General features: G+C 40.7%; 5 protein-coding genes and 1 long non-coding RNA gene across 11 annotated transcripts in view; 4 read left to right on the top strand and 2 right to left on the bottom strand.

Annotated features, from left to right (window-relative positions):
* Positions 1 to 6036: 6036 nt before the first annotated feature.
* Positions 6037 to 7698, top strand: LOC145448861 (uncharacterized). Its single transcript, XR_013918044.1, has 3 exons — positions 6037 to 6254; positions 6781 to 7059; positions 7122 to 7698. It is a non-coding gene; the product is annotated as an uncharacterized LOC145448861 (long non-coding RNA).
* A 20912-nt stretch (positions 7699 to 28610) lies between these two features.
* On the top strand, positions 28611 to 42291 carry LOC145448575 (kynurenine/alpha-aminoadipate aminotransferase, mitochondrial-like). The gene is made up of 10 exons (XM_080326988.1): positions 28611 to 28768; positions 29249 to 29293; positions 33864 to 34040; positions 34098 to 34293; positions 34962 to 35171; positions 35235 to 35300; positions 35363 to 35431; positions 37922 to 38032; positions 38397 to 38732; positions 41460 to 42291. The coding sequence occupies exons 1-10, from the start codon at positions 28755 to 28757 to the stop codon at positions 41514 to 41516; spliced, it is 1281 nt and encodes a 426-aa protein (XP_080183114.1). The 5' UTR covers positions 28611 to 28754; the 3' UTR covers positions 41517 to 42291.
* A 17461-nt stretch (positions 42292 to 59752) lies between these two features.
* On the bottom strand, positions 59753 to 114523 carry LOC145448574 (uncharacterized). Of its 3 annotated transcripts, XM_080326986.1 has the most exons (23): positions 114381 to 114523; positions 113523 to 113716; positions 112459 to 112537; positions 112011 to 112148; positions 111286 to 111368; positions 110592 to 110742; positions 109751 to 109901; positions 107925 to 108003; positions 107129 to 107262; positions 106688 to 106803; positions 106483 to 106616; positions 105474 to 105610; positions 105283 to 105413; positions 104147 to 104199; positions 103327 to 103435; positions 101985 to 102100; positions 101026 to 101139; positions 99974 to 100119; positions 98098 to 98183; positions 96366 to 96492; positions 96208 to 96304; positions 95516 to 95620; positions 94379 to 94637 (listed from the first exon to the last, which is right to left on the bottom strand). In XM_080326986.1, the coding sequence occupies exons 2-23, from the start codon at positions 113670 to 113672 to the stop codon at positions 94482 to 94484; spliced, it is 2592 nt and encodes an 863-aa protein (XP_080183112.1). In that variant the 5' UTR covers positions 113673 to 113716; positions 114381 to 114523; the 3' UTR covers positions 94379 to 94481. The 3 variants fall into 3 exon arrangements, with proteins under 3 accessions (XP_080183113.1, XP_080183112.1, XP_080183111.1); XM_080326985.1 differs by lacking the exon at positions 114381 to 114523 and having other exon boundaries at positions 113523 to 113776; XM_080326987.1 differs by lacking the exons at positions 94379 to 94637; positions 95516 to 95620; positions 96208 to 96304; positions 114381 to 114523 and adding exons at positions 59753 to 62611; positions 63195 to 63291 and having other exon boundaries at positions 113523 to 113777.
* On the top strand, positions 59933 to 61165 carry LOC145448578 (uncharacterized). Its single transcript, XM_080326990.1, has one exon. It carries the CDS (start codon positions 59933 to 59935, stop codon positions 60944 to 60946), a length of 1014 nt encoding a protein of 337 aa, XP_080183116.1. The 3' UTR covers positions 60947 to 61165.
* On the bottom strand, positions 72745 to 89065 carry LOC145448853 (RANBP2-like and GRIP domain-containing protein 2). The gene is made up of 10 exons (XM_080327300.1): positions 88657 to 89065; positions 87351 to 87500; positions 86659 to 86761; positions 84114 to 84241; positions 78640 to 78780; positions 77879 to 77981; positions 75684 to 75820; positions 74486 to 74623; positions 73678 to 73780; positions 72745 to 73053 (listed from the first exon to the last, which is right to left on the bottom strand). Exons 1-10 carry the CDS (start codon positions 88738 to 88740, stop codon positions 72938 to 72940), a joined length of 1203 nt encoding a protein of 400 aa, XP_080183426.1. The 5' UTR covers positions 88741 to 89065; the 3' UTR covers positions 72745 to 72937.
* Positions 114524 to 135366: 20843 nt separating the features above from the next.
* The window catches only part of LOC145448485 (uncharacterized), a 13008-nt gene continuing 7362 nt past the window's right edge, over positions 135367 to 141012 (top strand). Inside the window, exons 1-8 of one of the 4 annotated variants that reach the window (XM_080326873.1) lie at positions 135367 to 137086; positions 138025 to 138139; positions 138201 to 138367; positions 138426 to 138538; positions 138937 to 139036; positions 139683 to 139800; positions 139854 to 140003; positions 140475 to 140721. In XM_080326873.1, coding sequence (XP_080182999.1) covers positions 136995 to 137086; positions 138025 to 138139; positions 138201 to 138367; positions 138426 to 138538; positions 138937 to 139036; positions 139683 to 139800; positions 139854 to 140003; positions 140475 to 140721 — 1102 coding nt within the window. In that variant the 5' untranslated portion in view covers positions 135367 to 136994. The remainder of the gene's footprint in view (positions 137087 to 138024; positions 138140 to 138200; positions 138368 to 138425; positions 138539 to 138936; positions 139037 to 139682; positions 139801 to 139853; positions 140004 to 140474; positions 140722 to 141012) is intronic. The other 3 variants (XM_080326872.1, XM_080326871.1, XM_080326870.1) reach the window with 3 other exon arrangements.

Here is a 141012-nt window from a genome sequence, read left to right as displayed (position 1 = left end):
GCGTGGAGCGCGAAAATTTTCGATAACTCAAAATAAAATAGGTCAATAAGATCGGGAATTGCATATATATTGCTATCAATTACTTGACCTCTCTGCCCATACGTAATCAGATTTACCGGTAGAGCTGAGTGAGGTGTATTGGAAACTGTAGGGCCCGTAAATAATAATTAAACGTATTCAAACAGGCTGACCCGTTGGTACTACTTCGTTGCATGATGTTATTTGTTATTTCGTGACCTCCAGTCTGCTATATCAAAAAATATAGAATCGCTCAAATGTACTAAACTAAAAGATGACACGATTTCAAATTGACAGTTCTTCACTAGATATAATTCTTCCCTGCGGGATGGTAGCCTATTTGTCTCGTGACGTTCAGATTACCAAGACAGGAACATTCGGCGCGAGTCATTTAGGCGCCTATGGTCAATTATACCTATATGTATTTTGAATATACATAACGAAGTTTCCGGTAAGCGTAAGGGCAGTCCTTTTCGGCCAGGGTTTTCTCGCTGCCGATCGTTCTGGCACACTTCTTGGAGTCGCATTATACATGGCCTGAAACTTTATGTCTTCGTGCGTCGTGGCGCTGTAATGGCCAACGCCGATATGCCCACTACTATAATCTTGCGTATTTCATCTTGGTTGAAGAGTACCCAATAATGAAGGTACTTGGAAACTTGAAATCGCGCGCGGCGCGAAAAATCTTTGAAAAAGTTGCATAAAATTTCTTAAATTAATTTATACTAATTCACTAAATAATTTTGGGCCCCCTTCGAGCTCGCTCCCCCCAATTGGGGGGCTTGGGGTGCTGCAGTTACGGTCCTGTCAATACCTATATCTATACTTCCGTTCAACTGGAAAGTTAGGGCACATTGCATTGAAACAGCAGTGACGTAATCTTAGCAGTTTACTCACAACTTTCCTGCAATCCTAATTGAAAACTCCAGACTCCAATCCAATCAAGAGTATTTTATAAAGGTATTTTTTTCATAAATCGATTTCTCAATATCTTTGTGGGGGCCGCAAGAAGGCTAGCTGGGGGCCGCATGCGGCCCTCAGGGCCGCGGTTGGGAATCACTGATATAGATCGTCGGATCATTTGCGATATCGGCAGATTCTCTAGCAAGGCGACTGCAACTTCAATTCCTCTAGCGTAACGACCGAATGCTCGGGTATTCATGCTACATCATGAAAGATTTTCATCTGCTTTCGAGCCGGTGCGCTAGTTCAACAATTTCGTTGGTTATGAAATTACGACCTCAATGAAAATTCTCGATGTATTAATTCATGGTATTACAGTGACGTTTGAGACCTTTTGCATCACGACATCGATATTTGTATAGTTCAGTGTCAGTGAATTTGCATACGCATATTAAAATCGAGAAATCGAATGACAATAAATAGCTGAAAAGCGAAGTAAAATTCTGGTTAAATAAATCTGTCTAACAATGTTCTACTTTATGCCGATTTAGGAAATATTTTGGAGATGGGCGAAGTCGTATGGTTTTGCTTGAGCCCGTGCTTCATTTATGCTTCGGATACGACTGCAAATCGTGTCACGTGACTCCTGAGTTTTGTGCCATATCTATCGGTGAATTTAGGTCGACGCTATTGCCTATGTACCATGAGTGAATATATGAGGATAATTTGGTTCTTGAAGATCGAAAACATATGAAAACCACGGCTGCAGATCTGTCCTGCGGTCACTACTGTACGCGATGTTGGAGACGATATACACCCGAGGCAGACGTAGGCTATGGGATGACGGATAGCGAATGCAAGTCCGACTTTGATGCAGTCAGACCATTTAAGCGCCACGATGACTATTATAGTAATATATAATATTATATATGTATACCAAAACAATTTACGCCCAGGTTGTATATTTATCTGCAGCCGCGCTGCCGTACATATCGAACGGGTCCGCACCAAATGTTTGTCTTTGAGGATCAATCGCAGATACAAATCCGATAACTTTCGTTTCATGTTGCTACAACTCGAGAACTATCAGCCAGCAAAATGATTATTATCTCCACATCAAGGGAAACAGAAAGGTAGCCCCACGATACGATTCAACTCCACAACAACAAAAACGAATTTGCGTTGATTATTTGAGTGATCCGCCCGCTTGCGTCATGACGACATGCGTATATGCGTGTATCTGATTTCTAATAGCCCACGTCACGTATACGCATTATATCTCGCCAGCGATGACATAAAGCGTAAAAGCAATCATTATACAAATAAATCACACGCCACTCACGTGAGAGTTACCATAACGATGGAGTGTTATCTCTGTCGAGATTGCGTGTGAAATGAATCACTCTCACAAGTTATTTTTCGACAATCTTCGCACAATAATCTTTTGTAAAAACCACACAGGTACATTCGTCTTTACACTATCATCGGATATAATTTGACTAGATACGATTGACGCCGCAGGCCTGCACATCTCTATCTAAAATCCGCTTCGGCGAGATGAAGCGTACAGAAACAGAATCTTTTCTAATAGGCTCCCTTTCCGCGGGTGGACATATCCTGCAACATCATAGTTCAGTGACTAGTTTGATCGTCTGGCGCACATACGCAGACAACTTTTGCAACCACGGTAATTGAAAGGAAAAACAACAACGAGCATCAGCACTTAACCACCATAGATCGCGAGCGGAATTATTTTGTCACCTAAGTTACTTCTTGCAGAAACGCGTTGTCACCGTAACGACTAACCATGACCACTGTCCAGAATCCACATATTATGCATTGCAATGAAATCGTTTCCAGGATTATTGCATCATGAAAGCAAATGATGAGCTCACGTGATATTGAGCAGTAATACAAAGGAATCGAAATAGCACGTTGGCTGTAGTGACACCGATCTATATGCTAGCACTGAGAAGTACCGGAAACCGTGGAACGTGTTTTGTTTTCCTCGACGTGGTGATTTACAGTACTCACACCGAACCTCTTATTCGACAGGATACTTGAGCTAAATAGAGCTGTTACGCTTCAAAATTTACTCAGTATTCCCGAATTTATACCTCCCGTTGCCAGTGGCGGCTCGTCACAATATCGTGTGGTGGGGCAAGGGGTGTACGCGATTTTAATTGTCTAAATGACGTCACAATAGTGTATTCCGACGGGCAGATGTGACTTCGTGGTGATCACACGCAGTTTGAATGGGGTATAGACATTAGGCAAGGTTATAGCAAGGCTTACGTATTTCACAAATATGAAGTACAGTAGTTCATACATGCATATTTTAACGTTTGTATCAGTAGGCCTATTGCGCGCGACGCGATTTTATGGTTGCAAAATCCTCAATGACGTTGACGGGCTCATTGAAATCTGTAGGGTTCTGGTTTAAATCAGGCTGATTTAAATCAGTGTGATTTAAATCAGGTATTTTTCGTTGATTTTTTATTTTAATTTCACCATTTTGATTTTAATGATTTTTTTGATCTTTTCAAATTTTCTGACGAGATGCGTGAATGTGGTCTATTATCGGACAATCATGTGCGTTTTATATAAACCGGACGTAGTATTTCGTCACCGGCATCGTTATGGTTCAGCTATTTGACAGACAGGCGGGAAAAGAGCAAAGAGCGGTAGTCAATCAATATGTTCAGAGATGCCACTCCTGGATTTTTCCACCCAGATCTGGGTTTTTCGAGCATGACCTGAGTTTCTGGGTTTTTGTGCTTGAAATCTGGGTTTTTTCAACATCATGTTTGTCAGGTCAATTTTACGGCGCAAAATTGATTATTAGATTAGTAAGATCTTCTAATGTCGACGGATTCCACTGTGATTGAAACGGTAGAGTCCAAAGAGACCCATTTACTATTAAAATGAGAGGTAATGGCGTTATGCGATAGAGCATTCATTGAATACTGACTACTAGGTCGCAGAAAGTCATGTTCACAGGGCAACTCTGATTTAGGACTTGAATGCTACCGGTAGCGCTGCAACAAACTCGTTGTGTGTCAGTAAATAGTAGCCTATGTAACTGCCGTAAAGTATGCAATTTATGCACATGGAAAGACCAATTGTTGATCTAACTAATTTACCATGTTGACATCAGAGTATATTCACTTTCAACAGGGACACTCGAAGAGAGACATTTTGGGCAACCGGGCAAGTTATTCAGAGTGTAGTGTGAGGGGTTTGTTATATGCAAATGTACTCTTAATCTCATGATTTGGCAGTTTCTTTTTCGACTGAACAACCCAGATAAAAGTGTTTGTCCCCGGGATAATGAATCAAAAGCTATTTTCAATCTATCTCAGTGGTTCTCAACCTTTTTCGCCTCGCGGACCGGTAAAATTTCAAAAAATGTCTGGCGGACCGGTGAACTGTCAAAATTGAAATGAAGCCAAAATGTAAAGTATGCAACCGTTTTTGGCAATTATATGATGCTGGAGAGTGCCTTTGGAGGGTTTTGATCGTATTTAATAATATTCATGATGGCATCCATCTGATTTTATGGTAGTGAGTCTGCCAAGTCGAGGTAAAATTGCCTTGTCCAGATAAACGTGCTACCGCTGAGAGTCGTTTAAAGTCTTTCGCGCCAAAGGCCGTGGGTTTAAACGGCCACGCCAACTCAATACCGACCGACAATATCAAGAGAAGAAGCGTATCGGAGTCGAACCAAGCACCTTGTCGTGCTACCTTGCTCATTGCCCACTGCCAACAGACGCAGGCTACTCCGGCAACTGCGAATACAGTGCGTGCCGCAAGAAAACACATTACAGCAGCTATACCGGCCATCCGCAAATCCGGGCCGAAAACGCACTTCGTCAGCCCACCCCCAAAAACGTTGATCTTGGGGCCCCACATGGCGATAAGCCAAACTTCCGGGGGCTTCGCCCCAAGACCCTACACTTGGGTGGATGTTTTCACCTGTACTTGTGATCACATCCATTCTACTCAGCGTAAGCAGAGAGTTTATGTAGCTTATCGCGACAATGGCGACAATTTTCGATCATTCACGACTGAAGCGCTTTTCTCGCGGTCGAATTTTAGGCCCAAATTTCGGAGTCCCATATGTTAACCTAAGCTTCATTATGTGTGGATACGTCGTGGTGCGGCAATGGCTGACGCCGAAATGCCTATAAATCATGCGTATGTCTCGGAGAAGGGCACCTAATAAGCAAGACATTTAGGGACACTAAATCGTGCAAAGCCCGAAAAGAAATTGAAAAATGTTGGAAAAGTTTCAAATAAAATGCTAGGATTCATATTCATTTGCGAAATAATTTTGGGCCCTTTTCAAGCTCGGCCCCTCTCCAACTGGGCGGTTTGGGGTGCCCCAGTTACGGTCCTGCACAAAATAAATGAATCGAAAACCAATGATCAAACTGCGCTGCTTAGCGATGAGTGAGCTCGTATGTGTTCTGTATTTGTCGCTCGCATGTCGTCAAATGAAACGTCTTGTACTTTAAGTCAAATCGAACATGTTTCTAGCCTTAATGTTACCTCACGAAGTTTTGAATCAGTTTAAAATTAGATGTTTTATTTATTTTATCAAAGGACAAGCCTTCAACATTGCATCTTGAAATTAAAGTATAAAATTATAATATTCCTCGCGGACCGGCAGGAATGTTGTCGCGGACCGGCGGTTGAGAACCACTGATCTATCTGGTCAGCTCGCAGTCACTAGAACTACCCTACAATCATCCTCACGATACATGGGGATTAGCATTGTTACTAACATTACGAATATATAATACACTACGTATTGACCCCCCATACTGAATGTCTGGTAGCAATGTGTCGAGAAGAAAACATCATATTTCGATGGATTTGCTCATTTAACTGAGCAAATTGCATATTATAGTATGGAAATGAACCGTTGGGATTTCAATACCAAGGGCTAAAACTTCTTCTATGTCCGTATAACTGTCATTGATGACTCTCAGTCACTGTTTTACAGCTATATCATAGAAATTTGAGTGAAATAGAGGATCTGGGTTTTTCTGGGTTTTTCCAACGTCCAAATCTGGGTTTTTCCAAAATATCTCAGTGGCATCTCTGAATATGTTAACGTTTGTGCTGTGGATAGTTAGTTGTCTACGACATGCCGCTGCTATTTCCGAGGCACTCGGGGGATACCGAAAAGGAAGCGCAATCCGGAGTCTCTATCGAAAGATTCCCTCATCTCTGATGCCTACGCGTTGCAAAAAGCAGTTTGCAGTTATTGTGGGCTGGAACGATGGGCCAACTAGTTGTGTGGCTGTGAGATGTGAACACAAGTGCAAGTAAGATACCATGTCATTTTGTGTGATTTATATTTATATAGCTGCTTGAATACTGGTTATAGATTAAAATAGAAACGAATCTGTGTGTACCGTAAACAGGAACGGATACCGTAAAACAGCATGTCCCTAGGGCTAGATTTATCAGAACATGCGCACGACGTTCGGCGAAAATCTCACCTTTGCCTCATCCCCTCAAGCTCGATGCTGAGCAATCAAAGGCCATAACTTTTGCCATTGGCGAACATCTATTGGACAATTCCGCTTGTATATGTTAACCAAAGATATGGTAGCTCGTGAGATTGCCATTTACATTTAATTTTACTTCAGAAAGAGAGAGACAATATGGCACTTGGTTTTTGACTTAAACATGCATGCTTGACTCGAACAAGCAAGCTCCAATTACATAGAATAACTGTAAGTACTGATAGCGACATCAAAACATATAGAAAGAAAAGATTTCGACCAGTGGTTTCAAAACATTTTTGACTAATCGCATGTCTGAATTATAAATCTTGCATTTTTGCAGCCATCTCTGGACAATACCTCTGCTGCCCTTCTCTTATCAAGCTGGATGTGGCTCAAGCTCGAGATTAAAAAGACTATTGCTCTTTGTGCGGACTATAAAGTCTGATGTTGTCAAAGATGAGTTAGAGTATGTGGCTTGGACAATGGACATGAATCGCAAAAGAGTTGTTCGAGACCTGGCAAAATGATTAGTTTCGAAGATGGAACCAGAATGCAATGATTGGTCTGCTGGTAACCTATAATCGAACGCTGGATTGGATTGATTATGATTGTAAAGTTGGTGAGTATAATTGTGTATACTCCACGCACACTGAATGTCTCTTATCTTGCCTCGATTTTTAGGAATTTTCGATGTAGAATCGAGTATTTCGGTACCATATCTAATTCATCAGCCAGAATTATTCTGGATGGATCATGCCGGTGTTCTCCAGAACTTTCAAGACTCGCCTTTTGTCCGTTGCACATGCTGCATCTTGTGCGGGGCATCGGCCATGTGGGGCCGCAAGTGCAAACAAGAGCCGTGATTGCTTGCCACAGGCAAATCTTGAAGTGATGCTGCGAGTGAAAGATCACTTCATGGACTATGGTACTAACCAAGCAGTAAAGAGTTTTTGAAGATCAACAGTTTGCTGGCAGAGACCAATCCATCAATCAAGATGAAGAATCAACTATTATGGATGGTCCCGAGATAAATCAACATGTTTCGTCGCTACTAGAACGGATCAGTAATGATTCTAACGACCCATCATTTCACATAGGTTAAACGTTTACAGCTATGTGGATGATGATTCACAGCCCCACATTATTTAAGTTTAAGCGTTATCCTTCATCACCTTGATTGACAGTGTCGTCATTCATCCCATTTTCTGTTGTTCGTGTTGTTGTTATTATGAGTAAAAAAACCAAAAAAATCAAAAAAATCACGATTTGAATTAATTACTCGATTAAAATCGATTTTAATCAGAGGCAAAATGATTTAAACCGGAACCCTAGAAATCTGGAATTCCCAGAATGAGAGTGCTGAGAATCCTGAGCAGTGAGCACATCTAACGCATCGAGCCTAATCACTGCAGCAAAGTTGATAGAAAGCGATTTTTAAACTATAGGAATTCTGAAAGTTCACTAGTGGTTACTACTTCGGAAAAAGATGTATTGGAATATGAACAAGTCAACTCGAGCCGAGCAATGTCGACCATCGGGTAATATCGATACACCGTTTGCAGTAGACCACATGCTTCAGATCACGATACCCAATTTCAGTCGAACTGGAGGGACTGTCCCCTGGCACCAGCAGTGTAAAAGTGTATACGTCAGCCTTTCATTTTTGATCGCAATACGTTGGGGAAAAGGTAAGAGTGAGCTTTCCTCCCGTGTACGATTAGATCAATGGACAATTTATAGGCTGATAAGGGTCGAATCTTGCGTAAAAATAATGAATATTGCGTAAAATATATTGAGGAATAGGCTGATCAATTTTTCGGCTGTTAGCCGTCATCGAAAACAAACTAGCTAACCCGCTTGACATGGGGTTGTCATCATCTCTGTGCTAATTTTAACTGTGTTTCATACTGAGATACCTATCTCAGTATGAAACACAGTTAAAATTAGCACAGACCAACACCGGCTTTTGCGTGAAATCCGCAATGCGGTTGTCAGCGTAAGGCCTATGTGTCAGATCAGCGTACATCTCTACCATACTTGACCTCGATAACGAAATTACTGCCCTAATCATTGAGTGTCAACATCGGCATTTGGCACAGCGTTCGATACTGAAATCAACATATACCGTCCAAAAGCTCAAGACCGATATAGGTATGGAGCGTCGTTAAAATCGATAGAGACCGATACCGGTTTTGCGTAAAATCTGTTAGTGACAAATGGCGAGTCAGCTCTCACTCGACTTAGGAAACGAAATTACCACCCACATAGCTCAGTGATAAACTTAAAACTTGGTACGGCGTTCGATACTAACACCAAGACTAACTATGCCAAATGTCATAATGACCGATCTCGGTATGAATCATCATCAAAACCAATGGAGACCAATATCCGCTTTTGAGTTAAATCTATTTGCGATGCATGACGGATCAGCACACAGTCAACTGTGGAAACGAAATTACTACCCTGCACTTCAAGTAGCAACCCTGAAACTTGGAGCAGAGTTAAATGCGACCTTCACGACATAACTTACCAAGTTTCAAGAATTATCATGGTGCGAAACATCGTCAAAATCGACCTATACCAGCAAAGGTCGACTCAACGCATATGACGGTAACCGAGTTCGGATATAGATACGATTGTTACAGCACACCTTAAGGGCAACCAGGTAAAGTTGCCCCACTTGCTCGTTAATTTTATGAATAGGAGAAAGTGAATTACCGTTTTTTTATTGTTCGCGGCTTTGAGAGAACAGACAGTGAAAGCTTCTTATGCGAAGCGCTACCGGGGCAAGCCCCGGCTTGGCATTCACAAAGCGAAAACACAGAAGATAATTCGATTTTCGCAGAGACTTGGCTACGTATGGGCATTTACAAGCGAAAGGACAAGAATAATTCGGGTTTCGCTGTGATTTCGGTATATATTGATTGCTGTGCGTCTATAAATGGTGAATAATTGTTATTGAACAGAATTTTAGGTGGGGCATTGCCCGAGTTGCCCTACAGGACGAGCCGCCACTGCCCGTTGCTGAGTTCGTTCTGTCGCGTGGCAAACATTCGTATGTACTAGTCCGCATTTGGCTCAATGCGCAGCGTTCTTGCAGATGGTAAATGCTTTAACTTATGTTGCAAAAGTATAATTGTCCCGAATTTCGTGTCGCGCATGGTCAATTCCGTGACGTATTTGTCCTTACTGGAAATGATCTCTCTCTTTTACACAGAAATAATAAAGAAATAGCGTTCTTCGGAAATGCGAGGTAACTTGTTGCCGACAGAGTTGTGAAAACCTGAGAGTCTCAATTCGTTACTGGGACGTCGCGAATATGCGACCAAATAAATATGTAAAAAAGTACTGATATCACACGAAAGGGAATAGTAGTTGCTAGTAGGGATGGTGTGAACCCTTGAAAGGTTCAGGTTCGTGTGAACGCGAACCTTTTTAAAAGGTTCTGTGTGAACACGAACGTGAACCTCATGACGTCACGTGACGTCATATTGCTAATTCCAACCCTTTCTTTCAATGAAGTGATAGCCTATATTAATGTACACGATACCTAGCGACGACTTGGGCCACATAATGCAACAATTCTGAAGTACATATTGGTGTTTTAAACGTCGCTAAATGTATCAACTGAGGCAATCAAAGGATATAATGCTACCATGAAATCAATATCTTTCGTCGCTTTGCCAACAATTTCGACGAGGACTTACCAGGGAATATACGCTTATCCCTTATCGGTCCACGCCAGACCGGACAATGTATTCAGTGTCTGAGTATTGCTACATTGATATTGATCAGAGTGTAAAATGGGTTTCTATATTTGCTACCGATATTACCTCATTAAGAAGTTATACAACAGTAGCCAACTCCTCAATCGCACAGATTTGGTTTTAATGATACAGTAAAGATATAAAGTCCAGAGTGACCCCATACGCCTTCTCGAATTTTTACATCAGAAAACGATATCAATCTTATTGATTGGTTGAATAAGTATCCTTCGCTGACCACGTATTTCGCTCGTGATGTTGTGTGATTGCGGGTCAAACTCACAGCAGAGAGTCACTAAATATTCACAAACGGAAAACTGGATAATTCGAGCAAACTTTTGTAACAAAGCAAGTAAAACATTTGAGGTTGTCAAGGTGCATGCTCGTTTAGTGTTGATTTTGAATGCTGCCAGCGCCATGCATTGAGTGGCCCGCAGTTGAAATGCAATAAATTTGAACCAATGATGTTATAATGAAGTGAAAATTGCAATATATGAAAAAGGTTCACAGTGCAGAACCTACCAAGGTTCTGTTGTGAACGTGAACCTCTAAATTTCCGAGGTTCACACATAGAACGCGAACGTGAACCTCACGTTCACACCATCCCTAGTTGCTACTCTCAACGTTGCATTGAAATATTCAGTCAAAAATCGGATAACAGACGTGATCACCGCAACAAGCAATGATACAAATGTCGTGGACACGGAGAACGCCAATATCCGCACTGATGGGGTTTGGTTCATAGTCATCCCGATTAATCTGTGACCTAGACAAGTCATGAGCGCATCTCTGGTGGACCAAAAGACTAGGAAAGAGACGCAAACTATGGCGACAGTGTGAAAGTTAAAACCCAATGAAAACACAATCAAACCAACCGATGATATTGCACCAAAGCAAACAAAAGTTTCTCTGGGTTTCGAAACCTTGTCGAATATTCGACCAGCTACAACCGAACCTAACGATCCGAGTAAAATCCCGACAATCAACACAATTCCAACGTCCCTGTGTTTGAGGTTGGGAAACACTTTCAGTGCCAGAGATTGCAGTAAAATTGGCCCTAATGGATTGTCTAACGCCACGAAATCGCTAACGCATAGATATAATAAGACACTTGGTATTCCAAACAAGTACACAAGCTCAGATAATTCCTCGTTAACATTGTAAGACTTGAGGTTTGCAACGATTTGTATTTCTTGATCTTCAGCTTGCGCTTCGTAACGCTCTGGTGTATCAGTGACAAATGCCCATGACATCAGGAAACACACCGCCGACTAGAAAGCAAGTGCGCCAAATACGATCATGAAAGTCTTTTCAAATTCATTCATTAGATCTTGTATGTGGCCTATCGTCCTAGTTGCTACGAGACTGGACATGACTGATGATACTCGTCGAGCAGCCCACGGTACCGATGAAGCTTTCCCTCTTTTGCGGTGCTACCAGTCAGTAGCGACCATTTGGACGAGAGTCGTCAGCACGGCCGATGACAGACCACTCAGGAACATTCTTGTCAGGCACACACCGATTAACCTCTGCCACACGCCCACCGCGTTCATGAATGTTGCCATCGAGATTGCAAGTGTATCATGCAAATACACATTTCGAAGTGTCATCTAGCGGCCAATTGCGCACATTGCCATTACGCCAGCCATTCTTCCGACAAAGTGTAGCGTGGACAGTAATTCCGTCACGGTTGGTTTGACACCGGATTATTGTGACGTCATATCGTTGACGAATGAGAAACACAGCAAAAATATATCCAGAAATAGTATCCAGGAGATCAGCAACAGAACTGCCCACTTTTTCGTGGTGACGTGGTACTTTTCTCGAGACGTAATGATGAGCCTTTCTCAGATCCATCGCTGGAAATGGATTTGTAGTGAAACGCCATAGTTTGTCGTAGTATGAATGTGAATCCCGACAACCTACTATATTTTCCTAAAGTCAGCCATTTACTACCTAAATGTATTTAATCCACAATAACTTCTAAAAACGTGTGTATGTAGCCTATAACACATGTGGGAGTAGTACCTGCATATAGCATTGGTGAATCCACCCGGTCTGTGTTGTCGCTGACGCCTTGCAGACTTGAGCAACTAGATAATTCTAGATGTCTAATTCGACGTGCTGGAGCAGTGGTTCTCAACCGTGGCACATCGGGGTGTGCCAATTTGGCAGCTTGCGGGTGCCGCGAGAATGTGGTAAACAAGGACGACGGGTAACAAAAATAAAGTAGGCTAATCCAAATTACTTAGTTTAGCATATTAGGTGGTTTTATTACTTTTACTCGCTCAAGACACAATTTACAATGCGATGTAATTAACAGATGTGAGGATGTCCAAACGACCACAGTTACGGCCTCCTAATCTGACATCCCCATTCATTGTTTAGACACCGCCTTGTAAAATATTCGACATCTACTACAACTTGCAGTCTCAGGAATCACAATAAGCAATATCGGTCTGGTGTAAAATGACCTTGCGGCCCACTTCCGTTCTACAGACTCTTCGTAATATACACTGGAACCCGCGACATATTTACGTTGCCGCAGTGCAACATACCACTACGCTACTCGACAATCAGGGTGTACTCGAAGTGCTATATAATGTGCAGTAAGCTAGTTTCCCTTTGAGAGGGTGCCGCGAGCTCGAAAAGGTTAAGAACCGCTGTACCAGGGCGAAATGTCGGTAAGCTAATTCTAATCCAATATGCATATTGTTTCTTTGCTCTAATTCCAATTCTAATCTAATTTGTAAAATGGTTTTATGCTCTAATTTCAATTCTAATCTAATCTCTGGTTTTTCTGAAATTGCTACAGGGGAACTGTAGTGTAGGCCTAGTGCGAAACGGGCTAAGCTTGCCGTACATAAATTTGTCATTATCGTGATTATTGCTTATAAAAATGAACTCTGCTTTAATGTGAACTGAGCTTGATTCAATTTCCAAGTCTTTGCGAACTCAGTACTTCTGATTTTAAAGTAATTCGAAAAGAATGTGTAGTTACAATACTAATTCTAATCTAATTCGGAAAAGCTGAACTCTGCTATATGCCGATCGTGCGGTACAATGCACAATCGGCTGATTCGACACAATCGAGTAGCAAATGGTCGTAAATAGAGATGGGCGCGATCAAGTATCTGAGTGATTCGAATCGGAATAGAGTAATAGGCATCGAGTCGAACATTCTAGTATGACGGTACAGTATGGTGTACGGGAAAGTTCAAATATGCAGTTTTAGGCGACCGCAAAGAAAACAGAACCAGCTCCCCGCCACATTAAAAACAATTTGTAATTTTTTGACCATACATATGCCATTGCACTTTTTAGGTTGATCACGGGTTCACGGAAAAGTCAGTTTCGCTTATACCTGCCTACATTGGTACTATGCTGGAAGACCTCCTAATATAGTCGATGTTAAGAGATGCGCAATAGTTTTTAGAGAGCTTTTTCTCCGTCCTGACGGCAGCCAGTTCAGACAAGAAGGAAGCATGCATTGTCATGTATCCACCAGGTGTCCATCTCACGTAGTCGTAGCTAGACACTTGGCGGCCCTAGAAATAACAGTACCCTCACAATAGCAACTAACAATCATTACACATACAGCCCTAGTGGGAGCTGGGCTGTCACACTATAAGTTTGTGAGGTTGTGATATGATCAATCGCTACTCGATTTGTATCATTACAATAAGTACTCGATTCGAATTCGAGTACTCCAATCATTGTGCCCACATCATATCGGCGACCTAAAATGCGGTCTAATGGAGAGGTTGTGACTAGGTGACTAGATGGACATTGGACATGTATGAGGCCACAATACTGTTACCGTAAGTTAGAAGAGGTCAACTGAAGATATTACTACAAAACGTCTTGTACACTGTACTTTGAAAACGTGACAAAAAGAATATAGTCGTTTACGAAGTAATCTCCCCCATACCTATAGACGGCATAACAGTGAGCCAGCTGTGCTCTTTTTACCGAACATAATGTGCTGATGATGTTTTTATAGCATTAAGGTGCGGAAATGTGTGTGCTTGTCGAAAATTTCGGAACATACACCCACGCATAATTGTGACAGGATGTTAATAAGATAGCCTGACAAAAAACTGTATTGATCAGGGTCACCCCCTCATAACAGGTAATGTGGATATTCAGGACTAATACTCATCACTTCGTTTGGCGTGCATCGTTAGCCAACATTATGACGAAGAGTGGCGAAGTCGTCCGTGAACAACTAACCCAGTCAACAATCTAAAACCAAACTACGAAGCATTGGTTCTTAACCGGGGTGCGCTGAGCCAGAGTCAGGGGTTCCACTTGAAGTCAAGACACACACTCAGCTCATGCATATAATGCATGATAAAACGATTGTCCTGTCCATCATTCGTTGCAGGCAATTAGGCGCGATCATTAGTCGAATTTTGGATGTAGTGGCCAGGGATATCTACACTAGTCTACACTGGTCTAGATATCCCTGGTTGTGGCGGTGCGCCCTCTGCAGTGACGTATACGCTGGACGTTTTTGGTTCGAAATGATATCCCATCATTCTGAAATGCACACTATTTATTACTTATTGGCTAATATACAATTATGCAACTGGTATTACTAGGGCTGCATTCCAAACAAATGTTTTTTGAAACGCTTTTTTTAAAACATGTTTTAAACAGTGTTTTAAACGAAGGCATTTAAAAATAAATTGTGTTTGTAAAATCGTGCCATAATTGTGTAAATACTTTCGAAAAAACATGTTGTATGAGCCCACGGACAATTACCACTCGATATAGCCGACATATACGATATGGGATGGTTGGAACCCTCAAAATAGTCGGTTCAACAGCTATATAGTACGTCGATATTTCGTCAAACGAGCTATGTTTACCCTATATTTTCCATTGTCGATGTCAATCCACTATGATGTCACAAATAAATATTCGTGACGTCATGGCTTAAAAAACATGTGTTAAACAAGGGCTATGTTTGAAACATGTTTGTTTTAAATGCAACCCTAGGTATCACGCAGTTGTGTTTCGACCGAACATGCATCTCAAGGCGACCACTCGCATTTCAAACTTGTCTCTGAAAGAGAATAGCAAATTGACACTGATTTGCACTGATGCTCATATGCGGAGCCACATGTCTCGCGCGATTCCATTCGACCACAATTATCAGGTGAGTTGTTGGTCCAAAAAGATGAGCTTAGACCAGTTGGATAATAATATTTACGCTCACTTGAAAGAGACTCGATAAGTCAGTGCACGAAAATAATAGCATGAAGCGGCCGTTTACAACGAGCATCGCAAAAAGACAGCCGATGACGCGATATCGGGACTATAATAATTCATCAGTTCTGAGAAAAATATTTTGTCGAAACTTTCCGAAACCATCCAATTGCACATCGTCGAAATTTGAGAATAATCTCATTTAATTGGAGTGGTATAGATTGCGGTTATTTTAAGCTATAATCGATATTAATAATCGTCTTCTAATCTAACAATAATAATCGGCTTTGCCTGCGCGAAAGTGTTTACCAGATGTGTGTGCGCACTGCAGTTACGCAATGTCTGTAGAATACGACAGTTATTATTGAATCTACCTCAGTCAAGTTTGTACTATACTATAAGTTCAAAACGTGTGATGGAGATAACAACGGAAAGGAAGTGGCAGACATGGGATAAAGCTCTTTGCGCCGGAAAGCAGCTATTTGTGACAGTGGCATTTCCGCTTCGTGATTTGAGGATGATGCGCGGGCGTTTTATCTATCTACCAACGGGGTTATTAATGCCTGTAATGAAAATATCACCGTGCAATCGCACACGACTTGAGCTAGTGTCAAAATGAACGTCGACAGAAATAGGATTTCTCCAAACTTCCAAGAAATCCCTCACTTGGGAATTGCACAAAATACGATGTTTCGTATACGACTCTGCGTCGCACAAGTAGGCCTATAGGCCTTCAGGCTTATAGGATTATTAAAGCGGTTCGCGCTGCATTGGGACAGAAAGTGACACCAATAAAAATATACCAATACTATGAACCTTTATACCAAATTAATGAGTCAGTAATACCAATGCGATGCCATGATTATGCGATCCGCTGTAAATACGAACATGCGATGACCCAATTCGTAATCGAACACTAATCACTTTGATCTTTAATCCTTTTATTAGGGCCGAGAATGGACCGGAACCGGATTGGGTATCTGGCCGTATTTTCTCATTTTTGGCCAGAGCCGGATCAGTTCTTACTCTGATACCGCCGGAATCGGATCGTAGTCGGATCAGTACTTTTTCCTAAGAATATGACGGCCTTACCCTTTTCCACCCTCGAATCAATAGTTGAAGTGAGACATTAATGGAAATAAACCACATGTCAAGTCCAAGTTGGCATAATTATTTCAGATAAGGGTTGGGTTTGATCTTTGAGTTTTTAATGTCCTGTTTGCATTGTTTCAATCACTATTCAATGCCATCCTGTAGTAGTTTTTCGGACCGGATCACGGTCATTTCTAGAATCCGGCCTCGGAGTCGGATCAGAGTCGGGTCAGAGCTTTCAAAACGGGATCGGAGTATAGGAGCAGAGAATTTCTCGATCAGCGTCGCACTACTATTAATGTCCATATCCGCATCAGATAGTGCTGTAGTAACGATCATTCATAGGGTATACGCTCGGTGCCATTAGTAAGATTCAGTCATGTCGTTGTAACTATAAATAATGAACTTACGTTTTACGCATCTATCCGTAGGTTAGTTTTCTATAATGTGACTCGAGAAAAATGGCTCATCGTTATGTTATAACCTATTGCAGAATTCTGTTGGGTGTGGGGTTGATGTTGGAGCAGCAATGGTACCAGGGCTTTGGAGCACCCGTAAATGTTGAACTGCTCCAGCTCCGTCTTCGGAGCTTTCTTCTATCATACATTAGCTCCGGCTTCAGCTCCGGAGCCGCATCATTACCACTGCTCCGGCTCCAGCTCCGGCTCTGAAAACTAACGAATGGATCTGTCTCAGGGGTGGGCAACCCGCGGCCCGTGGACCATAGGTGGTCCGCGAGAGGGTTTCGAGTGTCCCGCGAGGTAATTTCCTATTATATTATCGAAATTCTGTTATATTATCGAAAGTGAATGGCTCAGATTGTGAATTTGCAAGGCCAACCAAAAATCTTATAAGTCTGGTCGCAACACTTGGGATGATGGTGACTAAAATATCAGTTTCGACGGATTGGCAGATCCGGGGTCCAGTCACATTTTTAGTAAATCGTATATTCAAATAAACTGAAATAGTAGTAAAATCTTTCTTCACGCTTCGCGTGTTTAATTGTCACACGATTTCTTGCTTGATAGCCTACCCCATCCTGAAAATGAAAAAAAAAACGCTGAATTTACTCGATTGAGTCTGAATATATACCTATTCGCAATTACGAGAGATGTAGGCACAAAATGAAGGATAAAATGTATAGGCACAAAATGATTGTCGCATGTTATTGGAAACCTTCGATATCGATATGTACAGATGCCGAATAGTCCTGTCCTTGCAAACTGAGTCCAGCGGGTGGTGTGCAGTAGACCTGCAATACACCCAAGTAATAATATTATTGACCTAGTTCATTTATAAAATTTGAAAATTTTACGCGCTTAGCGGCTTGTGGTTCGCGCACTCGTTCGTCAATTGCATGTGGCTGTTTAGCCGAAAAGGTTGGCCACCCCTGGTCTATATCGATTACCTATCTACCCGTAGGTTAGTTATCTATAGTAATCTAGAGCAGTGCTCTTCAACCGGGGTTGTCGTACACCCTAGGGTGTACCAGAATTTGCAAAGGGTGTACCACTCGGATGGGGTGTACAGAGGTGTACCAGATCCGAATTACAATGAGCCGATGGCTAGCTATCACAAAGGCAGGTTTATGGGTCAGTACAGGTTGACGCACAGGTTAATGAGCATAATATGGTACGATGTTATCTCAAGTGTAATACTGTACACCGCTTGATTGTGATGTCATAAGCAAATATTTCTCCTATTCATTTAGCCGTCGGCAATAGACCAATGGTTCCGTTTGGTGTTGGAAAGTATATGCAGTTAACAAACATGTGTTCAGCTAGTCTTAGTGATTTTTGAGGAAACCACCGCGATAGCTCAGACTTCTTAAATCGGTACTTACTACCCGACGTTAATAAATACCGCAATACACATAAATGAGGTGACGTAGCCAGCCAGGGTCGAAACAGCTTCCATGTTTAAATCGAAACCCTTTTGTTTTAAAATGCCGATTTCATGTCCAATATTTTGCCATACATTTGCAATTTAGTATTTTGTTATTAGTGATGCAAATTAGCGACAATAGACTGTGTATAGCGGCATACGATCTGAGGTTACTGACATCTCTTGCAGCCCATGTGCTACTATCGACTGTGTGTGGTGTGGGGCAGGCCTGATACGCAGTAGGCTGGTGCGCCTGCTATCATCGCTGATCTGAATTACCGCTTCTGCAGCAGTAGCTTTACCTACTCTCTCCCCAATACTGTTACATTTAGGTTGATTATCGTTCGTAATGTCATGCTGTTTTGGGGCTGACATGAAATAAATTCCAATTTGGGTGGCGGGCGGCCTAACTGGCTGCGAATAGACTCTGTGACCAAATACTATTTTATTCAAATCCAAATTTTTTGACGGCAATAGCTCCGCTTCTACTGGTTGGAATTAAACCAAATTTGAAGAACATCAATTTTATAGACAACCTAATACTTTCATGGGGTGAATAGAAAAATTTCACATTTTTCGTTATTTATTTTTATATTATAAATAGAAACTTTCTTCTTCCGTATAGCCATGCGGCTACTGGTTGGAATTGAACCAAATTTGGCGTGTAGGCTTAAGTTAGGTAACCTAACAATTTTATCAAGTAGCCAGTACGATTTGAGGAAAAAAGTCATTTTTGAAGACCCCTAATGAACAGGGGGGTACGAGTTTTGAGCAAACGTTAAAAGGGTGTACCACGTCGAAAAAGGTTGAAGAGCACTGATCTAGAGTCTGTCAGCCGTCAGTAACATCGGATACAGTACAGATACAATACCGCCGTGCCAGCTTGTCACGTCATAATGAATACTTGTCAATTGTCGACAACATAGTTACACTAGTACAGTGGTTCCCAACGGGGGAGGAATTCCCCCCTTAGGGGGAATTTTGCAATTTTTAGGGAGGAATTCCACTTTAGAATTGTAACGGATTTCCCAAATTGTTCATGTCCGAACTGTCATGTAGTCAACCAGTTATATTCGAATGTATGCTCCTTATGCCTGTTTTTGTCTGCTGAAAGTATGTTCAAATGCTATTTGAAATCTCTTTTCCACATACAAATCCCCCCCTTTTTAAACTAGTTCAGATTTTCTGCAATTTTGTAGGCCAGCGACGGCCTCTCAATCAAATGTATCCTAAGCGAGCAAATGTCGTGCCGAATCTATCACAACAAGGCCTCTAGTGAAAATATATATTTTATATTTTCAAGTCAACATTTTCAGACAGTGACAAAATATTCCAACGTCATGGATTCAAGTCAAAGAGATCGCTAGCCTTGCTTTATTTTTAGTGAACAGCAACCTGATCGAAAAAGACATGTTAAACTCGGTACAATGTTGCCGAAACGAAATGGATGTCCTAAATTTCAATGAGCTCCAGCATGGAATCTGATCACGTCACGAGTGTCATGGAATCTGATCACGATCAATGCTGTAACCAAGTTCCGAGGCTCCGAGTCACAAATCAATCTCACTTTCATAATTATGACTCGAGTCAATTCGAATCAGTTTCAATTCACCATTGAGTCAAGTCCGAGTCCAAGTCACCGAGCACAGGGTAGAGTCCGAGTCATGGTATTATGACACGAGTCCGAGTCCAAGTCACACTCAAGTCAACGCTGTTTGGTGAAATTGAATGATTTGGATTTGTGATATACTAATTTTCCTCACTTTGAGCAGTTTCTTGTCGCATTGTCAAGTACCAAGATCACTAGACGAAATTCCGATAGGGTGGTCACTTTACTCTTCTTCGAAATTACAATGAAATGCCGGTGTTGGCCGTCTTGTAGTCTCGAATCATATGGCTTGGTTCGAGTCATGCACAATGACTCGAGTCAATACCCAAGTTGAGTCAATACCCAGATTGTCTCGAGTCGAGTCGTTTCGGTATTTTGAGAAAATGACTCGAGTCAAGTCGAGTCATCAGAAAATGGTGACTCGAGTCAGACTCGAGTCTGGTCAACCCTGCCATATGTGGAAGTACCAATCTTGTTGGCCAAATGCATACGCAAGCTTGAGAAAAAAAAATCGCGAGACCAGTAAACTTATGAATACTGATTTTTCACAGCAGTTGTATTAGCGATTGCTGCATGGTAAGCCGAAAACACAAATGGAAGTGTGGGGGTCTGTCGAGTCAAGCCTTCCAGAATTTGTTTGATTGGGACCAAGACCATTGTTTTTGGAGGTCTGCAAAGTGTTATTACAGCACTGTTAGAAAAAAACACTCGGTACAGCCCGTCTTATTCTCTCAGTCAACAGGTGTTTGCGCGGTAAAAATGATCTTTTTTAATCATCGGGCAGATTTATCCTAAGGGGGGAATTTCGGCTTAAATTTCGGCCAAGGGAGGCACGAGATGAAAAAGGTTGGGAACCACTGCACTAGTAGTACGCAGTACGCACTTTGCTCCGTGCCATTGCTCTGTACAGCATTAAAATTCTGATGCGGCGTTTTACCACTGGCACTGTCCTCGTTAACATTAAGCCATGCAGCTGAATTCAATATTCAAATGTGCTAGTAATATTCAACTGTAACTGCAGTAAGAGCAATATGGGCAATATGGGCGCATGTCACGACCTGATCTATACTCTATAGAAATCCGATTTGTACCAAATAGCCAATGGTTTGACGCTCGACATTGGTGCACTCGTTACTAGGGCTGGGCATAATGATTCGAGTACTCGAATCTGAATCGAGTAATTATGTTAATGATTCGAGTCGAGTAGCAAACTATGATTTTTTCGATTACTGAAATGGTACGCTCTTCGCCACTGAAAGTTATTTTATCGACGAGAATTATGGTTTTGATACTAATTTCCACTGCGGAAGACTTGAAACCTTGATTGGCCGTATCGCAGAATACGAAACATAGAACAAAGCTACGAACGTTACTGGAAATAACACATTTCCGAAGTCATGATCCTCCCACAACATTGTCACAAAGTGCAATGAAATCGGTAGGGTCGACATAATACCAAGGTATAAGTAATTGTGATGAATAACCGGCATTATATTTTTTGTGTTATCATAAAAGGTACATATTTCAACCTTGACACCATGTATACTTATATTACGTCATAATCAGTGATACTAGAATACTCGACTCGGAGCATAATATGTGACTCAGAATCCAATCACTCAGGTACTCGATTTTGCCCAGCCATACTCGTTACCAGTCCATCTGATGTCATTCAAGTTTATAGGAATATAATATTTTCCCTCGAAACGAATCGAATAAAATCCGAATTGGTACCACGGAGAATATGATGTTTCAATAATATTGCAATTTAATAAAACACTGTGCCATGCACATTGCGCCGTCCCCGCAACGAATTAAACTATACACATTTACAAGTCACTGTGAGTGATAATTCGGGAATACTAGAGTATCAGACAGACATCAAGAATGAATGCAGAAAACAGGCGATTACCAATTTGAAGTCGCGTATCAAATCAATAATTTGTCTCCAACTCCATGGGGTTCTGACATCGCATTGAGTAGCTTGCACCGCGACAAGTGTTTGCTAAGTGTAACGGCGTTTTGGTCTCCTCTTCTGTCATCCCCTATTTACGCTCGAAAATCATTACTGGAATGAATGCAGATCATGCGCAGTAATGAATTCCAATTCACATGCATAGTTGCACAGCACATACTCAATAAAACTGTCCAATTTCGCACCCCGATTAATAAACTATCACGAAAGAACAAGTATTTGCTCATCCGATTCATAGCAGGATGAGATGAAATTTCTCGGCGTGTGCTCGTCATATCGACATGTGCATCGAAATCACGTTTTTATCCTCCGTCCGATTTCGCGTGATAGATAGTGAGTTAGTGACCATTATTTTCTAACCGCACAATTGGCCAACAAAGTTGTGCTGATGATGAAATTGCGAGTATGCCGAATACCCACACTATTCACAGGCATATCTAACATACCGAGGTTCGGCGCTCATATATAAAAATTGAATATTGAACATATGACTGCTCTGTTGTTAAATCCACAGGAACATGGTTAGTCGGAAAAGGTAGCGCCAAAGAGGCAAAGATTCTTAATTTCGTGAATGCCTGCTGTTAAATTATGTGAAATCAGCAGATATGGTTGTCGCATTAGCATCTTATGAAATACGTCGGAGCCGAAGCTACTCCTCAAATAACGGGCTCCGACTCCGGCTCCGGATGCGAATGAATTTTATGCATAGCTCAAGTTCCGGCTCTAACTCCGGTGAAAATGCACGGCTCCGGGGCTCCGGATCCGGATCCAAAGCCCTGAATGGTACCACCCATGATTATACGCCGCCCATGAGACTCGTTAGAGTCCAAAAACAATTTTACATCATTTGAAAATAAAAACTCTTTCGCTCTCTGTCCCAAATATCATTTGTGGTTACATTATGGAGATCCACCTCCAATACAGCGCGAGATGATAAGTTCATCATCTCGCATTGCAGCCCGTTTGCGAACTAAGCGCGCTGGTATAGAAGTGATGAAAACGAACCAATTCACGCAACCGTGTTTCGTGATATTTTACTCAAAGCATATATAGTATATGATTTCTTCCGCGACAAGATTTAATATATTTTTTTAATTAATAACGTTTTTTGCCGCCACCGTGATACAGCGAGTGATGAGGAGGTAAAATTTAAAAGACTTCGATCAAAAATGTTGGCATTACGAAAAAATTCTGATATTTCACAAAACATTTTTTAATGACAAGCAGACAGACAGACATTTAGTGTTTCGTCAAACATAAAACTTCACTGGAGGTGACGATATGACCGATAAGACTTGTTACTTGTCACCTCCATGACAGTGAAGTAATCGAGTTTAATAATTCAATATATATATAACAGTGGACAGTCTGCAACATAGAAGAAAATAATAAAAACAAATATATGTCAAAGACAGTAGCCATGGTAACATACTAGTTAATGCAATATGAAATCAATAAATAACCTAGTTGCATAATATATAGATGCAAATTGAACTGCTAAATTACCAAGCTTTGCATACCGAACATGGACTTGAAGCGAAGGACTCAAGATCATAGCGATCCGTCATTCCTGTGAAGTGTGAGCAGTGACCACTATATACAAGTTTAGAATTGATCTCAACACAGCGAATTGCATATCCAATGTCATTGCATGTATTGTCCTCTTACTAGGGATGGTGTGAACCTCTGAAAGGTTCTGGTTCGTGTGAACGCGAACCTTTTTGAAAGGTTCTGTGTGAACACGAACGTGAACCTCGTGACGTCATATTGATAATTCCAACCCTACATTTCAGTAAAGTGGTTGCCTATATTTATGTGCACGATACCTAGCAATGCTGAAATACATTTTGACGTTTTAAACTTCGCCAAATGTATCAACCGGGGCAATCAAATGATATAATAACCCCATAAAACCAATATCTTCCGTCGCTTTGCCAACAATTTCGACGAGGACTTGCAAGGGAATATAAGCTTACGCCTTAACGGTCAAGGTCAGACCGGACAACGTATTCGGCGTCTGAGTATTGCTACGTTGATATTGAGCAGAGTGTAAAACGGGTTTCTACACTTGCTACCAATATTACTCCAATAACAAGTTATACAGCAGTAGCCAACACCCCAGTCGCACGGATTTGGTTTTTATGATACAATGAACATATGAAGATTGGCACCGTACTCTTGCTGGATTTTTTGTCTTATCAGATAACGATATCAAGTTCATTGATTGGTTGAATAAGCATCATTCACTGACTGCATGCATATAGTGTATTTGCTCTTGATGTTGTGTGATTGCGGGTCAAGCTCAAAGCAGAGAGTCACTAAATATTCACAAACGGAAAGCTTGATATTTCGAGCAAACTTTAGTAACAAAGCAAGTAAAATTTTTGAGATTGTCAAGGTGTATGGTCGTTTAGAGTTTATTTTTTATGCTGCCAGCACCATGCATAGAGTGGCCCGCAATTGAAATGCAATAAATTTCTACCAAAGATATGATATTGAAGTCAATATTGTAACATAAGAAAAAGGTTCACAGTGCAGAACCTATCAAGGTTCGTTTGTGAACGTGAACCTCTAAATTTCTGAGGTTCACACATAGAACGCGAACGTGAACCTCACGTTCACACCATCTCTACCTCTTACCAATACAATCATCGCATCAAAGACACGGAGCGATTACTACATCAATATAATTATTAATCGATTGCGATAGCGATTACATGGAAAATAGCCCAATCTCGATTTCTCACGATTACATCTATGTGGCTTCCCCAGGCCATACTTGAGCCTTGGCCACATATTCGAAGACAATCTAATGGTTGCCAGACTTGAGCAAACTGCCAATGTAGTTAGTTGACGGTCACATAATGTTTTGTTCTTAGTAGTTTTAGTTCTAATACTATTTGCGCAATATAATGCCGAACAACTAGAGAACCCGTGTCGTTGTTTGGCGTAGGCTAAATCGTGATACAGGGGTTCTGTTGTGTGATGATCTCGCAGCCATTGTTACCTTCGAGTTATCACCACTAACACTGGCGTAAAAGGGAGTGCGTTTTGCTGGTCTAAAGCCCTCCCATTTCAAAAGTTGTACTGGTGTTCATGTGGTAAACAGACTCCGGTTTTGACAAAACCAAAATTAATGAGCTGCTTCGGAATTGAATCTCAGGGATATACAGAACTCTATATATCCCTGTTGAATCTATAATTAGTTGAATTTTATTTAGTTAGTTACAGATTTTTAAAGGTCTTTAGTTCTGTTTGTCGACTATGGTCATTTACACCTGACCAATTTTCGTAATTTCTAATCCGTAGCTGCCGACTTGTAGCACGGCCCACTTCTAGGCTTTTATAAGACACCACTTACACGGATTATATGATGAGGAGGAGCGTCGATAAACCTCCAACACTTGGGTAAGACTTTTCGAGCCGACCTCATTTTTAGTTCTAGTTCTAGTTCTATAGTTGCGAGTTATAAAAAGTGGTTTGTTCTGGTTCTAGTTCAAGTAGGGCATTTTGAAAATCCAATTGTTTTTACAAGTACGACGATTGCGATGCCTCACTTACAGAATATTTTCTGACGCATGCGATCTGTGATGTTTACCATTTACCTAGCGCCACTAAGCGGAGACGATGATCGTTTCAAGGCACGGGCACTCGGGCAGTCGGCAATGCGTATAGTTGGCTCGAAATCACTTCGAGTCGTAAATGAATCGAATCACCCCTTTCATATCGACTTTGGTCAGTATGGTTATTGACCACACCGGACACTTTCAGCAATAAATATTCATTCTAATCATATTGTTTTGTGTTAAAATAAAGTTTTAATGGTTTTGTTCTTTTAGCACTGTTGTTGATGCACATTTCATTTTTGAACCGTTATTCTATATTAAAGTATTATATGTGTCATTTGATCGATTTTTGTTTTTGTGACTATAGGCAAAAATTTGGGGTTCGCCGATGACATGCGGATTAGCGTAAGGGCTCGTCTGGCTGGTAAAGGCTTAGAACACTGAATTAGATCAAAGGCAACTCAAGAGAATCCTCACATTGCAGGTAGTACTCTGAATTGTCTCATCTGTGGTCTGTCCACAGCTATATCAATAACATAATGGTAACGGACTTATGCGAGTCAATTATGTGTGTTCACTTCTAAAACTCGATCCAATTTAAAGAGATGGCGCGTGCAATCAGTGGCGGTCCTACGATTGGTGGGGGGACTTCAGGAGGACCCCTTATAAGTATGTATAATCGCATCTTGACCCCAGACCAATTTTCCCTCTAAGCTGCGCACGTGCGCAAATGCGCAGTGCTGAAACGGTCTCTGCGCACAGAAAATCTAGGCTGCGCACAAAAAATCCGAAGTGATGACTTTTTTTAATCGTTGCGCATGCGCACTCTTGTCCAAGGCACCGCACAGGCGCTCTGACTCGAGAAAATGAGAGGGAAGATTGCCACGGGTAAATAGTGGTATCGTCTGAAACCGAGGTAGGCCTACAAGTGCGGCCCGAAAAGGCGAATATTGCGCTCCGCGAAGCAATGAGAATTTGCAATCGTGTGCAACTCACGTAAGAGATTTTTCTTTTACTATGGTATCGTACGCGTGAGCGATACTGATATCATATCAATAGCGCAATCCTTTGTGGGAATGGCGAAATAACGTGGTTTAACAAAATTATAAATAACAATGGGCTAGCTAGAAGTTAACTGCGAGAAACTAACGAATAGTCTTCTCCGCGTGTCATGAATATTGTGTAAGATTTACTGTACAATTACATGCCGCGAATTTTCGACGTCATCACTTCCATCAGGCGAATCTGATCACGTATGGTGATATAGGATAATATGCAGCATATGCAAGTACAAGCACCAATACTGTTGAAAAAATCCATCCCTTTGTAAACGTTGATCGGGAAATGTAGCAACTATATGCACTGTAGGGCGTTGCATTAGATCAGCTTCTCAGCAGCACACATTTGTGATTTTATTCGCTCCGTTTGAACGCGTATCTTCTGTCGATAAGGTCATACGCTGATCTTGTTCTTGCTTCAATCAGACTTGAATATTCGTATCATTATATCTGACTGCATGTCTTGATAGTAATGAGCGCATTGCCGGTATTAAGACATCACATCAGTCTTTTAACGCGATAGGCCTACATCGATCGCATGTATTGATTTCAAGTGCGTTCTCGTGCGTGTATGTCTGTCTTGTAGTAATCCATAGTATGTCACCATATCGTCGCAGTGGAATCAAAGTGACTTATGTCCAGATTTCAATATCTTTTGGCATAGCAGATAGGAGGTCACGAAATAGCATGATGTAAGGAAGTCATTATACCAACGGGTACGCCCGAAGATGTTTGATTATATTTAGGGGTCCTACTTTTTTCAACACATCTGACTCGATCAGCTTTACCTGTAAATGTGATTACGTGAGCAAAGACAGGATTAAAATTGATAGCAAAATATGCAATTCCCGATGATATTGACCGATTTGATCATGAATGATAGAAAACTTCGCGCCTCGCGCGTTTAGCCACTAAACGAAGACCAGATAAAGATGATTGGTAGCGGTGAAAAGCGTGAAGGCTGAGGGGGGTCTGGGGGGCGAACCCCCCAGAAGTTCGGTTTATAACCCTATGGGGGGGGCTGGTTGCGCACTGTTGTCCAAGGGCCTGCGCAGTGAGTTGGCGTATTTGCACAGACTCGTGAAGAATTAGAGGGAACATTGCCCCAGACTCCCATTCGCATACTAACTTAATATTAGTACGCCATATGGAACGGTGCTACGTGATGTGTATACAACACCGTAACATGGTTTCGAAGCAGGCCTACATAGAATAGCGATACAACTGCTGCAGGCTCAATAGATCATATTAATCTGAAAAGATATCGGCTGACATTACTAATAAGCCAGCACACCACGTCAAGGATTGAGCCAGGCACTGCATTAGGCCATATCTATTATTGCATGGTTACAAGGATACACTAGGCCTACATCAAAACTACGTAGCTTTACCGCGTGCAGAGACTTGATGACTATCGGGCTATAGGACTTTTCTAACAAATGCAGAGATTTGATGATTGACCCATTTGAACGGAATCATTTTCTTGGTTGGCACACGGATTTCCACGTCTATTCGCCAGAACCCTAAAAAATCGCTGAAACCAAAGAGGGGGCCTTTCGAGCAGGGGAACTCCGGGCGACCGCCCATCTCGCCCACCTCGCCCACCCCAAGAGCCACCACTTAGTGCAATCAACGCACGTAATATACAATGTGTTCAGGTTCATTGTGCATTTTAGCACGCAAAATAGAGTAAGGACGAGGTCTTTCAAGACGCAGGTATTCTTTTGTGTAGTACTGGCGTTACACACAATACCTCACAGTGTTGTGAGACCTTTATTCATCGGGAAATTCGATTGATTCGCCCAAGCCAATAAATAAAGTTTTTCTTAAATTTTCCGGTATTTGATGGCGAATCGCCTTGCATTGTATACGCGTCGGTGTCATCACTTGTAAACTTGCGTCGAATATTATTCGGGCATACTTGTGCGAGGTCTCGAGATGATTTCAGCGCATTAACGTTTAAGTAGGTAATTCTCCTTGAATTTATTGCACACTTCGATACATTATAGAATCAAAACATATCGCGTATACTGTCTCTGAGACTCTGTCGGTCTTGGTGAGTGCGTTGTGGAGAAGTCACTATAGTAGCCTACCCGGCGTTTCAATACTAAGTTCGCCTAACACCACCGTATTCTGAAGGACGCAGTGTGCCATGGATTATAACAGGTCAGAAATAATCTGTAAGGTTAGGATTACTGACAGCTATGTGTCAGATTTCGCCAGTGGTGTAATCCATATTTCTTGTCAGCTGATTCTATCGCAAAAGTTAAATTTTACATGCGGTTCTGTTTCAAACAGTCCGATTTTTCAAGAAATCAACTGATTATTGTTTTTATTTGCACGCATACAAGCTCAGTTTCACCGACATAAATAGACGACGGTGCAATAGCACTCACCTGACCAGCTCGCTGAATCTCGGTTAATGAGACGGTCAATTTCAAGAACTCGGGAGGACAGCCAAGGCGTTTTAGAATTTTTACAGTGCGATGCAAACCTTTTTGCTGATCTCATAAAACTTCGTGAGACAGTTCCATGATTCAACTGGTGCGAACCGACTGGTTTTCGCGCTCAGCGATGATGCATTGGTGCATTTGATGGCAAAAGCCATCCACGTAACGTGACGTGAGAACGATATTACGTTTGCAGGTTCATCAGCGCAATCAGCAAGGCGAGGAAGCCGAATCCTATGAGGTATTGTCATGATTCAAAGTTAACGCTGTACTGCACTTCGTTCGGCGCTGTAATCAAACCAACTGTTCACATTTCCAATCTCGCAGAAATACATTCTGTCATAAGTGGCCAAAGTATACTCAGGGTTTCTAGTCAAGTAAAAGTAATGTCGTCAGTTTATTTATACTCTGCTGCAATTACAAGTAGCAATTTCCAAGTCATGTCAAAACTGCTTCAACTATAAGCAGAAATTGAATGGCCTGAACACTGATATCAAGTAAGGAGCTCAAAAGTATATTTATTCGACGGGTGGCGTGATTTCAGTAGTTACTCGGAGCTGGCTACACTTTCAGATTTGGAAGATTCATCTTGGTCACTAACGCCAAATACCAATGACGTTACAGATAGGTACTGGTACGATCTTCTAACCACTTGTATAACTACGCCTGTGCAAGTCGGCGAAGTTCTCACGTTATCGGAAAAAAAAAACTATGCATGTCATCACTTCATTACTCAGTGGCGGCTCGTCCTATAGGGCAACTGGGGCATTGCCCCACCTAAAATTCTGTTCAATAACAATTTAACCATTTATAGACGCACAGCGCTCAATATATACCGAGATCACAGCGAAACCCGCGTTCTTCTTGTGCTTTCGCTTGCAAATGCCCATACATAGCGACGTCTCTGCGAAAATCGAATTCTCTTCTGTGTTTTCGCTTTGTGAATGCCTAGCCGGGGCTTGCCCCGGTAGCGCTCATAACAAGCTTTCACTATCTATTCTCTCAAAGCCGCGCACAATTAAGAAACGGTGATATACTCTCTCCTATTCGTAAAATGGCCGAGCAACCGGGGCATATATGCCTGTCGCCCCTTAGGTGTGATGTAACAATCGTATCTATGTCTGAACTCGGATACCGTGATATGCGTTGAGTCGACCTTTGCTGGTATAGGTCGATTTTGATGGTGTTTCACACCATGATAATTCTTGAAACTTGGTATGTCATGTCGTGATGGTGGTATTTAACACTGTCCTAAGTTTCAGGGTTTCTACTCAAAGTTTAGGGTAGTAATTCCGTTTCCAAAGTCGAGTGTGTGCTGATCCGTCATGTATCGCAAACATATTTCACGCGAAGCCGGTATTGGTCTCCATTAATTTTAACGATGCTCCTTAGCTAGATCCGTCATGAGCTTTTACATGGTATGTCTTGATTTTAGTATCGAACGCTGTGCCAAGTCTCAAGGTTGGCACTCAATGATTAGGGCAGCAATTTCGTTATCAAGTTCGAGTATGGTAGAGATGTGCGCTGATCTGACACTTAGCCTACCTAACGCATTGCGGATTTCACGCAAAAGCTGGTGTATCTGTGTTCCATACTGAGATAGGTGATGAGATGATGATATCATGAAACAGTTTACTAACATCCTCGGTTTGCATTCAAATATTTAGTTTTATTTTATATTCTCCAATGTCAATTTCACCGTGGAATGGTGGCCTTCGGGCCATTTGCTCACAATTACAACCCCTGTCAAGCGCGATAGCTGTTTCGTTTTCGATGGCGGCTAACAGCTTATCGCTTGATCAGCCTATTCCTCAGTAAATTTTACGCAAAATTCGGCGTTGATCAATTCGTATTAATTTTGACAGTGTACCATACCGAAAACGGTCATGAGGCTACTTCTCGATGATTTCATGTAACAGTGTACCAAGTTTTCGGCTTTCATCCACGTATTTATTCGGTAATATATTTTCCGAAGGCGATTTTGCAGCAGACATATAGACAGTAGACACTATAGACCGTAAGCCGTATGTGTCGTGTGACAATCTCCAGCCTCAAGGTCAAAATCTCCCAAGCTATACCGGGACCGAATTTCCGAGGATGCTATCCGTAGTTCTTCAGAATGATGTTTTGGATTCAATATGACATTTCCTTGTCCAATCTATGAGATAACAATTGCGTATGTGTCCGAACTCGTTGACCTTTCCAGTAAGGCATACGCAATCTCTCGATTTATAGTCATTTCCATTTCTGCAGATAAGTAGTCAGGTCAAGTGCGAACATGAATCGTGTTGAATCTTTGCTCCGTACGCCGTTTAGCCAGCTGCCTTTAGAGCAAAAATTAGAGGTAAAGCGACTAGGTCCGTATCAGCCTAGAAATTGCCCATTGGTCCAATCGTACGCCGGAGGAAAACGCACTCGTGCCTTTTCTTCAGCGCATTTCGATAAAAATGAATGGCTTACTTATAGCGAGGATAAAAACGCCTTGTTTTGCTTTTACTGTCTTTTATTCGACAGTGCCGGTACCGGAAGCAGTGGCTCTTGTTGGAACAAAATTGGTTATCGCTATCTGAAGCATTTGTCAGAGCGTGTGAAAGCGCACCAATAATCCCAAGTGCACATGGCTAGTGCAGTTAAATATAAATTGTTTGGCAGAGTAAATGTAATGTCGCAGCTCAATGAAAGTTATCGCGTATCAGTCTGCAAGAACGATGAGCTTGTAGATAAGAATAGGCATGTTCTCTCTCGGGTGATTGATGCCATTAAATTTACTTTCGCCCTGTTAAATCCGAGAAATTTCCCTGCCTACAAAATTCATTTTCCTTCTGGACTACTGCGCAGCGTGCCTCGTTATTACCCGATGATCGACATTGCTCGGCTGGAGAGCGAGTTGACTTGTTTGTATTCTAATACATCCTTTTCGGAAGTTAAAACCACTAGTGAACTTTCAAAATTCCTAGTTGAAAATTCGCTTTCGATCAACTTTGCTACAGTAACTAGCTTTCTGAATATCATTTTGACCACCCCGATTTCATCCGCGGAATCCGAGCGCAGTTTCAGCACATTGAAACGTATCAAGACCTTTCTCAGAAACAGGATGGGCCAAGATAGGCTTAATGCGTTGGCTGTTCTCTCGATTCACAACGACGTGGTTCTGGGAATTCCAGATTTCAATAAACTCGTTATTGAACATTTTGCTAATAAGAAATCACGTCGCGCACAATACTTATACAAGACATAAATTAATGCTGGTGGGCGGACGACTGTACACATCATGTTCTTTCCGAATAATTTCAATCAAGTGAGCCCAGGTAACTCAACCATGTCTATGGCTAAGGAAAAGTGAGTGGTTTTCATCCTTATTACTCGAGGCACACTGACAGTTAATTTACCGATATATTTTGTTATGGCTATGGAAAAAAAGTAAAAAATTCATCAAGATGAAATAATTTATTCATGAAATTGTTTAATGCGATATGTGCTCGCATTTCAATTTAACACAATGCTTGGATTCCTGCTTGAATGATGGCATGCAGACTCGTAATTAATCTTCCATGGATAACAGCTGGCTTTTTATAATGTTTTACGTTTATGGGTGCCACCGCTTTGATTGCCTATCCCCTGGTCGTAACGCATCAGGATCGTGTACCAAACACTTTCGGACGGGCTTAGAAAAACGAGGGCAAATCGATTTGACTCGCTTTCGGGACGAGAATCCTACCATATACAAATCGGGTCGGAGGCGCTGCAGCACTTTACAGAATTGCTGAGCATGGAACGATTAAAACACCACAAGGTGTCATGCGAATGCTCTTTGTAGGTAGTTGGTCTGTGTATTTTTTGGTATAGTCTTACTCGGCGCTTGCGTAATCTCTACCACGAAATCATAACGCATGCTACTAAGGATACCCTGATGATTGATTCGTGGCATGGGAACGATTCTTAGTTCGCGCACATTTTGTAAAATAATCATTTGAATAAAAAACAATGAATAAAACATTTGTTACCGCACTTCAAGTCACGCCACCGGCAAACCTCTCGCGGGACCTACGTTAAAAATCATTGTTTACGGGAAATTCATGTGACCATCATGAACGTTGAAAAACGCTACTGTGACGTCATATTGATAACAAGTCGCTTGCGGCCCTTGCCCCACCACCCGATATTGTCACGAGCCGCCACTGTCATTACTTCTTTACGGAAATGTTCACGGCAACAGATCTTCCACTTCCAAAACATTATATATTTCACATGTCACGAATAGATGTGCCACTGATCAATCACACACTATGGTCCAAAAATAGGGAACGCCATTCCAATAATAACCTTCTACAAATTGCATTTTTCAGCCTATTTGTCGCGAGTTTAAATCCCATATACTTCTGTCATATTGAAGTTAGGATATATCACCTACTGCTTTGTATTGGAATTGCCGTTTATACAATTGTATAATCTCACGTTGCCAACTTGTTCTTCAGTCTTTGAACTAACAGCTCTGTAAAGGTTTTCATCTCCTGTTTTTCTCTTGCATTGATTATATTTAGTTCTTTCGGTATTTTTTTTATCATAGTTGCCTATTACTCTGTTAATGCTCTTCTCATTGTTCGACCTGTGTTTAATATATTCATAAGGCCAGACTCGACTCATTAATCAATGTAGTATACGCTTTATTTGTAATCCATCAACGCAACCGACTGTGTGATCCGCGGGAGTCCGCAATGATCATGTCGCTGCGCCTTGTATTATTGCAATTCCATCCATTAAAACTCTTTCTCTCTGCCTCTCTCTCCCTCTCCCGTCGGATTTGTGTACAGAGAAACCGCTTCTTACGTTCTTTCCGGCCCGCCTACTCTGATATCACTGGGCGCGGGGAAGCCAAATCCCACAACTTTTCCGTACAAATCTATACAAGTCGAAGCGAAGGATGGCAGCAAATTCACGTTGGATGGAAGCGAGTTGTCGAGGGCGTTGCAATATTCCGAAACGTCCGGGTATGTTTATGTTGCGGTGTAGATTGAACAATATTGTCATGCGCACTTTACCTCCAGGATTTCGGAGCTCCGCTCGTGGCTGGCGAATCTACACCTCAAGTATCACGACCCCCCGCTGATGAAGACTGACAACTTCGACATATGCGTGACACCCGGCTGCATGAATGGATTGTCAAAAGTTCTGACGTCGCTCCTGTCGCCCGGAGATCACGTGCTTGTGGAGGATCCAACTTATACGGGCGTCATATCTTTTGTGAGCGCCTTTGATATTCACGGAGGTGGTCAGTAACGAAGTGAATACTTTTTCGGGGTACCCAAGCAGGTTTTCCCTATACTTACACTACTTGCGCAAGTGAATGTTTTTAGCATGTATACTTCAGTACACTTAGCATGTATACTTCAGACTACTTCCCCTTCAACTTGAATAGATTTTAGGAAAACAATTTTCGTTCAGCTATTTCGATTTTAAAAATTTTGAAGTAGTTTTGGAATGAGTATACATCAAATTGATCACTGAGATTGTCATTCGTGGCCACAGTATCGCGATTCGAGGGTTATATCTATTTTTAGCGTAATCTGTCATTTTGCGTTAGTTGCCAATATCCAGCTTGCAATTCCGGAAAATATCACCTCCTAATGACTTGCAAAATATGTAAGCCCTCTTCCTAATCTTCTTTTCGAACCTTTACCAGAATACTTTTTACGCATTATAAATCTACGTCCGTACTTGAAGTATAGTTATAGGCGTCTTGGGAATCGCTACGTCTACTTGCAATTGAGTATAAATTCAGACCGCTAGTTCTACTTGAGTAGCTATACTCTGACTACTTTGAGCGTCTCTGATGATATGCAGAACCTTCGAAGTAGCTGCTGTTGCTTTAGACGGGTATCTACTAAAACGTTGGAAACTCTGTTTTAAAGCTTCGTCCGCTGCCTATAAAGATTATCGGCGTCGAGACGGACGCGCTTGGTCTAAATCCAGACAGTTTGCTCAAAGTGCTAAGCAGGTGGAACCCGAAAGACGCGTTGGATGCGGATTCGGGAATCCCCAAAGTTCTGTACACTGTACCTAACTGCGCTAATCCGACAGGAGCGTCGACTTCGATGGAACGAAAGAAGAGAATTTACGAAGTATCAGGATTCATCCACGATCATTAAATCAGAAATCCTGAGTTTTTGTTTACCTCCTTCTAGATCGCCCGAACTTACAACCTGGTTATTATTGAAGACGATCCGTACTTTTTTCTGCAATTCAATGCGGTTTGTAGCCATGCATTTTCATATTGTCAGCAGAACTGATCAAATTGAGCATTCATGTTTAGAAGTTGGCGCCAAGCTATCAGTCGATGGACACGGATGGTAGGGTGATCCGATGCGATTCCATGTCGAAGGTTGGTTATAACTGTTGTCTGCGACTGATAAAATATGTGCTATATGTCAGAAAAGATCGTAATCCATCGTTAATACTTTGTTGGTGGCTTCCGACAAGATAGCGTAAAGGTGGAGTGTCCCGCTTTTTCTTGGTCGGTGTTTCGTGGGTTCGCTTCCCGACTGGGTCAGACCAAAGACCAGATTAGTAACACTGGTACCCATGACTTTCCCGCTTGGTGCTGAGCATTACCGGGATAGCATCGAGCGGGTGGTACAAGAATTAGAAAACCTAACAAAGCTATATCTGCACCGTCCTTGTCCAGCGGCATATGCGCACGGTGAAAGTGCACTCATGGTAAGTATAACCTGTATGCACAGATCGTGTATATGTATAATATGAATCGGTGTGTATGCCGCAAAGCATCACGCACAAAGATATACTATGTCCTATTCCTCTGGGATACTGGGTATTTATGTAACGCATCATATAGTATACGCAAATTCGTGTTTCTCGTGCCACACAACGTGTTCCAGGTGACTCTCAGTCGAGAGCTCTGTTGCGTTGACTGACTAATATTCGGTTTGATTCGTTACGAATATGAAGAGACGAGATTATTTGAAAAATAATTGGTTTAAGACGGTGTCCACAGGAGGCAGATCAACCAGCGATGTGGGTATTCCAACGCATACTCCATTGATTCTTAGCTCTGAAATCAAACACATCAGATAGGCGTTCATATATAATATAGACATATCATGTGCATGAGTTTGCATACCACGTACAATATTGATTTCTAGATCATAGTATAAGGGTTGTATATAATTAAAAAATGCCCTCCTTTCGGAGGATTTGTCCTCATTTTTTCAATAAATCCAAAATGTCTTTTGAGGAACCCCAAATGTCTACTTTTTTGCCATTCGTCCTCTTTTAAAGCTTTTAGCGTACAGAGACAACTAAAATAGTCATAATAGATGTGAAATCTGGATTTCGACAGCAAGATAGAAAATAGGCAGCTCTTATCGATAATACGTCGGGACTGGTCTTTCGGCAGTCCAATCGAAAAATGACACTTTTTAGTCAACCAATCAATATTAGCTGTAAGATTTCCAAATTACCTGTCTTAATGAATGCTACTACATCTTTTGTCACTGGTAAGAACTGTCCTCTTAATATGATCACCCTATGTGGAGGGGTTCTCAACTTCCCATTTATAACGGGCCGCATTTTGACGTCAAAAGAGACCGGGGCCGCAAAACATTATTACAATCTATCGGCAGGCTATATTATATTGACTGTATTTACCAGTCGTACCAGATTATTAGCTATGCAATATCTGTGGGCGAGTCGGTGGATTCGTCCAATGCCAAGGCCAGAGTGGCCTGCGCGGCAACATGTTTCAGAAACTGCGATAAAAGATCAACTGACATTGCTGCTACTCTTTGCGTCACGGTCGCATGAGACAAATGTAACTTAATTCGACATTTGTCCGGTGATGTTGTCCTTGGTGCTAAATGCAGCGAATTAGCACATTCTTTCTTAAAATTCCACCTTCTCTAACTGACTTCTTGGCTTCAGCGATATTCCAAGCAATTTTGAGCAATGCCTCCGTAACGTTATGCCGCGAAACGCGGATAGCTGGGCTTTGCACCAGCTAGCAAGGTTTTTTCCCTAAGATCAGGTGGACCAGATGGATATACATTTCTGAAATACAGATTAACCTATCATTGGTGTTGTTTTAAAATCTCTGCGAAATAAAATTCATTGTTCCACGCAGAGTTGAATCCCAGTTTTCGTCGTTTACTTACCCTTTCCTTGTCGCGATCTGTTCAAGCCAGTCGTGGCAAGTATAACACTCTTTAAAAGTGTACTACCAAACGGGATTCTCTTAAAACAGGAGTCCAGACGAACACCTATATCAAAACAATAACAATTTCAACTCGAGCATATCAAGAAATCAGAACACATCAAAGAATGTGTCATCAATAAAAAAACATAATATCGAGTGGATATCACAGTTTGAATGAAATATCCGTAATTTCCATAGAGGTAACAACATATCGGTAATTTCTATAGACTGGAAATATTGATATATTTCATACAGCTCACAAGTGTTCAGATACAGCCTTAGTTTACTTCATGTCCAAGTATAGCGATGGGTGTGTAATAAATGTACTCTATAGTCTTGGAATTGCGCCTATGTATCGCGGTGTTATTCGAAGGTGGTGTAGTAATCCGTTTTATTGGTATAGGTTCAAAAATATGATATCGCTCGCGCTCTATTGACGGATGGTATCGTTTCTGATGTAGCTCAATCATTCTGCGGAGCTCTTAACGGAATATTATAACGTAATCTCGACACAGGGAACAATGCCAACATAATGTGGGCTTCTTACAAAGAAACTACGAATGTTCGTAATGGGCGCATGTCCCATGTCATCCCATCTCATTGCTGTCGATACATAATTAGAAACCGAACTCATCAACATTTCATCAATCGTACTATCTCCAGATTGTCTCTCCTGGTTTCCGTATCGGCTGGGTTTCCGGAGCGAAGCCTTTCGTGGAAAGAATAGTTTACGACCAGCAATCGAGCGCGCTACATTGCAACACCGTCAGTCAGGTTTGTTAACTCTATTCTATCTGTCGCGTCCTTCCTACACGATAATATAGCCACCATGACAACACTACCAAGTTTTTAGAGTACTGAAATTATTATCCCCTTGCAACGCACTATGAGTTATTTTTTCAACGAGAATTACAGCATCAAACGCTGAAGGAGCCTTGAAACCTCCATTGCTCCTATGACAGTGTCCGAAATATGTATCATAAGGCTACGTAGGCCTACATTAGTGAAAATGACATTCCTGTGCAGTAGCCTAGGCCTAGTGATCAACCACAGCATGTCAAAAAGTGCAATGAAATAGGTCTGGTCCACAATATCAAATTATTCTGTAGATCAGACATTATTTTCTTTATGTGTACAGGTACTCGCTATCAAGTTATTTGATCTCTGGCACACGGACGGATTTGAACGACACTTGGAATCGATTAGGAATTTTTACAGAGCTCAGCGAGACGCGGCTATCTCGAGTTTAAATAAGTGGCTCAGCGGACTGGCGGAATGGAGCGTTCCGGAAGGAGGGATGTTTCTTTGGGTCAAAATCCACAAAGTGGAAGACACTCGCGAGATGATCCTGAAACGTGCGTTCGCCATGGAAGTCGTAGTCCTCCCGGGTGCCTGGTTTTCCGTGGACTCGAAAAAATCGTCTGCTTACTGCCGGGTGTCTTATTCGTCGGCATCTCCGGCGAAAATGGACGAGGTAAACCACAACACTGCATCTCATGTAGGCTCTACCATGTAGAATACTGGGTCATTGTAAAAACTGCGCTGCGTGCATGCTGTAATTAAAGGTCATCAACAAACAAATCAACATCGATCAGGACGACTTTACCCATTTTGGTAGAACTCTTTACACTGGTTTCGTACATATGTTATCTAAAAATGTCAAATAATCAATACATTTGAATAGGTTGCTGGCGGTACCAAACTTGCCTCTACCTTTTGATAGTACACGCGTTATACGTCGCTCTATCGAAATTCATCCCAGGCGAAGTTGCGGTGCTATAGCCCAGTGGTTCCCAACCGCCGGTCCGCGGACCGGTCCCGGTCCGCGACAACATTCCCGCCGGTCCGCCAGACATATTGCAATTTGATACCTTAATTTCAAGATGCAATGTTGAAGGCTTGCCCATTGGTAACATAAATAAAACATCAAATTCTAAACTTATTCAGAACTTCGTGAGGTAAGATTGGGGATAGAAACATGTTCGATTTGACTTGAAGTTCAAGACATGTCTTTTAACGACATGCGAGCGACAAGTACAAAACAGATACGAGCTGACTCATCGCTAAACAGCGCAGTTTGCGCGATCATTCGTTTTCGATTCATTCGTTTTGTGCAGGACCATCCCAAACCGCCCAATTGGAGAGGGCCGAACTTAAAAGGGGCCCAAAATTATTTTGCAAGTGAACATATATCATGGCGTATTTTTTAAAAAACCTTTTCCAACATTTTTCAATTTCTTTTCGCACTTTGCGCGATTCACGTCACTAAATGTCTTGCTTATTAGGTGACCTTCTCCGTGATTTATAGAAATAGTCATTTCGGAGTCAGCCATTACCGCGCCACGGCGTAATAGCACATAATGAAGTTTTAGCTAACACGGGACTCAGAAATGTGTACCGAAAACTCGCCAGCGAGAAAACCGATTCAGTTATGAATGAGCGAAAATTTTCGCTATTGGCGTCCTAGTAGCGTCCTTTGCAATCAGATCCCTACAGTACAGAGGCGAACAGCAGAGGAAAATGATGCGCCTCATATAAAAATACCAGCTCGGAATTGTGTGCTCCTCCCTATACTGACAATACTGATGGGAGTAAAAAATAACAGCATGTAACAAAGTGACTAATAATAACAATTGGCTCAGCCGAGGATGCATCATCATTTATAAGTTGCCCTAAATTTTCGAAAACACCCTCTCCATCAACGCTATCAATGAATCAGATCACATGTGTTGAGAAAGGATAAATGTCTGATCAGTAACATATAAAACTACTAATATTAAGGACGAAATTCATCAGCGAATCTGAAAAAAATTTCACGCTTCGCGCGACTGTCGACAATCCCATGGCATGACCACTGACCACTCGGCATTTCTGTGCGTAGAGTAAGCCTATGTCATTAAAGAGATTAGTACTGAGTGTACCGGAAATACACGTAGACAGTTTAACATGGGTATATGGCGTCCAGCCAGTTTATTATGACTACGCCCTGGAATGCGGCCGTAGGCTACATGAGCAGTCGCAATGCAATAAAGTTGGCCACCCCTGACACAGACTCTCTGCTTACACTGAGTAGAAGGAATGTGCTCACAAGTACAGGTAAAAACAGCCACCCAACTGTGGGGTCTGGGGGCGAAGCCTCCGGAAGTCTGGCTCATCGCCCTGGGGCGGCCGAAGACCAACGTTTTTTGGGGTGGGCGGACGAAGTGCTTTTTCGGCCCGGATTTGCAGATGGCCGGTATAGCTGCTGTAAGGTGTCTTAGTGCAGCGCATTTTATTCGTAGTTGCCAGAGTAGTCTGCGTCTGGTGATAGTGAGCAATGAGCAAGGTAGCGCGACAAGGTGCTTGGTTCGATTCCGAAACGCGCCTTCTCTCTATATTGTCAAAGAGAAGAATAGGCTATTATTCGAGTTGGCGTGGTCGTTTAAACCAACGAACTTCGCCGCGAAGGACTGTAAACGACTCTCGGCGGTAGCACGTTTATCTGGACAAGGCAATTATACCTCGACTCAGCAGACTCATGACGATAATAATTTATTACGATCAAAACCTTCTAAAAATCACTCTCTAGCACCATATAATTGCAAAAATCGGTTGCATATTTGCATTTTGGCTTCATTTCAATTTTCGAAAGTTCACCGGTCCGCATGACATTTTTTGAAATTTTACCGGTCCGCGAGGTGAAAAAGGTTGAGATCCACTGCTATAGCCTATACTGTGAAATGTCGGTAATGTACCGTCGAAATTTAAAGAGTTTTCAATTGAATAATATATTCATCTTGAAATAAACCCGAATATTTTCGGCTGACGCTAAGTTATGTTTGGTGATAGCCTACAGCTGTTGATACAAAAAGTTCTTTTGAATTCTTTACTAGTTGCTGGCGATTAGTCGATTACGCCTGACGAGTGGAAGCCAAAAATATTCTAGTTTATTGCAATATGAATACATTATTCAATTGCATATTGACGATATTCAACACCAAGAGTGTCTTCTGAGCAGCAGAAAAATACATTCCAAATGTGGATGCATAATTTCCCTGATGGACAAGTGTCCAAGTTATTGCATGCTGCACTTGAGATATAAAATTGTAGTATATTTAGCAAAGTTGGCAGGCACCGTCCCGCGGACCGGCGGTTGCGAACCACTGTGCGAGACGATGTAGATGACCTTTAAACTCCATCACAATATGCTGTCTGTTTTTAGGGGATTCGACGACTTTCCGAAGTGGTTCGTGATGAAATCTCGTCATTGTCGCCATGAAACTTTTTATAACCGCGTGCTTGTAAATAAGTTTCGTGCATCGCAAATTCTATTTGGGTGGAATATAACAAACTGGATCTAATACCGACACAGAGACTATTCAAACAGTTGCAAATGAGCCCGACCCCCTTCGAAAACTTCGGGCAAATTGTCAAAGAAACCTGGTTTGACACTGTAACGCAAGACAGATTAAGTGTTACCACAGAGACTGGCAATTGAAATGCACGAACATCGCGAACCGCAATATGAAGAAAGTCTTTGAATTACTTCAACTAAGTCAACCAAACTATATTTAAAGTTATCAGAGGTTCCGCAGATCTTATTATCCAATGTAGGATTTATATCGGTCATCATAATATTTATGTGTAGGCCTACTACATATGGATCATAAATATCGACAGTTTCGTGTAAATATATTGTTGCCTTACTCACACTGGCTGGTATATGGGAGTGCGGCCTACCTCCGTTGACGAGTAATGTGTAGTTGTTTGCCATGGTGCAGTTTGAAAGCAGTGTTGCACTCGCATCGTGGGTGTGATTTTTTGACTGGAAACTATACCAGTAGCTGTTCAACAAGTCTATAATTACCTGTCCTTTTCTGTGACGTATGCTGCATAGAGTCCACAGTTTGAAACAGCAGGTGTGATCAGCAGGGCAATTACTGTTTCGAAACCTACTCCACGTCGTTTCGACACCTTTCTTTCTTTTATTGTATCGCAGTCTTGTGGTGTATTGAAATTATGAAATTTTCAGCAATAAATTGAATTGAATTGAATTGTGTAACCTCAAAACGAATATTATTGGGCTCCAGTTCTTTTCAGTGCGAATTTTGCAGCCGCATTTCGTAAAACACGTGTTCATCCATGTTTTAGTATGCCATGCTGGTTCATCTTGACGTACGTTCGATTTGATATCAATGAGAGATGAAAATCCATTTCCATATAAAGATAGGCAGAGGCAATTGGTGTGGTTATCCCTTTGGTACAGCTTATGAAAAAACCAACAACACATGTATAAACAGCAATAAGTTCGTATCAGTAGGCCTACCTTTTAGCAATTAAAGTTATAGTTTGCACACTGCACAGTTACGGATATTTCATCCCAGCCATTCTGTTGGTGTGAATCCAATAGTTATAGCAGCTGAAGCTAAACTGCCATTTGATTGCCCTGTAGCTATTCTATACAGCTAAGAAATTTACAAATTAGGTTATCCCAATCATGTTGCACATTTAGAGGATTCGCAGACCCCTTGAAAATGCTTCGTAGACCCCCGATTGGGAACCTCTGTTCTAGGAACTGTATGCCCTTATACGAACTAGCTTGCCACGAAGGGACAGTGAACGTTCAACAGTAGCAGTTGCATATGTTGGCTGGCAGCATTGAAGTTCGACGTACACTGCTTTTGTCATACAACTTGTCGCTTCATACTGAGATGTTGTCGACATCGCGGTTATTCATCATGCTTTTCCTTGATGTCTAAGAAACACCACACACAGTCTTACTTCATATTCAGATTAGAGATATCGACGATTTTTTTTTTATTAGCGACTGCAGCGCTTTCTAATCGAGCTGGACATGTACTGGGGACTCTAGATAACTATCCTGCTATTCACAGCTGCTTTTCCTAGCTTTCCTAGCGCATTCAAACGTGTTAACAATTTGGCGCGCTTCCACGAGATTCTAAGCGCTAACAGGAGTTGAAACCGCTCAGCATGTAGATATGGAGACGATTTGGATAATTTATGACATAATGCGATTACTTTAGCCATTTTTTACTTATTTTAGACAAGTCCCAAAATAATCGCCCCGGGATTCGTTAATTATCATCACCCTGCGCATATCTGAGCGTAAAGTTCAAGATAAATGTATTCTAATTAATTAAAAATGCAATGAAACCTACCTCTTTTGGCGACGTATAGCTAATGCAGTATGGATGTGCATTTGATGACGGCTATTTGAATCGTCACTTTGAAACCGAACATATCAACCTCGGGCACAGTTTATTGTATTATGAGCTATTAAATGAAGGAACGGATTTGAAAAAATATGAGATTAAGAACTGTAATAATTGTCATTTTATATAGTTTCATCCGGTCAAGACAGTGAAGACACATGCGGGGTACAACGCGATACACAGGACGCAATCCGGTGTGGATGTCTATAGTAACGGGCCAGTTAGGCCTATACTCTTCAGAAATTAACGTGAGGGATAAGAATCGGCCTATAAAATCTCAAAGCCCAATAGTCAGCGTTGTATGTGTCCTGACGAAAGTCTATTCGTGTCTTAAGCAGATGAAGTCATGCCACCGATTATAAAAACAAATCAAAAGTACAATCATCAAATTTATGAACATTGCTCAATACTCAGTGCTCACCGATTCCACTCTCGATTATTTTCGTTAAGTCATCATTACCAAAACCAATTTCCGCCTTACATTCGACATAAATTAACAACATGTAAAATCATATATATGCATCTCACTTTCAAGTCGGAATATACAAGCAGCTTCTACCGATGAGAATAATGGAGATACAGAACTCTAGTTTCCATTGAGTAAACAGTAAACACCCGACTCCTAGGTTGATACGATTGGTGAAGTAATCGAAATGTAACCGGATTCTAAAACATATAAAGTGTTAATACTTGATTGTAATTGACAATAGGATCGCGTTAAGTTAACACTTCAACTCGGGCCGGGAAAGACGCATAAGCGAAACCCACAGACGAACGACGCCGTCGATTCGAAAGAAACGTACTGTGCTTGGCTCTGTCTATCAGTGTTGCCACTCTAGGTTCCCGGGAAAACACAAGATTATGTCGTGAAAAAACACTAGATTGGCGAAAAAAACACTAGATTAGTAAATTGCAGTACAAATTTGCCGTTGCCAAGTAATCATGATGACCAAGGTACAAATACATAGATAAGAAGTGTTCCACACCTGAATTCGATACATATGCATGATATACTGCATGATTTTTCAACGAAAATTTATGAAACGAATTGATATAATGCATAATTATTCAACAAAAATTAATGAAGAGAATTCAATAGCGCAAAAAAAATCCAATATTGTCGCTTTCGAATTGTACGGCGTCATAAAAATTATCTTTTGATTGTACACCATCGATCCAACATAAGTATCTTTTGTGTGGCATCTCGCTCACTAGCGTACATCTTCAACCAAACAATGGGGAGGTGTCCATCATGTGCAACATACTTCATTTCCAGGAATGCAGTAGAATGTGGCAATGCCAAGAGATTCGTCACGAGCTTCCCCAGTAAGGGGAATTTTGGTTCACCGAATCCATTGTGCGCAGATTTCAATTTTTGCAAAAATTATGGTGGAGGGCATTGACTGCTAACCTGCAGCTAGTTTCGCGATCTTACCAAAGCAGCCCATTCTTCCGACATATCTTCAAGTTCATCAAATAATATCACGGAGGAAAATTACACAGCTAGAGGAAGGAGTGATTTTACTATTCTTTGTGTTGATAGGTAGGGATGGTGTGAACGTGAGGTTTACGTTCGCGTTCTGTGTGTGAAGTGTGAACCTCGGAAATATAGAAGTTCACGTTCACAAACGAACCTTGGTAGGTTCTGTACTGTGAACCTTTTTCATATCTATTACGATTTTCACTTCATTATAAATCTTTGTTTGGAATTTATTGCATTTCATTTCAACTGCGGGCCACTCTATGCATAGCGCTGGCAGCATAAAGTCAACACTAAACGAGCATGCGCCGTGACAATCTCAAAAATTTTACTTGCTTCGTTACAAAAGTTTGCTCGAAATATCCAGTTTTCCGTTTGGGAATATTTAGTGACTCTCTGCTGTGAGCTTATGACCCGTAATCACGCAATGTCAAGAGCGAAATACATTACATGTGTAGTCACTGTAGTCAGTGAATGATGCTTATTCAACCAATCACTTAAATTGATATCGTTGTCGGAGGTAGAAAAATCTAGCAGGCGTGTACGTGGTCAATCTTGATTTCATATGTTTATTGTATCATAAAAACCAAATCCGTGCGATTGGGGTGTTGGCTAAATGCTACTGCTGTAAAACTTGTTAATGGGGTAATATCGGTAGCAAGTATAGAAACCCGTTTTATACTCTGCTCAACATCAACGTAGCAATACTCAGACGCCGAATACATTATCCGGTCTGGCCTTGGCGTAAGCTTATATTCCCTCGCAAGTCCTCGTCGAAATTGTTGGCAAAGCGACGGATGATATTGATTTTATGGGATTATTATATCATTTGATTGCCCCAGTTTATACATTTGGCAACGTTTGAAACGTCAGTATGTAGGCTACTTCAGCATTGTGGCATTACGTGGCCTGAGTGGTCGCTATAGGTTTCGTGTAGCCTTATAGGCTATCACTTCACTGAAATGTTGGGTTGGAATTAGCAATATGACGTCACGAGGTTCACGTTCGCGTTCACACAGAACCTTTCAAAAAGGTTCGCGTTCACACGAACCTGAACCTGAACCTTTCAGAGGTTCACACCATCCCTATGATAGGCTGTTAAGGATTCAATATACTCAAGTATGCTGTCCTCGGCAAATGAAAATCTTGCCCGAGTCTGCAGACTGAGTTCAACAAGAAATGACAGAGCATCAGAGCGAAATCGCTCTTCATTTTTTCAGAGACTTTCGCTCATAAGTACGGATACACTGCGCAGTGCGCACCCTGTTACGTAATAATTGCTTGTTATTGCACCACCACATAGAATTATTGACAACAAACACAGCCAGAGACTAAATCGCCTTATCAGCGATAAATTTAGCGTATAATTTAGTAGTCTAACGTTAGAATATTCATTGTTCGCACGATTGCAGAAAAACACTAGATTAGCGACATTTTGCGAAAAAAAACACTAGAACACTAGGACGACCGAAAAAACACTAGATCTAGTGTTAAAACACTAGGAATGGCACCACTGCTGTCTATAGATAACTAACCTACGGAGGTTAGTTAGGTTAGTTATCTATACTCTGTCTGAGATTGCAATAAAGCTACCGGTCACGCGTAGTTGGGCACGAGAGACGGTCACGCACGAATTGGCACCGTTAAATACTAGCTTCTCTTCGCTTATCCTGTCTAACACTTCCGCTCGGATAGAACTAGGTTATCGATAGTTGAGAATGTTGAGATCTCCTATGCGCGTCTGTTCTGTTGGCACATTATAACGTATATAACGGGAGTAGTGTAATTGGAGTTCTATTCAATGGAAGACTGTGTGATAGTAGTCGGTAGTTGAGTGTACTGTGCATATATAGATAGCATAGCTTCTTTATATACCATGTCTATTCAGATCCACACAGTTAACAGACGCAGCATATGCTATCGGTTAGATATGCCGAAGCAGACATTTCTATTAGCAACAGGTGGCTATTGTGAAATGGCATGGACATAGTATATCTCACACATTACCACCGGGGAGACATATTGAATGAATTTGATTTGACTTGACAGATGCTAAAGGAAATCTCGTGATCGCTGGAATAATATTGACATCGCCATCTGGCTTGCTTTGATACATACGAATACGAAGTAGTATAGCTTCGAACAGATTGCTATGTAGGACTACATCAATAATAATTGATTATAGATATTGAGAGCTTCGAACTGATTGCAGTGGAAGTCTAGATGCGGATGCGGTAGGAGTCGGTAGTTAGTAGGATGGTGTGAACCTCTGAAAGGTTCAGGTTCGTGTGAACGCGAACCTTTTCGAAAGGTTCTGTGTGAACGCGAACGCGAACCTCATGACGTCAAGTGACGTCATATTGCTAATTCCACCCCTACATTTCAGTGAAGTTTGATATATACGAGTCGGGTGACATAATGCCACAATGCCGAAGTACACTGACTTTTTAACGTCGCAAAATTATGAACTGGAGCAAGCAAATGATATATTTATCCCATAAAATCAATATCTTCCGTCGCTTTGCCAATAATTTCGACGGGGACTTGCAAGGAAATATATGCTTACGCCTTAACGGTCTAGGCAGGACCGGACAATGTATTCGTAGTCTGAGTGTTGCTACGTTGATATTGAGCAGAGTGTAAAACGGGTTTTATCCCATGAACAAGTTATACAGCAGTAGCCAACACCCCAATCGCAGGGATTTGGTTTTTATGATACAAGAAACATATGAAATCGAGATGGACCCGTACGCTTGCTGGATTTTTTTACATCAAACAACGATATTAATTTCAGTGGTTCTTTGAATAAGCATCATTCGCTGACTACCTACATGTAGCGTATTTCGCACTTGATGTTGTGTGTTACGGGTCAAGCTCATAGCAGAAAGTACCTAATATTAACAAACAGAAAGCTGGGTATTTCGAGCAAACTTTTGTAACAAAAAATGTAAAATTTTTGAGTTTGTCAAGATGCATGCTCGTTTGGTGTAGATTTTTTATGCTGCCAGCGCCACGCATAGAGTGACCCGCAGTTGAAATGCAATAAATTTTAACCAAAGATGTTATAATGACGTGGAAATTATAATATATGAAAAAGGTTCACAGTGCAGAACCTGCCAAGGTTCGTTTGTGAACGTGAACCTCTAAATTCCGAGGTTCACACACAGAACGCGAACGTGAACCTCGCGTTCACACCCCTAGTAGTTAGTAACGCGATGGAATAGACGTTTTAGGGCTCTCTACCGCTATCAAAAGTTTTCCCAAGCTTACTTGGTTGCTTTTAAAGTTTTCCCATTTATTCCCCTGTTTTTGTAAGCTTTTTTTGCGTTCTTCAACCAGGGAGATAGCGTGTAGTGGTGAGCTTCGACGCCACTTACGCTAGCGAGCCCGGGTTCAAGTCCCGACGTCGGAGGTTATTCTCGGTTCCTATTCGCCAGTGCCGCTGAAACAAGAGAGAGAGAGAGAACTGGAGTCGAAAAAGGACCGTCGAATAAAGATAAAGATCGTACTGTGTCTTGAATATCGCAATGTACGTTGTGTGTGTCTTGATCGGATAGAAATATAATCTGACGATTATTCATTATTCTTCGTTTGTCGATACACTTTTGAACATCCTCTATATTCCTTCCAGTATCTGCTTCTCCAGATCTTCGTATCATAACCAGTTCTTAGTTTTTTCATTGACTCTTTTTAAAATCAATATTGCTACCAATCTGGATTTGCGATTTCGTTGTTGTAGAACAATGAAGAGGGTCGCATCTTTTCTTAGCTATTATCCTAGGATGTTTTCTAATAGCCAGCAATCATTTCTGTATATTTACAATAGAGTGGAAAACGATTGAGATGATTTAGTCGAAGTCGTCAAATGAGACAAAAAATGCAAAGCAACATAAGTGTCAAGCGACGCAGAAGTGAGACGAGCGACGGAGATTCTACACCGCTTCGCCGTGATATCCACGACTCGGTGTGCGAGATATGCGGAAAAGAATTTCGCGATCGCACAAGCTTGCCCAAACACGTGAAAGCCCATTTTCCCGTAAAACACGACTGCGAGATATGCGGAAAAGAATTTCGCCATCGCACAAGCTTGCGTAAACACGTGAAAGCTCATTTTCCCATGAAACGAGACTGCGAAATCTGTGGGATTGTGTGTCGCGATCGCGCAAGCTTGCGTAATCATGTGCACTGCCATCTTCCTGGCCAGCAACAGGAGTGTGACATTTGTGGGAAAACGTTTCGAGAAAGTTACATGAGTGTCCACATGAAAACCCATGGTACCGCCGAAAAGCATCACTGCGCAATTTGCGGGAAAACGTTCAATCAAATAGGTCGTATGAACGATCATATGAAAATGCATCTTACCCCTGGACACGAATGTAAGATCTGCGCTATGACGTTCGCTAAACATACTATCCTGTCGGATCACATGAAAATTCATTCCGTCCTCCCGGAATTTGCATGTGACATATGCGGGCAGAAGTTTCGCCACCAATCAAGTTGCCGTACGCATATACGAGACCATCTCACGATCGGTAGGTTCAAATGCGACGTTTGCGGTAAAAAGTTCAATCACAGGGGCACCATGAATCGTCACTTCAAGACTCATTTCGGAGTCAAGGAATTCGTTTGTGAGGTATGCGGAAAGAAATGCGGTCGCGGAGAAGCATTGAAAAGGCACCTCGAAACCCATCTCGACGACGCGAAACGTTATGGTTGTGATATATGCGGCAAGTCGTTTTCTAGGAAAGATTATATGAAAAATCACGTGAAAGAGCACATCGAGCAATACAAAGAATGTGGCATATGCGAGAGGAAATTCATATGTAAAGCAACTTTTCAAACGCATATGCGAAGGCATGCCGATATCAATGAAATTGCGTGCGACGCGCGGTTAAGCGTTAAACTCCGAGAATAACATTGCATGTAACTTTGAATCTCATTTCGACGAAAACTGAGCTTATACACGCCGCTACAGAACCAAGCCAGTGATAATTTCCTGGTTCAGATATGCGGCGGATTAGGTTTTCGAAAACGAGTCTGGATGTTAGGCCTACATATAATTTAAGTGTTGTTATAGCTTATCTATACATAGATGAGTGATTCTTAACCGCGGTTCAATATTACCAAGGTGTTTCGCCGGAGGCCAAGACTAGACCCGTTGTCATATAATATGAAATCGGTATCACTCTTTGAAAGCAATATATCGTTCATGGGAGGTAAAAAATTGCGGCAACATTCGCGATGTCGCAGCATCGCAGTAGGTATTCAGAGAAAGTTGATTACGGCTTCTATAGACTCGTAATATTGATACATATATATTTTGGCGTCCAGATGCAGCCTTACTAGTTCATTTCACGTCCAAGCATGGCAATGGATGTAAATCTGTTCAAATAAATGCTATCAAGTTTTGGAGCTAAGCTGGATACCATATCTTTTTAATATTGATTTTATCGGTATCGGCTTGAAAATCCGATATCGGTCGGGCTGTATTCAACGCACACATACGATTCATACTACGCGGAGGTCACAAAGATTTGCAATACATATTCCATATAATCTTATTGTTTTGTGTGAAAATCGTGTTTCTATGTTTTTGTTATTTTGACACTATCGTTGATGCACAAGTCATTTTATGCACCAGTTTTCTATACCAACTATAATGTAATAGATATGTAATGTGATCGTTTTTTTGTTATTCTGTCGTTGAGTTATTGTGACTTGGCGAGAATTTTGGGCTCGTCGGCGCAGGCTTGCAGATTGGCGCAAGGGTTCGTCATGTTAGTGAGGGACGAAACTTATGATTTATATTTATATGTGCCTATGTATCACGTGAAGTTATATATATGAAATAGTTTTGAACGACTTCCTGCATGCAGTGCAATAAGATGTGGCCACTAACGAAGTACTCACACTTCTTCGGAGTTCTCAAGTAGTACTTACTCAAGCATGATATTAGACCAGTGGTTCTCAACCGCCGGTGCCGGTCCGCAACGACATTCCTGCCGGTTCGCCAGGTATATTACAATATTATACCTTAATTTCAAGATGCAATGTTGATGGTGACAAGCAATTTCCCCTCTAATTTTTGACGAGTCTGCGCACACTCAACAACTCACTGCGCAGACCCTTGGACAACAGTGCGTAACGACTATAAAAAGGTCATCACTTCGGATTTTTTGTGCGCAACTTAGATTTTCTGTGCGCAGAGACCGTGTCAGTACTGCGCATTTGCGCACGTGCGCAGCTTAGAGGGAACATTGGTGACAAGTACAGAACAGATACGAGCTGACTCATCGTTAAACAGGGCAGTTTGCGCGATCATTCGTTTTCGATTCATTCATTTTGCGCCGGACCATAACTGGGCACCGCAAAACCGCCCAATTGGAGAGGGGCCGAACTTGAAAAGGGCATACAATTATTTTGCAAATGAACATAGATCATAGCGTCTTTTTCTGAAACTTTTCCCAACCTTTTTCTATTTATTTTCGCGCTTTGCGCGATTTAGTGTCACTAAATGCCTTGCTTATAGGTGCCCTTCTCCGAGAAATACGCATGATATAGAAATAGGTATTTCGGCGTCAGCCATTACCGCGCCGCGACGTACCAACACATAATAACGTCTGCATGGGCTGACATGGGACTCCGAAAGTCGTGCCAAACATTCGGCAGCGAGAAAACCGATACAGTCATGAATGATCGAAAATTTTCGCTATTGGTGCGATCAACCCCGCGGAAGTTTGGCTTATCGACCAAGACCAATGTTTTTGAGGTTGGGCTGACTAAGTAATTTTTCGGCCCGGATTTCCGCATGGCCGGTATAGCTGCTGTAAGGCAGACCTGGGCAAAGTGCGGCCCGCTGAGCTATACTGTGCGGCCACTCGAAGGTTGTGTGGATTTCAAAACATAAAAAGTACTTTTAAATGTTGTTGTATGAACTATAAAGCCACAGGCCGTATAAACTGAACAGGAAATTGGTTTACTTTGAAGCCTGTTCATTAATATGCCGTGATTACACTGCCTATACCTGGCATGCGTAATCCACATTCAAATTAAAGTCAGTGTAGCAAAGTAGGGGTAGCATGCGGTCCCGCGCAAGTCTTCTTGCGGCTCTCATTGACTTAGTTCTACCTGTAATGGTGCTATTAGATATTTTTCTGTGACGAGCTAATGCCAATACAATTTTACTATCATCGAGATAACGTCTATTAGCCAAGCATAAATAGAAGAAGTTCAATACTACACCGCGTATATCCCCAGGCAATGTAAGTCCAAAATGGATGGAAAATAGGTGAATTTACCGGATTCCATCCATATACCTGGATGTAAATCAGGTAAGCGGAAATTTCAGGCATCAAATTTTGCCTTGAAAATTAGTTAAATAACTGGTTGGTGGTACAGAACTTGAACACGGCTTTCAACAGTAAATTCATATTTATTGACTCGAGGAACTTTTCGCGTGCCTCTTATCAAGAGCAACGGGCACGATAAAGGATACAGAACAGAGATGGATTCAAAACCAAATGGCGAATTGTGACGCAATAATGGAAATTTATGAATAACATGAATGGAAATTCAGCCATAGCAACAATGCAGCAGACTGGGGTGATTCCTTCATGAATGTAATCGATTGCGTTTACGATTACTTCCGAATGACGCGATTACGATTACGATTACGATTACAGCAAAATCAGGAAGTAGTCGATTGCGATTACGATTACATTGGAAAAGTAATCACGATTACTCACGATTACATTTATTTTGCATCTTAGAAGTTATATTGGAAGACAATATATGGATTGCGCTGAAAAGGCCTGATGAGATAACAAACTTCCTTTGAAAAAGATGCGTCATTTGCTCGTTGCATCATAATGGAGCCTACCTCATTGCCCATTTTTATAGAGGACGATTTATCGCACCCAACGATTTGCATTTTTGCCAGGTCCATGACTGCTGCACCCCCAATTTCCCAATAGGGTGAGGAGCGAGATCGAAGATGACTCAAAGTATTTCGTAGACCAACATAAATTATTGAGTATTTTCGAGAGATTGAATTGACTTGAAAATTCTCTCTAGATAAGCTTGATTTTGAAATGCATACGTCTTCCCCTCAACAAAAACCTAGGGTATGTGTCCATTGCCAATAGCCGCTCTGTGTGGGCGTGACTAATAGTCCACGGTTCTTCCAATCGGAGCCCACAATGAAAATGCCACCCGGGCACCCACAGAGCATTAAAGACATGACAATTTGTGTCTGCGTCTCACGAAAGTTTTTCTTTTAGTCTGCTACGTTTGGGATACAACAATATCTTTTGATTATATAACAGACCGGAGGTCACGAATTAACAACATACACTAAAGTAACACAGGATACCAGACGTTATAATTATGAATTACGTGCCCCAGCTCTACAGGTAAATCACAACATTGGGGCAGAGAGAGGAATAAAAATTAAAAATAATAAAATGCCAATACCAATATTATTGACGAAATCCAGTCTTCAACTTGAAAATATCACCCTATGAGGGCCAAAGACCAACGTTTGGACTGGGGGACGAGTTGCTGTATTGGTCCTGATTCTAGCTACAACCCACGCTAACATGATATATAGGCTAAGCCCATGGCTATGACGGCAGGTCCCAATGTTGAATAAAAAATTGTGAAATGAGGATTGGCGCCCGTTTCAAGTAGAGTCATACGAGAATAAGATGCAGAGAACATGAAATTCTGCCTTCAACTTAATACAGATAATGTACTGCAAGCAACCGTTACGAGAAACGGCAAAAACGGCTCGGTTATGATGCAGCTGTTGATTTTCAATGCTTCGTTGTGGAAATAGTAATGTTCTATTTGAAGAGTACAAAATTTCAAATCTTTGTCCGGTGTACGTACGTACTACATAGGCCTACCGCTCGCCAGGCAGCATCGGTCAAACTGCGTTTAACTATTAGCATAACCAAACATCAATACACAAGTTACTATTTTAAACTAGGCAGAGTGGTGATTAATTATTCTGCTGAGAGGTACTGGCGTGTGGAACGTTTTGATAACCTGATATACAGCACGGCAGGTGTTCTTACTATCAGACTAATGTACGTACATCGAATATATCGTACGCAATGACTAGCAAAGCTAATAGGCCACTTCTGACGTAATAATGTGCAATGGCATTTGAAAATCAGACGTTTGTGCCATCACGAGCCTGGTATCTCTTCATTGTTCAATGTTCACGAATGCTCCGTTTATGTCATAGTCCTTGTACAAATAAAAAGTAATCGTTCTTTCACAAAGAAATCGATTAGGTATGGGAAGTACCCGATTACCATTACGATTACTTCGGATTTTTTTCGAATGTAATCGATTGCGATTACGATTACTTGAAAATGCTGTAATCTTCGTAATCGATTACGATTACTAATCGCGATTACCCCATGTCTGCAATGCAGCGTATGTAGCAACAAGCAACTTGAAAAGTAGAGCGCGTTAGGAATAATATACAATACAAATACAATGAGACAATGCAGCAACACAGAGGAAAAATTGAACAAAAACACGGACGAACAGCTAAGCAACGACAACTAGTGTGAGATTTTAAGATTATACAAAAATTCTTTCTGGCGACAAAGGACCGGGTTGTTTAGTTTAATCAAAGTGGATTCCAAAGCAGTTAAATGATTGATCTACCCTTGGATAAAACTGAAAACATGTCTTCTGAATAGTTCAAGGCGCAAGACGGGTTGTCGATCAAATGCTGGCCAATTGAAGAACTACGTGCCAACACTTATTGGCTGTACGATTGGGATTTTGATGCGTTTGAATTGGTATGGAATGATACTGTGACTAACTAATACTACAGGGACGACTGTTTCCTTATCGTAGTGGAGATAGGTTTAGCTGCCGGCTTATAGCATGAGGTAGGTTGCCGTTATGCAGTTGGTAAATAATTCTTTATGTTGCGATATTACGCACGCACACCACAATATTTTAAGAAATTGCGATGGTAGTTCAGTGACTGATTGTATAGGCTAATTGGTGAATCAGGTTTGGTTATGGCTAAATAATCGATAATGGTCAACAAGTGCTGTGTTTATGGTTGTAAATCGGGATATTTGACAACTAAGAAAAAAGTTTCGTCGTTTCAATTTCCATTTGATGATACAGAGTTACTAATGAAACGGACAGCTTTTGTGAATAGACGCGATTGGAAGCCAATTAAGAATTCTGTAATTTGTGCGTTGCACTTTGAAGCAAAGTACATCAAAGACTGTGGCTTACGAAAAAAGCTACTTTGGGATAGAAAGCCAGTCCCTTCCATTCGATCCGAGCAGGAGCTGCAACGACCTTCGCTGGCTCCCGACTGCGTCTCCTTGCAGAAAATCACCAAAGGAAAGGATATTCTAGAAAGATGAGTTGAAAGATTTCAAGCTGGCCGATAAAATAGGCAGCTTATCAGATTTGACTGAGCCACATGCTCCACAAGGCTATACCATGTACAAAAGAGATAATGAATATGTGATTTTCTACTGTTTCGAATTCAATGATTTCCCAAAGGTGTCAGAGAGCATAAGGATTGATGATAAGTTGCATGTCAAATTGTAGTGTGATGGAAAGAATGTTCCTTTGCCACCTTAGTTCACACAAGGCACCAATGCTACCCTGACTAGATTTGGTGCTTTACTCAACTTTCCGCAATATCTCAAAAATCTCCGTGAAAATTCCCAGCACAGTTTACTGGACGAGCTTCAAAATCTAATATATTACAAGACTGACGGCCATGCTCATAATGCATATAACCCCCAGAATTATTGTTTGTCAAAGCAAACCTTCAATGCTCTGATTGAAACCCTGCAGTCACAATCGCTGTTAACAGAGGGGTATGAATATGTGATTCTGAGAAAATTCCAAAGTGACCCAATTGAAAGAAGGTTCTCATGGTATAGGCAAATGAGTGGGGGAGGTTTCTGGTTGGTTTGACAGAACCAATTCTGAAAAGATAATACTTCTCCGCTTCATCCTAAAACTTGACATCAATTACTTGCAGCATGATATCGGTGTTTGTAGTTCAACACATTTTGATCATTTCAAACAAGTCATTGAAGGTGTGGCTACTGAAATTACCGGATCAGTTTTATCTCCTGACAGTGAGGAGGTGTCGTACGTTGTTGCAGGGTACATTGGTAAGAAGGTCCTTGCAAAATTTGCTTGTGAAATATGTTCTGAGTTATTTTTTGATGACTTTGATTGCGCAAGTTCACGTTATTTCGATTTACTCGATCGTGGTGGACTGCTTGCTCCCTCAGAGCCACTGGCTAAGTTTGTTGCATTCGCTTTTTCAATCCTAGATGGTTCTGATAAAATAATCTGCTTTCATCCTCGGGTTGCAGTGAGGGAAGCTGGCAAATATGTTTTGCATCGTTTTTTTTGGGGGGGGGCTTACACTTTGCATGTTACGATCATCAAGATCGAGCTTTGAAATCAGCGAGCAAAATTATTGTGAACATATATTACAATAACAAGCAGAAGCTGGTAAATTCTTCTGTGAGAAAAGATGGAGTAAAGGATTTTGAAAAACGGCAGTTAAGCAAAACGTAGCTTGCATACTTCAGTGATACATTTGATCAACAGTACTTGCGATCGAAGCTTATATGACTAAGCCTCATGCTCGTTTTTACCAATTTATTCCTCACGTGCTTTAATTATTTTCCTGGCAATAAAATACTTTGCATGAGCATGTCAGGGTATTCTCCATAGTCAGCTTACTTGGTGGATAACTGCATCTGCGACGCTGTCACTTGTCACTTTGTGTTCTTTTGCGTGAAAGTACGTCTTTCGCCTGTTATACGCCTCTGTTAGACTTATCTGAGGAAAGGCGTCTGGTAGCGAGAAGCGAAATCGTACAATCGCTGATGTCTGTTTTATGAGCATCGGCCTTCAGCTCTTGCCAGTGTTCTGTGCCAGATAAGGCCGTGAATATCGTAGGCCCCGAGTAACGCCTTCCTAATCTGAACCGGAAGCGGAATTGTGTACTCCTCACGAAATAAATTTGTTTTTGGTACATTTGGGCGATTTCAATATATTTCCACTATTTCCACCACCGATACAATCGACAATCCGGATGGTGGGGTCAAGAAATAACAGCATGCAACACAGTGACTAGTAACAATTGGCCCAGTGTGGCGAGATAGCGCAGTGGTATAATCTGCGGCTGCAACAACAATGGGTGCGGGTACGAGACCGACCGAGGTTGACGTCAGAATTCCTACCATAAGTGTTGGAGGTTTACCTAGGCTCCTCCTCGTCACCTCATCAGCGTAAGCGGTGTCTTACAAAGAGCCATACAGAAGTGGGCCGTGCTATAAGTCGGCAGTTATACGTAAAAATAAAAGAAAATCGGCCTGGTGTAAATGACCATGGTAGTGGACAAGCCCCAGAATTCATACGTGATAATGAAAAAATTTTCGCGCGACAATATGCCAATTCCAGCAACTGTTCATGACATCGCCACTCGCAATTTCGGAGCGTACAATAGCTGGCCGTTGTGAAAAGTAGAATAGTCCGGAGCTCACCGGGATTGGATATAGACAGATGAACATAGATATTTTGCGTCCAGTTAGTTCATTACGGCTATGCCCCTGAATGCGGCCTTAGGCTATTTTTACCCTATATTTTCAATTGTCAATGTCAATCCACTATGACGTCACAATTGAATATCCGTGGCGTCATGGTTTTAAAAAACATAAAAACAATAAAAAGCATGTTTTTAAATTAGGGCCTTGTTTTAAACATACTTGTTTTAAAATGATTTTTGTTTTAAAGGCAACCCTACCTTTAACCATTTTTACTTATTTAGACAAGTCCAAAAATAATCGCCCGGATCAGTTAATATCACCCCGCGCACAATCTAAGCGTACAGTTCAAGATAAATGTATTGTAAGTAATTAGGAATGCACTGAAAACTACTTATTTTTGATACCGAATGGCTAATGCAGGATGGATTTGCATTTGATGACGGCTATTTGAAACGTCACTTTGAAACCGAACATATCTACCGCAGGCACAATTTATTAAATTACGAGCAAATAATTGAAGGAACGGATTTGAAAAAATATGAGACTACTGTAAGGAATAATAATCGTCATCTTATATACTTTCATTGGGTTAAGACAGTGAAGACACATACAAGGTACACGCGATACACAAGACACAATGCGGTTTAAATGTCTAGTCAGGTGCCAGTTATAATGTTGAGAAATGAACGTGAGGGAGAAAAGTCAGTCTATAAAATCTCAAAGCTCAATAATAGTCAGCGTTGGTTGTGTCCTGAAGATGGTCTACGCGTGTCTTAAGCAGATGGAGATATGCATACCAACGATTACAAAAACAAATCACAAATACAATCAACCAATTTACGAACATTTCTCAGTGCCCACAGATTCTAATCTCGAATTTTTAAAGTCAGCATTACCGAAACCAATTCCCCCTTACTTTCGACATGAATTAACACCATATAAAATCTTTATAATTCATCTGCTACGCGTGACACTTTCTAGTCGAAATACAAGCATTCACTATTGAAGAGAATACTAGAGGAGCAGAACTTCAGTTTATAGTATACAGTAAACACCCGACTCTAAGTTGCTATAATTCGTGAAGTAATTGTGATGTAACTGGATTACAAAACATAAAAGGTGTTGTAATTGAGTGTAATTGACAATAGGATCATGTAAGCACTCCAACTCAGATCAGTAAGGATACATAAGCGAAACCCACATACGAACGACGCAGTCGATGTGAAAGAAACGTGATTTGCTTGGCTCTGTCGGAGACTGCAGGTGAATCGAATTGCCAGCCACGCGTAGTTTGGCACGATAGACAGTCACGCCTGGATTGCTACGGTTAAATGCTAGCTTCTCTTCGCTTATCCTATCGTACGCTGAATAAAATTAGGTCTTCGATAGTAGAGATCTCTGATGCTGCATTGGCGCGTACATATATAACGGGAATAGTGTAACTGTGGTTTTATTCAGTCGAAGAATATATGTTATAGTAGTTGAGTGTACTTATATATAGCATAGCTTCTTCATACCCCGTGTTTATTCAGATTCAAACAGTAAACAGACGCAACATGCTATCGGCTAGATATGCCGAAGCATACATTTCTCCTTGCAGGATATTGTCAAATTACATGGCTAATATCTCATAATACCTTCCGGGGGCATATGAATGAATTATTGATTTTACTTGACATATCCTATGGGAAATCTAGCGCTCGCTGGAATAACATTGACATCACCATCTCATCTGACTTGCTTTGTAGTATACGAAGTAGTATAGCTTCGAACTGACTGCAATGGAAGATTAGATTCGGCAGGAGTCTGTAGTGACGAGGCAATTGAGTTTTTCGGGCTCTTAACCTCTATCAAAAGTTTCCCCAAGCTCACTCCGTTGCTTTTAAAGGTTTCCTATTTATTCTGGTGAGCCGCGACGTTACCAACGGTGGCGGCCCGGGTTCAAGTCAAGTCTTAGCGTCGGAGATTATGCTGGGTTCGTATTCACCAGTGCCGATGAAAGAAGAGAGAGAGAGAGAGAGAAAGAGAGAGGGAGGGAGAGAGAGAGGGAGGAGAGAGAGAGAGCTAGATTCTAGATTCTAAAAGGGGCCATCGATCTTGTATATCGCAATGTACATTGTGTGTGTCTTGATTGGATAAAAATATAATCCGACGATTAAAACATCCTCTATATTCCTTCCAGTATCTGTTTCTTCAGATCTTCTTATCATATCCACTTTTTATTTTTTATTGACTCTTTTTCTTGAATTGATATTGCTACCAATCTAGATTTGCGATTTCGTTGTTGTAGAAAAGTGAGGAGGGTCGCATCTTTTCTCAGCTTTTACCCTAGGATGTTTTCTAAGTGCCAGCAATCATTTTTGTATATTTACAATCGAGTGAGAAGCGATTGAGACGATTTAGTCGAAGTCGGCAAATGAGACGGAAAATGCGAAGCAACAAAAGTGTCAAGCGACGCAGAAGTGAGACGAGCGACGAAGATCCTACGTCGCTTCGCCGTGATGTCCACGAGTCGGAGTGCGAGATATGCGGAAAAGAATTTCGCGATCGCTCAGGCATGGCTAAACACGTTAAAGCCCATTTTCCCGCAAAACAAGACTGCGACATATACGGAGAAGAATTCCGCGATCGCACAAGCTTACGTAAACACGTTAGAGCCCATTCTCACGTGAAGCAAGACTGCGAAATCTGTGGTATAGAGTGTCGCGATCGCGCAAGCCTGCGTAATCATGTGCAGTGCCATCTTCCTGGCCAACAACAGGACTGTGAGATTTGTGGGAAAACGTTTCGAGAAAGTTACATGAGTGCTCACATGAAAAGCCATGGTACCGCCGAAAAGCATGGCTGCGAAATTTGCGGGAAAACGTTCACTCAAATAGGTCGTATGTATGATCATATGAAAATACATCATACCGCTGGATACGAGTGTAAAATCTGTGCTATGCCGTTCCATAAAAAGACTACCCTGTCGGATCACTTGAAAATACATTCCGTCGTGGCGGAATTTGCATGTGACATATGCGGCAAGATGTTTCGCCACCAATCCAGTCGCCGTACGCATGTACGAGACCATTTCACGATCGATAAGTTCAAGTGCGATATTTGCGGTAAAACGTTCAATCACAGGGGCACCATGAATCGTCACTTCAAGACTCATTTCGGGGTCAAGGAATTCGCGTGTGAGATATGCGGAAAGAAATGCGGTCTTGGGGAAGCGTTGGAAAGGCACCTGGAAACCCATCTCGACGACTCGAAACGTTATAATTGTGGGATTTGCGGCAAATCGATTTCCAGGAAAGATTCTATGAAAGACCACATGAAACGACATATCCAACGATACAAATGTGGTATATGCCAGAGGACGTACAAATCTAAGGCATGTTTTCAATCGCACTTGCGAATCCATTCGGATACGAGAGAAATTGCCTGAGAGATAGAGAGCGTTACATTTTGGGTATAGCATTATATGTAGCTTTAAATCTCATTTTGGGCGGCTATGGAACTAAGTCAGACTGGTGCTTGCTATTTGCCTTCTACGAGGTAGTGCTACCTGTTAACGACCAGAACATGACAGAACGTTGGTTCTCTCAATCATACTAGCACATCGAATAGGCCTATCTACCGAAAATATAGACACTGACCAGTCTGACTATGCGTGTCAAACTCGTCGCGACGCGTATGACTTGAGATGTTATAATGACCAAGGCGGCTCACAAATCCGACTTACCTGCTTGTTATGTCGAAGTAGTATGTTTTCAGTTTATGTTTATAGGCCTTGTTAAAGGCGAATTGAGTAATCGTCTTTTTATCACGCAAAATAATCGATCGTAAGTGCAATTACTGCCAAATTCTTATTCTCACGATGGAAAATTGTTTTTCCGCAAGCCGCATTCAGCCCCGCGACTAGGGTTGCATCTAAAACAAATGGTGATTTAAAACACCTCGTTTGAATAAAACATGTTTTAAATAGTGTTTTAAAAAAGGCCTTTAAGAAAATTGTGTTTTTAAGTTGTAAAATGATGCCATTATTGTGTTGATATTTTCCAAAAAATATGTTGTATGAGCCTACGGACAATTACCACCTGCTATAGCCGACATGGGATTGTTGGAACCCTCAAAATAGTCGATTGAACAGCAATAGTACAGATATTTCGTCAAAGGAGTTACATTTGCCCTAAATTTTCAATTGTCAACGTCAATCCACTGTGACGTCACAATTGAATATTCGTGACGCCATGTCTTAAAAAAATGTTTGAAATGAGGGCCTTGTTTTAAATTGATTTTTGTTTTAAACATGCAACCCTACCCGCGACAATCATGCAGCGGATTAATTCTTACTCTCGGATGCCATCTTGGGGGTTGACCAGAGGAAATCAGTAAGATGTTGCAGTTCAATGTTCAATTGCGGAGTATATTCATATTGAAATGAACCCGAATATTTTCGGCTGACACTTGTCAGGGGTAATCGTCAGCAACTAGTAGAGAATTGGAAAGAACATTCTATATTAACAATCGTATCACAAATTATGACGTCACCAGCATGAAATTTCGAATGAGAGAGTGTTCATTGTACTATTTTTAGGTGGTACACGAACTCCTTTTGTTGACAGAGTTTTGGTGGGTTTATTTTGATAAAAGTCGACTCAAAGGAAGTGGAATGGAACACAAATGGAAGTGTGAACGGCCCCTACCAACGACGCGAAATCTGTCGTCTCGATAATTATTCTCACAAATCTATGCTATGCAATGCCATGATAACAGCTATCCATTGATACATCATCTGTGATCTACATGGTCTGCTAACATTCATAGTAAATCCTTATCTGAAACACTCACCGACGATTTTTCAGAATATCCAGAGAGGTTGATAATCATAGATTTTCATCATAGAGATTGGTATTTACATCATGATTAAAATACAGGCAACAACTGCATGGAAGAATATTTCGTTCCGTACAATTCATTGCGTTTCATCTTATCGGTAAGTTACCTCAGCTTGATCGTGGAACTTCTTCAAACCGGCCTTGTTGAATTCTCCACGATCATGACAATATTGTTTCAGCGCGACGTTAAATTTCTCTTGCAATGAGACCATCTAAAAATTCATATAAGCATCAGGTGAATGTTTGATAAAAGTTAGAATCCTAAAATGGAAGAGACATGACTCAGCGTTCTATATTTAGTACTACACCACTCGCAATTTCCGTGCGTATGGTAAGCCGATATGAATTGAATATATAGATTTCCGGAGTGCAGTGGAAATGGACATGGACAGTTTAACATTGGTATTTGGTACTCAGCTAGTTCATTACGACTATGTCTGGGAATGCGGTAATCGAAACGGGTCCGTGAATAGCAAAAAGATTGACCACCCCAACAGCAGAACAATATTGCAACATAAGTGTGTTGCAGACCAAATTGGAATACCAACCCTAGCCTAGTGATTACGAGAGGTCAAATCATATATGGCTTAAAAATCTACGCCGGTCTGCAATGGATAGGCAAAACAACGCTAGTTTGATGTCATATCAACACTAGTGGGCACTGAAGAGTGTCTGTAATTTGGACCACGACTAGAATTATCTAGTCTGGCACTTATAATGATATATAACGGTTGGGTCGTTATTTGAAATTGACGTTCAGTAAATAAAATTATCTCTCTCACTGCAAAGTCTTACCTGCTTGTGGTCTTTGATGCTAGACGCAATCTTGACTTCGTTGTCATACAACGACATCAGCCTGTTTTTCAAGTCGATATGTTTGTTTTCCAAATCTCTGAAAAACAAGGGCCGCTGCTCGAGTCTGATTCTGGCACATACCGCGTCAAGTAGATTGCCTGTATTTTTGTGCGAGGTCCCGATTTGTCGCCAACTCACAGTCGATGCCTTCTCTCCTAGCTTTTCCTTCATTTGTTTCTGGCTGTCCATGATTTTATTGTGGGCATTCCGTCGATCTCCGAGCCTTACTGTTTGCCAAGTGAACAAAATATTCAACGCAAAAAAAAAAAATTGAAAAGCGAATGAACAACACACAAGTAGGCAGCGGTGCTGGAATCACAGTGGATATTATTTTCTTTATGGTTTACTCGGCACTTACACTGCTTTGGAGCGCACGTGTTCATTTTCGTAAGCGACCGTGGTGAGAGTAGCCAGCTTTGTTTGTTGTTGTTGTTCAGTTCATTTATCGTATGTTTGCTGGAGTATTTTTGTCTTACCAGGACATTACCAGCAGTTTTTTAACGGTATTTTAATAAAATATTCGTTCACTAGGCCGTCTTGTTTCGTAACATTTGTGAAGGGAGATCCAGCGTCAGCCTAATACAATCACTTTCTTCGTAAGTCTGCACTTGGAGACCACACCAGGGTTGTAATGACTCTCGATTCGCAATATTTCTCAAATATCAAACATGACCAGACTCGACTTTAGTCAGTTTGTGTATTGACTCGACTTGTAGTCCAGTCATTGTGTATGTTTCGATCAAGTCACCTGACTCGAGCAGTAACTACTTGCTGCGTGCAGTGCCATTAGATATGGTCACTAACGAAGTACGAAGCACTCCCACCTCTTCGGAGTGCTCAAGTAGTGCTCATTTTTAGAGTACTTACTTTTTCACTTGTAAATCGCTATACAATCCTCCAAACAGAATGATAGGCTGAGGAATTTCGGGGCTGTTTTCACGGAGTATCCAAATTCAATTTTCATAAAAGTTGAGTTCTAATTAGATTTAGTTCTATTGTATGGAGAACATACACGCTGAAGTATAAAAGCAAGTGTATTATTGCCTCTATTTTCCGAAAATAAAGCTACTCTATATCGCATTTTTACGATCAGCCATATTCTTATTAACTTCTACCAACCGCGTGAAGTTTTAACACCGTATCCGACACCAATTTCCGTATTGCTCTTCGACCAAACTACGGGCCTTATAATATGGGGTAGGGCGCCATACCATGATACTTTCTAAATCGGGGTGTACGAGAAAACATATTCCCATATCAATGCTATTATTTCTATCCCATGATGCGGACGAATGCTCATGCTGTCGAAAATTTATACCTCCTGGGAAGCATCAGTATGAATCAAATTCTCTACACTTTCCGCATAGCTCAATCTGCACCTTTGGACAGTCCGCGCGAAAGCATTACTATCATTTTCGCAGCTACTTACTTACTTGAGTAGATTTAAAGTCAGTCAATTCTACTTCAAGTGGCTTCGGCTGTTTCGGAAAAAAGTACTTCTACTTGTACTTGAGTAGATTTTTTTCGTCGCTACTTGTACTTGAGTAGCTTTCTTGACTACTTTGACCACCTCCTGTCATATGACATGCGATTGAATCTTTCCATCCATAAACCTGCCCCACTAAATCTCAAGTAGTGGGATCAAGCGGTTGGGGCACTGGGCAGATTAACCAATATATATTTGCTTCTACTCTGAACAAAATCTATGATCCAAATCCTCCTAATGGGCGACAAAATACGCAATAAATTGTTTTTGATGAGCGTCAATGCCATATTAGTGCCATAATAGTCTGGCAACCAGAAAGGATGTATAAGAAAGCGTACGGTTTGACATACGACAGAAGACCTTATACAGGACGCATAACAACTGTCTCGTATTATGAAACTGGCACGAATCCTTCAATTTTTTACCGATGCTGTGTTCTATTCCAATGCTAGTACAATATGGTGTCCTATCCTGCTGACCTACCACTCCTCCCAGTTATACACGGTCTTTTATCAGCAGACAGCAGACTGCTAAATGGAGTTCTCCGTATTATAGCTAAAGCCTCTCAATGACCACTCTGCACGACTAACTCATTGGTTCTCAACTGAGATGTCGATTGGCCTGCGCGGGGGTGCCGCGAAGCACTGAGGTATCGATTACACCTAACGAGTGTCAGCATATGGGCACCGTTTAACACCTAGCTTCGCTGCTCTTCTTTCCGCTATCGTAACCTAAGCTTCCGCTCGTATTAAGTGTGTTGCTATAGTTAAGTCTCTCCTTATTGCGTTGCGTTGACAGACAGTATCATATGCAGTGTAACTGGAACTCCTTTCAGCGAAATACTAAGTGGGGTGCTAGCACAGGGGTTATACGCGGTAGCTTAGTGAAAATATAGATAGCATAGCATGTTCATGTTCAACTCAATTCGAACAGACGCAACATGCCATCAGCTAGAATATGTTGAAGCGGACATTTCTCGAAACAAGTCTGGTTAATAACATATCGCAGTAGTTTACTATAAAATTACAAGAACATATGTATTAGGGATGGTGTGAACGTGAGGTTCACGTTCGCGTTCTGTGCGTGAGCCTCAGAAATTTACAGGTTTATGTTTACAAACGAACCTTAGTAGGCTCTACACTGTGAACCTTTTTCATATCAGAGTTGGAGTAATTGTAATTTGTAATTGAGCTGAATGTAATAATTACATTTTTTCATGTAATTGTAATTGTAATTGTAATTGAATCATTTTTAGTTTGTGTAATTGTAATTTGATAAAATTTTTGCCTAAGTACAATTTCAATTACAGTACATTGCAGTGTTGGGATGACTCGAGTCATGACTTGACTCGAGTCAGACTCGAGTCACTTTTTCGTATGACTTGACTTGACTCGAGTCACTTTGCTAAAATGACTTGACTTGACTCGGCGTATCAGAAATGTGGATCGACTCGTGACTTGGAGCAAAATTCACGAGTCAATTTCAAGTCATCAAGTAATCGATGTCGATAAAAATCACTGTATCTTGCTTATGTTTGGATTGTTCGCGCAACGCTGGTGTAACCCGTGAGAGCGACCAATCATTCAATGATCGTGCGTTTTACTGAGCCTCGATTTTTCTCTCACAAATATATTGATCACAAATGAAGTGATCGAAGCTTACAGCTTACGTTGTCGTAAACTATAGTATAGTAAAGTAATTTAATAGCAAAATTTCCATTTCTGTTCTGTGTTCTTAACTTAAATTAACCTCTTGTTTTATTGAAATTGAATTCGAACATAGTTTATATAGTCCTCAACCATTGTGGCAGGCTCGAATTGTATCATATCAATTTGCAAAAGGGTAATGTATTGCATCTTATCAATTCGTTTCTCTATTCTCTATTTTGGCTGGTAACTATAAACTGAGGCTGTGAAATTACTTACGTAGTTTATTAGTTCTACTTATATGTGAGCGATACAGCGCCTTACTTGCGTGTATATTTAACTCTATATTCCTTCTTCGGTTCAAAATCAATGACTACTCAATCTGTATTTCAGACAGCTAGCAAAATACAATGACGTAATCACTCCTCATACCTCGAAAATGCAATTTGACTTGAATTGTGACTTGACTCGTGACTTGACTTGACTTGACTCGACTTGACTCGAGTCACCTTCAAAAATCGACTGACTTGACTTGACTCGAGTCACCTTCGAAAATCGATTGACTTGACTTGACTCGAGTCAAAATGTGCAATGACTCGAAATGACTCGTGACTCGAAGGTAGTGACTTGATCCCAACACTGGTACATTGTTATTGAGACCTGACAAGCACAACACAAAATAATTGACGCTTCTTCGTTTTAAGGTAAACAGCCAACCAGTGTTCACCGTGACACTACTAAATGTTTCCATCAACATGTCAAAATTTATAAACGTTAAAATAATTGTTTTTCGCGTTGGGATTGGTGTTGTGGGTTTTCTTAGGGTTACGGGTGGGGGATATTAGGGTTCCTACACATGCCACTTCCTTTCTATCGCTTGCTTTTATGTTATCTTCTGTTGCTTTTCATTCACTGTGTACACTGTACATGCCTGTTCTTTACATCGTCTAGGTCAGGGATCATCAAACTGGGGTACGCGAGCAAATTCATATAGTACACACTACACATTCACTGTGACAATTTCAAGGTTTATGTGTCAAGCGAGAAAAAAGCTTAGGCTTGCCAACTGCAGCGTTTAGGGATTGAGCCACGATGCCGTGTGACTATTAATTGGGCTGATTGTTGTGCAGGGCCGTAACTCCCACACCCCAAACCCCCCCATTGGGGGAAGCCTGAGCTCGAAGAGGGCTCAAAACTAAGTCTTTAATGAAATCGAATTATAGGGTATTTTTTAAAAATTTATGCCAATATAGGCCGATTTAATGCTCCTAAGTAGGCTATATTGATTTTTGGGTATTCTTCTCCTCAGAAAAACTATCCATAATTTATATAAATAGGCATTCCGGCATCGGCCATTATTGCGCCACGGTGTGCCAGGACATGAAGCTTAGGCAAACATAGGACTCTGAGAAGTGTGCCAAAAAGATCGGCAGCGGGTAAACCTTGGCCAAAAAGGACTGAGCTAATGTTGACCGAAAACTTCGATATATATATATCTTTATAATTGTCCATAATTGCCTGAATAGCTGGCGCCGAATTTTTTAGGCCTAGCAATCTGCACAGCACAGGACGAATACCATTCTCCAGAGAAAAGTTCTTTACCAGTAAAAATACCAATTTGAAATCGTGTGGGTCTTTTAGTTTAGTACGTTTGGGCGATTTCAATATTTTATTTACTATATACGGCAGATAGAAAGTAAAAAATAGCAGCATGTCAAACAATCAATCAATCGACAGATTATATTTTCATTTTCCCAATACACATACACAATGTACAATGTGATATAAAAGACACACAATGCGATGTAATGAACAGATAGTGGGATGCCGAACGACCACCCAGTTGGGGTCTCTTGAACTGGCAGTAAGTAATTATACCAACGGGCCCACCCGAACATGTTTAATTATTAATTACGTGCCCTAAATTTTCTCAGACAATACCACACTCAGTTCTAACGGTAAATTTGATTACGTGGGGTCAGAGAGGATGAAATATTTATTGCAAAATATATATGCAATGACCAATATTATTGACCGATTCAATCATGAATTATAGAAAATTTTCGTGCGATTAGGACGTCTAAACTCACTGATTACCAATCAGCAATCTCGAACACAAGTAGCCTAGTAGTAAAAACGGTCATTCCAATGGGGGATCTGGGGGGCTGCGTCTCCCAGACGTTTGGTCCATCACCCTATTGAGGGGGCCAAGACCAACGTGTTTTGGGTGGCTGACGAAGTGCTGTTTCGACCATGATGCTGTATAACGTTAATCGCTTCGAAGAGATTAAAGGGGCACTGCACTCTAAAAATGATGTGGTCTCAAATTGAAGGGCAAAACGGAAGAAAAATTTTGTCCGCAGCCGTTTTCTTCAGAACGCCACCGTAACGGAACTGTAATGTATTGAAATTTCCACAGATGAATCACGCTCCAGCAGTCATGACGCAGAGATCGAACTTTATATAATTTTCCGCCGATGTTATGAAGGAAATATTTCGTACACGTCAAGGTGATTTAGATACCGCGTTCAACGGAAGATGTCCACCTGTCCAGTCAGGAGATTTATGTCAAAATCGGGCCTAGTGTATTCTATTTCCTTCATAACATTGGCTGACAACTATATAAAGTTAGATCTCAGCGTGACTGCTGGAGCGTGATGCATCTGTGGAAATTGCAATACATTACAGCTCCATTACGGTGGCGTTCTGAAGAAAACGGCTGCGGCCAAAATTGTTCTTTCGTTTTGCCCTTCAATTTGAGACCACATCATTTTTAGAGTGCAGTGCCCCTTTAAGCTATGGAATTATAACAGCAGGTAGTACTCAAATCCACAGTTGGACAATTAATTGTAATTCTAATTGGGCTGAATGTAATTATTTACATTTGTTCATGTAATTGTAATTGTAATTGTAATTTGATATTTTTGGCAATGAGTAATTGTTATTGTAATGCAATTGAAACGTGCAAGGAAGTAATTGTAATTGTAATTTTAATTAGCTGAAATAATGTAATTGATCCAACTCTGTTTCATATATTACAATTTTCACTTCATTATAACATCTTTGGTTGAAATTTATTGCATTTCAACTGCGGGCCATTCTATGCAGGGCGCTGGGAGCATAACATAAATTAACGCTAAACGAACATGCACCTTGACAATCTCAAAAATTTTACTTGATTTGTTACAAAACTTTGCTCGAAATATCCAGCTTTCCGTTTGTGAATATGTAGTGCTACTCTCTGCTGTGAGCTTGACCCGCAATGGCCAACATTAAGAGCGAAATACACTACATGTAGTCAGCGAATGATGCTTATTCAACCAATCAGGAGTTGATATTGTTGTCTGATGTTAAAATATGTAGCAGGTGTACGGGGTCAATCTTGACTTCATATGTTTATTGTATCATAAAAACAAAATCCGTGCGATTGGGGTGTTGGCTATTGCTGTATAACTTGTTAATATAGTAATATCGGTAGCGAATATAGAAACCCGTTTTACACTCTGCTCAATATCAACGTCGCAATACGCAGACGCCGAACCGAATACATTCTCCGTTCTGGCCTAGACCGTTAAGACGTAAGCTTGTATTCCCTTGCAAGTCCTCATCGAAATTGTTGGCAAAGCGGCAGATGATATAGATTTTATGGGATTATTATAGCATTTGATTGCCCCAGTTGATGCATTCGACGACGTTTAAAACGTCAATATGTACTTCAGCATTGTAGCATTATGTGGCCCGAGTCGTCGTTATAGGTAGGGCTGGGCACAATGATTCGAGTACTCGAATCTGAATCGAGTATTTATTCCAATGATTCGAGTCGAGTAGCAAGAGGCGATTTTTTCGAGTACTGAAATTATACGTTCCTCGCCATTGAAAGTTATTTTAACGACGAGAATTAGGGTTTTGATACCATTTTCCACTTTGGAAGCCATGAAACCTTGATTGGCTGTGTCGCAGCATACGACACATGGTACAAAGCTACGAACGTTACTGGAAATAACACATTTCCGAAGTCCTGATCCTCCCACAACATTGTCAGAAAGTGAAATGAAATCGGTAGGGTCAAAATAATATCAAAGTATCATTAATGTGATGGATAACAGGCATTATATTCTTTGTGGTGGCATAAAGCTACATATTTGAACCTTGGCATTTGATATTACGTCACAATGAGTGATACTCGAATACTCGACTCGACTCGAAGCAAAATACGTGATTCAGAATCGAATCACTAAAGTACTCGATTTTGCCCAGCCCTAGTTATAGGTATCGTGTATATTAATATTGGCTATCAATTCACTGAAATGTAGGATTGGAATTAGCAATATCACGTTCACACGAACCTGAACCTTTCGGAGGCTCACACCATCCCTAATATGTATATTGTATGTACATTGTACAAGAGTTGTTTAATTGACAGGTCCGATGAGAAACGCTCACGCCGGGGGCAATAATATTGACATCGTGCTGTGCTCGCTTGCAGCGAGATATGCAATGTAACATGTAGCCTCCAACTGATAGATATGGTATAGTAACGTGGGGATATACAGAATTCGACTGCTTGAACCGATTCCGTTGAAGGCGATAACCGGATCAGGTGAAGCGTCGCCTAAAGCCCTTCGAGCGACTCAGACGTAAGATGAGCAACCAAACATTTCATCGAGATGCAGCTATCGAATCTACTACGTTACATAGTCGTGATACCCGAGAGTCGGTCTGCGAGATATGCGGAAAAGAATTTCGTGATCTCACAAGCTTGCGTAGACACGAGCGATCCCATCTTGCTGCCGAAAAACAGGACTGCAGGATTTGTGGCCAAACGCTTCAAATACGTAGTATGAGCCGTCACATAGAAGCACATATTTCCACCGAAAAACATGACTGCGAGATTTGCGGGAAAACGTTCAATCAAAGAAGTAATATCAGGCGTCACATAGAACCACATATTTCTACCGAAAAACATGACTGCGAGATTTGCGGAAAAACGTTCAATGAAAGAAGTCGTATGACTTCTCACGTGAAAGAACATCTGAACTTGGGAGGATATGAGTGCCAGATCTGCGCTAGAACGTTTGCTAGCAAATACACCTTGTTAATGCACATGTACACTTGTACAGTTATTCAGAAGTCGCAAGACTGATCTGTGGCATATGCGGGCAGGAGTTTCGCCACAGATCTAGTTGTCGTAAACATGTACTAGCTCATCTTACAATCGGGATGTTTACATGCGATGTTTGCGGTAAAACGTTCAAGCACAGCGGCACCATGAACCGTCACTTCAAGACTCATTTCGGTGTGAAGAAACCCATCTCGAAGACTCGAAACGTTATAGTTGTGAGATCTGCGGCAAATCATTTTCTGGGAAAGATTCTATGAAAGATCACATGGAACGACATATACAACGATAAAATGTGGTATATGCCAAAGGAAATACAACTGTAAAGCATCTTTTCAATCGCACCTGCGGATTCATTCCGATATGACAGAATTGCTTGAGAGATACGTAGTAGGGATGGTGTGAACGTGAGGCTCACGTTCGCGTTCTGTGTGTGAACCTTCGAAATTTAGAGGATCACGTTCACCAACTAACCCTGGTAGGTTCTGCACTGCACTGTGAACCGTTTTCATATATTACAATTTTTCAATTATTATAACATATTTGGTTGAAATTCTTTGCATTTCAACTTCGTTCCGTCAACCACTGGCGCTGAGAGCATAAAAAAATCAATACTAAACGAGGTGCATCCTTGCCAATCTCGGCCTTAATCGTCTCTATAGGAATATACCGTTCTCTTAAAATTAATAAATTATTTTTATTAAGTTCTGATTGCATTTCTTGCGAGGGCGGTGTTCGCCATATTAAAATTTCCATGTGTGACACTAAATCGCGCCCAGAGCGAAGAAATATTCCAAGTAGGCCAAATCTGTCCAAAAATAGGATTGTTTATGTTGAAAAAATTTTTGAGCCTACTTCAAGCCTAAAGAATTCCGGACATTTCGACATATTTCAGAACGCAGTTTGAACAGTGAAATTCCGGACATGCCCGGGAAAATCCGAGCGTATTGCAACCCTAGTATATTTCCTTGGAAGTCCTCGTCGAAATTGTAGGCAAATGGTCGGAAGATATTGATTTTATGCGATCATAGCATTTGATCGCTTCAGTTGATACGTTTGGTGACTTTTAAATAGTCAGCATGTTCTTCAGCATTGTGACATAATGTGGCCTGAGTCGTCGCCAGGCATCGTGTAAGATCGTGCTCACATAAACCAGAAGCTTCCAACGATGCGTATACCTGCCTAGTTTCACGCAAGTGTTGAACAACCTACCGAGCGCTACGACACTCAGCGCGTCAATTTATTGATGGTATGCAAACCAGCTCTCGTGTATTATTGACGGCTGAACACAGGAAAGAGGTTATATGACTGTGAAATTGCAGTAAACGCTTACAAAACAGCCGATGACATATTCGATTAGTAAATTGTCCTCGGACATATCCTATAGAATGTCATATCATCGAAGCGCGTAAAAACCGAGAATCAGCTAGTATTAGCAAGCGAATCTGGGATAAGCCTTGACATCTCCTATATGACCCATGTATGTCGCACAAAGATCTGCCGTCATGAACTTGATAACAACGTACCGCGGCTCGGCATGCATGCTTTCTGTGAATAGACGAGAGAACAGTAACAGTAAATGGACATCTAAGAATATATACAGTGGGATTTCAGAAAATATTTTTATCTAAAACGCAAGTGGGAATTCACTTCACTACATTCGGCAAGAGTGGACTCTCACCAATTTAGGCACCAGCTAAATTGGGTAAATCCCAAATTCCTAATGATATACGCGATCTTCTATGCTACTTCTTAAATTCTTCAAAAGTGCAGACCTTGTGTCGACGTATTATAGACAAGTTAATGTTCGATAATTACTGTAAATAGGATTGAATGCAAAGTCAACAACGTCAAAGACACAACAAATACAACAACATTTGGAATGGATATCAGGCCGTCATTTTTGCCAGAGTCACTATGACGTTACAATTGAATATTCGTGACGTCATGGCATAAAAAAACCATAGGCGTAGTAATAATCACGTTTGTTTTAAATTGACTTTTGTTTTAAATGCAACCCTACGTATAGCCCACTGTTTTTGTAGTGTACTAGACAAAGTTATTCGCAGATAATTATCATCGGAGTTTTCCAAATCAGATCACGATAATTTTAAGAATGCGGCCTATTAGTCGGACCAGCAAATTTGTCTAGTTAGAGAGCTGCCTGCCCACCTGTATAATCCATGATGAAGTAGGAGCACACATTCCGATTTCCGCAATGGACTTGCGGGTCGGTATCATCGTCGATCACATGATCCGTACAAACTGTGAGACACTGAAAATAGACAGTGTCTGCGAGAGAACTAGAGAGAGGACTAAATGCCCTAAAATATATGAATGAGGAAATCGAAAAACTACTCAAAGTGATACAAAATAATATTTACAATGTTTTCGAGATAATACGAGTTCCGGGGTCAATTCGCATGGATCTCATGAGTCCCATTATCAATGCTCGTTTTATGCGACATGATGTATTGACTACCTAGCAACGTTTTGTGGTGGTAGATGAAGTTTCGGCAAACCTCTGATGTAATTTCCCCAAATCTGACGCAATTTCACAACTGCTTTCTACCAGGTCCCACGATTTGAGTAGCATACCGAATTTTCCTAGCCTATTGGGAATAGTTTGACTACTTAAAGTGAAATGCGTAAAGTGAAAAGCACTAATGCTTTAAAATATAAAGGGACCGCTTGTCAACCATTCCTATCATTCACGGAGGATTTCTTATTGTTGATTTCGACCACTCACTACCTGAAATCCCTTTCTTTAGGAAAAGGGAATACTTGAAAGAGCCCCCCCCCCCCAATATTTACAAGGTTCCTGAAACGCATAGAAACGTACAAACTCAGAACAAAATGACTTATTCTAAATTGACAACAAACTAAAATGAAATTGTCATGCCGAACGCACATGGTAAGCAAGGAGTAAATAAAACCATCGCGATATAAACAACTGAACCAATAATTCGCAACAGCTTACCAGATCTCGATTCATAACAACGCGGTACAGCTTGCGCGAGTCCTCTCGAATAATTTTAATCTCCCCTATCGCGTTTGTCTTGCCGGCTTGGTCGGTTGAATCATAGCAGGAAATCTTGCATATTGCCTTGAATAAGACCTGATGAGAAAAGGGATTTTGTGCATAAAAACTTGCATAAGCGAGAATATCTCAAAGGAACAAACTATGATCTAGGATTGTCAATTACACTGGTCAACAAAATAAAATATTTTTTTTGGAGAACCTCTGAGAGTTGTTTCTGGGGTTTTCAAGCTTGCTGATTACGAATATCGCATTAGTTCTGCCAGTATGGCTCTTGTTCAGAAGATACTTATACCCATAAAAAAGCCCCACGTAACTGTATTCACCCATGAACTTGGTATGAAATAAATCGTAGTTTATTTTAAATTTTATACTGCGCATAAATAGATAATTGACTATAAAGAACCCTCATGTCGTTGTCAATCATTCTGTCAATATTAACATGACCTGATGCAAACTCTTTGTTTGTCAATAAAGCAGTTTATCAAGCCTAGAAATTGTACTTTTGCACAACGGAAATAAATATTCTCCTGCACCAATTGATCATTCTACCAAGATTAAAGAGGAGTAAGAAGCTATCAAGTTTATCTTTGAAAAGCCTAAATACAATACTAATGTGCGTCTCATCTCTTTTGACTTGTAAATGGATAATTTTCCGCTGAGTCGACAAAGTAGGTATACCTAGCATCCCATTCCAAACGAGAAGCTTAAGTCTGGTATCTTTGATAGATTTCAGATTCGAATACGGATGAAAGATTCCAATTTCATTTCGCACACATTCCAGGGACCTTCCTTCAATACCACTTCTGATTAAAAGACTACCAAGTCGTTTAGACACCATCATGACATCATCATGTCAATATAGCGCGATCTTGTGGTGGATTGGAATTGATAAAAATTCAAATAAATGATAGACTAACCACTGCACTCACACAGTCACGTAAGTACTGAAAAAGGTTATCAAAGCCCACTTCATACTGCTTCACTTCATGACCAAATTTCTACAGGGAAAATATATATATTGCACAGCAGATGTATAAACGGATAATTCCACCGCATGACCGAATTAACTTTCGGATTCATAATAGTCCCATGCCGTCAGACGACACACAATCAATACCATGCCATAAACCATTACCTGTTCGTTGTTTACGGGCGAATAAGGGCCAGGATTACCCTGGACCTTGGCGTCTTCTATCTGAGCCATGTATTTCGCACAAAGAGCCGCCGTCTTGAAACGAATGGCAATGTACCCCGGTCTTGGCTGCTCGATTACTGTAAACAGACGACGGAACAGTCACAATAACAATATATATATCGACTTTTCAATTAGATAAAATAAAAAGGGCAAAACAAAACAAGAAACAAAAGAACATCAAGATAATCAGTTTTGGGCTCGTGTTAAGCGTCTCCAGCGTAGGCGGTCGTGGGCGTCTTCAAACGACAGCCCGCGTTGCGCTAGATCAGCCTGATTCATCATAGTCGGTCGCCGAGTGCAGACGTGTATTTCTCGCTCCGCTAGCTGATTGCTTGTAATGATTACGTAGGCCTACAGCTTGGGTGTGCTGCGCAGTATAGGCAGTAAGAGTAGACCAAGTCGCAATATGCGACGAAGACTTTACTATCTTAAGTTACTGCGTACTCGCCGAGTGGGACGATATCAACAGAAAGACTGGGATCTGCCGGGCGGCGCCGGGGACCCGAAGCCTCAACCAAGATCCCAGAGGATTAGCCTAAATGCAAAAGTTAAACTTGGAACTCTGAACACAATAGCAAGTACACATCGATGAAAATATATAGGAATTTAAAAAAATAATTTTGTTATTCTCAATTGGGATTCTATTTCTCAACATTCGAAAAGAGTGGATTCTCACCGATATAGGTACAAGATAAAATGTGGAAACGGAAATTAACCATAATGGACGCGAGCTTGTATGTCACGTAACAACATTCATTCTCTCAGCCAGTGTTACTCAAACTTTTCCGACCGGGTACCATGCACTAATTTGTTATTACTACGCCGCGTGTCAAGTGAATGACATATTGTAGCCTACTTAATTGTATACCAATATTTATTACTGCTAGCGTTATTGCTATACCAAAACATATATGAATATGAGTAGCAAGAAAACAAATGCAATTTGATGCGATAGATGTGATTGTTTGTTATGCACAAGCTTACCTATCCGGGGTTAAACATTACTCACGGTATATCTGAAATTATGTCTATAAGCAGACTTGGACAACTAGATAATTCTAGATAATTCTAGTTGTTTAATTGGACTTATTAGAGTGGAATTAGAGTGCGAAACGAGCCAAGCTTGCAGTACAGACATTTGCCATTCTCATCCTCATAATAATGAACTTTCACTACATATAAACGGAGCTTGACTCAATGAACAAGTTTTCGCGAAATCTAATTTCGATAAAACTGTGTAGCTATAATTCTAGTTTTAATCTAATCTGGAAATAACAGTGTATTCTTATTCTATAGGCTACTCCAATTTGAAGAAAAACGTTGTAGCTGTAATTCTAATTCTGATTGAATTGGGGAAAGTTTAAAAATGTCCTCTTTGCCAAGTCTGTCCTTAAGGCTCAGTTAGACGATTACAGTTCTTGAAGGCTACTTGATGGTCATTAAGGCACCAATACAGAAATGAAGTCATTCATAGGCCTACATCGTTACTGCGAAAGAAAGCAGATTATATACAATTAAACATCGAATTCACGTACCTCTGAAATGTCAGAAACGCTGAGGACAAGAAACTCATACACGACTTTGCCGTATCTACCAGCTAAACAACAATAAGCCCTGGAAATCGCATTTAAATCAAAGTCCACAGCGGCAAAAAAAACAAGCCCAAAACGGGTTAATATTGTCAGTTCTTCTGTAAAACGCAGATAGCGTACGATATTTGTAATTCTGGCGGTTTAGCATGGTAGTTTAGCATGGTTCAAACCAGCAGGACTACGGATGAAAAGTCTTACAGTCTTCTTTCTGAAGCAGAATTATGGCCCAAACCAATATAACTATCCCAAAACTCCGATGTAGGGAGTCGTGCGACTACTTCAAGGCCGTAGATGTAGCCTAGTTTAAACTACATCCCTCAAACCGAGTTTCACAACGGACCTAAAGTTATCCGTGAGCCCCACAACACGTAGTGATTTCCCGAGGACTATCAGCCGACAAAGACTATTTACCTTAAACACTTCATTTCCAGCGACATTTTTGAATTCCAAGGCACACACACACTGATTACAGCGTAGGCTACCATTTAAACCGATAATAATGACATTTTCCGACGCTATATAGTTACAGAACTGCCTGCCCACCTGTGTAGTCCATGATGGCGTACCAGCAAGCTGTCGGATCTCCAAGATGAAGTTGCGTGATAGTATCAGCGTGGACAATATGATTCGTGCACACTTCGAGCGTCTAAACATAACGTTCATGAACGCTCCTTGCAACAGAGAGTGCGATAGAGCGAATGAGGATAAGGTTTACAAAGCATAACTTTCGTAAAACAAATCAATGTAATATAAAAAGACAATTTTTCAATACTTTCAAGAAAAGACGAGTTCACGGAAGACTTTGCATAACTTTCGTGTATGGCCTATAAAAATTGCCCGTTTCATACAACATCATAACTCGATTACCGAGGAGCGTTTTATGGTAATAGTTGATGTTTTGGCAAATCTCTGGCGTCATTTATCCTTATGCTCTATCCAACCAACTGTCTACATTTGGGTAGTCTACCGTCTTTACGCAGCCAATAAGTTGAGTCGGCCTGAAAAGTAATGCTGCGGGACAATATACAGAGAGGGACAGCCACCCCTATCATTCACGCAAGATTTCTTATTGTTGATTCGTACCAGCAACTACCTCAAACACATGACCGCCCCAGCCTCCCGAAATTTGTACGAGGTCTTGCGATGCATAGAACCGTCTTTTTCTCTCCAAACAAATCATGGAGTTCTTTTCAATGGTCAACAAAGTAAAATGAAAACGTCAAGCGAACTTGGCTGCTTTGCAATGAGTGCCAATAAAACTATAGTAATAAAAACAATCCAACCGATCACCGCAAAACATTTACTTGTTCTCGTATGATAATGATGCGGTACAGCTTTCTCTTGATGTTTTGTAAAACTATGATTTCCCCGACGCCGTATTTTTCGATGACTCGGTAGGCGGAATCGTAGCGGGAGAGAAGCCGGCACCTTGCTCTGAATAAAACCTGAAGAGCATAATGTTTGCGAGTATAAAACAAATTTAGTAATTGAAATCATTGGAAGGGGCAAACTCTGATATACAATGTTCCCCAACAATGTGATATTTGAGTTTAATGTGATCTCACAAATGCCATGTCCAGCGGTCGGCTCGGCTTTCTGGCAAGACACGCTATCATGAATAGATCGAAGTCGATAATACATTTTCTATCGTAGCTCAGCACTTATAGTGCTGACAGCGACTGCTTTGAACAGTCTTGCAAATCGTCAGAATGCACACGGATCCTATAACGAGTTTCTTCTAATATGGAAGAGCTTCCTTCCAGTGTTGGGATGACTCGAGTCATGACTTGACTCGAGTCAGACTCGAGTCAGCTTTTTCGTATGACTTGACTTGACTCGAGTCACTTTCGAAAATTGACTTGACTTGACTTGACTCGGAGCTTCAAAAATGGACATTGACTCGTGACTCGGAGTAAAATTCACGAGTCAATTTCAAGTCATCAAGTAAACGCTGTCGAATAAATCACTGTATCTTGTGTATGCTCGGATTGTTCGAGATAAGCCGGTGACACTTGTGAGAGCAACGATAGTCATCCACTGATTATACGTTACACTGATCCTCCATTGTTACATCACATATAAATTGACCGCAAACTAAACGATCACAGCTTACGTTGTCGAAGTAGTAGTAGAATATTAATCTAAATAGCAATGTGTCTCTGTTTCTTAGACGACTTAACGCTTATGTTGCGCAGTGCTCATATTTACCGACCCGCTTGTATGATTTAAATCGAACAAATATAGTTTGTGCGTTTATATTATCACGGATGTGTAGACGGGTAGTGTAGGCTCTTCTGCCATATCAATTTGTTTCAACTTCTCGAAGCTTCGCATTAGGTCCTATATTTTGGGTGATAACTGACTGTATCATGTATCTGTACAGTTACTCCCGCATTTTACTAGCAGTTCTACGTGTGCATGAGGGATACAGCGTCTTTTTGCGTGTATATTAAACTAGATATTCGTTATTTGATTCAAGATAAATGATCCCTTAATCTGTCTTTCACGTTGCTAGCAAAATGTAATGATTTAGAATCACCAATCGTACTTCAAAAATTCAATTTGACTTGAATTGTGACTTGACTCGTGACTTGACTTGACTTGACTCGACTTGACTCGAGTCACCTCCAAAAAACGAGTGACTTGACTTGACTCGAGTCACCTTTGAAAATCGATTGACTTGACTTGACTCGAGTCAAAATCTGCAATGACTCGAGATGACTCGTGACTCGAAGGTAGTGACTTGATCCCAACACTGCTTCCTTCTAGCTTGGACAATGAACACTATGGTACTGCATTCACGCAGCCACGTAATACTGAAAGAGGTCTCATCACATGCAGTGCTGGGATCAAGTCGCTATACCTTCGAGTCACGAATCATCTCGAGTCATTGCACATTTTGACTCGAGTCAAGTCAAGTCACTCGTTTTTTTGAGGTTACTCGAGTCAAGTCAAGTTAAGTCACGAGTCAAGTCACACTTCAAGACAAATTGAATTTTCGAAGTATGAGAGTGATCATTCAAAGTCATTATATTTTGCTAGCTGTGTGAAAGAAAGATTAACTTGTAATTTATCTTGAATCATACAACGAATATAAAGTAAAGTATTCATGCAAAGTGCATTGTATCGCTCGCTCACGCACACACAGAAATAATATTATTTTGAAGAAATACAAATACAACACAAAAAATCAGAATCTTCACTTTCATTCCATTGTGAACTATGGGCTGCGCACGATACCTGCATTCCAGTGCATAGTCGTAATGATCTAACTAGAGGCCAAATACCAACATTAACTGTCCATATGTCTATTGCCGGTGAACTTCGGTCTAACCTATTTACTCATATCGGCCACTTTGCGCACCGAAATCGTGAGTATAGTCATGCTAATAATGAGTGAGAGATCCAATCATCTTGACATCCAATCCGGATTGTCGGTATAGTGGAAAGATATTGGATTCGCCGAAACGTATAGAGCTACCAGAAACACAATTTCCTTCGCGAGGAGAACCTGATTACAAATTGTATTTCTTGGTGGCGCGCATCGTTTTCCTCTGCTGTTCGCATCTGTACTGTGGGGCTCACATTACAAAGGACACTAATATATTAAAGTCGAAAATCAACTGTCATTGAACCGTGCGTAGCGCGACGAAAATTTCAAGAATAATTCAAACCTATCATTAATTATGGAGTCAATTCGTAATTTCAATGGAATATTGCCGGCCGCCAACACATACTAATCGAATTAAGTGACGACGGCCGCATAATTTGTTCCTTCTACTGCCACAGATTGGTCACCCCTGGACTAAAGAATCGATATTGGGGTTAACTAGACACGGTACATGCTGGAAAACTATCTCATCGTGAAGCTCGGTCTTTTGGGGAGCCCGAACTCGTTTTCTAAGCGTATCGGTCTTGGCAGTGGTTGGCAATTGCACGTCAAAGCAATATGCCCAATGCTCATACATATCAGCAAATTCTTCCTCCATGGAATTATATTACCATCGCCAAAGCCGTATCAGTTAGTGAGGAATAGTGATATTAGGCACAGGTGAATAGCTTACTTTGAACAACAGCAGCAATACTGATATAAAGTTCAGCATTTCAAACTGCTTTACTAAGCGTTTTTCGGAAATTTCAAATGAGGTCGCGGGCCGCAAAATACGACCTCGCGGACCGCGTGTTGGTGACCCCTGACTTAAGCTGTGATCATTTAGTTTGCAGTCAATTTATTTGTCATGTAACTATGGAAGATCCGTGAAGTGAATGACGGGTTGCTCTCAGAAGTGACACGGGCGTATCGCGAACAATCAGAACATACACAAGATAGAGTGATTTAATCGACACCGTTTTCTTGATGACTTGAAATTGACTTGTAAATTTTGCTCAGAGTCACGAGTCAATACACAGTTCTGAAGCGCCGGGTCTAGTCAAGTCATTATTGCAAAGTGACTCGAGTCAAGTCAAGTCATACGAATACGTTGACTAGAGCCAGCCCAACACTGATCGCATGTACTTCCCAGTTCCCACCAGACTTAGACACTAGATCAGTGATTCTCAACGTGGAAATGATTTGTCGGCGCTCGTTCATATCAAATCGAACAGGGAAGCGAGTGGCGCAATGTACAAATCGACACCGTCACGACACCAATGGTTGTTGGTTCGAGTCGCGGCTGTACCAAGTTTCGATATGTCGGGGGTTTATCTGGGCTCCTCACTGCCGACGTCACTGCGATTGCAGTGACTTGAAAAGCCCAGAAAGTACTGTGAGCCGGGCTTGAAAGTCGGCAGCAATGATCGAATGAAGAAAGGCGCATCGAAGAGAGAGAGACTGATTCGTGGGAGAGAGAGTGCATCAAAAAGGCGTCATGAAAAATGCATTGAAGTGTGTAACTTTCAAATGTGCTGTTGAAATTGCCATCGTGCCATTGTCGTGGAGCACAAAGCCTCATAAGGCTAGAAGCACCAATGCCGTACATTATCAATACAGTATCAAATAGAAGACGCGGATTTTCAAGACAATAAATACAGCTGCAAAATTCGCTTCGAAATAAAAATAGTCTACCTAATTTCCTAATATTGTGTGATGTTATTTTCAAGGAAAGTAATTTTGTGGCTGTTTATTACCAGCCTACAATTAATATTTGCACGACACAGATGACGGTTGCACGATAATTAAGCTAATTTTGAACGAAAACATGAGGGGGTCCGCCGGGGTCCCCAAAAGGGGTCCGCGAGGAAAAAAGGTTGAAAACCACTGTACTAGATAATTCCAGTTGTTCAATTAGATTATTAAACTTAATGCGCGGAATGTCGTTAACCTAATTTAAATCTATTTTGAGAAATATTTCTATGTTCCAATGTTTCTATGCTCTAATTTAAATTCTAATCTAATTTATAGTTTTCGTGAAAATGCTGCAAGCGAACTGTATTGTGCGAAAACATCTGAGCTTGGTTCACAGATATTTTCCCTCCTCATTCTTATGAGAATGAAATCTGCTTTGATATGAAATGAACTTGATTTTTGTTGTATCTTTAATTTGGAATTTAACTCAGTTTCCTAGTATTTTACAATTTGGTAATGGTAATTCTAATCTAATTTAGAAAAAAAACAACGGACCCCCATGCTGCTTCATTGCACGACTCATTTCCTACTTCGAAGTTACATAACGGAACGACAGTGGTATATAATAGGATTATTTCACCTCGTTGCCTAATTAACCCGCAGATTTATAATTGGTACCCTGCTGCTAGACCAGTGGTTCCCAACCTTTTTCGTCTCATGCCCCCCTTGGCCGATATTTGAGCTAAAATTCCCCCCCCCCCCCTATGAAAAAGTTGCCTGTGACTAAAAAAATTTGCTATTTAACGCGCAACCATTTGTTGACTGGGAAATTAAAGGCCAAACATATTCAGATATGTCCGAACTATGGCGAATGCGGACCGCACTAAACTTTGGTAAAGTACAGTCAAATTTGACCTGTTTTTGACTGGTCGGGTAGCTACTGACGAAAAATAAATCACCAAGTCCGCTTGCTTTGGGCTTGAGTGGAATCGATGAAGATGGTACGGTATGTTTTTGACGTTAGCTCATATGTTGGCTTAAAAAGTTAAACAATTTCACTAGCGGCCTTGTGCTGAATTCGGCTTGACGTTTTCCTGCTTTGTAGCAATTTGGTCGACAGGCTGTCGCGGACCCAACGAAATCGTCTCGTAAGCCTCACTTTATCATAGGGTGTAATATATACGAAAGGCATTTTAACATACACCTAGCTTGAGATCCGCCAAAGAAACACACAATTGTAAAGAATTAATTTCTACTTAACATTTCTATATACCATAAAAATCTAAAAACCTTGTGAACCCCGTGTATCTTCCGATACAATGCCAAAGCCGGATTTCTCCTAAAAAATTTAAGCCTGATTCCCCCCTAAAAATTTCAAAATTCCCCCCCGGTTGGGAACCACTGTGCTAGACGATACGCAACGTTTTGTTTGTTTGGGGTATTTATGGTGTCTGTCGACTTCTATGGTCATTTACACCAGACCAATTTTCTTCAATATGATTCCGTAGCTGCCGACTTGTAGCAAGGCGAACTTCTGTTTTGTTTTATAAGACACGGATGAGATGGCGAGGAGGAAACCTCTAAGAATTAGGTAAGAATTCTGGAGCCCACCTCGGTCGTACCCGAACCCGGAACCCATTAGTATTGCAGCCATTGATTATACCAATACGCGCCACGCTACGATACGCAATGAAATCCTAACAGAGAGATTACCTTTACGCGTTCTTCGACGAAAGGAGCGGGGTAAGTCATGATACGACGAATCTGATACATGTACCTCGTACAAAGAGCTTCCGTCGGGAAATGAATGACAATGAATCCACGTTTGGGCTCCTTGCTTTCTGTACACAGATGAGGGAACAGTCACAATAAGTGAATATCGATGAAAGTATATTCGAATCTCGGGAATATTTATGAAATTCCGAAATGAAATTTAACTGCAGCCTGCGAAAAGAGTGAATTAAAACCGACAGAGATAACCGCTAAAATGCGGGAAACCGAAATTTCCCGGAATGAACGCAACCTTCTCTCTAAATTGAATTACACTCAAATCTGTAAGCTAAAGTGTACACTCTAGTCTGGGGGTCGCCAACGCAAAATGGGTCCCGGGTCACTTTTCAAAGTTCGTAGAGGCCGCGGGCCACATGACTTCAATATCGAGTTAAAAATATACACTGCAGTTTAACAACCACGTTTTGATAACACGAAGTCAGTATAACGCTGTCATTTTTAAGATGGGCGACGTGCATGGTTACCACAAAGGAAATAATATTTTATTGAAGAAATACGAACACAACAAAAATATCATGATCATCAATTTCATTCTATTTTGAACTATATTATAGGCAGAAATAGGCGATTTGGGAAATGTTTTGTTCAGGGGTCACCCACTCGAAACAGGTCGCGGGCCACTTTTCAAAGTTTGCAGAGGCCGCGGGCCACATGAGTTCAAAATCGATATAAAAATAGGCAACGCAGTTTAACAACCACCTTTTGATAACTCCACTTCAGTACAACGACGTGCTCTCTCTAACATGGACGACGGGCATAGCTATCACAAAAGAAATAATATTTTATGGAACAAATACAAATGCAACAAAAATATCATGATCATCACTTTCATTACATTTAGAAACTTTGAGCTGCGCCCGATACCTGACAGCACTCTTCAGCAACTAAAGCAGGGGCGGCCAACCTTTTTGCTATTCACGGGGCATTCCAGTGCATAGTCGTAATGAACTGACTTGGGGCCAAATACCCACGTTAAACTCTACTCTAATCTATTTACTCATATCGGCTTACTATGTGCATCGAAATCGTGAGTAGTCATGTTATGAACAGGCACAAGGATTCGTTCTGTAGTCGCGCAAGGTGCGAAAACTTTTTCATATTCATGAGTGAATTTCGGCAATAATGTTAGTATAGTTTCCGAGATTAATATCAAATATTTATACTTGCTCAGCCCATGTGATCAGATACACCGGGGATAGTTGATGCATGGGGTGTCTTCGAAAATTTATGGTAGGCCATATTAATGCTGCGCTGCTTTGGGTGGGCCGACTGTTATTAACCCCCTTTGTTGCATGCTGTTATTTTTGGACCTCTCATCAAGGTTGTCGGTACGGTGGAAATATATTGGATTAGCCCAAACGTATGCCTACCAGAAACAAATTTCCTTCGTTATGATGAGAACACGATTACAAATTGGTATTTCTTTATGGGGCACATCATTTTCCTCTGCTGTGCGCATCGGTACTGTGGGGCTTGAATCGCGCGTAGCGAAAAGAAAATTTCAAGAATTGCCTATAATTCAAATCTCTCAATAATTAGGGAGTCAATTCGCAATTTCAATTTGCATCTTAACGGCCACCAACACATCCTAATTGAATTGAATGTCGACAGCCACATAATTTACCTTCCATGCCGCAAATTGGCCACCCTGGACGAAAGAATCGATATAGGGGTTAGATAGACACGGGCTATAGTCACTGTTCCCTCTAAGCTGAGGGCGCGTGCGCAATAGCGCGGTGCTGATACGGTATCTGCGCACAGAAAATCTAAGCTGTGCACAAAAATGTCGAAGTGATGACCTTTCTTATCAGACAACACCACAAAATTAACGAGAAAAGTGGATAATTCAGCAGTCCAATCAAAGTGATGACTTTTTGGTCGTTACGCACTGTTGTCCAAGGGACTGCGCACAGTGCGCAGTTATTTGGTGAGTCCACGCAGACCCGTGAAAAATCAGAGGGATGATTTGCCATGGTACTTGCTGGAAAACTATCTCCTCTAAAAGCATGGTCTTGTTGGGAGCCCGAGGTCGGTTTTCAAGCGTCACGGTCTTGGCAGTGGTTGGTCATTGCACGTCAAGGCAATATGCCTTTGCCCATTCATATCAGAAAATTCGTCCCACATGGAATGATATTACCATCGCCGATGCCGTATCAGCTAGTGAGGAATAGTGATGTTGGGCACAGGGGATTAGCTCACTTTGAACAACAACAACATGTTTAAACTGAAATCAATTTCAGTATTTCAAAATGCTTTACGAAGCGTTCTTCTGAAATTTCAAATCAGGTCGCGTGTCGCGTGTTGGTGAATCCTGCTCTAGTCTGGCATATCTACAAACTATCAACGATAAGCGCTGGAAATCAGATTGGATGCAAAGTCAACAACATCAAGGCAACAGTTTGAATAAATTGCGTTTAGAAGCTAAAACAGTGGCATGTTCCTACGTTTGTTAGAGTAACCTGCTTACCTGTATAGTCCATGATGAAGTAGGAGCACGCGCTTCTATTTCCGAAATGAAGTTTCGGTTCGGTATGGTTGTTGATGAGATGATTCGTACAAACTTTAAGCGGCTGTAAAAACGTTGATCAACACTGTTATCTTGCAACAGAGTGTGCGACAGAAATAGAAAGAGGATACAATGGCCTACAATATACACGGATTACGTAAAACCATTCAAAGTATTATAAAAATATTATTTACAATATTTTGGAGAAAAAATACGAGTTCGCGAGTTATTCACATAGATCTCATTTTACCTTGGTTACGCGATTTCAATAGTCCACAGACTTTTCGTGGCCTAATAGGAATAGTGTGAGTAGTGAAAAGTATAAAGTGAAATGTGTAAAGTGAAGAATACTACTGCTTGAAAATAAAGAAGGAACGTCACCCCTGTCATTCATTGAAGATTTCTAATTGTCAATTCTTACCAGCAACTACCGTAAAAACCTTTCTTTTAGAGACTGGAACACGTGATGGAGCATTTAAAAGTTGTGCAAGGTTCAACAAGCGCATAGAAACATACAAACTTAAAGCAAATCGAGTTATTTCAAATTGACAACAAATTAAATTGAAAGCACCATGCCAAACGTACATGGTACGCAAGGAGTGGATGAAACCATCGCGATATAAACAACCAAACCGGCCATTCGCAAAATTTACCTGATCTCGATTCATAACGACGCGGTGCAGCTTGCGAGCGTCGTTTCGTATAATTTTAATCTCACCGATGGCGTTTGTCATGGCGATTCGGGCGTCTGGCGTCGAGTCGGAATCATAGCAGCGAATCTTGCATTTTGCCTTGAATAAGACCTGAAGATCAAAAGATTTCCAGCGTAATAAAATTACATTAGCGACAATAACTGAGAAGGGCCGACTCTGATGTAGAATGTTCACCAACGACGTGCCATATGAATTCCATGAGATGTAGTAAAGTGAATACCATGCACGTGCAAGACATCGAACAAGACACGCTTGCATGAATTTAGATTGGAGTCGATAATACATTCCTGACGGAACCAGGAATATCTAGGTATCCCTGAGTCGAAACGCACTACCTGTGATGACAAACAGCGGTCCCGAACTTTCTCACACGCACACACACGGACGCAGATCTCTGGCAGCTTCTTTTATTATCAGATAGCTTGTTACAAGTAAACGTACCAGGTTTTAACGATACCGCGGTACTGTATATTATTAAATTGAAAAGTTGATGAGGGAACTAAAGTCCAAGTCAACTTCACCAGTGAAATCACACAGTCATATCCCAGATTGCTTTTGCAGCTAGAGCTCACGCTACACTGCGTGACATAATTGCCATAGTGACTATATATAATCGAGTGCATAATAGGCCGCATATCTCAGGGAAATGTCCTGATAATAGGCCTATTTTACTGCACGAGCTTGATTAAAAGGTAGCTTGTTCTAGGTGGCGCAGTCGGTTGCGCGTTGAAATTTCGAATCGAGCGATACTGTGTTCGAATCCCAGTATGGTAGCTTGATCGCGGTATCATCAGCATTCACGCATGTAGGACGTAGGTCTACTTATAAGCTAATGATTTAATGCCACTTTTGAAAATTTGGGATATCGTCAAATTCCAACCTCTTTCTCGGATGCGTATGTCCCGAAGTTGGCACAAATTAGTACATCCGACGTTACATCATTGCGAGTTCTTTATTACCTTGTCGACCGGGCGGCGAGATACTGAAGTGGCATGATCCACGGCTGCAACGCCAATGGGTTGCGGGATCGAGTTCGACCGAGGTCGACTCCAAAATTACTACCTAAGTCTTGGAGGTTTATCGAGGCTCCTCCTCGCCATCTGATTCGCGCAAGCGGTGTCCTAGATATTCCTAGAAGTGGACCGGTAAACAAGTCGGCAGATATGGAATCAAAATAAAGACAATCGACGTGGTGTATATGACCATTGTAGTCGACAAACACCATGAATGACATAAACAAACAAACCTTGTCCACCGCACCCCAAAGAGGGACTCGATCTAGTATTTCTGCGAGACCAGATTCGCGGACCGTTTCTTGCATATCCGCCATTCGCTCTTCTACGAAATCCGACGATTGTTCTGACAGCGGTGAAGCCTGACTGGGTCTGATTGGCGGTAATGTTTTTGACTCTGTAAGAAGATGCACTAGCGGGGATTCGATATTGCAATTTCTGTAGTAATTTACTACTAGCTACTGTAGGTTGTACTTAACAACGACTTTCACTCACTCGCAAATCTTGAGAATGCACGCAGATCCCAATATGTTTCCTCTTATATCACAGAGCTTTCTGTAGCTTCTGATTAACTTCGGGCTCCCACACCCTCCTATATGTTCATTATATATCGTAATATTGTGGGAATGATAAGAAATTCAATAAATGTTTGCTTAACTACTGCACTCACGCTGTCACGGAATTACTGAAAGAGTTTCTCAGCGGATGTATCCTACTTCACAAACTGCTTCACTGCGTGACTTAATTTCTACAGGGAATATATAGGCTACAATAGGAGGCAATTGTGTTATAAGATTTTCCTCACATGGTCGGATTTATCTGCGGATTCGTATTTGGCACTCTGAAGCGAGGCGCCACGCTATAGGAATACCGCACAAGGGAAATAACGATGCGCCTTCGACCGTTTTCACTTCGACCAAGCAGGTAGCTGTGCAAACACGGGGTTGGACTTGGTATTGCATTTCTCTTTTGTTGAGACGCTGGGGCCAGCCGGAACGACTGGCGATGTCAACCATGACTAAGACTATACAGTCCCCGGGGAATTTGAACTGAAATTTACGATATCACACGATGGTCGCAATGTCAAGGTTTGCGGAATGCTTTTAGGATTGAACCCGTACAACTCACGGCTAATTTCTCGCAGTGCGTGGAAGAAATCGGCTGGGAGTTTTCGATCTTTTATTGCTCATGTATCAATATATCTGTGAATAGATGGCGTCCTCTCAGTAAAGTTCAATAAAAGTATATCCGCAAACTGATCACTTATAAAAATGTTGATACGCCTGGTATAGTCTAAAACAGTGGTTCCCAACCTTCCTCGACTCATTGCCCCCCTATCAAGCTCAACACAAATTGTCTGGATCGTCGCAGAATGGTTAATTGATATCTGAATTTTTTCGCGGTAACATACGGTTGCGTTACAAGCCTACACTGTAACGGCAGTGCTAGCATGCTACCTAACAATCGGGATGCGGATGGATATGTTTGTAATTTGAATTTATAAATGTGAACGCCACTTCGAATGAGAATTCGTATCTCGCCGGTAATTTGGAAGACAGCGTGGATTTACAAACTGCATTGACATTGACATCTACAGAAACCGTCATTTCCGCTATACCAGTGGTTCTCAATCGGGAACCGATTTGACTGTTCGGCGGCTCCGCGAGAAAATTAGTTAAAGGGGGTTGTCATCGACATATGACAATAATTAAAGACATCCCAATTCTGACTAGCATTTGGGAAGACATGACAAGATGGGCCGGCAACGATATCACTGTTCAGCACCATATTCTGATAGTGGTGAAAATATGTGATAACGGCAAAGATGCCGTGATATTGTAGCTTTACCGAAAGTGATGACCTTTTCAATATATTCATGTCTATTAGACTAAACCAATCTGTTGCTGAACAGTGATATGACGCCCTATGGATATACGTAGGTATCACTCTGATATCATGTCTGGATTTTGTTCAAGTTTGTGTAGTCAGGTATCATGTCTGGAGCCTAGCAAGAGTTTACCATCCAGCAGCTACAGTCGTCATGGTTGCGACATGTACAAAATAAATCACCCCATGGCGCTGTTGTTAAGTTGTTGTACGTGGGGTTATGGTACTTGACTACTAAGATCTTGTGCACCAGACCACTTCGAAAATAATAAATCAGCAAAACATCCCGTGGCGTCGTGATAGTTGAAATATCAAGACGCCGAATGTCGACATGTGAAAATTAAATGCACCCTGTGGCGTTTTGTTTTTGTTTTGTTGTTTGTGGTATTCATGGTGTTTGTCACCTACTACGGTCATTTACACCAGGCCGATATTCTTCATTTTTATTCCGTAACTGCCGACTTATAGCATGGTCCACTTCTAGGCTTTTTGTAAGACACCGATTTCGCGGATGAGGTGGCGAGGAGGAGCCTAGATAAATCCCCAACCAGAGGTGGTCAAAGTAGTCAAGAAAGCTACTCAAGTAGAAGTAGAAGGAGCGACGGGAAAATCTACTCCAGTACGAGTAGAAGTAATTCCTACATAAGCAACCTAAAACTACTTGAAGTAAAAGTAGAATTTACTGACTTTAAATCTACTCAAGTAAGTAAGTAGCTGTGAAAACGATCGAAATTCGTTCGCATTGATTTTTAAAAGCTGCAAATTAAGCTATGCGAAAGGTGCAGAGCTTGATTCATATTGATGCATACCAGGAGATATCCAATTTTCGACAGCATAAGCCAGTGGCTCCCAACCTTTTTCATCTCGTGCCCGCCTTGGCCGAAATTTGAGCCGAAGTTCCCCCCATAGGCGAAATCTGCCAATTATTTAAAAAGGTCATTTTTACCGCGCAACCACCTGTTGACTGAAAAATAAGACGGACGGTACCGAGTGTTTGCTTCTAGCAGGGCTGTAACAACACTTTTTGGACCTCCAAAAACAATGGTCTTGGTCCCAATCAAACAAATTCTGGGAGGCTAGACTCAACAGACCCCCACACTTCCATTTGTGTTTTCGACTTATACCATGCACCAATCGCTAATATAACTGCTGGGAAAAATCAGTATGCATAAATTTACTGGTCTCGCGATATTTCCTCAAGTTTTCGTATGCATTTGGCCGATAATATTGGTACTGTCATATATATAGCAGGGTTGACCAGACTCGAGTCTGACTCGAGTCACCAATTTCTGATGACTCGACTTTACTCGAATCATTTTCTCAAAATACGGAAACGACTCGACTCGAGACAATCTGTGTATTGACTCGACTTGGACTCGAGTCATTGTGCATGACTCAAACCAAGCCATATGACTCGAAACTATAAGACGGCCAAGACCGACATTTCATTGTAATTTCGAAGAACAGTAAAGTGAGCACCCTATTGGAATTTTGTCTATTGGTCCTGGTACTTGACAATGCGACAAGAAACTGCTCAAATTGAGGAAAATTAGTATATTATAAATCCAAATCTTCGAATATCACCAAACAGAGTTAGAAAAAGTGGGTTTAACAAAACTTAACTGGAGACTGAGCAGTAGGGTTGTCCATAATTTGGAAAATCTCAAAAAAGATGCGTATCCATGTCTCATTCTGTAGATTATTGATAAAAAACGTCAATGAACCTGCAATAAGCTCACAGGAAAGTCGTTAGGGTTACCAAATAAGGTCAACTTTCTCGCCCAGAACTCGTCTGGTGGGCTGTGTCTGGCCTGTCGGGATTGTGTTTGACAGCCCTGCTATACTGTTTGGTCGGTGTGGCTATCTGGTTATGGGTCCTAAACAACATTTTTCTGTCCCATCCGTCCAAAAAAGCACTGATCTAGGGCCCACCATAGGGTAGTCGATGTAACTTGTTGGGCCCTTAGTATATATGCATTTTGTTGTTAAATTTTATGTATGAATTCTGTAAATAATATTGATTCTTCCATGTATTAGGCTACTATAAAATGCACCTGCAGGTTTCGCCGGTGATTTCCAACTATTTATGGTCGCGACCTCATTTCCAACTTGAAATGTTCCGTGGCAAAGCTCAAAACTTGATAAGCTGATTACGAAAAAGTTCAGCTTGCCCAAACTTACTCGCGGCCTAGGAAGCTGATTACGTCCAACATCATCGCGATCCCCAGATAAAGGCAAACGACCCCAAGATTTGGAACCACTGTCGGTGACTGAAGCATCCAATCGGCCTTAACCAACTCTACGAATGTACCGTTAGCTTATAATTGCGATTACAATTAGACTTATTTCAGTAAATGATGGTTATGTATACTTATTTTTGATTGTAGTTTTTGCGAGGGCGGTGCCTGGTGCCTACACTAATATCAATATACGTTGCAATAACTCGTACGCAGCGCGAAGATAAATTTCGAGTAGCCTAAAGCTGCTTGAAAATAATATTATTTATGTTGATTTACGAAAAACCTTTAAGCCTAATTGAAGCCTTCAAAATTCCGGACATTTAGGTATATTTTAGAATTTCCTCCCGGACGCAGTTTTTTCAGCAAAATTCCGGTCATGTCCGGGAAATTCCGGACGTATGGCAACCCTAACTTAGGGTTACCACACTTCCATTTTTTCAGGAGTTTACCTCGGATTTTCAAGACTGAAAATGTTGAAAAAGTGTCCTGTTTTCAGATTTCAAAAATATGGTAACCCCCAATATAACTAAAACAAAATTCAACGTCGACGAAACACAACATCTGAAATTAAGATACAATCGTTCACACCAGTGCACGACATGGAATGCTCAGACCCCCCCCCCCCACAAACACACCCCGGCAATATTGCGATTCCATCTCGTTACTGCGCTTATAGCTACCATATTGTCAATAGCGTGGCCAGCAAGCACATAAAACACCGGTCTCGCGACGATTTACACGCAGTGAACTACGATTTCGTGCCACTATGACGTCACCAATCTTAAATTGTGACGCTACTGGTGATTGACATTGTTATCTGACTCTTCCCCCAATTCAAAATATAGGGCCGACGCTGCTCCTTTGACGATAATGGTTCCCGACCCCTGTCTTAAACGGATCAAACAATATCCAGCGGTGGTTAGTAACGGAGTACTTCTACTTTTTTGAAGTACTCAAGTAGTTTCCCGCTACTTGGGTTCTTACTCAAGAAGATGTATTTTCCTGCTACTTCTACTGCGTTATATTTTGTGATCTACTTAAAGTAGAAGTAGTTTAATCCTCCAAATCAGGAAGGCAGCCTGAGGAATTTTAGGGCTGTTTTCACGGAGAATGGACATTTAATTTTCATAAATATTGAGTATAGCCCTTAATTTTTGTCGCGCTTCGCGCACAGTGCATATGGAGTGACCAATATGATTTCACGAAAGTATCGGTGAATATAATTTAGGTAGCGAGTTGCGCGGTTCCGTTCACACCGTAAAGCAATCCATGAGGAAATTGGAACCACATCGAAATGTAACATCGCGTGGCGACATAACGTAGTGGTATAATCAACAACTGCAACACCAATTGGTTGCGGGTTCTAGGCCGACTCCAGAATTCCTGCCTAGGTGTTGGAGGTTTATCTAGGCCCCTCCTCGCCACATGATCCGCGTAGGCGGTGTCTTATAAAAGGCCTAGAAGCGGGCCGTGCTACAAGTCGGTAAATATGGAATCAAAAATATAGAGTATCGGCCTGGTGTAAAATGACCAATGTAGTTGAAACACCATGAATAATAAACAAATCACAAATCGGTAGAATCTTTGAAAATATATTCCGTTATCGTGATAAATGGGCTATTTAAGTGTATTTGTGACAATTGCTCTCATTAAAATGATGCAAACTTATCACAAAACAACATTTTACTTTCCGAAACCCAAATACTGATAAAGTAAGAAGTTTTACTAAAAAACAGTTCAAGTGGATATGATCTAAAATCAACTCCTCCGAGAAAATTTGATTTGATTTGACTTGACTTCTCCCCCAACCCTAAAACAATACAAAGACTCATGGGCGAAACATATATTTCTTTATTCTCGATCACATAGCTAGAAAAATGATGGCAGTCGATTGCCACCTGGGAACACAGAAAAATTGCAATCGACAAGGCTCATTGAACTTTCGAATCGGTTAGCAAAACGTTCATCGCGGCCTCGCGAACTTTATTGACGGCGCCTCCTTGGATCTGACCTTTCAAAAATCTTGAGATGTACGCAAGCGTAGTTTGTAGCCCGCTTTGAACCTTCACCATCGCTTCCGAGTTGTCCTGAGATGCAAGTATCACTCAATTAAAACAGGTTTGACGTGGCTCTTGCCTTCTGATAGAGTGGCAGTGATGATTCTATTAGTAACGGCAGGGTTGTGGGCAAACACACCAAGTGGACTTAAATGTGGCCAAATTCAGTGAAGATCAGTATCAGTTTATTAACAATTTTATCATTTCAAAACACCACAAGACTGCGATACAATGAAAAGATGGGAAGGTGTCTAAACGACTTCGAGTAGTCTTTGAAATCCGACACCAACCTGGGCCTAGGCGGTGCAAAGAGTAGGCAAGCACACTGAATGAAAAGTAAAAGAAGATAATATAAAAGGATAAGTGACAAAAAGAGGTGGCTTGTGACGGAAGGCGAGATCGATATGTCAGGTCGTGGTCTGGTAAACTTGAGGGCTGACTGGTATTCATTCAGTACTTTGACTTGAATGTGGACATGGTAGACGACTGTCGGATAGCTGGCGAGATACTGCTCCACGCTGCATGTCCGGCATATTTGGATAGAGGAATTTATATCATGATTTAAATACAGGCAACGAAATGACATTGTCAGTAGCAGCTCAATGACTAGCAGGTTATCGAAAAACATGAATCGAGTCACAAATCACCACAAACACGTAATGATTGAAGGTATCGCCTTAATTCAGGCCTACATCTTCGAAGTGTATGAATAGTGTACAGCTGCAAGCAGGACGAGGTAAAATGAGGAGTGATGGATTAAAACTAGACATTGTTCACTGTAACTACAGTAAGAAAATTTTAATGGCAGGCATGGTAGGAATCTGAAAATCTATTTCAAAATGGCCGACTTCATAGAAAAATATTTCGTTCGGTACAATTCATTGCGTTTCATCTTATCGGTAAGTTACCTCAGCTTGATCGTGAAACTTCTTCAAACCGGCCTTGTTGAATTCTCCACGATCGTGATAGTATTGTTTCAGCGCGACGTTAAATTTCTCTTGCAACGCAACCAGCTAAAAATTCATGGCAACAGGTGAATGTTTGATGAAAGCTAGATCTTAATACGGTAGGAACATGGCACAGCGTCCTATATTTAGTACAGTGCGTATGGTAAGCCAATATGAATACATAGATTTCCGGAGTTCAGCGGAAATGGACAATTGGACATGGCCAGTTTACCAAGGGTGTTTGCCATCCAGCTAGTTCAGGGCCCTGGAATGCGGCCGTGAATAGCAAAAAGGTTGGCTACCCCTGCAGTACCACAATAGGCCAACATAAGTGTGTTGCAGACCAAATTGGAATACCAACCCTAGCCAAGTGATTACGAGAGGTCAAATCGTATATGGCTTGAAAATTTACTCCGGTCTGCAATGGATAGGCAAAGCAATACTAGTGTGACGTCATATCAACACTAGTGGGCACTGAAGAGTGTCCAGAATTTGGACCACGAAAATATAGTAACCCTAGTCTAGTTAAACAACTCGAGCTCGAATTATCTAGTCTGGCACTTATAATGATAAATTACGGTTGGGTCGTTATTTGAAATTGACGTTCAGTAAATAAAATGATCTCTCTCACTGCAAAGTTTTTAACGAGTTACCTGCTTGTGGTCTTTGATGCTAGACTCAATCTTCACCTTGTTGTCATACAAAGACATCAACCGGTTTTTCAAGTCAATATGCTCACTTTGCAAATCTCTGAAAAACAAGGGCCACCGCTCGAGTCCGATTCTGGCACAAACCGAGTCGAGTCGAGTACCTGTATTTTTGTGCGAGGTCCCGGTTTCTAGCCAGTTCAGATTCGATGCCCTCTTCCAGCTTTTCCTTCATTTGTTTCCGACTGTCCATCATTTTATTGTGGGCTTTTCGTCTGTCTCCGAGCCTTACTGTTTGCCAAGAGTAAAAATAATATTCAACACGAAACACAAAATTGAATGAAAAACACAAAAACAAAGCAAGCCGCGGTGCTGGAGCATTATGTGTACATGTGGTCATAACTAGCACCTTCAACAGGGTTGTAATGACTCTCGATTCGCAATATTTCTAAAATATCAAACATGAACAGACTCGACATGGGTCAGTTTGTGTATTGACCCGACTTGTACTCGAGTCATTGAGCATGTCTAGACCAAGTCATGTGACTCGACACATTCTATATTGGTTGATTAGATTCTCGTGTATCAGGACCGATACTTAAAATAAACACATAAACCCTATTTTATCTGTTTGACTCGGAACTTTGTGACTTGGTTACAACTCTGACCTTTACCGATAATCCCAATATACCAGGGGTGGGCAAACTGCGGCCCACAAGTCGCACGTCAATCTTTGGGTTTTTGATTGCGGCTCTTGAATGATTGCACATGCGTTTCTCCATTTTGCTGGATAGGTTAACCTCATTATAAATTGATGCATTCTATCACTCCCGTCTCCAGTTCTAACAATATGTGCATTGCTTTTGTGATGTTACTTTCGTTATGGTTTACGTAACCCTTGTAAAATTTAGGAGAAGGTGGCACTACAGGTGCAATGTTAAAACATGAACCTTTCACCTGCAACAATAGTCATCAATCAATCAATCAATCAATCAACTTGATAATTGGTCATGGTAGCGCAGGTCACGATCATTTCCCGGCTAACAATGGTGAATACGGCTCTTCCATTGGTATTGTAAAGTCTAGCAATAACTGCAGGGTTTGGTCAAGAAAATGGCGTTGGGCGATAATTGCAAGAAAGAAAGTAGGGAGAGGAAAATATAACTTTTTAAACAGAATGAGAGGAAGAGTTTGCATTCAGTGATGATGGAGGTAAGCCAGTAATCCTTATCTGTCAAGATTCGCTCAATACCTACAAAGCTAGTAACTTGAAGCGTCATTATGAAACCAAACACCACAACTTTGACATGAGTTACCCGATAAAGACACATTTACGGAGAAACAAGATTACCGAACTGAAATCTTCCTTAAATGCTCATCAGCACTTGAAGTAACTGCTCTGCATGACTTTGACGTCATAACGGCCTGATTTGAAACACCTTACAGCCCATGTGGAGGCACCTCACAGCAATTTACAACACCGTATTACCACACCATAATAAACTTCATTTGATAGTCTACATTTCATTGTGACGGATAAATTCGTGTTTTTGAATTTTTGTATTGTGGCTTATTTCAAAATTAAGATTTTTGATATGTGGCTCGTGCATGAAGCAGGTCTGCCCCCTCCTGCGATATGCAAAAGATATGGTATCTAGCTTAAGGTGCATTTCCATAACTTCGGACCATTTATTTGAACAGCTTTACATCCATTGCTATGCTTGGACACGAAATAAACTAGAAATGCTGTGTCCGAACTGAACATCTCTATTGGAGGTCCTCCAAGCTAAAAGAAATATTTTGCAATTGATAATGTCAAACAGGTTGGCTGGTTGCTTGAGTTGGGTAGCCACAAGGGCTCATCCCGCTTCTAATATATTAGGATATTAGGCTTACTTTTTGCCAAATCCAATTGTTTCTGAAGTTCTTCGTTCACAGCCTTCCCGCTCTCAAGACGCAAGTTGATCTCTTGCAAGTCCAGACTGAAACAAGATAGGGACTAAAATGTCACCCAGCCTCGGAAGATTTGTAGAAGTAATCAAATGTTAACACACCGATAAGCGTTCTCTATACAAACTCATCTAGGCATCAGAATGTAGCTCACTCACTCTACCTTCTATAAGACGACAAAAAAAATATTTAAAATTTGCCTTTAAAATTTCATCGGAAGTAATTACGTATGTGTCTACCATAATAATGAAATAATGCCAGGGTTGTAATGACTCGAATCGACTCGATTTTTTGCTGACTCGAGTCATTTTTTCCAATGTGTAAAACAGGGGTGGGCAAACTACGGCCCGCGGGCCGCATGCGGCCCGCAACACCGTTCTGTGCGGCCCGCGAGAGTCTAAAGAAACTTATTAAAAATATGTACGTACTAAAAATCGAATTAATGTAGGGACTTGATTAAACTTTTTCTTAGTATATTTCACCATGATAATTCTAAGGCAGTGGGTCTCAACCTGGGTGACGCGTGCCCCTTGGGGTCATGAGAGCATCTGAAGGGGATCGCGAAGCTGAGCTTAACTGAAATTTTTTTTCGCGCTTCGCGCGATTTACTTGCAGTTCATCATTATTGTTCTGTATTTTGTATGAATTTCATATTTTAAAATCTCTCATCAATAGTCGTAACCTCCCATGCCACTAAACTATCCGTTAGGTTTGCTATAGCGTCCTGGTTGCGTTTTGCGATATGACGATAAGGGCGCGCGAAATATACACATATAGTAGAAGCGTGTTTTGAAGCTGACATGGTTATGATGCTGTCAGCATTGTGTGTCCTGGGACTGAACCCTAAGCGGAATTAGAAAATCTATGAGCTGATCACTGCTCACAGATTTAAATTTCTATCCTGTTCTAAGAATCGGGACAACAGACTTTCATCTCTATAGTTTTTACAAATTGGTTATTGAGGTCGACCAGCCTATGAAATCTCGCCATTGTTTCTGGCGCGTGTACCATATCATCGTAGCAATGTTTGGTTTGTTTCAAATAAGCTATCCATGTCCTCACTATAATATAATCAAATACCAGCCAAATTGCGTTTTGGTTTATGATGATCCCAATTTTATATAGTGCGGCCCGCGAATGGATTCAGATGTTGAATGCGGCCCGCGAGCTCAAAAGTTTGCCCACCCCTGGTGTAAAATGACTCGCCTCGACTGGAGTCAATTTGTGCATTGACTCGACTTGTACTCGAGTCATTGTGCATGACTCGAACCAAGCATATGACTCGAGACTAGGACGGCCAAGACAGACATTTCATTGTAACTTTGAAAAATAGTAAAGTCACCACATTATTGGTATTTCGTCTATCAGTCCTGATACTTCGAAATTAGGGCCAGAAACTGTTAGGAACTGGGAAAATTACGATATTATGAATGTGAGCCATTCTATATCACTTGCGCAGAGTTGAAAATAGTAGGTTGAACGGATTGAACTCGAAATGGAACAGTGAGCACAATGACTTGGGCGCTAGGACTAGAGTCACAATACTGTGACTTGGACTCAACCCTCTACTCACTGAGTCGGACTTGACCCGGTGGTAACTTGAAAATGATTCGACTTGACTCGAGTCAAAACTATAAAAGTGAGATTGACTTGTGACTCGGAACCTTGTGACTTGGTTACATTTCCATATAATACATAATATAATGAATCCAGACCCATTACAATATGGCAGATTTTCCGGAATGTAAGACGCAAGACAGAGCAATTCTTTCAAAACCAAATAACTGATGCGATTCAGTGTCCCAAAATATATGAAGCTTACTTGAGACTCTCAATACTGGCTTCCGTGGAGACAATTCGTTTTTCCATCGCATTTTTCGAGACAATCATATCCTTCATCTTCTGCGACATCTGGTTTTCTTCGAACTCCAACTCCTTGATTTTGCTTTGCAGTCCCATTTGCGTCCTCTGGAACAAAAAGAGTGTCGCGAGTCGATCTCAGATTTCAATATTCGTATCGTGACATGTCTTGTAAAGACAGATGTGGTCAGTAGGGTTGTCCAAATATACCTTTTTATCCGAGTTCTGGGGATACACTGATTGAATTGTTAGGTTGCCTATACTGCACTCTCTATTTGGCTCGATTCTGACTGGTAGATGTGAACACACAGGAGATCAAAAATATTGAATTCAGTACAAATTTTGCTGTCGTCCCCATGAAATTGTTGAGTTGTCTACAAAACGATGCAAAACAAATTTGACGCAATTACAACCCCTAGAAGCGAAGTTATTCGTGTTTTTCATTAATAATTATGAGATTACCCACCGTCCAGGCTATTTTTGTGAATTAAAAATTTGCAACTGCAATAACTTTGCTGGTTGGATGTGAGCAAAAATTGTTGAGCATCGGTCTTTTAGAAATCTTAACAATTTCATGGGGTTGACAGTAAAATTTGAAAAAGAAAAATTTCAATTTTTTCATAATAATTAAAAAATTTCAATGGGCTCGGCTCTGAGTCGGATTCTATCGGTTGGAATTGAGCCAAATTTTGTGTGCAGCATATTTTAGGCAACTTAAAAATTCAATCAGTGAATCCCCAGAATCTGGAAAAAAAAAATTATTTTGAACAACCCTAGTGTGTAGCTTTGTACTATCAATCGATAATACGATTAATCGAGGTTTCAAGGCTGTTAATAATAAAACTCTTAGTAGAAAGGGACGTATATTTCAGTACTCTAAAAAATTGTATTTCACTACTCGACTAGTAATATGACAATTAATACAGAGTTTGGATTCAAGTACTCAAATTATTGTGCTCATTGCTTGGAAGAGGAGCCAGAAAGGCTATCTTGGATTTATCTATTTTTGCTTACAAACAACTCTCTCTCTTGTGGTGCTAGAAGTTCTTTTTTGGCCGTTAACGATTTCTCTTCTTGATCGTGGTCCGCTTTCAACGCGGCCAACTTTGTTTCCAGTTCAACCACTTCCTGCAATTAAGACAAGAAAGGTTACATAACAATCTAATACGATGATATCTTCAATTTCTTCGAAGACTGCAATGGATATCAACTGCAGTAGTTTTGCTGCATGAAGACAGCGATCCATTTCTAGGTTGGTTACACATTTTATTAGGAACTGGGTATCATTTCTTCTTTCATTGCAATGACAATTTTGCAGTCACCTTTGTCTATCAGTAGGTTTTACAGCATTTTGTATACAGATTGATGGCAAGTTTTGGATATTTTAGCGGGTTTTATTCAAGATGAATAAGACGGCTAATTAACAAGTACCAGATAGAAGACACGGGACAATTATTGTATAAATGTTATCAATTATGATTACTACCGGAACACACGTTTACAGCAAAATCTTGCAGTAGTCTAATATACATAAAAGTGAATCACGATTATATTTATTTGGCTTCCCTGATATTGAGCCACATAATGAACACATATGCGAAGACAATTTGACCATTACAACTATGTAGACGAGGTGAGCGATGGTTTTCTGGATCATATCAGCACAAAAGAGAACCAACATCCACCGATTACGACAGTTGAACTGCAGGTACTAGTTTCCCACTTAGCTGGAGCCTGAGTGAAAATGAATGAAATTTCTACATGATACGTATTTCAAATTACTGCCATACGTTAGAAGTTCTACAGGAAAGATGTCGCAAGCGTTAAATATCGGCTTCACCGGCAAAATATGCCATATTGGCAATATTGCTATTATTATTACACATATTGGTTCAAAAATTCTGCTGTCGCATTCGATGGCGTCCGCGAGCTGTACAAAGGCAAGAGTCACGGAAGACAAGGAATATAACAACCTTGCTCGTCGATTCATGTTGTTTCTTCAAGCGTTCGACGTCGTCTCGTATTTTTATGACAGACTCTTCCGTGTCTTTCAATGTTTTTGTGATTTTGTTTCGTCTCTTTTTATTTTCTGCAACAGGGATTCTACAATTAGTAGAAAGCTGAACGCCGGACGTCATAAAGTGTTAATACGTATCTACAGATAGGAGTTTCAGACCATAAACATTATTGCCTAATTAACTACTACACATAGCGAGTGAGTATATAGCGAGCTTGTACAGGACCGATGGAATTTGTTGTTTATATCAGTGGTTGTCCAACGCCAGTACATGGACCTGGTTAACTGGTACTAGTTGAATTTCCGGCCGGTCCACTAAATTTATTTCACTTCTATTCTCATTCGCAAAACGTGCAGTAAGACGTTAAGGGTTGTCCATTATTTGGAGAAATAAAAAAGTTACTTTTAATCTAATCTGATTTCGAAATCCATAACATTTTCTCATGTGTTATAGAATTCAAGGTCTACTTTTGACATATCTTAGGTCACAATTCTGCAAGTGTAATGCCAAACTGCTTAACCGGCTCCTTTTTCCGAAAAATTTTGCTTCACTTTTCCAAACTGTAAAACACGACCTTAGTGGGATGCGAAACCAATAAGTAACATATCGTTGGATTCAGAATTTCAACGCCTAACCAGCTCTGCCACGAAGCTAGACGAGAGACGGGCAACTGAGCGTGTATATTATCAAGAAAACAAGAAAACCTTGTTTTGATTAGTTTCTTATAGAGTTCACAACGTATACCTAGTGCGGATACATACGTGCTCTTCACTGCGACAAAGATCTTTTCTTTCAAACAAGCCATGAGTGACCGATATTGCTAAACTTATTTGATCGATACTATCAAAACATTGTAGCAAAATTTTTCCGAAGTTGATTAAAAGCAGCGTATAGCTCGTTTAAGACAAGTAATATGTGAAAGTTTAGAAGAGTTTATAAACGAAATTAGACAATGCAATATAGCGAAAATTGACAGTGAAGTAGAATCTAGTAAACAGCTAAGTCGCATTTCTTCCAACAAAACCCCAACAGTCATAATTGAGTTGGTGGGTTTGCCACGACTTTGCCTTGCAGAAACTTCAACAGATCCGCACGTGACAGGCGCAATATCTAAAACACAGCAGCAGCTTTTTCATCAAATTAAACTGCCAAGAGTTTTTTTGAGATGTATACTTTGCATCCTAAGTGGCATGCATCAGTATCTGACGTCGATGCATTTCATGCTCCAAACGAAGATGCAAGTGTACAGTTGAGATCGACGACATAGCTTGCATGGGATCAGAAACAAATTGCGAACCTGTTTTTCCTTTGGTCAACGCGTGGCTGTTTGATTGCTTTTTTACTTCTAACGCGGTGCGCTGCCTCATTTCTTCCATGACGCGTTTGCGCAAACTTTCCGCTTGATTCTGTAGAAAAAGGCAACATACGTGGAAACATAACTCTGGACCAGAGAAGATCAAATGGGTTTCTGTACAGGTACAGCTGTAACAATTCGACATGACATATCTGGATGGTGTGTCACACTGAAGAGTCTTCTATTTTTAAGTTTCTATACGCTGACAAGATGTTACTTTGAACAATTAAAGTGTACCCGAGTATTTTCGGCAGAGCTGGTCAAAGTTGTCAATGTTGGTAGTCTCATAGAAGTAGCGCGATAAATTTGTGCTAGATTACAAGTGGAAATAGCCATTTCCAATGCATCACAAAACTGCTTCAAGTGGAAAATATAGGCCCAGAAAGTGATCAAGTAGGGTTCCGAAAAGCAGATATGGTGGAGGGTTTGCATACTTTCAGCAGGTAATCAGAGGTGAATGCTTTCAATAGCACAGGATGAATCACGACTACTATTGAAACATGACTAACGATGATACAAATAGGTCCAATTTTCCAGTTGTTCTAACAATTTTACTCCTAGAAAATATGCAAACATATTCCCAAACTACTTTGTACCATATAAAATCCAAAAGTGATAAAATCTAAAGCAGTCTTGTGTACAATCTGCACGTCAACCATTTTGAGGTCGATGTACTAATACTAGGAGAAATTAATCAGTTAGTTACAATGACCGCTCCTTGTACGGATGTAGGTGCCGTGTTTCAGCATAGTGACTATCTTACCTTCAACGCATCCTCTATGGCTTGAGACTTGCTTTCTTCCTTTTGTAATTGTACTGAAGATAAAAGGTAGTGGCTCCATAAGACAGGCAGTGTTGTGAGGCAGTGTCATCAATTAGATGAGGATTTGGCCAAATAGGGATTTATCAGACATCATATTCTATTATCTGCAACAACTGGTGATAAATTGATAGAACTCTTTTGTTCCTACACATAGCGACGTCGCAATTTACCACCAGCAGGCAATATTTTCCTTGCGGCATCGAAACTATACATTTTTTAGTTTTCCATGTCATTGTACGAGTACCCGAATTTGAACCAAGTAATAATTGTAATGATCCGAGAGACGATGTTTCAATTGAAATTGCACAATGCACATCTTAACCAAAAAGAGTTATGTCATCAACGAGAATTTCTGTTTCCAGATTTTCTTTCCGCCGTGGGAGCCTCGAAACTCGCATTAGTTCTATCACAGCCTCTCAAATATTGCACAAAGCTACGAACATAGGCGGGAATGACATCTCTAAGCTGTGTCGCGCACAAAAAAAAATCCATCTGTGGTTCAAAAAAAGTAATCACTATATCTTTTGCAGAAGGCACTGATGATCATCAGACCATATCAGATGTACAAAGTACATCACTAATTTGTAATCAAACGAAGCGACACCATCTCTTTTTGTAGAAAATGTATTAAATTGTGATTAAAAACTAGATTCCGTCTCAGCAAACGTCAGACTTTCGCAATAGTCGGCAGTCTAGCCTAAAAAAGTGGGTAATACGGAAGTCGCGCCGAAGTGATGACCTTTTTTCAGCCAACACCACACATTTCCAGAAAAATGCGGGAGTCCAGCCGTGCCAACCCTATGTTACGCACTCTTGTCCAAGGGAGCGCGCTGCGGGTTGGTGAGTTTGCGCAGCATCATGACAAAATTAGAGAGTACATTGATTGTCACGACCGAAAAAAAATGGCAAAATTGCCCCTAATCATATGTTTTATGGCATTATTTTCTTTGCTGTCGCATAAATCAGCATATTTGAGCTTTCTGCGTCATTCAGGTTGCTGTGACGTCATAATGAGGGAAACTCGAATACTCGACGGTTAATACACAGGTTGCCGAATTTGCCTAGCCTTTTAGTACCTTTTAATTCCGTGTTGATGAGTGTGACTCTCTGGGCTTCTGCGGTCGCTTTTTGCAATTGAGCATCGCAACGTTGCCTTTCTTTCTCATATCGGTCGATTTCGCGACCAGATTTCGCAATTGCCTTGTCGCTGTAGTGAGTTCTTCATTAAGAAAGGGAATCTTTCAATGTTTTGGCAAAAAAAACTCACCAAGTTTTGGTCTCCTCATTCATATCCTCGATATCGAGCTTGAGGTCGCGGTTTTCCTCCTGTAAGCGTCTCAGATTCTTCAAGCTCTCGTGATACTGGGTTTCCAACTCGTCAAGTTTATTGTGCATGTCCACATGCTGCAAATAACACGTGCGTTAATTACAGCAGTGGTTCCCAACCGCAGGCCCGCGAAATATATTAGACCTTTACATCTCAATTCTAAATTGCAAGAAGTTGCACTCCTGTCCAATAGTTAGAGAAATGACACATCAAATTTTAGATTGATTCTGATATTTGAAACATATTTTTCTGCATATTTTTCTAGAAGGAATATTATAGAACATATTACATATCATTGTATATTGTATATCATATACCACGTTCTTTCCAATTCTCTGGTAGTGTCAGCCGAAAATATTCGGGTTCATTTCAATATGAATATACTAATCAATTGTATATTGAAGTTGTGTAACTTCAAGACAATCCAGAATTTCTGTAAATCTACTCCGTAAATTACACATAAATTTTTGGCTATTATTATTATTGTGAAGCGAATCAACTATTTTTGAATTATTGATTCCTAAATAAAATGGCGATTGCAGAAAGAAATTAAGATTGTCATTGTGAAGTTCGGGCTACATGAAAAACTCAATAACTCATGTACTAATGTAACTGCAAATGCACTGTAATAGTACCATTTGAGAATATTCGGTTCTATTTTGCAGTGTTTGAAAGTCCTCAAAATTTTGGCCAGACTTGGATCAGATATTTTTCAAAACTAGATTAAGATTAGGACTTGGATTTTGTGAAAAATGTCAATTTTCTCGTGACTTTGAATAAATTTTCCTCAATGCAGGATTTGGATTAAGCTAGGATTTGAGTCCGATCCCTCTCTGATGTCGCGCTCACAAATTTCAATTCCTAGTTTTGAGTACATGCTAAATTACGATACAGACGAACGTACGTCATACGCTAGAAATCCTAGAATCCCTAGAAAAAGTCGCCTCACCAATTTTTCTGTCTGCGTTTCAACCATGGCTTTTCGCTTGTTGACTTCGCCAGTTTCGAATTCCACCTGCTTGATTTCATAACGGAGATTGTCGATTTTGAAGACTTCCTCTTGCTCGGCGTCTTTGGCTTCCTCTGCGATATTTGAAATATTTGTTTGTAAGGAGTTTGACTTGGTTATTTCCAAGCAAACACGTCTTACAAACCTGCCCTCTGCTGCAAACCCTCCAATTCCTTCTCCTGGTTCTCTAACTTCTGCTTGCTTTCCCCGGCTTTTTTCAGGTACGCATTGTGCAGAGCTTCGGAATGCAGGAGGTCCTTCCTGAGGAGAATCAAACCAGCATGTAGGCTCGCGATTTTAGTGCAACAAAAACTTGCACTAGTGATCAGTAAACATGATGACTGGACTCAGGTCAAAACACTATAACTCGGACTTGACTCGGCGGTGAATTGAAAATGACTCGACTTGACTCGAGTCAAAACTAAAAAAAGTGAGATCGACTTGTGACTCGGAACCTTGTGACTTGGTTACAACCCTGCCAATATCGCTATTTTGAATGTTATTATTTTTGTCAAACGATAGCCTACATTAAACAGCTCAAATGTTGGCAGTAGCAAGTCGGAGGGTGTTATTCAACACAACGTACTTGAGCATGCGCAGTTGTCCGCGTATCCCTTCCAGCTTTGTCCGTGTCGCTTGCCTTTCGCTCTCCGCCTTTTCATTGGCTTCTTGGTATTTCATTTCTGCTTTGGTCAAGTCCATTTTGGCATCAAGCAATTCCTGCAAGGGTGGTAATGAGATATTGCGATTCAATGGACAATTCGACATAAGAAAGATACTCTTTAGTTGGTCGAAAATCCGCAAAAAGTCTGCAAACACTTGAACTGGCCAAAGAAATCCGAATTCTGAAAGGTTTTAAATGTCATTTGACAACTGATGAATAAGGATGGGCACAGCAATCCCAGCCCTCGAATAACAGCCGAGTATTACTCAAATCAAGTATTGTTAGGTGATATTTGAGTACCGGTATCGTAATTACTCCCCCTTGCGACTAATAATCAAATTTCTTTTCATCAAGGTATAGGTAAACTTATCAACCATGTAGCATGCGCATGCGCATGTCACAATTCACGACAATGTTTATGTTGATGAGAATCACGTATTGGACAAGTTGTTACATTTTCCTGCACATGGTCAGACTACGAAAACAACAAAGTTAACCTCATTGGTGGCATCAGCAGAGGTAAAAATATGACGTTTTTATCAACGGACAAAACTCCTCTGCTTCTGTTGGATAAATTTCTGGCATTACATAGATACACACGCAGACATAACATTGGAATTACAATTTAGCATACGTCCTATATTCACTAGTTTGTTGTATCCTCAGAGTGGCGTCGCAAATAATGACATTGAAATGAAAATTAAAGTAATGCTCTTACTTTGTCTGTTTCACTTTGCAATTCTTTTATCTTTTGCATAGCATTTTTCTCCAAATTTAGTTTCTCTTCTACAAGGGGGCTGTCATGAAACGTAAACTTGATTAACGGGACAATTTACAACACACAAAGTCACAAAACGACGAATATTATACAAAATGGTGTGAAACTGCTGAAGCAAAGCCTTGTGAAATCATTCATAGCATATTTTTTCTCTGGAATATAAACACAAACACAACCATATTAACACCCTAATAGATTGTGCATTGAATCTTCACCCCAATACGATTTTACTACCTGGAAGCAAAAATTTACTCAAAAATTGTGTTTATTTGATTTGTTTATATCTATTACCTAAATCTGCGGATTAGCCTAAACTGTAACTGACCAAATCCCAAAATCCTAATTCAGTAAGTTTACACTCTCACAAAAACAAACATGATATCTAATGAAGGTAGCCAGTTACTAGTCCCACCCCTCTAACGAACGCCAGCTAGCAAAATTCTTATTCACACCACATTTCATCTTGAATAGTAAACAATAAGCACTGATTCAAGTATATCCATAATTCTGCATGGTAGCCTACATTAATCGATCCTGTTCAAACTAAAAATCATACCATGCTTCCGCTACCTATACTGGCAACTCATATACCATAAACAAGCTGCGTTCGATACATACACGCTCGTCTTATCATAGGATTTTGATGCAATATGATATGATAATCTAATTACGAAGCACAAGACAAAGACTTAAATTTTTAAAGGGGTATACAAAATGGATATTTAATGTAGCAAGATGGAGGTGTGAATGACGATGGACGCTACCACTATCAAACGGTAATCAATTAAACATAATAAGTAATATTTAAAGCTTGGTGGTAGGAATGGTTATTAAATGATTGATGACAGCAAACTGTTTGTAGAATAGTGATGGGAAACGTTGTGAAAGGACCCTATCGTTTTTATAATCAACTTTTGTTACGCTATTGAGAGCACATCTGAATACCACAATTTCTTATAGTGTGAATTATAAACAATTATGATGACATATAAAATATATTCTTCGACGCTATGCGTAACTATCTCATCTCATTGTAATTCTCTCATATCGATGACACTTGGGTTACAGAAATGAATTGAACTTTATCATACTTTGAACTATTTTGGCGAGCCAGATCATAATGTCGTCTGCGACTGTTGTGGTGTAAATTTCCTATGCCCACATCAGTTTTAGTCTATTGATAGACTTAAATATTTAAGAAAGATATTTTGAGCACAATGTAGTCATGACAATATATAACCTGTTTCACGGTAATGGTAGCATGCATAGGATGAGAGTGAACCACAATTGGTACGTTATGTGCAATGTGGTACATAAGCTATTCTCCACTGATATTAGATAGTTTCAATCTACATAAAATAAAGCATTAGGAGTTGTGACAAGTGTCCATTCAGATTCGAGAGATGGAAACAATATGTGTATGCACCATTCACTACAATACAGATTAGTCTAATAACCAAAATAATATTAAAATGCTGATAAATTTTTGGTCATGGCCATTCATGTTGCGTACTGTAGTAAGTGAAACAAGGGATGGTTACTGGTTAGGGTTACCGCCAATAATAACCAGCAAAGAGATGTTGCGTAGGCCCAGGCTACATTGTACTGATCAAAAATAGTACATAACGATTTAACTTATAGCTCTATAGATTTGGTAAAATCACCCATGCACAGAATAGTTTTACCTTCATCTGACTGACAAAGTAAATGGGCAACATCCACGGAAGGAACCACGTCGAAAAAAAAAAGTGGAAATTTTCGCATACCAGTGTTTCTTGACAAATTCAATGTCGTCTTTCAGCTGGGTATTCAACACTTCGGCTTGCTCCACCCGGTGTTTGTATCGCTGCAATTGGCGTCCCATATACGCAACGTGCCATTGGAGCTCGCTAATATCAGTAGCGCATGCGTCGTGCTCTGGAATTTGTTGAAAACCGTGATGATATGATGAATGCTTCAGATAAACCGCAAGTTTTACTTTGATGAACATATCAATGTAGTAAGTAGCGTGCTGTCAACCACTGCATCTCGTGTGACAAGGTGTCGAGCATTGTGACATATAATCCTAATGATTTAAATGATTTTACAGTACAACAGTAATTATAAACCTAATCAGAGGCCCCTACTTTCGAAATTGAGTTCGAGTTGGCCCTCCCTGCTCTAGAAAATTATATTGCGATTTGACCCAATATTATAACACATTTGAATACGTCGTACATGTGAATTGCCGATCAAATTTATGGGCAAGCGATCAATTGCGACAATTCAAACATCACAATAACCTGAGCAATTTAAAGTAAAACTTGAATCGAACGTTTGCTGCGGGAGGTATAAACTTCCCAAAGTATGGTTTGGAAGACTTTCTGCAGGTAGTTGTTTGTCAGTTACATATTTTTGACGGCTTTAAAAAATTCCAAGGGGTCCAACATTCAAAAAAGCTGGCCTAAAGATGTCGGGGAGTGGAAGATGTAGCAATAGTTAAGTTATCCAGTAGCTATATCTCGATGGACACTGTCCACAATTGAACTTGTATCAAATTCTAGTATTGTTGTGTACCGGTAGTTAATTTCTAGGCTACAAATTGACCGCTTATATCGGTAACTCCACCTTTCTGTACTGCAAGAGGTAATACAGTCAGTCTCTTCTGACACATTCTATCAATCTTCTCTCCCAACGACGTCACTTTTTCATTTTCGGATTCCAACGCGAGCAGCGTTTGCATACGGTCGTCTTCGAGACGTAAAATTAAGTCTCGCACCTACATACATAACATAGTTACGAGAGCCATGTACTGTAGCAGAATGGAACAATTATTGCACCATATCTATAACCGCAACCATAACCACAATTTGTCATTACCACAGCAATAGCAAGCAAGAAGTCATCACAAGAAATACAAATTAATCTTGATATGGTTTAACAGGCATTATTTTCTTGCCAGTTGCTTAAAAGATAGAGTATAATGACATCATATTGACTCATACTCAAATACTCAACTCAGAATCGAAACACATAAAAATTGTCATTCCTGATTTAGAAACAGGTATGAACTTGCTTCAGAACAATAAGCCACTTCTAAGTCTGAATTGTACATTTGAATCTGTTGAAACTATTTTCTGTAATTGCAACTACTGGGTAACTCATGTACGGTATGTTTTTATGATCAATACCGATAGTTAAATTATTTAGTTCTAGATTAAAAATGGAAGCACACAACTGCAGTACAGGACAACATATCACGCACAGTGAGCGGAAACGTAATATGCCAAGTCCTGGGAGGAACAATGATTTACTTATCCACCTGGGTAAATACTTCGGGAGGAGGGAGCTGGTTCTTCTTCTCCAGCTTGCTAACATGAACTGATTTCTCCCCAGAGCCAATTCCTGGAAAACAAGTTGAAATAGATCAAGTGAATACGTGACAATACATCAACCACAGGAAACACTGCGACTTGTTCAAATTCCGATGACGGTTAATCAAGCTAACATGGAAACTTAGGGTGGTTCCAGTGCCTGATCATATTTTAATTTATATTTTCGGAATCGGAACGATAGTGGCTTTCGAACAAGACCTGAATCAGTAAATTCTGCGCTATGGACGATAGCTTTTGGATTTAAAGAAATCCTACATTCCTACTGTCCCTGCCACGAATCAATCCAGTTCCCAGCCTCAGCGAAGCGGAACGAGGCAGAAAAATCGGTCGTTGCCATTCCATGTTTACATTCGATACCACCAAGTTTTTTCACCAAAGTAAACTGACAGTTCGCACCATCCCTATACTCCTGATATCATGACAAAAATCACTAATTCATATGTGAATATTACGGAATATCAATAAGTATTTTTTAATTGAGACTGTTGATAAATAATTTTATAAGAACTTTAACCATGAGGGACTTTCCATTACGGCTGTATAATGTAAGGAAAATTCATGAAGATTTGCTAATTCTGGTGATGAAACAAAGTGGTAGCTGTCTATCATCCATACTCTTAACAATTTCTAATTCCTAACGGATAAAATTTACCTGAATCTTGAACATAGGCTCCGATACCGGTAATAGCAAGCGCGGACTCCTCGCTGTAGCCACTCAGCGACGAAGAGTTAGTTCTTGAATGATCTGACTTTGAAAATTCAAAACGAAGTTCTTTCCAAGTTTGTTTTTCTGCATAATGAAAAACATAATCCTCTTTGACATCATCAGATATGACAAGACTTCCAGTACAGCAGAATACAAATTTTATAATGGTACACAAAATCGAGATTTCAAATGATGAGCAATACCTCCCAGACGATTACATACTGTTGTATTATATATGATGCTTAAAACTCAATACAATAGCCTTCAGCAAATGACACATAACTGGAATTCAAGTTTGAGTAACTAAGTAAGTACCGGACTTCAATGAGGCAAAACCTACCTTCGTTACTGATCACCTCTGCGATTAATTCAGCAATACCAGAAAATGACTCACCCATGTACTGATTGTAAGTGACATCTTTCGGTAGCTCAACGGGACTCTGTGGACTCTCCAAAGCCAATTGGAGGAGATTCTATGACAAAACACATGAGAAAATGTGACAGAAATATGGCTAATGAATTTGATTATGAACGACAATAACTCAAGAGTTAGAAAAAAGATTTTTCATTTCATTCGGTCATCACAACTGCACAATTTTTTATAATGTGGCAGTAAAGTGGTTGATTGCTTGATACCTCATATGCTACTACAATGTAATACACACGTCGCACATCATATTGTCAAGTTTTCGCCATGACCACAGAACAGCTATGTTCCTGTCAAAGCTCAGTCGATGGGTGTTGTTCTGGTTAAGGATATGCGGTTCAAAATAGGTGTCGCAGGATCAAGACTTTGCTCCACACCTAAAAACACCTTTTTCATCCGTTACTGACCTCAGAATCCTTCCAAATCTAGCACTGTTATCCACTGTTTCTGAGCCTTTTTTCTAGCATGAACCCCAAAATTTTTTGGGGATGGTCAAGTGACTAATAAAGTCAAAAGTATGGAAATACGTTAGGGCGAGTAGTTACATAGTTGCAGACTTGCAGTTTTAAGATTAGCCTTTCCTGGATCCCCCGAGGGGTCTTTGGATTCCAAGTTAATAACTCCTGCTCTAACGTAATGGAGTCAGCATCACGCATCAATCGGGGCTCCCAAGGATCACACGTAATCAGTGGTCATGGGGAGCATGGTTCACTACGGTTCGTGTATCAAAGAAATACCAGTACTTCTCATGTTACACTGATGGGGGTTGGACTGCACACCATTGATGGGGAATTCTTCTCTTATCAAAACGGCATTACCAAATAGAGGTATCTAACAAATTGTAAATAATGAAGGCTATGGTTGTCGATCAGAATTCGTATTTTCGGCCTACACATAAACTATTTCTTTTCGTTAATTCATCTTAAATTGTAAAATAAAGTCTCGTACACAAGACATCTCTATCATATATTTATGGCAATCCAGGGAATAACAAAAAATATAGGAGACAAACAGCCCAAGCAATACCATACCTTAAGCCTTCCAAGGTGGAATAGAGCCTTCTTTACGCATGGCGACGGCGTATTAACAAGATCACAGCTTCTTCGTCTTTGCAATGCGAACGCCTTTGGCTCACGAAAGGTAACCACGGCTCTCGAGTCGGAAGAGGCAACATCCGGCATGATTGCATGTAGCGATAATTGACTATTAAATCCACCGCAGTAACCTTAGAGATAATGTACCATGTATAGGCAGCTACATATTTATCTGAGACGAGATAGAAAAAACTTATAATATATTGTATTTCAGATACAGTTTGATAACCATGGTGTTATTCGCGACAAGCCAGATCGCTACATTATTATTTAAAAAGTCATATTGAAGGGAACAAAGTGTGAAAAACCTTGGTTAACATGGGTGCAATGGCATGCTAATACTGTGACATCTTGCAAGCCAGAAATTCAACTCGAGAGCATATCCGAGATTCCGAGTACCGAGTAGAAACCAGCTTTAGAGTAAGTTACATGCTTGTCTGCTGGTAGTGGTGAAAGTTGGCTGTAAGGTGACCTACCTGTAGGCAGGTTTTGGAAGAGAGATTATACCAAGAATGCAGCAATGGGTCAACACATTATCAATATGACCGAACTGTAGAAGTTAACCTTGAAGTTGAAGAAATATTGCCATCGTACCTATATAAAATATGTCATAGAGATCTCTACTAAAAGTGACATCACGTACGACTATTGTAACGCACACTGCAGCAGCAAACCACATTCTGTATACTTTTCTGCGTTTCAGCACATTGTCATAATGACTAATTACTGCAACTTGTATAGTATCCGGTCACCTAGTCTACAGCCACAGTAATTTAAATTGTATTGTGCATTCACCTGTTATTTTCTATTGCACGGTGGTAACATACGTCGATGAACGGGCGAGTATAGTATGGACTTTACAACGGAGCGGACTGTTACAAGTTACTGAATGTCTTCTCTGGTAGCTGTCCTCATACTGTACTTTTCATGATATATTGCTAAATTGCAGAAAGTTTTAAAATAAACGGACTTCAGGATACCACACCCCAACATACCGATGTAAGAATCTAGTTCAGGCTCCAACTTTCATGATATTTTCTCCGCCCCTTTCCCAGTTATTTTACTAGGAGTACACCCGCGCTTTCATTGTAACCTAGGAGATGAATCAATTGATTATCTTAATCTAGCATCCGGACTCAAAACGATTCCTACTAACAACTACTGAGTACTAAAACCACCCAGTGACTTAAAATAGCATTCCATAAAATCTTTTAACGATACCAAGGTATTTTTAAGGAGAAATGTCTTTCTACTGTGAACACAATATGGTTTTCAATCCTGCTCCGATTTATTGAGAACTAATCGATCCGGTGTCACCAGGTCTGTGTTATAGGAGTCTTTGTTATCATAAACGCCATCTAGCGTTAGTGCGCAGCTGAGACGTCGCTTGCTGCCTTATCCGGTGTCCGAGAATGCTATTACCGAGAATGCTACTACCGAAAAGGACAATACCGAGAATTCACAGCTCCGGGCCATACGTGAGGGCATTTGGTGAGCACCTATCAGCTCTGGAGCACTTCTGGATGCAAATAGTACGCAGCTATCAGCCTGGCCATGCTTGGGGGTATTTGGTGCGCAGCTATCAGCTCCGGAGCACTTCAGGATGCAAATAGTGCGCAGCTATCAGCTCCGGGCCATGCCTGGGGGCAGGGCATTGTATGGTATGGTATGGTATGGTATGGTATGGAAGTATGGTATGGTATGGAACGAAATTTCGGTATGGAATATGGAAGAGTGCAAGTATGGTATGGTATGGAAATTTCCAAAGTATGGTATGGAATGTGTTTTTCATACTTTTTCCATATACTTTGACAGTTTTGCCAGAACCATGACAATAATCCTACTTTCGATTTGTCAAATTGATTGTATACCACATAAAATCGCTCACTGTCTATGTTCATATCTCAAATTGTGATTCATGACTCACACATCCCGGACGAAGACAAATAAGTTTCGCGACGCGCATATGAATGAAAATAAAATTATTGATAATTGTTCCGATTTAAATATCATAAAAGTGAATGATATTCGACCGCTGTCGCGATACAATTGCATTTGCTCATCGTAACTTCCACTACGTAAGTATAGCCAATGTAGTTTCAAAATCGAAGACTCTGAGCAGGCGTTGTATTGACTCGAGTCACGATTTTCTGATGACTCGACTTGACTCGAGTCATTTTCTCAAAATACAGAAATGACTCGACTCGACTCGAGCCAATTTGTGGATTGACTCGACTTGGATTCGAGTCATTGCGCATGACTCGGACCAAGTCAATTGACTCGAGACTCAAACGGCCAAGACCGCCATTTCATTGTAATTTCGAAGAATAATAAAGTAACCCCTATTGGGTTGGGATTTCGTCTATTGGTACTGGTACTTGAAAATGCGGCCAGAAATTGGTAAAAGCGCGCAAAATTAGTATATTATAAACGCGAACCATTCGATATCACTACTCAGGGTTATAAAAAGTGGGTTTAACAAGACTTTAACTGGAAACTGAGCAGTCAACACAATGACTTGGGCTTGACTCGAGTCATAATACCATGACTCGGACTCGACGCTCTGCTCGCCGACTTGGACTCGGACTTGACTCGGTGGTGAATAGAAAATGACTCGACCCGACTCGAGTCAAAACTATAAAAGTGAGATTGACTTGTGACTCGGAGCCTTGTGACTTGGTTACAACCCTTACTCTGAGGATGTAGAAGTTACATGAATATTTTTATACATTTGTTGAACTTGGAAATAATTTTCTGCGCTTTAGGAGGATGAACAACACGCAATATCTATTTGACAGAACCATCATTGTCATTCAAAAAGCGAAGTTACGATATGCAGGCCTACAACACGCATTGCAACTTCATGAAATCTGGTTATTTATGATATAATGGACAGCGGACACCTTGATGTTGGCTAATGAAGCTAACGAGTGTGACCCACAGATTGGCGGAGAAAATAGACATTTGATTAGCTGTCGCAAAATAATTGTAGTGATGCAAAATTATATTGAAAGATATATCCCAATGCAGGTGTTTCCAACCGGTGGGGAATATTCCAATTGTAGGGAATTTAGGGCCTTCTGGTTGGGAATAGACTCGCAAATTCTTTAGATTATTAACTTCGTTATTAAACGTCTATATGAAATGCCGATCGTATATATATACTATCTCTAATATTTCTTCGCTCATTTGCAATTCAGCATTTCGTGTTATCAGTGCCTCCAATTAGCGAGAATCGATTGGACACAGCGGTACGCGATCTTCCTCATATAGGTCGTTGTTCATTCGTATGCGAAATGGTGTGATTGAAACCACCTGATTCGTTTAAATAAAAGTTCATATGTATATGAATGTGTACCAGAGTTGGATATATTACAATAATTCAGTTCAATTACAATTACAATTACAATTACTCCCTTGCATGTTTCAATTACATTACAATTACAATTACTCAATGCTAAAACTATCAAATTACAATTAGAATTACAATTACTGTTAAACATGTAATTGACTTGGTAGAGAGGTGTTCTTTGACAGCCGTAGCGACGTATTAATTAGCAACAATCTCAAGCTATTCAATTCATGTCTCATTCATGATGTGTAGAATACCCTTAAACTAAAAACAAAACCCGAACGTATTCGACCTATTCCTAATCATGAGTACTGAACACTACAAACACAGGAAATGTTTCAAGCGATTGTTAATAACAACCATAAGTTTGAGCGACTAACAGCGAATAGGCTACAGGACAGTCAATGGAATGTAATCAAACGATTAGGCTACTCAGCGAGCTGAGTGAGGATAATGAAATGTAATCGGTAAAGCGTCAGAGAGAAGGATGATAATTGATACCGATAAGATGTGTAAAATTAAAATAAATGCAAAAGGAAAGAACCTCCTGATAACTACGAATTACAACATTTTGGTTCGCATTTACATTTTCACTTGCTCGGAAACTGTTAGATTGCAGTTGATGAACATTAGGGTGCGAAAATTTCTGGCCCCAGTAAATTAGGTCAAGATTGGAGGTAAGATTGGGATAACATCTCAACAAATGCGTAATCAAGTTTGATGAAGCCTTGGTTGGAAACTTAAATTCCTTTTTTTAATTGTTGCAGCAAGCCTTGGTACTGGTCAGAGATTTAAAAATAAAACTATGACAGTGGTGTAGGAAATGGTTAGGCACAGGTTTCAGAAGAGTTTATTTGTTGTTCATTCATCTTTGAAATATTAAGATTTAGTTTTTAGCCCACTGATTCTGTAACTTTTTTAGACACGCCCCCCTTTATGACAGTGCAATATTTCGTGCCCCACTTATCGTCATATCACACAATGAAACCAGAATGTTAGCAATCCTTACAGGTAGTTTGATGGTATGGAGCTAGGTTATGACTGTTGATGAGAGAGTTCTCCAATATGAAATTCGGACTATATACACAGAGCAATAGCTATGAAATAGAGGTGAATCGCGCCAAGCGCGGAAAAAAATTTCAGTTTGCCGGAGCTTCCCCCCTTCCCCTTCAGATGCTTTCACGTCGCCCAAGGGGGGCACGTCCCCCAGTTTGAGAACCACTGGTTTTGCCTAATGTAAAGTCACAAAGTTTTCTGTTGCTGTTGCTGAAACAGTTGAGCATGGCTGAATTATCTACTTATAACTAGAGCTGGACAAAATCAAGTACCTGGGTGATTCGATTCTGAATCACGTAATATGCTTCGAGTCGAGTCGAGTAATCGAGTATCACCCATTATGACGTCATAATAACAGAATGTGATACGTCAAAGTTCAAATATGTATCGTTTATGCTACTACAAAAAATATAATGCCCCTGATATCCATTTCATAAACAATACTTTGGTATTTTTGGACCATTCCGATTTTGCATTCCACTTTGGTGACAATGTTGTGGGATCATCATAACTTCGGAAATGTGCTACGTCCAGTAACCTTCGTAGCTTTGTACTGTATGTTTCGTATTCTATTATGCCGCTAACAAAGGTTTCAAGGCCTCAATAGTGAAAATTAGGATCGAAACTCTAATTCTTGTTCATAAATTAACTTCACAGGCGAGAAGCGTGTAATTTCAATACTCGAAAATATAGTATTCTATACTACTCGACTCGAATCATTCAAATTAATACTCGATTCAGATTCGAGTACTCGAATCATTGTGGCCAGCCCTAGTCGCGAGGCTGAATGTGGCTTGCAGAAAAACAATTTTTCAGCGCGAGAATAAGAATTTTCCAGTAATTGCAATCACAATCGTTTATAACGCGGCACGCATAGAACACCGATGTAAATAGGATAATTATTACAGGTGGCGACTGTGTACTAAGGCCTTAAGTCCCTTTGTCGTCATCCTGGTCCGTACCGGATTTTAACTGGTATGACGAATAAATGATTGATTGATTGATTATTTCATGTTGTGATTGTCAGGTTTCCATAACAATCTAATTGAAATTGTAATTGAGCAAAATTTTCATCAAATTACAATTACAACTACACAAAATAGAAACGCTTCAATTACAATTACAATAACAATTACAATTACACGAAAAAATGTATTAATTACATTTAGCTCAATTACAAATTACAATTGATCAAACTATGATGTGTACTCACGGGAGATCGTGAAATGACATATTTCGTACTACTGGAGTTATAGTAGCGTGCGACAGTGTAGGTTATGGGGGCTTATATACTCTCCGTGTATTTCATTAGTGTTGCGTCTCTGGCTATATATTATAGCTTATTTGTATTGCACTAATTGCATTTTTGCTTAACGCTCTCGTTTTGTGAAATCTCTCGTTGTTGTTGTTATCCCATTCTTACGTCACACTACCTATTTCATCTTTACATTTCGAATTGCAATCTCCGTATTATACTGACGGCCACTACCGATGATGGTGAGTTGAAAAGCTTATAGTGAATAAATTGCGAATATGAATGTGTTGTTCGTTGCAATATTCAAATTCTGTACCACAAGGAACCTATTTAAATACTTTCGCAAATGGCACAGTGACCAACAGATCGCGACATTGAATTTGTTGGTCAGAACTCGCGGAAAAATTCGAAATCTACGCTATAATATAGCCTTTTTAAAGGCTTGTATCAACAAACGTCTTCTTCCTATATTTCTGAAATCAAGGATTGAAAAGTCTCGAGCAAGAATGAATCTGAATATGGAACGTGCGTTTCTACATGACGAAATTGAGGTAAACTTGAAGCTACTTAATACGGCTATCGACAAATGTGCTAAACTGAAGAAAGAAGTGGTGGAATTTCTGTCATCTTTCGACCTTAGTCGGTTCAGGGATATCTAGATATCCCTGGTCGGTTATGTAGATATATGGCTCGCATCGACGTGCGTAAAGACCGAGATATTACCTCGAAGAATGATAAAAACATCAATCTGTTATTCAAAAATCGGTATGGCAACAAAACTATCTCCGGAAAGAACGTTATCACTAATTTATCTGACCATATATTGAGTGATGATGAAGAATTTGCTTTATCACTTGGACTTGACTTTGGGTGTCTTTAATTTGTGCATGTCGCCAATGTCACCAATGTCACCAATGTCGCCAATGCCGACATTGCCGACAATGCTGCCATTGCCGACAATTCCGACATTGCCGACGATACCGCTCGGGGGCCGAAACTAGGGTACTGTAATGACAGGATTTTTGGTGACTCGACTTGAATCAATCTTGGTATTGACTTGACCTGTACTCGAATGACGTGGACCAAGTCATGACTCCAGACTGCATGGGATATAACTTTACGATCAGACGACTCCGATTCTGAAGCCATGAAATTCATCACTCGGCTACTCAAGTACTTCGACCATCTCGCTACATACTACGCGATTCTTGACGGAAAGACCTGAAGATTGCATGGCCACAAACGCAATTTATTTATAACTAATCATACTATTTACATTTCTAGGTCTACGTTGAATTGAATAAAACGTCGAAATCTTTATACATTCCAGTGTAAGATTCGCGATGAAAATACACGACCGGGCGTAGGTACGCTGGCGAAAAGTACACTATCTCGCTCGGTTACGAGTTCGAGTCCGACCGAGGTTGGCTCCAGAATTCCTACCTAAGTGTTGCAGGTTTATCTAGACTCCTCGCTATTCCTACCTAATGTGTTGGAGGTTTATCTAGGCTCCTCCTCGCCATGTCATTCGTGTAAACCAGGGATGGCCAACCAGCGGCCATAGAAGGAAATTTGTGCGGCCGTGAAAGATTACCGGAACACGACTGACCTATCGATCTCGCTTCCCATGGCCAAGCCTACCTAATCGATATCCGCTAATACTAAAACATAACGTTCAAAAGATGTGTGTAAAGGCTCTGTCTATCAGATTTGCTATGAAAATACACGACCGGAAGTAGTTTGTTTTGCATTTCATTGACATGATAACTACATCCATATCCCGACCGTTTTACCAGGATGCTGCTCAACCCTGTGCGTCCATTGAGCACGTAACTCCAAACGCTCTAACGGTAGTTATCGTGTCTTGAAGGTTTTCGCCGGTACGACTCTTATCCTCCTGAAATCACGTTTCAAGGTTTCCCGAACATTCTCAATTGATACAAACGTTGGGGTGATATACCATTGCTTATGTACAAGAAGAAATCCAGCGAATTGCGGGTGACGATAGGTATTCTTGTCGATCTTTGTCAGATAACCCTATCCTACCGCCGGGCATGATGGTCAATAGCAATTGGTGATGTTTGATCTGTTGACGAATGTAGTTGAAACAGACAAACAAGTGAACCCACTTCGTGATTCTGAAAAGTCCTCTTTGATCCCGATCCGTGACCGAACTCGATAAATATACGATTCAGTCCATTTAGGGATACCCTACTCCTACTATCGCAGAGATGAGTACGATTATGACTATACTGCAGAGCGATCGAATTAATCAGGAGACTCTTTGACTGGTGGTTATCCAACTCAATATGAACAGAAATATTGTTATGCAGATGCGCCTATCGGTAGCACAAATTCAACCGTTTATAATGGACTTACTCGTTTATATGATATACCGCTGGAGATGACCGGAATACCGACGTTCGAAACGTATTTAACCAAATCATAACAGATATTTCTGATTTGACTCGCAGCAGTTAGGTTTAACTTAGGTTATAATTTACATATAACAAAGAAATATTTGTTAATTCCGACGAAAATGTCGTCATAAGTCAAACTTTTGGAGTTCTTCCAATTCCTTAATTCAGTCTCTCGCGCTAATCATGATCCGGGGCAACAGGGTGTTGATAAAATTTGTTCGTGATGAATGTATCGACAACAGACTGGTACGAACTAAATATTTAGTTAGTTGATGGTCAACTAACTAACGATTTTTTCAGTAGTTCTAGTTCTAGTCGTAGTTGCGGATTTTAAAATTTGAGTAGTTCTATAGACTATAGTTCTAGTCGTAGTTGCGGATTTTGAAAATTGAGTAGTTCTAGTTCCAGTTCTAGCTGTGGTTTCTGAAAATCCAGTAGTTTGTACAAGTCTGTTCGACAACCATGGGTTCTCGAAATCTTATTGTGATAAAATCACTCTTGATTGGGGAAGGGTGTAGCCTATATGGGCGACCATTTTGGCTCAGCTGGTATCAAAATGATTCTTTTCTTGGACCAGGTCATTCGAAGACCATATACGTTCAAATATAGTGCAGCTCAGTGACGTGCGGTCCAATGAGGCAGGTGAGGCAGTGCCTCACCTGTCGTCAGGGCGAATAAGTGAAAATTGTGAAAACCCTCCATGAGTCGATGATTATTGATATTTTACATCGATGTTCATAAATAACTGAATTTGAACATTTTTTTACACAACACCATTAATTTTCATAATTATTATTCAAAGATACAGCGCGAAAGGAGAGTTGTGGCACATGTGAGGCATGAGCGGGTCGTGCCTCACCTGTGAAAGTGCGATTAATCATAAATAGCTCGGAATTCATAACAACTGGTATCAATCGAATGCTATCGTCACACTGATTCCAAAAATCCAAATATTAACAGTGTCAGACCACCAGAACCCCCTCAAAATCGCCCAGGAAGGTGACATTCGGCTTTATTACAAACAATGCCATCGCAGAGAAACAATAGCCAGGTGAGGCACAAACGAATTTGCTTCATGCACTATTCGCTAACAATTGGACAATCGCAGCACAGTGAAACGCGCTATCGATTTCGGAATACAACAGTCTTGATTCTTGACTGTCTTGTAGGAATTATATAGTAGCGACGGCTAATACGTAAGGCGGAGCAAATACATTCCCTTACTTATGTAGCTGTTATTTATTTTCCGTTAAATTGTGGTATGTGATAGCTACTTGCATAGGCTGCATTGTCATTGCTTTATGCTTCGAATAATTTATACCGGTACTTGAAGAGATAGTAATTATTATCCGTCTAAGACCGTAGAATAGACCACGTGCCTGTGATAATTTGGAGTTTAGCTACTGTGGTCAAAGTATAGTCAGCGTTAGTACTCGAGTAGAAGTAGAAGTTCAAGTAGCGATAGCGATTTCCAAAGATATGTCGAAACAACTTCAAGTATAAGAAGAAAATAAAATGTCTGAAAACTGCTCAGGCTATTATAGTCTCCTAAAGTAGGTTTGGTCGATGGGACACATATCGTATGACAGTGGTCGGGAACCTATGGCTCGCGAGCCACATATGGCTCTTTTGGGTACAAGATATGGCTCTTTACCAAATATGTATTTTTGTACCGAATTGGCCAATATTGCAGCGACTAGTTAGTAAATGTTCATCACGGCCAGGATAATTATTCTCGTGGCAGTATAAACATGTCGCTGACAGATAAAGACAATGCCGTCTTCAGGTTTAGGGGCTCGGACACCCTCTTTACTGAATCCTCAAATTTAAGTTACTGTTTCGGCGGCGACCATAATATCACTCGCGGATTCGAAGTACGCTATTCAAAATTGGATTGGATTGCGCGATACGTTGATTGATCAAAGAGAATAGCAGACATGCGAACCCCCATATCACAACGCAGTTTTCAAATACACATCGTCTTCCTGATTTACGGCGCGAAATGAACTGCCGTAAACGTGACATTCACAATTGCAAATTCGAATTACAAACAACGCCATAGCTGTCCATGTTCTTGATTTGTTAGTAGCTTTATTGCAAGGGTTACCATACGTCCTCCATTTGGAGTATTTGTCCTCCTTTTTCAGGTTTTTGAAAATGTCCTCCGAGGACGCCTAAATGTCCTCCTTCTTGGCAATTTGTCTTACTTTACAGCTTTCACAGCTATGATAATGGACAGATTCAATTGAAAATGGGGATAAATAAATGACGCTGCATAGGAAATTTGTGGTTCGATCGAAAGCGAAGGCCTTTTTTTAGTCAATCCACCATTTTTCTCCTGCAAAAATAGCGAAATTGACTGATTTAAGTAACCAACTTTTCTGATTTGGTAAAAGTGTCCTCATTTCCCGATTCCAAAACACGGTAACCCTATGTAGAAGTCTACCGGCGATAAAATGTAGGCGTGTAGCGCAACGTTATATGTTGCCGCCGAATACTTTGTGAAATGACAAGTTGATCAGTATTTAGATTTTCGGAATCAGTGCGACAGTTACATTTTATTAATATCTGTTATAATGAATCAAAGCTATTTAGGATAAATGGCGTTATCGGTGGCGAGGCCTGGCCCGTCTGTACCCTACCGCTCGTTTTGCGTTTTATTTTCGAATATTAAATATGCAAATTATGTAAATGTGGAGGGAAAATGTTCAAAATCTAGTCATTCATGAACATGAATACAAAATACCAATATAGTAATTGAAGGTTTCACGATTATAGTTCACTCATCCTGACGACAGGTGATGCACTGCCTCGCTTGCCTCCCCTGACACCCAGTCCGTAATGTATCACAGCTTAGAATGGGTGGCCAATATACTCCTGTAGTGACCATGTTTGGCTTCACCTACTCATGTGGTCATGGGTTATCGCATTTAAAAGGAGCATCGCGACGAACCTATACGTTCTCGTAACTAAAGTTTCGCATGCGCAAATAAGGCAACCAGCATGATTATAGTACGAGCTTTCATTGAGAAAATGTGGCGCACACTATTAATGCCATGTCGTGAGTTTGAATGAGTGCAACAATGACGTCACACATTTTCAATTGTGACGTAACGGTTGATTGACATATAAGGCTCTTTGGGAGTTAAAATGGAAAAAATAGGGTCAATATGGCTCTTCAGACAAAAAAGGTTCCCGACCACTGTCGTATGAGTTAACGGATGATTTCTACTTCTGAAATCGCAGCACGCACCGACTATAACCAGACTTTGAATCAGATTTTGAAAATTGAGTAGTTGTAGTAGCGGATTTGTATAAATTGAGTAGTTCTAGGTCTAGTTTTAGTTGCAGATTTTGAAAATCCAGTACTTCTAGTTCCAGTTCCAGTTGCACATTTGAAAAAAAATATGAGTTGCCGAACAACTAGAAAACACGTGTCGTGGTTTTGGGCGAATTAAGATGCCGGTGTTCTGTTGAATGATGTTTGTGCAGCAATTACTCACTCAAAGCCATCACTGCTACCAGTGACGTAGCCAGGGGGTAGCTTTGTGGGGTCCCATTTCAAACTCAAAACTCCGTTCTTTGGAAATGTCTACTCACTGTCTCATATTTCCGATAAAATAGAATAATTTGTTGCCTCGGAGAATGAAATCCAGTTCTGTGCGTTTCTTAAGCTTTAATGACTTGGAGACCCCTACGTGACGGATGGGCAACTATTTTATATTTTATAAATTTAGTTCATGCAGGTGCCATTTCGCCCAGACTCCAGAGTTTATAACGTGGTCTGCATACTAACTTTTCACGCTATAGATCTCTAGGATAGAATAGCGAATTGTATACAACAATCTGAATTCCAGGATGAATGTTCACGCCAGGCGTACGCAACAATGTATGATTGCACAAATAATTGATTGGACGAATGCATTGAATGCGACTATTGCAAGTTATAGGTTCATTCTTCGTGCACTAAAATAGTCGATTTGCGCAAATGGGAAAAGCTGCTATATGCTTGTTCAAAGTGTATTCTTATCAAAGATGAAGATTTTAATGACGAATTGGCATTGAAATATTTGGAACAGGGATCGGCAACCTTTTGCTAGTCACGGGCCAAATTTCGAGTGCACAGCATTTTGGCGGGCCGGAATTTTTCTTAATTTTATATTTATCGCTCACGTTGGTATATTATCCTATAATGCTGTAATCTCAATCATACAAATCACAAAAAGAGAAAAACACATGTATTTACACTTCAACAACGCAGGATAAATGTGACACTTGGCGCAGCTTGCTTTGTGAAAGGTTTTCAACTTCTGGTAACAAGTCAGATGAAGCAAGAATCAGACCATATTCTAAATGGGCGTTGGAATACGTGATCTTAGCTTGCTCTTCGTTAATTTCATTGTTGAAAACAAAAGTCGATGCCATTTCTTTTGCATTGTTGGTCAAGCTAGGATGAAGATCCATTTCAAGAACGTACTCTTTGTCAAAGTCATTCAGAGATATGCTCTTTGTATGAAGTTTGTCATTCAATTCAACTGCATCGCATTTCAAATAGGCCCATTTGAAATTTTCTGGCAATGGTTTTGGCGTCCATATTAAACGGAGTACTGAGTAGTCAGAATTTATTTTGTGCAGAACGAATGTTGGAAAAGTCGGTGGAAATTCAGCAATTAAATTTCGTATATCACAGTTATAAATGTATAGGGCTTGTACTAGGTTTACTCTCCTCCAGTATAGGAAAGTGAGCATAATTTTCTTTGTACTGTTGACATTCCCAGTTTTGTTTCGAATGCGTCTCAACATCTCATGTATTTAGTTGTTTCCCCATGAAGTTGCAAATTCAATTTGTTTAGATGTGACGGTAAATGTATTACGAAAGCTAGATTAGATACCCATTTTCAATAACAAGATTATTAGTCGGCGATGTTTGTATTTTCAAGGAAAGTTGCTATTTCATTTCTCAGTTCATACACTCGTGCAAGCATAGCTTCTCGACTTAATGCCCGAACATGGCATTTATACAAGACATCGCCATATTGATGCTCTGCTTCTAGTAATATCTGAGGTAGGCTAACTGTCGGTGATTCAGTTTGTGAGACAAAATCAGCTTTCACCAGGTTTGTTGTCTTGGCGTAAAATGTCTTCTGGTGAATTAAACTACAGATGACTAATGTACGGATGCTAGTTATCTATAATGAAACAGGCAAAGTTTGAGATTTTGTCATTGCGTCTGAGCAGAGGAACGGCACCTTTATTGTCGCGCCCTATCTGAGTGGCAAACCATTAAAATAGAATGGTAGCCTATACCCTCGGTTGCGCGATCCACCCGCTTGATAAGCACTGGTCTAGTCTAATCCACAGACATTCCCCATCTCCTACTTTTAGTACGAGATAAGGCTACTAGTCGACCGCCTTCGCACCAGTTTTATGGCTTAACAATAGACTAATACGACGCAGTATACTTTATATTGGAGCAATGCCGCATTCTTTCCAAGCAGTGCTGCACTGCAGATTGGAACTCGTTACGAAACGGCGGGCCGTATTCTCGTGGTAACTAGTTATATCGTCGCTGGCCGGACGATTTCGCTTGGCGGGCCGGATCCGGCCCGCGGGCCGTAGGTTGCCGACCCTTGATTTGGAACAATTCGAAATCCATCAGACAACTACTAGAACTGTATTCGGTAACGGAGCCAGATCTTGCTCCGGTTGACGTTGAGAGCACTCCTGCTGATGAAGTTGCTATGAAAATCCTGGAATTGTATCACCCTGCAGCCAGCCTGAATGCGAAACTTTGTCCGTCGTGGGAGACGGCAATTGCTTTTATCGAGCAATATCCTTGACGGAGCAATACGGAGCAATATCATCTGCGGCTTAGGTTACTAACCGCCCTTGAGATAATAGAGAACAGGAAGTACTATGACGAGAGCTGTAGAGGTTTCGTAGATCTTATTAGAGATCATCGTGCCTGAATACACCAGTCTCGTCAAGAAAACTTCCAAACCAGGAAAATATTCAGAACTTCTGCATTTTTATGCATTGAGCGCTGCCATCCGCAAGCGAATTCGTTCTTACTTGCCCCCGGCTATGTTCAACGAATACTCGAGTCAGCCATTTTCAAGAATATGTTGTGGACGAGGAGTCAAGTCCTCCCAGTGTCGCTCCATAACTGTGATGTGGAGTCGGATGACTGTGCCTTCATATAACGAACCGTTTCAGCCTGACCATTTTATTCCGATTTTTGAAAAGAATGCAGAAAAAAATATTGGTTTCAATGAAATCACGATTAGATCGGACCCATCAGATATTCATTTTGAACAGGGGTGGGCAATTATTTTTCTCCGCGGGCCAAATGAGTAGCAGAAATATGTTGGCGGGCCTAGTCAGAAATTTTAGAATATCCAGCGTATTGATTTCATTTCTAAATTGGAAGCAGTGTATTACACGAATTGGTGCTCAGTGGATGTGTTGCCGTCATATTTTGAAACAATGGTAAACATGATAAATTTTGAACTCTCTTTAAACCCCTATCCGCGTTTTTCTATCAATACAAGCCCCCACCCATCGAGATGCACGATGCACGAGATGTCTTGTATACACTTATTAGCAACGTCTGTACCCTAATCGCGCCAAGCGCCGAATTTTTTCATGATTCATGATTCAATCGGTTAATAATATTGGTAAGTGCAAATATGTTGCTATATTTTTTAACCTCTCTCAGCCCACGTAGTGGCCTACTCAGTTTTACCGCTAGAGCTGAGTGAGGTACTGTCTTGGAAATATTCGGGAGGGTCCGTTGGTATAATTACTTCGTTACATGTTGTTATTTCGTGACCCCCAGTCTGATATGTGAAAATATATTGAAATCGCCGAAGAGTGCCAAACTAAAAAGACGACCTCGATTCCCGATTGGTATTTCTTCGCTGGCAAATATTGCCTATGGACAATTGGACTTTGTGGTTTTCGGTCAACATAAGGGCAGTCCTTTTCGGTCAAGGTTTTCTCACTGTCGAGCTTTTCCCCTTTACTTAGTTAATTTGATAAACAGTCGCAATTGCAGTGCATTCTCGGAAAGTTCATTTATCTTGGTGCGTCGTGGCGCGGTAATGGCTAACGCCGAAATGCCCATTCTAAAAACCATTGAATGAAGTTGCATAAATTTTCAAAAAAATACCCTATAATTTATGTTCACTCATGAGCATGACTTAATTTTGGGCGCCCGTCGAGCTCGCCACGCAATTGGGGGGTTTGGAGTGGGGGAGTTACGGTCCTAAGGATAACATATAGCTTATTGTCTTGGTAGCTGGTTTCTGAGAAGTGTGCAGCTTGCCTAAATGGCCTTGTTGGTTAGCGAAGGTTGCAGTTATTAACCATCTTCGAATTTCAACTTTCGGCTTTCTTTTTTGACATCCTTTATGGGTGGTGATATATTCATAGAAATCATGGTCATTGATTCACTTGTTTCATGAATTATGGATTTAGAAACACATCACGTAACAATTTGAAACACAGACAGTGTAATGCGTAATGTGACAATTGGCACCAAAGAAGGTTTGTTGATTTCTTGTGACTTTAATTCTAACGGCATAACTTGCTACATTGACTTAAGTTTTAATCTGGATTAGGAATGTGAGGTACGTATAGGCTGCGTAATCACGGTATGTTAATGAACAGGCTTCATAGTAAACGAATTTCCGGTCCAGTTTATACATCGTATGGTTTTAGTCCACGCAGCAACAAAAGTAGGTTTGATATTTTAAATTTCAAGCGGCCTTTCGCGGGCCGCACAGAATCGCTCGGCGGGCCGCATTTGGCCCGCGGGCCGCACTTTTCCCAGTCCTGATTTTGAAGAACAATGCCAGGAGATGCCAGATTCAATCGATACTGCGGAAAAGGCAGAAAGCTTCAACCCGGTAGTAATTAATTCGGAGGTACAACAGCAGAAGATACCAGATTCAATAGAAACTGTCGAAAAGTCGGGCAACTTAGGCCCGACAAAAATTAAATGCGAAGAGGAACGAATTGAAGATTTTACAATACCTAGCGCAAAAGCATGCGGATCCCCGGAATAATTTCCCATTGGTGGTAATCAGTTGCGTTTTGTGGAATCTCTGGGTAAAATCACCGGTAAAAGGTATACCGTTGGGTAGAAAGAGCAACGTTTACTTTTTAGTGGACAAGTCCCAAAATAAAGATAGAAGGAGAACCAACAAGCTACGCATATTTTGGGACGATATGGGAACTTGGAATGAAACAAAGCAAAATTACTCCCAATACGTCAAGTCGGAGAAAGCCTATACCATGGTCTACACCCCTAAAATAAAAATGGGGCTTTCTGCACCAGAAAAAAGATGCCCGATTCAGACCAGCGAGGATATCACGAGCTCTCGCCCCAACCAGATCCTCAAAGCGTTATTAAAGTTGGAAGGTATTACGCAACCCTGAAAGGAAACAAATTAAAAAAAAAGAATTTCCAGGATCGAAGATGAAAATGCTCCCCCCGTAGCTCTTGTGGAATATAAAGGTGAGCCACAGGAATGCAAAGTTCACGGAAACAGTCGTGAAAATAAGGAAACTTATATTCGGACGCATCCTAACATTATGGCTAAAATAAAAGAGAAATGCTCCTATATTCCCACCAATGTACTTTACGGCAAGTTGCAAACGGAGGCGACAGACTGCACGAACAGGCCACGAAACCCATATCAAATCCACCAAACCAAATAACGGACAAAACATGAGCAATCTGACAAGAAGATTTATACTAGGGGGTGGGGGGGGGGGGTTGCTAATTTTGTACACTGACGAACAAATCATAGTTTTGAAAAATCAGTGCGTTACAGGTAATGCGGTTCTCGGCTTTGACAAAACATACAACTTAGGAAACGTCTACGTGACTGCTGCAGTATTCAAAAACATGAAACTAATCAGTGGCAGGACCACTGATCACCGTATCTTTATTGGTCCATTGTATTTGCATCACAAATCGGATACTGGAACGTATAAAGACTTTTTTAACCAGCTCGCAACATCTCTTGGTCCAGACTTCACTCGGTTAACCGTTGGTACTGATGACGAAATTGCTCTTCATACAGCCATCGAGAGCTCGTTTCCCAAGTGTACACACATACTTTGCCTGAAACATTTGAAGGAAAATCTTAATGAGAAGCTTCAAAATGGCATTGGAGTCAGCAAAGTTCTGAGACTGAGTTTAGTCAAAAATGTTTTGAGTCTTCTCGACAGTGCCACGGAAGATGAGTTCGAACAACGTCAAAGTCAAGTGATTTCACGCTGCCATTCGGACTTTCCAAAGTTGATTCCATACCTTCAGAATTGAATGTTCAATTTGCTTAAAAACAAAGTTTGGAAAACTGGCATGATATCTCCCGGAAACAAATTTTGGACAAATAACAACAACGAGAGTATGAACCATGTATTTAAACGACTTACTGGTTGGAAACTTGAAAAGATTCCAATACTGATTGACACCTTGCACACGGCAGTTTCGACGCAATATGTTGATGCTCGGCGAAGCATAACTAATACTGTGCCCTATCGTATGATCGGTTGCTGCGATAAACTTCTTGTTCCGCAGTGGGATTGGAGCGCTTTGACCAATGAGCAACTGGAAATGATTTACCATGATTTCTTGAAGTACATTCCCCGAAAAAATTTGCATGCTGATCAAAAGCCTTCTGTTTCCAGCGATTCGAAGATGATCACAAGAACTCCTCCAAAACGTAGTGGAAGTAAGCCAGGCCAATATTTCAGATCAACCATCAAGCAAAAAACGAAGAAAAAATACTCGTGATCGTGATCATTGATTGTTGTTAGTTGCTGTACAGACGCAGCTATACCACTTGATGTATGTTGTTGAATAAAATCAGTTTCGTTTGGCTATATGGAATTGTATTATTTTTGAACAAGCTAGGGGTTCATATAAAACAGGGCTAGTCCTAGTGCTATAGTTGCGCTTTTTGAAAATCCAGTAGTTTATACAAGTCTGATGGCAACAAAGAAGGTTTGTCACAATAGGGCACTTAGCTACATTGACTTTATTTTAAATCTGGAATACTCATACGACGTACGTTGGCCATTTATATATGAATTTCGTCAATAATATTGGTATAGTTGCACATTTGATATCATACATTTATCGTTTCTCCACCCATTTCATCGATTTACAGATAAAGCTTATGGGAGGGCCTCTGCTTTGTATATGACAGCGATTTCAAGTCAGCCCTTCCTTATGTTTTGACAACCCGAGCCTTGGCACACATCTTCTGAACGTTATGTTTTAGTATTAGCGGATATCAATTAGGTAGGCAAGGCTTACGCCCATTACGATGGCGAATCGCGCAGATTCGATGTTATTCAGTTTCAAGATGTCACTCAACTCATTCAACGGTAGAGTTGATGGAGAGGGCAAGTGAATGACGTGTCCATCATCATCATTGGTTTATTAGCAATTTTATCAGTTCAATACACCACAAAAAATGCGATACAATGAAAAGACAGGAAGATGTCGAAGCGACTAGGAGTAGTCTATGGAATCTGACAACCACCTGGCCTAGGCGATGTAAAGAGGAGGCATGCACGCACACTGAATGAAAGTTAAGAAGATAGTATAGAAAAAAGCGACAAGAAATAGGGCGGCATATCATGGGAAGCGAGATCGATAAGTCAGTCGTGTTCCGGTAATCTTCCACGGCCGCACAAATTTCATTCTATGGCCGCTGATTGGCCATCCCCGGTTTACACGAATGACATGGCGAGGAGGAGCCTAGATAAACCTCCAACACATTAGGTAGGAATAGCGAGGAGTCTAGATAAACCTGCAACACTTAGGTAGGAATTCTGGAGCCAACCTCGGTCGGACTCGAACTCGTAACCGAGCGACATAGTGTACTTTTTGCCAGCGTACCTACGCCCGGTCGTGTATATTCATCGCGAATCTTACACTGGAATGTATTAAGATTTCGACGTTTATTCAATTCAACGTAGGCCGAAAAATGTAAATAATTTGATTAGTGATAAATAATTTGCATTTGTGGCCATGCAATCTTCAGGTCTTCCCGTCAAGAATCGCGTAGTATGTAGCGAGATGGTCGAAGTACTTGAGTAGCCGAGTGATGAATTTCATGGCTTCAGAATTGGAGTCGTCTGGTCGAAAAGTTATATCCCATGCAGTCTGGAGTCATGTCTTGGTCCACGTCATTCGAGTACAGGTCAAGTCAATACCAAGATTGATTCAAGTCGAATTACCAAAAATCCTGTCATTACCGTACCCTAGTTTCGGCCCCCGAGCGGCATCGTGGGCAATGTCGGAATTGTCGGCAATGGCAGCATTGTCGGCATTGGCGACATTGGTGACATTGGCGACATTGGTGACATTGGCGACGTTGACAAAATAGATACACGTCGACGTTGGCGACATTGGTGACATTGGCGACATGTACAAATTAAAGACACCCCTTGACTTTAGTGTTCCACCCACTAATATTAAAAACGACCAGGTTTTTGCTAAATTTGAAGTATTGCTGGGACAATTATATCATTATGAACGGAAGTTTGATGACGAAATTCGGGCGAAACAGCATGCTGAGAAAGTGGCAGCTCTCAAAGTAAAGTTGAGTAGCCTAGCCCATGGTTTCTGTGGAACCCCGATTGATAAGAGTGACTTAATTATATCTGATTGCTACATGACCATAAGATCCCTGAAGTCCAACAAATCGATTCACATCACGAAACCTGACAAAGGTTCCGGGATTGTCATTATATATGAATAAATCTCATTACATTGGCAAGATGGAGAGCATTCTGAACGACACATACAAGTTCATTGCTATTGGACCAACAGCTGATAATGACAACACCAGCGCGATCGAAGCAAGAATGCAGCGATTACTTCTGACACTAAGGAAAGCAGGGAAAATATCATCTACGGACTACTATCAAGCTAGACCAGTAGGAGCCATGCGCCCGCGCTGGTATGGTCTACCTAAGACGCATAAGTCTAATGTGCCATTGCTTCCAATACTCTCAATGGTTGGCTCGTCATATCACAAACTCGTTGGATGGCACGCTTTCTTGAACCAGTAAGTTCTCTTTATGGTATCCATTGCATTCGTGACTCGTTCACGTTTGCTGATACCATAAGAAGTTCTAAGCTCTATCCTGCTAAACTTTTTATGTGCTCTTACGACATCTCAAGTCTGTTTACCAGCAACGTCCCAGTTGAAGAGACCATACAAATCTGTGCTAATGAGTTATACCGTGGTTCTTTGCGATCCCCGCCATTTTCGAGAGACATGTTCGTCAAACTAATGCGCATGGCAACATGCAACGTGGAATTTAGCTTCAATGAAGTCATATACAAACAGATCGATGTAGTAGCTATGGGATCACCTCTTGGTCCTATACTAGCTAATATTTTCGTAGGTTATCACGAGCAAAATTTATTTCGGAACATTGATAAACCACTTATGTACCATCGGTACGTTGATGACACTTTCGTGGTCTTTAACAAAGAATCGGAATGTGATATATTTTTGAGGCATTTAAATCAGCTTCATCCGTCGCTATTTACTATGGAAAAGGCGCATAACAATTCTCTTGCATTCCTTGATGTCTTTGTAAAAAAGTTCAATAAGAGGTTTCTAACGTCAGTCTTTCGGAAAGCCACTTTCACTGGCCAATATATCGCTTGGAATTCATTTTGTTTGACAAAGCGCAAAACTAATCTGATACGAACGCTTGTTCACAGGGCTCTAATGATTTGTAGTAAGTCGGAACCTGAATCTGAATTAGATTTCATACGGAAAATCTTCCAGTCTAATGGATACCCTGATCACATTGTGAAGTCCACCATTGACAAAAAACTAATTGACTTCAGAGCCCCTAAATTCATTGGACCCAGTAAATGTCCAGTCTATTTACATTTACCATGGATTGGTAAAGTTTCTGGTGGATTTGAGAAGCAAATCATGTCGTCTGTTAGTCAATGTTTCATGTGGGTACAACCTAGGATTGTTTTCACCATAAAATCTCTCTTTCCTGCAACACAGAAGGATGTACTACCTGCCACAAAACAGAGTAGTATTATTTACAATTATGCGTGCCACTGCGACAGTCGGTATGTGGGTCGCATTTCACTTTGTTTGCAACAAAGAATCAACCAACATGTGCCCAAGCAGATTAAAACGTGACGTCAATGCTATTTCAGACAGTCAATCGCAGACCAGTAACCCTTTCTTGCGCGACTATGACCAGACCATGGCATGTAACTCTGCAATAGGTCAGCACCTTCTTACGCATCCAGAGTGTGCAAAATCGTATAACGATAACAGATTTTCAATTCTTGCTCGTGGACGTAGCCTGTTCCATTTAAAGGTTCTCGAATCGACTATAATAAAACTCAAGCAACCGATTCTTTGTCGGCAAAAGGACCGACTCTATTCTCTCCGTGTATTTCATTAGTGTTGCGTCTCTGGCTAGCTTATTTGTATTACACTAATTGCATTTTTGCTTAACGCTCTCGTTTTGTGAAATCTCTCGTTGTTGTTGTTATACTATTCTTACGTCACACTACCTATTTCATCTTTACATTTCGAATTGCAATCTCCGTATTATACTGACGGCCACTACCGATGAGGGTGAGTTGAAAAGCTTATAGTGAATAAATTGCGAATATGAATGTGTTGTTCGTTACAATATTTACCATACGCATAAGTTCGTCAGCACCAGGAAGTTTAGCTGACCCATGCAATATATTCGGCATTTACACATGTAAATTGATGCTACCTCGGTACATTTGGAAAAATTTCAAACCCTTCCTATTTTTCTGTCGGCCTACCTCACATATCCATTTTACGGAGGCGCAACATTGTGTGTACGGTTACCAGTTCACTGCTCAATAATTTTATTATGTGCTGTTCCATTCTGGGGGTCTTAACTTTCACCAATAGCAAGTCTTTACTAAATGAAATCTTTGCTTTATGTAATTCAGTAGATGAGGTTATGCTAGCAGTGCGTTAACATACTAGATTTACATGTCGTGAGATTCTGTTGTGATGATTCCAAATAATTCCGTGCGTATAGGCCTACGTTATACGTTCCTACATCACTGACGACATATGATATAAATAAACTAGGGATATCATTGGTGCATCAGGGCTGTTTAAATGGATAATCTCATCCAAAATAATTAGAATATATACGCCGGAACATTTCCACACATCAAAAATAGAATATCACTTGAGAAGTTGGTCAAGTTGCGAAAGTATGGAAAAAGTATCAAATATGGTATGGAAGAAAGTTGTTATGGTATGGAAAATTGTCAAGTATGGTATGGAACGATTGTGCGAGTATGGAGTATGGATGATTCTCATTCCATTCCATACCATACCATGCCCTGCCTGGGGGTCATTATGATCATTGATCACTGTTCAGTTTTTAGTTGAATCCGGTTCAACCACTGAGCTATATAAACCCACTTTTTTCAACTCTGCTCCAGTGATATAGAAGGGCTCGCATTCCTAAGTACTTCACCTCCGCTTTAACAGTTTCTATTTTCATGTATCAGGACTGATAGACGAAATACCACTCATTTGGTAACTTTACTATTCTTTGAAGTTACAATGAAATGTCTGTCTTTGGTCGTCCGGGTCTCGAGTCATGCACAATGACTCGAGTACAAGTCGAGTCAATATAAATATTTTTGAGGTGGTTCACGGAACAGGTCGACAAAATTTAACAACCAGATGCAGAGATGCATATGTAGAAACCAGATGCATATAGTGCGCCCCTACCCTATGAAATGACGTCGATCAGCCTATGACATACCAACCCTAGAGATCAAAGGGAGGACCTATATTAAAAAATACTCTCATGTATACAGTCAAAAGTCAAAGCATTGCGGGTGTGACGTCATAATTTCAAACAATGTATTCGCACATCATTTTAAATCCGCTAGCAAGCGCTAAAGAGTGTCCGGAATTTTAGCCACGAAAATATGGACTATGGTAACCCTACCCAGGGCCAGGGATATTTAGAACTCTAGATATCCCTGCCCTACCCTGCGTTTACAGCTGTAAACGATTGTGGAGCGTGGAATGTGAATAAACGAGGTAGTTCAATCAGGTCATTATGACGTCAATGGATAGTTACGTGACACAGTTCCGGACCAGTAACCTGTCTGTCTGGAAAATTATTCATATTGCCACTGCCCACTGCCTTGTTATGTTTAGGCTATCGCTTGCGTAGCTTGAAAGATTCCAATCTTTTTTCAAACGTGATGTCATCGCATTGGATATATTGAGACTGTAATTATGGATTGTGACGAAGAAATCCCGGATTCACTGTCAAATCAGTCACTCTCATCGCCGGACTCGATATCTTTACTTTCAAACATGACAGACATGTAAGTATACCGTAAACCTATAGGCTACGGTAGGTCCTGTACTTGCGGAGAAACGGTTTGTGAGTAGTGCCGTTGTATAATATGGTACTGGTGGCGAAATTCGTTTTCAAATGTCAACTCGCCTCATTCATTTATATGATTTTATGGATTCAATGCTGTGAGAGAGATAGAGAATCTTTATTCGTATACATTACATATCAACATTACACTACACAAATGTAACAGTGAAATGTGACATGCAAGGTAGACGGGAGGCTCGATATGACATAGTCTTCAGAGCCGAGCCACCCGGGACAGGAGCAATTTTCACAGTCGATAACTAATAAATAAAAAATGAAATTAAAATAAACTAACGAACGAAAGGAAAAATAAGGCACAGTATCACAGACCAATTTAAAATACAATGCAAATACAATTTAGTGGTAGTTAGAGATAAGAGAATGAAAACATTGTTTTTTAAAAGCACAAGAGTCTAAATTGCGTGGATTACGTGGCAGCTTATTCCAAACATTGACACCAATAAAACTGATCGAATTTTGTACTAGACTGGTAGAGTGGTGTTGCACAGACAGAGACAAGTTAGAAGAAAATCTGGTATGATGTTTGTGGGTATCTGAAGGTATATTGAACAGATTATCAAAATATAGAGGCAGTTCACCCTGATGATAGCTATGCATAAATTTCATTACCTCAAATTTGAAAATGACAGTTGAATGTAGATCCATAAACTGCCATCTTACTTGTATCCTTTACCCAAGCATAAACAATGTCTGATGCCTAAACATAATTGGCAATATCAAAGATAATCACTGAGTGAATTTGACCTGTAGGCTGCCAATGCACTGATGTATTCCTGGTTGGTTTTACATAACAATTCCTCATGTATTCATATATTTATGTACTTACTTAAATTCCTGAATTGTATATGTTATCTACAGCCCGCATCCGAGCAAAAGTGTGGAATACAATGTTCAACAGAAGGAAGGTGTGACGCCATTAACAACGGATAGTCAAGAGACTTGTATATCCGAGGGAGAGAGCCATGCTACATCGGTAAAGCTGTTTTAAATCAAAATCATATCACAATTTCATCAGTACTGTTCATCATTTTCAGCCAGTAATACCGGTTCAAGGTAGTTTGACGAAAGCCAGCTATTTTCAAGCAAGTGTCGCGAAGAAACATTGCCAAGCAACTCCCACCAAACAACAAAATGAAGTACTCACAGCAGAGAATGCTACTGTTCAGCTAAATAACACAATCACGTCTGATGAGAGTGTGAGGTAACTGGAAATTCAAGTGAGAATCATAGAGTCTTTAACGCTTTTGATATATTTTCAGTCGGCCTGAGAATTCCAATGCAATTCACAACTCCACACCGAACATAGAATTACTGGAAATCAAGATTGCAACCTTGAAGAATGACGTATTTTTAAATAGTTGTCAGAAATCTGGTATGTAGGCTACATTATTCTTCCAGGATTGAATTAGAATAAATATTGGATTGCCACTGCTCCACTTAATGTGGTAGCCTATACTTAATGAGTTGTGAATTTTCCTCCACCACCTTTTTTATTGCCTAAAGCACTTATGGCTTTGATATTTTTATCCAGCGTTAAATCGAGATAGTTTAACTCTGAATCTACCTCTCATCTATACAGAAAATATTTACACACTCGACTAGAGATTTCTATTTACCAGCTCTGGTACACTACAATGTGGTTTGATGATGTAACTGAAGCCGAGCAATCACGGTTTCCCATGTTACTTATATCGTACATGGTCTACATATCTGCTTTGAACAACCCAGGTATTATTGTTATGATAAAATGATAATATATATATTTTCTAGATGCGGATTTAGCGGCCGAAGAGTCTGCGATAAAAGATTTGATCAAAACCATTGCATTGAATAACAAAAAAGAGAAAGAAAACTTGATCAATATGAGAAAGTAAGATTTCAGTATCAATTGTATCAGTGTAATTTCATGAGATCAAAACACCACAAGGTTGCGATACAATGAAATGATAGGAAGGAATTGAAACGACTTGGAGTAGTCTTTTAATCAGACACTTACCTTTCCATGTATTCTAATCTATGTCTATGAGGTACATATATTCAGTACCCTGATAGTAGTATCGTGTGCAAAGCTATAATGTCATCCCCATTCTGATCCAGCTTCTTAAAAACGGTATCTAAACCTAAACCCAATCCTGCTCCGAGGCCGAGCCGTAGAAATGAGTGATCAAGCCATTTGGGCCATTTGGACTCGAGATTTATGTGAAACGATATGGTGTTCATATTTCAACACATCATGTAGCCTTTACTGCAACATCGACTTGTAATTACGTAGAAATTTAAACTCATTACATGCTAGTTTTATTTGAATGGCATTGCCAACTAATTTGGCCACCAGAAAGTATAGTTAATCTATGTATTGATGTGAAAATTTGTTTCGATACTAGCATACCACTTCCATCTATGTTACCTTTCTGCATGCTTTCACCGGTTTGAAATTCCACATTCCTACGTATCAGACGATGCCACACAGAAGTTGTGTCTACAAAATTTGAATATGGGATTTCTAATCCGTGCAGGCAAGGAATGAATATCAGCAAAGACGTATTGAACAAATTAGCGAGATGCCATCGGAGACTTGTGTTGCTCGTGCAGCAACAGTCTGCTTTGAGCAAAAAAATCAAGGAGATAGCCCAGGTAGGCACCGGCTTCTCTCCTATCTCACAAAGCTTTTACAAATTACCATGCAGGAGCGAGTGACAGACGAGGACCGAATGTCTGTGACTGAAGGCAGCCGATCGCTATTACAAATGTCGGATCGTCTGGATGGTGGAAATAAGCTTGACGATATGTCGGTGCTGTTAACTGCAAAGTCGCGTAGCTTGGTCAGTTCTCCGCGAGTGTGCTATTTTCATTATTCAAAATGTGCCCGATTAATTGATTCAGTCATGCATAGTGTCTACTACTAGTTCATCAAGCCTAGTGGTTCTCAAGTCATGGTAGGCGTTTCAGAGTCAGTTTCAGAGGTCAAAGTCATTTCAAATGGTAGGCAGTAAATGTGTTTCTTTTTAGGTAATAGCCTATTACAGTTTTAAAAAATTGCGTGGAATGCATAGTTAAATACTTCACACGTCATTCGACCCTAGCTGCATGCCGTCTAGATCAGCTTGTAGAGAATAAACAATTGCAACCATCAAATTAAATTTTGCTTTGGTAGTGTGTGCTATTAAATCAGGGGCAGATTAACTCATCCCCAGTATCATGATCACAGAAAATAAGCCGTACCGTTAGTTGTTTGTTGTAGTTTCTTCTATTGGCTTTTTAAATTGCTCTTCACTGTGATATGAGCATGATTATTATTGTAACAACAGGAAAATCCGATTTGCAGCGGTAACGTGCCATCTTCAAAATCGCAAGTTACCTCTATATTGAAAAAGACTGTTGCGACCGATGAAGTCACTCATGCTCAGAAGAAATTTGTCAAGTTTGCAATCCCGTTTAAAATCGACAATTCCGGCGTTATGTATGAAGCGTACAGGATTGATTCATCTATGGAAGTTGATGTTGCTACGAAATTAATTTCTACTATGAAAACTAGTCAAGACACTACCACGTCAGGTATATCCATTGTATCTACTGCTAAGCAGAGGGCATTACAATTAATGTTTGTTCGTTTGTGTTTTCATGGTGTTTATGACCGCAATGGTCGTCTACACCTGGCCGATTGTCTTTACTTTAATTCCGTATCTGCCGACTTGTAGCATGACCCACTTCCAGGCTTTTTTAAGACACCGGTTGCGCGGATCAGATGACAAGGAGGAGCCTAGATAACCTCCAGCAGTTAGGTAGGAATTCTGAATCTAGGTAGGTCTCGAACCCGCAACCCATTAGTGTTGCAGCTGTAGATCA

This window comes from Botryllus schlosseri, chromosome 10 (genome assembly GCF_051294905.1).
Source record: "Botryllus schlosseri isolate E-star chromosome 10, Bs_hap1, whole genome shotgun sequence".
Taxonomy (NCBI): domain Eukaryota; kingdom Metazoa; phylum Chordata; class Ascidiacea; order Stolidobranchia; family Styelidae; genus Botryllus; species Botryllus schlosseri.
This window is presented reverse-complemented; position numbering and strand designations above follow the sequence as displayed.

Bases quoted from the DNA above. Each gene is read 5' to 3' on its own strand.
- LOC145448574 (XM_080326986.1), bottom strand. From the start codon at position 113,672: ATGCCGGATGTTGCCTCTTCCGACTCGAGAGCCGTGGTTACCTTTCGT. The intron at 102,101-103,326 runs GTTCGCAATTTG...TCCCTGTTGCAG, and splicing joins GTTGACCAAAGGAAAAACAG to AAAATAAAAAGAGACGAAAC. The intron at 100,120-101,025 runs GTAAGCAAAAAT...TTTTTGTTCCAG, and splicing joins CACAAGAGAGAGAGTTGTTT to AGGACGCAAATGGGACTGCA.
- LOC145448575 (XM_080326988.1), top strand. The intron at 35,172-35,234 runs GTATCAGGATTC...ACCTCCTTCTAG, and splicing joins GAAAGAAGAGAATTTACGAA to ATCGCCCGAACTTACAACCT. The intron at 38,733-41,459 runs GTAAACCACAAC...GTCTGTTTTTAG, and splicing joins CTCCGGCGAAAATGGACGAG to GGGATTCGACGACTTTCCGA.
- LOC145448578 (XM_080326990.1), top strand. From the start codon at position 59,933: ATGAGACGGAAAATGCGAAGCAACAAAAGTGTCAAGCGACGCAGAAGT.
- LOC145448853 (XM_080327300.1), bottom strand. From the start codon at position 88,740: ATGGCGGATATGCAAGAAACGGTCCGCGAATCTGGTCTCGCAGAAATA. The intron at 74,624-75,683 runs GTAATGGTTTAT...TTTTCTCATCAG, and splicing joins CGCCCGTAAACAACGAACAG to GTCTTATTCAAGGCAATATG. The intron at 73,781-74,485 runs GTAAGCTGTTGC...GTCTATTTTCAG, and splicing joins TTGTTATGAATCGAGATCTG to TGTCTCACAGTTTGTACGGA.